The 119,766-nt window shown below is 41.4% G+C and overlaps 2 protein-coding genes and 2 pseudogenes across 2 annotated transcripts; all 4 read right to left on the reverse strand.

The window, feature by feature from the left end:
* Window positions 1-9,721: 9,721 nt before the first annotated feature.
* LOC136334233 (zinc finger protein 709-like) lies at window positions 9,722-50,835 on the reverse strand. Its single transcript, XM_066274206.1, is given in 5 exon segments — window positions 9,722-14,127; window positions 14,129-15,605; window positions 16,340-16,412; window positions 25,595-25,721; window positions 50,708-50,835. Coding segments are annotated over 4 exon segments (1,743 nt in total). The 5' UTR covers window positions 25,629-25,721; window positions 50,708-50,835; the 3' UTR covers window positions 9,722-13,968.
* On the reverse strand, window positions 18,148-37,383 carry LOC136321025 (uncharacterized abhydrolase domain-containing protein DDB_G0269086-like). The gene is made up of 2 exons (XM_066254123.1): window positions 37,297-37,383; window positions 18,148-18,713 (listed from the first exon to the last, which is right to left on the reverse strand). The coding sequence occupies exon 2, from the start codon at window positions 18,709-18,711 to the stop codon at window positions 18,148-18,150; it is 564 nt and encodes a 187-aa protein (XP_066110220.1). The 5' UTR covers window positions 18,712-18,713; window positions 37,297-37,383.
* Window positions 50,836-62,245: 11,410 nt separating the features above from the next.
* Window positions 62,246-75,126, reverse strand: LOC136319369 (zinc finger protein 709-like; annotated as a pseudogene).
* A 26,976-nt stretch (window positions 75,127-102,102) lies between these two features.
* LOC136319370 (zinc finger protein 709-like) lies at window positions 102,103-104,848 on the reverse strand (annotated as a pseudogene).
* Between the last annotated feature and the right edge of the window lie 14,918 nt (window positions 104,849-119,766).

Raw genomic sequence — 119,766 nt, forward strand, 5'->3', positions numbered from 1 at the left:
AGCAGCAGAAAATAGGACTATCAACACCCACAACAGAGATCTTTGAGGGAAGAATAAAAAACCTGACTATTCAGGCAAAACATAGTTAAGTGGCCCTTGTGAAAATGAGATCAGTTTACCTGCTTCTTGGAAGAAATACCCTAGGCTCGTCCACAGTGTCTAGATGGGGCCGATGGCCCTGGGCACCTTCAGCCTTCAGGGCACCTTCAGCTCCAGCATTCTGGGCAAGGTTAGGTCATAGGTGGCTGGAGCAGGGCTGGAAGAGACTGAACCCTCCCTTACAGGAGCGAGGGGGAAGCCCACCTTCCAGTGTCCCTGTTTCCTCATAGCAGAGGCATGTAAGTCTGGCAGGCTTTAGCTCAATGACCTTCCCTTTCACTATTGAAGCAGGACCCAGATGGCATCCTAAGAGACCCCTTTGGGGCATTGGAGCCTTTAAGGGCGTATCCTAAAGGCTGGTAGTTCCCCTGATCTCTATTGGGCTTTTTCTGCCTCTTGGTATCTTATAGGCCATGCTCAGAAGATCTCGCTGAGGGGTTTGAGGATCCCCATCCGCCCATATAAATCTTTTCCATATATCTGGAGCTATTTGGAAAAAGACAAAATAGTGTTATTAGCTGAATCAAATAAAGAAGGTAGTAGTTTGCAGGAGAAAAAGATTTGGCATCTCCTGTTCATCAGCATTCAAAAGAAATTTAAAGTTTTTTAAGTAAAAAGCACGATATGGTAGACCCGTAGGAGTTCCAGGATATGACTCTCTACTTTTAAATTTTTTAAATTGACCTTAAAATATTTGCTGGGTACACTTTAATAATACCTTGACTTTAAAGATTGTAAGAAATACACATAATTCAAAAGGTTTGACAAAATACAGTAAATGCTTTTGCTCCATATGCAGGAGCATTCTCAGTTTAACCAGTTTAGGAAATCCAATAATAGAACAATGCATATAGACAATGAGCTATAACATGCTTAGCAGCCTCTCCTGTTTTGACAGAAGTTACTATAATCCAGAATATGTATCCATTGTATTGTGGACATAGGACTGTTTGCCAAATGAAGGTATATGAGTAACATCCATTTGCCAAAGTTGTCCTGGTAGGGGTCCTTGAGGGTTAACTCCAAATGAAGGGACAGATTGTAGTATAGGACCCCTTGGACAGGTTTTCCCAATCTGCCTGCTGCTTCCCAAGAAAGTTGAAATTGTTTACACAGGGCTGCAGCGTTCTGGTGATGGTTAGTATGAGACTGAATTGCTCGATCTGTCATGGTTGCTCCAAATAATTTTCTTTTGGGTAGCTTGATCAACAAGGGCATTCTCTTGTGCTAAAGCTCCAGGGAGCATGGAATGAGCTCGAGTATGTCCTATAAAACATGGAGCTCTATGTTGACATACAAGTCTTTGAAGAAGGAGGAAGTGCTAAAATAGTTCATCAGCCTTTGTCCTTAAGACAGCAGTCTTTATAGTGGAAACACCATAAGTAAATATTTGCTGTCTGTATATAGATTAAAGGGGGAATATGGCAAATGCTGAAAAGCCATGATAATGGCATATAATTCTAGTCTTTGAGCTGATTTTTAGTTGACTGTTTCAGTATAAAGTTGTCTATTGATTTGCAAGAGCGATTTGCCATTTAGTGGAAGTTTCCCAGAGCCATTGTTGTTGATCCTTTGAAAAAAGGAACAACAATAATTTTGAGGCTCAAAATCTATAAGCTGTAAGGGTCGCCTATGCCCCTTGATAATCCAGGAGGCAACAATATCAAAATGTGGAAGTGTATTCCACAGGCTATTAGATGGTTCAATGTGCCCAAGCTGTAGCTGCTCTTGTACCAATTGAGCAGCTGCCCTAAGTTTCTCCTGAGAAAGGGGCCATTGTTCTACCCATACAGGAATATCTGATTTCCAAGTAATTGGGTTTGCACAATGCATTATTGAGGTAGCAGGAGCTACCAAGGCCCCTATGCTAAAATTTGATATCCTAATCCATACCTTCTGGTATTGGGTACCACTTCTATGGGGGTGAGAATTCCTCACTGTTCTTTCCCTAGTCCCTTGGTGGGCAAAAATCCCCGATCAAGCATCTGAGTACTGACTAAACCCGTAGGACTGACAAGCAACGCTCCCATATTTTTCAAAACATCTCTACACCACAAATTAACTGGCCATCCAGGGAGCACATAAGGCTTAAAAAATCCAGAATGACCTTAGTCTTCCCAATGTAGAAAACTAGAACTTTGTTGAGGGGATTTACTCTGCCCTATACCTCGTAATTCTGTGGCTGCTGCATGAGTGGGCCAGGAACGAGGTCTATGTAGCTTAGCAATAACAGATACATCAGCTCCAGTATCTAAAAGTCCTTTAAATTTATGCTCATGTATTGTTAGTTCCATTTCAGGGCATTCTTGACCTATTTATTTTAAATCCAATTGGCAAAATCAGAGGAGCCAAATCACCGATTTGCTTGGGGCCCTTTTGCAGGATGTGGCCTGAGAAGCAGAATTAGCATCCTTATACTATTTTTCTAACTGCCTGAATTAGCCGTGAGACAGATTCTTTTTTCTTTTTTTTGATTAATCTTAATGGGGTGACATTGATAAAAGTCTTCTCTCACCTTCTAACTGGTTTTCTTTGTGCCTCTCCCCTCCCCCAACCCCCTCCTCTTCTTGCCCCCACCCCATAACCCCCACACTCTTGTCCATGTCTCTGAGTCTCATTTTTATGTCCCACCTATGTATGGAATCATATAGTTCTTAGTTTTTTTGATTTACTTATTTCGCTCAGTATAATGTTATCAAGGTCCATCCATGTTGTTGTAAAAGATCCAATATCATCATCATTTTTTTTTTTAATTTTTAAATTCATTTTAGAGGAGAGAGAAAGGGAGAGAGACAGACAGAGAGGGAGAGAGAGAGGAGAGAGAGAGAGAAGGTGGGGAGGAGCTAAAAGCATCAACTCCCATATGTGCCTTGACTAGACAAGCCCAGGGTTTTGAACCAGCAACCTCAGCATTTCCAGGTCAACGCTTTATCCACTGTGCCACCACAGGTCAGGCCGATATCATCATTTCTTATGGCTGAGTAATATTCCATAGTATATATATACCAAAGCTTTTTACTCCACTCATCCTCTGAAGGACACTTGGGCTGTTTCCAGATCTTTGCTTTTGTGGATAATGCTGCCATACACATGGGGGTGCATTTCTTCTTTTCAAACAGTGCTATGGTGTTCTTGGGTATATTCCTAACAGTGGTATAGCTGTGTCAAAAGGCAGTTCAATTTTTAATTTCTTGAGGAATCTCCATACTATTTTCCACAGTGGCTGCACCAGTCTGCATTCCCACCAGCAGTGCAGGAGGGTTCCCTTTTCTCCACATCCTCGCCAGCACAGTGTTGTTTTATTGATGAGCGCCATTCTGACTGGTGTGAGGTGATATCTCATTGTGGTTTTAATTTGCATTTCTCTAATGATTAGTGATGTTGAGCATTTTTTCATATGCCTATTGGCCATCTGTATGTCCTCTTTGGAGAAGTGTCTATTCATTTCTTTTGCCCATTTTTGGATTGGATTGTTTGTCTTCCTGGTATTAAGTTTTACAAGTTCTTTATAAATTTTGGTTATTAACCCCTTATCAGACGCATTGTCAAATATATTCTCCCATTGTGTAGTTTGTCTTTTAATTCTGTTCTCATTGTCCTTAGCTGTGAAGCTTTTTAGTTTGATAAAGTCCCATTTGTTTATCCTGTCTTTTATTTCACTTGCCTGTGGAGAAAAGTTGGCAAATATATTGCTGTGAGAGATGTCAGAGAGCTTACTGCCTATGTTTTCTTCTAAGATGCTTATGGTTTTCCAGCTTACATTTAAGTATTTTATCCATTTTGAGATTACTTTTGTGAGTGGTGTAAATTGGTGGTCTAGTTTCATTTTATTGCAGGTAGCTGTCCAATTTCCCCAACACCATTTGTTGAAGAGGCTGTCTTTACTCCAATCTATGCTCTTACCTCCTTTGTCAAATATCAGTTGTCCATAAAAGTGTGGGTTTATTTCTGAGTTCTCAGTTCTGTTCCATTGATCTATATGCCTGTTCTTATGCCAGTACCAGGCTGTTTTGAGTACAATGGCCTTATAATATAACTTGATATCCGGAAGTGTGATACCTCCCGCTTTATTCTTCCTTTTCAAGATTGCTGAGGTTATTCGTGTTCTCTTTTGGTTCCATGTAAATTTTTGGAATATGTGTTCTATATCTTTGAAGTAAGTCATTGATATTTTAATCAATATTGCATTGAATTTATAAATTGCTTTGGGTAATATAGACATTTTAATGATGTTTATTTTTCCTAACCATGAGCACGGTATATGCCACCACTTGTTTGCATCTTCCCTGATTTATCAATGTTTTATAATTTTCCGAGTACAAGTCTTTAATCTCCTTGGTTAAATTTACTCCTAGGTACTTTATTATTTTGCAATGGTAAAGGGGATTGATTTCTTAATTTCTCTTTCTGAGAGTTCATTGTTAGTGTATAAAAATGCCTCTGATTTCTGAGTATTGATTTTATATCCTGCCACCTTGCTGAATTCATTTATCAGATCTAGTAGTTTTTTGACTGCGACTTAGGGTTTTCTATGTACAATATCATATCATCTGCAAATAATGATAGTTTTACTTCTTCTTTTCCAATTTGGATGCCTTTTATTTCTTTTTCTTGTCTGATTGCTGTGGCTAGGACTTCCAGAACTATGTTGAATAAGAGTGGTGAAAGGGGGCACCCCTGCCTTGTTCCTGATCTTAAGGGGACTGCTTTTAATTTTTGCCCATTGAGTATGATGTTGGCTGTGGGTTTGTCATAGATGGCCTTTATCATGTTGAGGTATGTTCCCTGTATTCCCACTTTGCTGAGAGTTTTGAACATGAATGGGTGCTGGATTTTATCAAATGGTTTTTCTGCATCTATTGAAATTATCATATGGCTTTTCTCCTTCCTTTTGTTTATGTGATAATCACATTGATTGATTTGCGAATAATGTACCAGCCTTGCCTCCCAAGAATCAATCCTACTTGATCATGGTGTATGATTTTTTCCATATATTGCTGGATCCGGTTTGCTAATATTTTGTTGAGGATTTTTGCATCTAATTCATCAGGGATATTGGCCTATAATTTTTTTTGTGTGTGTTGTCTTTACCTGGTTTTGAAATCAGAATTATGCTCGCCCCATAAAGGAGCTTGGAAGTCTTTCTTACTCTTGAATTTTTTGAAATAGCTTGAGAAGGATAGGAGTTAGTTCTTCTTTGAATATTTAGTAGAATTCACTTGTGAAGCCATCAGGCCTAGGACTTTTCCTTTTTGGGAGTTTTTTGATAACTGTTTCAATCTCATTTGTTGTAATTGATCTGTTTAGGTTTTCTGATTCTTCCAGATTAATTTTTGGAAGATTATATGATTCAAGGAATTTGTCCATTTCATCTAGGTTGTGTAGTTTTTTGGCATACAGTTCTTTATACTATTTTCTTACAATATTTTGTATTTCTGTTGTGTCAGTTGTTATTTCTCCATTCTTGTTTGTAATTTTATTTATTTGAGTCCTCTCTCTTTTTTTCTTGGTGAGTCTGGTTAAAGGTTCATCGATCTTGTTTACCTTTTCAAAAAACCAGCTCTTGGTTTCATTGATCCTTTGTATTGTTTCTTTAGCCTCTATGTCATTTATTTCTGCTCTGATCTTTATTATTTCCTTCCTTCTACTAGCTCTGGGCTTTACTTGCTGTTCTTTTTCTAGTTCTTTTAGATGTAGGGTCAAGTTATTTGAGCTTTTTCTAGCTTCTTGAGGTATGCCTGTAATGCTATAAACTTCCCTCTCAGGACTGCTTTTGCTGTGTCCCATAAATTTTGAATTGATGTATGCTCATTATCGTTTGTTTGTAGAAATTTTTAAATTTCTTCTTTGATCTCATTGTTTACCCATTTGTTATTTAGTAACATGCTATTTAGTTTCCAAGTGTTTGAGTATTTTTGAGTTTTTCTCTTGTGGTTGATTTCTAGTTTAATGCCATTGTGATCAGAGAAAGTGCCCGATATGATTTCAATCTTCTTAAATTTGTTGAGCCCGCTTTTGTGCCCTAACACGTGGTCTACTCTAGACAATGTACCATGAGCGCTTGAAAAAAAATGTATATTCTGCTGTTTTAGGGTGAAAGGTTCTGAAAATATCTATTAAATTGAGTTGATCTAATATGTCCTTTAAGTCTGCTGTTTCTTTGCTTATTTTCTTTCTTAAGGATCTATCTAATGATGTTAATGGGGTATTGAAATCCCCTACTACTATAGTATTGCTGTTGATCTCGCCCTTTAAATCCATCAAAGTCTGCTTTATATATTTAGGTGCTCCTATATTAGGTGTGTAGATATTTATAATGGTTATATCTTCCTTTTGGATTGCTCCCTTTATCATGATGTAGTGACCTCCTTTATCTCTAACTATAGTCTTTGTTTTAAAGTCCATTTTGTCTGATATAAGTATTACTACCCCAGCTTTTTTTTCATTTCCATTTGCATGAAATATTTTTTTCCATCCTTTTATCTTCAGTTTATGTGCATCTTTTGATTTAAGGTGTGTCTCTTGTAGACAGTATATGTATGGGTCCTGTTTTCTTATCCACGAAGCTACCCTCTGTCTTTTGATTGGAACATTTAATCCATTACATTTAAGGTTATTATTGATATGTAATTGTTCATTGCCATTTTATTCTTTAAAACTGTATTCCTCTTTTGCTATATTCTTTTTCTCCTTTAATCTTTTTACAACAGATCCCTTAGCATTTCTTGCAGCCTTGGTTTGGTTGTAGTGAATTCCTTGAGGTTTTTTTTTTGTCTGTAAAGTTTTTTATTTATCCATCAATTTTAAATGATAGCCTTGCTGGATAAAGTAGTCTTCGTTGTAGGCTCTTGTTCTGCATTACTTTGAATATATCTTTACATTCCCTTCTGGCCTCAAGTGTTTCTTTTGAGAGGTCAGAAGTCATCCTTATGGGGGCTCCTTTGTAGGTGATAGTCTTTTTTCCTCTAGCAGCTTTTAATATTTTCTCTTTATCACTTAGCTTTGGTATTTTAATTATGATGTGTCTTGTTGATTTCTTTGGGTTTCTCCTTAATGGAATTCTCTGTGCTTCCTGAACATGTGTGATGTTTTCCTTCCTTAATTGAGGGAAGTTTTCAGCTATCACATGCTTAAACAAAGTCTCTATCCCTTGCTCTTCTTCAGGAACCGCTATGATGCAGATGTTATTTCTCTTCATGTTGTCACAGAGCTCTCTTAAGAGTTTCCTCAGACTTTTTGAGTCTCTTTTCTTTTTTCTGCTCTGCTTCTGTGCCTTTATTTATCATGTCCTCTAACTCGCTGATTTGATTCTCTGCTTCATTCATCCTGCTTTTAATTCCTTCCATTGTGTTCTTTATTTCAGATATTGCATTTTTCATTTCTGACTGATTCTTTTTTATTATTTCAATGTCCTTTTTTTATATTTACTATCTCTCTATTTAGGTGTTTGTAATGACTATCTACTGTTGTTCTAATATCTTTGAGCATCCTAACAATCGTTATTTTAAACTCTGCATCTGGTAATTTGGTTATATCTATTTCAGGTCCTTTTTTGGGGATTTCTCTTGGTTCATTTGTGTTGCATTTCTCAGCCTTTGCATTTTCTCTGTGTAAAAGAAGGTTTTAGCTCCTGGAGTCCACTGGGTATGGGCTCTGTTCCCTAGGTATGGTCTGTCTGCAGGCTCACTACCCTCTCTTCTGTTGCTGCCTAGGGCTTTTGGGTTGGGGCGTTGCTGGTGCCTGCCCACTGGGGCTTTTGCTGTGGTTTCCACCTCTCCTTCACGGGAGTGGCTGTGATCACGTGCTCAGGTGCACAAGCCTTGGTGGCCTTGGCCTTTGCCCTGCCCCCGTGGGTGGCGTTATGCTTGGCCCTGAGAGCACTGGCCAGCACCTTTGCTCAGCTGTGGGTCTCTGCCTGTTTCTGGGCTTTCACCCCACTCTTGCAGGAGGAGCCCACTTGTGGAACGGCTGCTAGCCTTGGCTCTACTGGCCGGGCAGGACTGCGTGCCCATGCTCAGCTCAGTAGTGAAACTCCACCTGTTCTGGGCTTTTGGCTGCACCCCTGTGGGAGGAGCCGTCTCCCAAGTCAGGCCACAAGCCTGGGTTCCACGGGTCGGGCAAGGCTGTGCTACTGCACCCTTGCTCAAGGGCTGGTCTCTACCCCTTCCAGGGTTCCCGCCCTTCTCCCGCAGGCTCAATTACAGGCTGTCAGCAGCTGGATTGACCGCTTTTGCACGCCAACTGGGCAAAACTGAGCTCACGTGAGCCCAGTGGCGGCCAACAGGCTTCCGCCCCTGCCGACAGAACCGTGCCTCCGCGTCCCGCCGCCACCTGCCCTATGTTGAGCCCTCAGCCGTGTGGGGTGCAGGCGCTGCAGCTCAGACCCTAACATTCACTACTGTAGACCCGAAAGCTCCCTCCTTCTAAGCAACTCTGCTCTGAGTGCTGCGGCAGAGCTTGTTTGGCTGGTTTCCTGCTTCCTTTTGCTGGTATTGCTGTTTTCAAGGGAAATATTCACTTCAGATTTGGGGAGTGACTCCTCCCAGGGGTTAGGGTGACTGCCTCCCAAAATGTTTCTCCCTGTGCCTCCTAGATTACACTCTCTTCCTGCTATTCCGGTACTCTCCTCTCTCCCCGTCCCCCAGGTGAGTGGTTGAGCCCCCAGGTGAGTGGTTGAGAGAGAGGTGTTCTGCACAGTCCCTTTAAGAAGAATCCTGGGTCTGAGAAATCAGACTCTTTCTCACAAACAGTATCCTGACTTGTTTCCAGCTAAATACTGTCCTTATGCCTCTTCTGGGCTCTGGGGCTGCAGGCTGGGGCTTTGTTCCTGGGACTCAGGACCCTCCCCTCTCTGCTAAACTCACTTCCTGCCATGTGAGTCTCTCCTGGCTGCCGTTCGCTCCGGTGAGCTGGGCAGCCCTCTCCACGTTTCCATTTTTCCTACCAGTCACGGTGTGGCTTCTTCAGTGTTCCTTGGATGAAGAGTCCTCATAGTTTAGTCCAAAGTTGGTTTTTCCAGATGATAGTTCTTAAAATTATTTTGTAATCCACTTTGGTTCTGGGAGGTGGATGTTGGTACGTCTGCCTACTCCAGCGCCATCTTGTCTCTCACATTAGGTTTTCAAAACCAAGATTCCACTCCTAATAAGCTGTGAGTTTGGGTAATAATCTGATCTGTGCTCAACTTTCTCAAATGTAAGATGAAGGAATAATTGATAGGAGCATCAAGGGAGAGACTAATAATTATGAAAAGACAATCTCTACAGTGCTAAGAAAACAAGATGGCAAAACATGGACAAAGGTTGGCTTTCCTTTGACCTTTAGTACTTTTGTGCCCTCCTAGTCCACATGTGCTGGAAGTCTAAACATAAAGACGATAGCTGTGAAAAGGAAGATAAGCTGTGGGGCTTCATGGATCATCGAAGCAAATAGCTTCCAAGTACTCCTCTTACTTAAAGGCACTACAAATTCCCCACATATCCTTTTGTTAAATTAGAATATTACTCAAAGTTATACCCTCTCTCTGCAGGTCACCACAATTAATCCTTGGATTACTGCTTTCTAAACATTCATAGCTCTTTTTGGTGTCTCCAGTAGGAAATAACAGCAGACTTGCATACATATTGCTTTATTCATATAGAACAAATTCAAGATGGGCTATAATACTACAGATAAATTTAAGCTTTCCTCAAACTGAGAGGAACTCCACGGTTTAACGAGGTATATATTGTGTCAGTCAGTATAGAAGCAAAATGAAAATGCCAAATACTAGAACACTTTGAAATAGTTCAAATGATATTAAACCAAAAGTCACCACAAATATCTGTGGCCTAAATCAATAGGAAGTCTCAAGTCCCAGATAACCATGTCCAAATTTACGATCACACTATATAAAAATTACAAAAAATGAAGAACCATGTCTGTATCTTCATAGGGAATCTTTCCTGTTAAATACAAGAATGCAGGACTTTCTGCATTCCTGTCCTCTATTTCCAAACCAAAGCAGTTCCTAAAACAATGTTTAAGGTGAAGTACACAGTGGAAATTCAAGTGGTTAATGCTGAGGTCTCAGATTTGAAACTCCAGGGTCACCTGCTCGAGTACGGGGTCATCAGCTTGAGTGTGGGATTATCAACATGACCCCAAGTGTCACTCACTGTGGCTGCTACCTTCATAGAAAAGACATAAATATATATACCTCAGCTGCCCTATTATTTTTTAACATTCCATCAAAGCCTTATTTCCAGCTTACAAACCAAAATGTTGGCATTTGTTAATCATCTCTCTTCTCACAAAAATATGAGCACTGGGATTGCAAACTTATTTGTTTCTCATTCAAGTCCTTACAGTGCCTTGATTATTTGTGCTACACTGAGTGTTTTGAATCTGGTAGATGAAGCAGGCTTAAAAATTAGCATCAAGAGTCCAGTCTCTCTGCCTGGCCTGTGGTGGTGCAATGGATAGAGCACTGACCTGGAATATTGAGGTTGCTGGTTTGAAACCCTGGGCTTGCCCAGTCATGGCACATACTACAAGCAATCAATGAATAACTAAAGTAAGCAACTATGAGTTGATACTTGTTCCTCCTCACTCTCATCTCCCTGTAAAATCAATAATTTTTAAAAATTTTTATTTGATTTTTAGAGAGAGGGGAGAGAGAGAGAGAGAGAAGGGGGAGGAGCAGGAAGCATCAACTCCCATGTGTGCCTTGACCAGGAAAGCCCAAGGTTTCAAACCGGCAACCTCAGTGTTCCAGGTTGATGCTTTATCCCACTGCGCCACCACAGGGCAGGCCAATAATTTTTTTTTAAGTGAGAGGGTGAGATGAGAAGCATCAACTCATAGTTGTGACACTTCAGTTGTTCATTGATTGCTTCTCATATATGTGCCTTGAGGGGGGGGGGGATGGCTCCAGCAGAGCCAGTGACACCTGGCTCAAGACAGAAACCATGGGGTCATGTCAATGATCCCACACTCAAGCTGATGATCCCGTACTCAAGCTGGTGACCTTGGGGTTTCAAATTTGAAACCTCAGCATTCCAGGTTTTCGCTCTATCCACTGCATCCAAACTGGCCAAGCAACATCAATAAATAAAATCTTAAAAGTATAGTCCTGAGCAAAAGAGGCTTGATTGGAATAGTGTTCCTGTCTTTCACCCTTGCTAGGTTTGTGTTCTCACACAATTTACCTAAACATATAAGCTTAATTTGAGTCATAAAGGAGACAAAAAGGTTTTATGTACTTTGCTAAAAAGGGAATTTATATCATTTAGGTACTTCATAAGAAAGTGTCCATCAGATACACCATAGAAACTATCACTAGTTAATGAGTAGATCAGACAAGAGCTGTTCCAGTGGATGGGATCTGGCCTTGCATTCTCTTATTGAGTTGAAGAGAAAAATGTCAAACACTTCCATCATTAGACAAAGTTATTCAGTGATCATAATGGATTAAGATAAAAATTAGGGTATTTTGTAACCCTATCTCTAAAATTGGTAAGAACATCTTCAAACCATAGCAATCACCAGAATTCCCCACTTAATATCAAGATTGACTGGAGTTTCTTATGAGTTGATTTGGCTCTACTACACTGTTTTTACCTTTTAGAACACAATGCTTCTGATAATCAATGACAGAATTAAGTTCACCTCCTCATAGCTTCCAATACATCGAGAAATGTCTTGCTTCCTTGAATAGCAATCAAATCATTTTGAGCATCCTCTTACTGGCAAATCCAGTCATTTAGGGTTTTCAGTCATTCTTAATAGTATAATATACACCTCTCTTGTTGACAATTGGTGTGATCCTGGTGGGTTTTGACAAATGAATGGAAAATTAGTTTGAAGACATAAACTGTAACTATAAAAGCATAAAAAAATACAATTTACCTGAGCAAAAAATAACCAAAAATGTATAAACAAGGTGATATTGAGTGAGAATATATAATTATTAACTTGACAAAATTACAAAGTTGATCAGAAAATGACTCATTACAATGTGATATTTTCATATACTATGTGCTTAGGAAATAAAAATCACAATAACATATACAAATTGTATGAAAAAGTTAATATTTCTAAAAACGTACAAAAGATTTTGTTTGACAAAGACACGTTTTTAATCACACACAATTGATAACGTACTGCAGAATTATGTACAGCTGTGAGCAATGGGAAACATCCATAATTTGCCCACTATGCAAAAGGTGCTTAATCTCACATGGATGGAGTGGGTGGGAGAAATGACTACACAGGGAAGCAGAGGTACAAACTCCAACGTGGTTCTTCTGGATGGACGGCACCACTGCTGCTGTCATAGTGGCATTAGGAACACATGGTCACTAGCAGTACTACCAGAACAGAGTGTTTACTAATTAGATCTTATACAATCTAGACATGATGAGAGTCCAAGCATCAGCATCCAAACCATGCAAGTTCGCATTAGTTGCCTGGTAGACACATAGAAGATTACAGAAAAATTGAAACGATGATTTTTGATATGGAATGTATGAAGACATGTGTGGAAACAAACCTACATCTCTGAGAAAATGGAAGTCAGGCAACTTATTGTGGTTTTGAGGATATTCTTCATTGGCAGAGTAAGGAATCAGAAAAATAGACTGGAAGCAGGTGTCATTTAAACCCCTGTGCATATATCCTTCTTTGCATGGTGACTCCAAAACCTGGCTAATGCCTCCTGTACTTCTGCATTTCAAATCTCACATGAGTGAGGTGATATAAGTGAATTCCAACATGCAACCATAAAAGAAAAAGATTCTAGAAAATGTTACATTACCCAGGTGACAAAACACAATTTAGGAGTCATTTCTAAACCTGTTTTTAATTTAGTCTATTATTTAAGCCCTAGCCTGAAGAAATGACAAGATACACAACTGACTCTTGAACATGGATTTGAACTGCTGATCCACTTATTCATGGACTTTTTAAAAATGTCTAAACATCCACTCTGTGGCTGGGAATCTTTGTATGCAGAGGGCTGACTGTAATTACACTCAGATTTTCAAATGGGTGAGAGGTCAGCACCTCTCACCCCTGCATAGTTCAAGGGTCAACTGTTATTCACATGAGACTATACTTTATGATAAGCTCTGCAATATTTACAAATTTATGCCATTTTTATTAGCACGTAAAATGGAATAAGGGTTTTCAGTCTAAAACAAAAGAGTAGGTTTTCACATAAGGAAGATGGAATACATCAGTGGTCCCCAACCCTCGGGCTGCGGACCGGTACCAGTCCATGGGCCATTTGGTACCAGTCCACAGAGGAAGAATAAATAACTTACATTATTTCCATTTTATTTATATTTAAGTCTGAATGATGTTTTATTTTTAAAAAATGACCAGATTCCCTCTATTACATCCGTCTAAGACTCACTCTTGATGCTTGTCTCGGTCACGTGATACATTTAACCGTCCCACCCTAAGGCCGGTCCGTGAAAATATTTTCTGACATTAACCGGTCCGTGGCCCAAAAAAGCTTGGGGACCACTGGAATATGTAACGGGTAAGAGATATCCAGTATTTTGCACAGGAGGCCAATAGGAAAATGCCCCCAAATACCAAAATATTATTTACCAGTAACTCCTTATTTAAAAAATAGAAACAAAATCAAACCTACCTGCATATTAGAAATACACTTTATCTATATATCAAACAGTCTCCAAAATGGAAAGAGAAAAATGTTTAGTTAACTGATTTAAGGAAAAAACACCTATTAATCTTATGTTGTATTGCTTAAAGAGTATTGCCACAATGATAATTTTTGAAAGCAGTAAATATCCATAGTTCAGAGGTTCACTTTAAAAATGAGGCACTAATAAAGACAATATAACTTTTATAATGATTCTTTCATATTATAGTTTTCTGGAACATTATACATATTAACTTATACCAGGTTTTCTCATAATTATATTTACAGGGTCTCATTCCAGTGGGAGTTGTCACATGTAAGGATGGAGGCCAACTGATGTCTTTTTCATATTGCTTACATTCACGAGGTTTTTGATACAGTATGAGATCTTTCATGCCTTCTAAAGGAGCTGGGAAGACTAAAGGTTTTCCCACATTCTCTACATTTGTACGGTCTCTCGCCAGTATGCGTTCTTATGTGTCCTCGAAAGGTAGTTCGATAAATAAAGGCTTTCCCACATTCTTTACATTCATAGGGTTTTTCGCCAGTGTGAGTTTTTTCATGTGTTCGGAAGGACGTGTAACAACTGAAGGCTTTCCCACATTGTTTACATTCATAGGGCTTCTCTCCAGTGTGAGTTCTTTCATGTATTCGAAATGAACTGGGAAAATTGAAGGCTTTCCCACATTCCTTACACTTATAAGGTCCATCTCCAGTGTGCATTATCATGTGTGTTCGAACACTTGATGGGAAAATGAAGGCTTTCCCACATTCTTTACATTTATAGGGCTTCTCTCCAGTATGCTTTCTCATGTGTCCCTGAAAGGTTGTGCGGTAAATGAAGGTTTTCCCACATTCTGTACATTCATAGGGTTTCTCTCCAGTGTGTGTTCTTTCATGTATTCGAAAGGAACTGGGCCAACTGAAGGTCTTACCACACTGTTTACATTTATATGGCTTTTCTCCAGTGTGAGTCCTTTCATGTGATCGAAAAGAACTAGGACGAATGAAGGCTTTCCCACACTCCTTACATTTATAAGGTCCAATTCCTGTGTGTGTTATCATGTGTGTTCGAATGCAGGAGAGAGAAATAAAGGCTTTACCACATTCCTTACAGTCATAGGGTTTTTCTCCAGTGTGAATTCTTTCATGTATTCGCAACCCTAAAGGAGAACTGAAGGTTTTGTCACACTGCTTACATTCATATTGTTTCTCTGCAGTGTGAGTCCTTTCATGTCTTCGAAAAGAACTGGGACAACTAAGGGTTTTACCACATTCCTTACATTCATAGGGTCTCTCTCCAGTGTGATTTCGTTCATGTATCCGCAAACCTAGAGGAGATCTCAGGGATTTACCACACAGTTTACATTCATAGGGTTTCTCTCCAGTGTGAGTTCTTTCATGTGCTTGAAATGATGTGGAACAACTAAAGGCTTTCCCACAGTCCTTACATTTATAAGGAGCATCTCCAGTGTGTATTACCATGTGTCTTCGAAAGGTTGTGAGCCACGCAAAAGCTTTCCCACATTCCTTACATTCATAGGGTTTCTCTCCTGTGTGAGTCCTTTCATGTCTGTGAACAGATTTGTGGTAACTGAAGGCTTTCCCACATTCCTTACACTTATATGGCTTCTCTTCATATTCATGATACTCATAAGGTTTGTGTCCAGAATGAGATCTGACGTGCCTATTAAGGGATGAATAACGCACAAAGACTTTTCCACACACACTACATTGAAATGATTTTACTCCAGAAGTTGTTTTCTTATTCAGAGTAAGATCTGGAATTTGGTTGATGGTTTCTTCACACTGACTACCTTCTTTGCTTTCATGGGCTTTTTCTACCATGTGATTTCTGTAAAATAACGATAATTATTTTACATATTACATCATTAATGATTTCTTTGTTAATTTCTTATTTATTAGTAGGGTATTAGAATTACATTTTTATAATTTATGACAAAAGTGAAGGTTTTTCTATCCTTTCTGAATTATTTCAATATACTGAATGCTCTGTAAGAGGACCTGACCACAGTTATTATGAAAAGTGACATTAACATATGAGGTTAAGGGTAAGTAAATTTGAAGTAGGAATTGTTTTATTTTCTTGTTTTTTAAAATTCATGACATATGGCCCTGGCCGGTTGGCTCAGCGGTAGAGCATCGGACTAGCGTGCGGAGGACCCGGGTTCGATTCCCGGCCAGGGCACACAGGAGAAGCGCCCATTTGCTTCTACACCCCTCTGCCGCGCTTTCCTCTCTGTCTCTCTCTTCCCCTCCTGCAGCCAAGGCTCCATTGGAGCAAAGATGGCCCGGGCGCTGGGGATGGCTCTGTGGCCTCTGCCTCAGGTGCTAGAGTGGCTCTGGTCGCAACATGGCGACGCCCAGGATGGGCAGAGCATTGCCCCCTGGTGGGCAGAGCGGCGCCCCTGGTGGGCGAGCCGGGTCAGGCACATGCAGGAGTCTGTCTGACTGTCTCTCCCTGTTTCCAGCTTTAGAAAAAAAAAAAAAATGAAAAAAAATTAAAAAAAAAATTCATGACATATTAGAATTCTCACGTGGAACAATGCTTTCTGTTGAGCGACTCACCTTAGATTTCTCTCTTGAGTATTGTACGGATTTTCAATGTTCTGTTCTTCCAATTTTCCCCCTAAATGCAGACCTAGAAAAGTAATTCCAAATTATTAGAAATTAGATAAATATTATTAGATTCTAGGTCCATAATGAGTTGTGACCATGCTTAGTTTATTTACTAATATATGATGCCTTTTCCACATTTTGAAACAACACTTATGTGCAAGAAATACATGTTCTTGGTCAGAGGAATGATGGCATGAGATGGCCCCTTGGTCTTTCCCCTTGAAGTTTCAAGAATTTGAACAGCTATAGTTCAACAAAGGATTCCTGATCAATGCACAAACATGTCCAGAGAGATCTGAGCATTAAAACATAGGAGAGTGGGCACAACAATGTGAACGTACTTATCACTACTGAACTTAATATACTTAAGAATGGTTAAAATGGGGCCCTGGCCGGTTGGCTCAGTGGACAGAGCACTGACCCAGGGTATGGACATCTTGGGTTTGATTCAGTCAGGGCACACAAGTGAAAGAACCATCTGCTACTCTTCCCCTCCCTCTCCTCCTCTTCCCCTCCTCTCTTTACGCAGTCAATAGCTCAACTGGTTGGAGCATCGCCCCGGGAACTGAGGATAGCTCAGTTGGTCTTTGTGTGTTAGCTTCAGGTGCTGAAAAAAAAAAGTTCAGTTGATTCAACCAGCATTCCCAAACAGGGGTTGTCAGGTCCTGGTCGGAGTGCATGAAAGAGTCTATTTCCTCTCCTCTCACTTGAGCAGCTGTTCTCAAACCTGTGGGTTGCGACCCCAGCGGGGGTTGAACGACCAAAACACAGGGGTCGCCTAAAGCCATTGGAAATACATTTTTTTATTTTTTTTTTGGGTGGGCCATCTTCTTTAATCCTAGATTGCACCCGGCGGGCAAGTAAAAACATACACTGGGCTCCAAAAGCCACTCACATTCAGTGCTCACAAAGCCACTGACTTATCCGAGTTTCCTAGAATCAAAGGTTTCTAGCTCACCAGCCTTATTCACCTCTGTTCCCCATCTCCTTCCTTATCCCAGATACAAACTGTACACAAACTGGCATCTCACTCAGCACTCCGCCATCTTGGCTGCTTCTCCTGGCCTCCTCCATGTGGCCTTTCTCTGCTCTCCTCTGCTCTCTCTTCTAATGATAATCTCAGGAACCAAGAACTCCAGTTACCGTTTTGTCCCCATTTTATAGTGTAGAAATCCAAACCTCTAATCCAATATACAAAGTAGGGAAATCTCTAATACAAAGTCACCTCTGAGGCATGATTGGATTGTACCACCCCACATCAAAAAGGGTGGGAAAGGCTTAATCCCAAAACCAAGCCCCAGGTTACAACGATCCCCAACACACATTAATATCACCTGGGAGATGGCCTCACGTGGGCAGCACCATCTTTAACAAAGTGAGCATAATACATTTTATCTGCCCAACAATCCACCCCTATGCTCACTTTACTACCCACAATTTACATCACCAGCATCCCTGTGCAAGGAAATTAGAACATTACACAGATAACAACAGCAAAAATCATACAGTTTCAACAATTACAAAGGTACATTTCACCAGTCTCTCAGCACTTAGCCCAAAGAGCAAAATGTCCTCGGCCTTCTTTCTAGCCACGGGAAAAACTTCCCGGGGCAGGGGAGTGCTTCCAGCAAAGCCACCCCCCACCCCATCAGGGTATTTCACATTGTCCAAAATCCGTAATCTGTAAATCCATCCAACAAAGGAGCCAATGCCCACTCCGGTCGTAGTCCAGAAAATCAGTCCACACACATGGGGCGTCAGCCACCCCCCTCATCCCTGCCATCCTCGCAGGTCTTACACTGTCCCAAAGAGGGGCACATGGCGTCCAGCCCTATGACCCCAAATTGCAGACCTACCAGGGCCGTAGTAGGTGCTCCTTCTAGCTGGGCTCTCATCTTATGGAGACTGCGGATTGCAACTCCAGCCCGATTCTCCTCATCCTCCAAAGAGGAACTGGAAACATCAGCTCCTGCTGCCAGGCTCAAGCCCCGGGCTGCCGCCACCTTCTGCTCCGCAGACGTTGCAACTCCGGACCCGGCCTCGGCCTCAGCCTCAGCCTCAGCCCCGGCCTTAGCCTCCTGCCGCTGCTGGCTCTCCACAACATCCAGGGCAAGCTGCAACTCACGAACCTCTGAATCCTCCTCCAGCGTTTGCTCCATTTCCAGGCGAATCTCGAACACCTGGTTGGCCTCCTCCTCCAGCATTTCCTCCAGCTCCAGGGTCAGCATCGGTTTCTCCTGCATTTGCTCCAGCTCCTTCTGCTGCTCAGTTTGCAGGTCCCGGGCAGCCTCTTCCACAGAGCTCTCAGTTTCGTCACGCATGGCTGTAAAAGTCAGCCAGCCTACAATCCCCAAAAGGACAGCCATGGGGAACTCTAACAGCAGCCAGTCCTCTACTCCACCACTCAAAGGCTCCTTGCCGATCTGTATCGAATCCTGCCACAGACTACGCCAAATGTAAAGCCAGGAGGCAAGGCCAGGGCCACCATCACAGCAGCCCGGCCCATGCAGGTTCGCATTGGATTCAGACAGTCGGTAAAGAAACAACGGAGCCACAAACTGGTGGCCATCGTCTTTAATCCTAGATTGCACCCGGCGGGCAAGTAAAAACATACACTGGGCTCCAAAAGCCACTCACATTCAGTGCTCACAAAGCCACTGACTTATCCGAGTTTCCTAGAATCAAAGGTTTCTAGCTCACCAGCCTTATTCACCTCTGTTCCCCATCTCCTTCCTTATCCCAGATACAAACTGTACACAAACTGGCATCTCACTCAGCACTCCGCCATCTTGGCTGCTTCTCCTGGCCTCCTCCACGTGGCCTTTCTCTGCTCTCCTCTGCTCTCTCTTCTAATGATAATCTCAGGAACCAAGAACGCCAGTTACCGTTTTGTCCCCATTTTATAGTGTAGAAATCCAAACCTCTAATCCAATATACAAAGTAGGGAAATCTCTAATACAAAGTCACCTCTGAGGCATGATTGGATTGTACCACCCCACATCAAAAAGGGTGGGAAAGGCTTAATCCCAAAACCAAGCCCCAGGCTACAAGGATCCCCAACACACATTAATATCACCTGGGCGACGGCCTCACGTGGGCAGCACCACCTTTAACAAAGTGAGCATAATACATTTTATCTGCCCAACAGTTCCCCATCTCCTTTCCTTGTCCCTGCACAAACTCTACACAAACTGGCTTTTCCTTCAGCACTCCACCATCTTGGCTGCTTCTCCTGGTCTCCTCCACGTGGCCTCTCTCTGCTCTCTGCTGTCTCCTCTAATGATAATCTCAGGAACTAAGAGCGGAAATACATATTTTATTTAAAAATATATTGTATAATAAATATGTATTTTCTGATGGTTTTAGGCGACCCCTGTGTTTTGGTCGTTCGACCCCAATATGTATTTTCCAATGGCTTTAGGTGACCCCTGTGTTTTGGTCATTTGACTCCTGCCAGGGTCGCGACCCACAGGTTGAAAACTGCTGCTTTAGAGTCAACTGACTCCCAAGATAATTTGTTGGTGAAAGGACACTCTTTTCAACAAATGGCACTGAGACAACTGGATATCTACGTGCTTTTCCCAGAAGTTGAACCCGAAATTCATAACACATACAAAAATTAACTTAAAATGTATCAGAGACTTAGTTTGTACAACTCCGTGAAGTAAGGACTAGAACTATAAAACTCTATTAAGAAAAGACAGTAGTAAATCTTCATGACCCTGGGTTAGGCAATGGTTTCCTAGACATGACAGCAAACGCACAAGCAAAATAATAAAAACTAGGTAAACTGGACTTCCTCAAAATTAAAAAGTTTTAGTTCAAGAGACACTACCAAGAAAGTGAAAAGACAACCCACAGAATGAGAGAAAATATTCACAAATTATTTGATAAAGGACTTATGTCCATAATATTAAAGAACTTATACAACTAAAAAGTAAACACATAACCAAATTTTATAAACAAGTAAAGGATTTATATACACAGTTCTCCAAAGATATCCAATGGCTGATAAGTACATGAAAAGATGTTTGACATCATCAGCCATTAGGAAAAAAAAGTACTGTACATGAGAGAATACAGATTAATCTTGAAAACATTACGCTAAGTGAAAGAAGCCAGTCACAAAAGACTACATACTGTATGATTCTACCTGGAAGAGGCAAGTCCACAGAGATGGAAAGTAGAGTAGTGATTGCCAGAGGCTATGGTGAGAAAAGAAAAAGAGTAATTGCTAATGGGTTTAGGATTTCTTTGGGGAATGAATATATTCTAACATACTATATGTTATGGTGTTTGTACAACTCTGTGTGTACAGTAAAAACCATTGAATTATATACTTTGAAATAGTAAATTTGCCTGACTGGTAGTGGTACAGTGGATAGAGTGTTGACCTGGGATGCTGAGGTCCCCAGTTCAAAACCCTGAAGTCTCCAGCTTGAGCAGGGGAACATCAACATGATCCCAAGGTCGCTAGCTTAACCAAGGGGTCACTAGCTTGGCTGGAGCCTCCCGGTCAAGGCATGTATGAGAAGCAATCAATGAACAACTAAAGTGAAGTAACTATGAGTTGATGCTTCTCATCTCTTCCCTCCCACTCACTCTCTCTCCCTTCCTGTCTCTCTCTTTCCCAAATCAATAAAATAAGTAAATAAATATTAAAAAAGAAACAATAAATTTGTGGTATGTGGATTGTATCTCAATAAAGCTATTAAAATAATATATGTTTAACTAAAAAACAACAACAACATGAAGATAGGCAAGTGGAAGTGAACCAGGGAGGTGGAAAGGGAGAAGAGCTGAGATGGTGCCAGTGACAAGGCCTGGAGCTCACTGTGGGTCTCAGCCTGGAAAGGGAAGAAATCAGGTTGCTGCAAGCACTCTTTTCAACAGGGAGGAGCAGAGAGATATAGTGAGCATTCCTGCAGGAGTTGTCAGTACAGGCTGAGACCAAACCCAGTGACCCGGGCAAGTGCACTACCTTGGCTGCCTCCCCCATCCTTACAGAGTGAGCAGCGGGCCCCAGAAGAAGCTGTAGTAGCAGTGAGTATTGGGTTGCACAGTATATTATCTGCAAACCTGAGAACTGGTACTACAGAAACATTTTCCCCAAATGACAGGTGTACTCTGTGACCAATCTCAAGGTCAGATGGAGATACAGAGGGAAGGCTGCTGAGGCTTGCCAGTCACCATTACTGGGGGAGCAAAGCAACAAAGGCAGCAGCCAGCTTCCCCCATGCCTACCCATCATAGCTTCATTGTATGCAGCATCTGGCTGCAAGAACATCAATGGGATTTCATGGATTTGGAACCCCTCAACCACCACATTCCCCTGTGAGGTTAGTCCCTGAGACTGAGGTGACTTGAACACAGAGGAAACATTCACCTTCCCAGGAAACATAGGATATCTTCCAACACTGAAGAGAACTGAGAAGTCAGAGACATGCAAGAGAACTAAAAAACTTGTGCTTCAGTGTCACCTACTAGAAAACAACAAATAGACTTATCAATGTACTAGAGAAGTGCCACTCATACACAGATGCCTAGACAGAGAAGGAATCCATCAAATACCATGAATAACCTAGGTAATGAGGAAGCTCAGAAAGAAAATGAAACATCTCCCGAAAATAAATTTATTGCATCTCAGCCTTTTGGCTAAGATCAAGTGTAGAAAATAAACTTAAAGGTATGGAAAGATGTGAGTTAAAAGACACAGAATTCAAGATTGTAGTTCTGAGAAAATGAGTTACAAGAACACAGATGAAAAGTTTAATGCTGGCCCTAGCCAGGTTGCTTAGAGAATTGTCCCAATATGCCAAGATTGTGGGTTCACTCCCCAGTCAGGGCACATATAAGAATCAACCAAGGAATGAATAAATAAGTAGAACAACAAATCAATATCCCTTCCTCCCTCCCTCCCTCAAATCAGTACATTAAAACAAAGTTTAGGCCCTGGCCAGTTGGCTCAGCGGTAGAGCGTTGGCCTGGCATGCAGGAGTCCCGGGTTCAATTCCCGGCCAGGGCACACAGGAGAGGTGCCCATTTGCTTCTCCACCCCTCCCCCTCCCCTTCCTCTCTGTCTCTCTCTTCCCCTCCTGCGGTGAGGCTCCATTGGAGCAAAGATGGCCCGGGCACTGGGGATGGCTCTGTGGCCTCTGCCTCAGGCGCTAGAATGGCTCTGGATGCAACAGAGCGACGCCCCAGCGGGGCAGAGCATCGCCCCCTGGTGGGCATGCCGGGTGGATCCCGGTCGGCGCATGTCGGAGTCCGTCTGACTGCCTCCCCATTTCCAGCTTCGGAAAAATGAAAAATGAAAAAAAAAATTAAAACAAAGTTTAATGAACTCAGAAATAAAATGAATGAACAAAAAGAGTACTTTACCAAAGAGACTGAAACATTTTTTTTTTGTGACAGAGTCAGACAAAGGGACAGATAGAGACAGACAGGAAGGGAAAGAGATGAGAAGCATCAATTCTTCGTTGTGGCACCTTAGTTGTTCATTGATTGTTTTCTCATATATGTCTTGACCGGGGGCTACAGCAGACTGCGTGACTCCTTGCTCGAGCCAGCGACCTTGGGCTCAAGCTGGCGACCTCAGGGTCTCGAACCTGGGTCCTCTGCATCCCAGTCTGACGCTCTATCCACTGTGCCACCGCCTGGTCAGGCAAGACTGAAACTTCTAAAAGAACCAACTAGAAGTTCTAGTGATGAGGAACTCAATAAAAAGTGATAAAGAACAAACAAGTTAGTGTAGGAAATAGAGCTGACCAGACGGAGAAATGGAATAGAAATAGAGCTGACCAGACGGAGAAATGGAATAGAAACCCTATTCAAACAAATAATTGACAAGAACTTCCCAAACCTATGGGAGAAGCTACATCCTCAAATCCAAGAAGCAAACAGAACACCAAATTACCTCAATCCAGTAAGGCCTTTTCCAAGGCATAATGTATTAAAACCCTAAATTAGCAATAAAAAAAAATTCTCAAGGCGTCAGGGAAAAGAAGACAACCTATAAAGAAAGCCCTGGCCATATTAGCCTGGTTGGTTAGAGCTTAGTTCTGAAGTGCAGAGGTTGCTGATTTGATCCCTGGGTCAGAGTACACACAGAAACAAATTGATGGTTCTATCTCAGTCTGTCTCTCTTCCTCTCTCTCTAAAATCAATAAATTAAAAAAAATTTAAAGGAAAGCCCACTTGATTATCACTGATTTCTAAACAGAAACCTTACAATCCATTAAAGTGCAATCAAATATTCAAATTACTGAAAGAGAGAAATTACCAGCCAAGAATAATACAACCAGTAAAGTTATCCTTTAGATATGAAGGAGAAATAAAGGCTTTTCCAAACACACAGAAGCTGAGGGAATAAACCACCAGAAACCCTCCAGTGCAGAAAATACTCAAGGGGGTTATTGTACCTGGAACAAAGAAGCAAAGGTCACAAAACTATGAGTAAGGTCCCCAAAAGGCAGACTGGAGCAGGAAATTATAACCCTTTCTTAGAATGGGGTACTATACACTTAAATATCATATAAAGGTTAAAGGAGGAAATAACATTAAAAAAGAGGAATTAGGCAATAGCTACTGCAATTCAGAAATGAATTCACAGTGTAAATAGGGTTAATTTGTGACAACAAAAACACGAAAGGTCTGAATTTGCAAAGGGTGATAGAAGTTAGGCACGTTCAGAAGAAAACTACTATATAGATGAAACTTTCTTTTATACATACCTAATGTTAACCAGACCAAAACCCCCCAAAACTGAGACACATAACTTTTAAAAAGAGGAAAAAAGTATAGAATACTACCAAACAAAAACAACAGACAGAAACACAAAGGAAAAGAACCAATGGAGACACAGAGCTATCAAAAAACAAATATAAAATGGCTATAGGAAACCCACATGTAATCAATAATTACCCTAATCGTAAATGAACTGAATACATCGACAAAAGAGCACAGAGTAGCAGACTGGATCAGAAAACAAAACCTAGCCCTTGACAGTTGGCTCAGTAGTAGAGAACTGACTGGTGTGCGAATGTCCCAGGTTCAATTCCTGGTCAGGGCACACAGGAGAAGGAACCATCTGCTTCTCCACCCCACCCTCTCTCACTTCTCTCTCTTTCTTCCCTTCCTACAGCCATGGTTTGATTGGAGTGAGTTGACCACAGGCGCTAAGGATGGCTTTGTGGCCTCTGCCTTAGGTGCTAAGATTAGCTCAGTTGCTGAGCAATGGAGCAACATCCCAGATGGGCAGAGCATCACTCAGTGGGGAGCTTGCCAGGTGGATACTGGTTGGGGCGCATGTAGGAGTCTGTCTCTGCCTCTCCTCCTCTCACTTAATAAAAAAAAAAAGAAAACAAACAAAAAACAAAACCCAACCAAATGCTGCTTTCAGGAGACACATCTGAGCTGCAAAGACAAATATAGACTCAAAGTGAAAGGGTGGAAAATATTATTCTCCAAGCAAATGGCATCCACAGAAAAGCAGGTATAGCCATACTCATATCTGACAAAATAGTTTTCAAGATAAAAAGTGTAACATCAGACAAAGATGGACATTTTATAATGACAGAAGACACTACCTCAAAGAAGATATAACACTTCTTAATATATGCACCCAATCAGGAAGCACTAAAATATAAAGTGGCTACTAAGAGAACTAAATGGAGAAACTGACAAAGACACAATTATAGTAGGGGATCAAAATACTACATTGAAAGCTATAGATAGATCATACAAACAGAAAATCAATAAATATTGGCTTTAAATGACACATTAGACTAAGTGGACAAAATTGACATTTACAAAGTCTTTCATCCCAGAACACCAGATTATATATTCTTCTCTAGTGCACACGAAACAGTTTCAAGAATAGATAACATGTTGGCACACAAAAGTAGCCTTAACAAATTTAAGAAGACTGAACTCAGACCAACATATTCTCGACCACAATGCTCTGAAATTAGAAATCAACTGCAAAAAGAAAGCAGAAAAAAACCCCAAATATGTGCAGAATACACAACATGCTATTAAAAAAATGACAGAATAAAGGAAGAAATAAAAGTTGAGATCAAAAGATACATAGAAATAAATGAGATATCAATACAAGATATCAAAACTTTTGGAATGCAGGGAAAGCAATAATAAAAAAAATACTCATTTTCTAATTCACAAATGAAGGAATGTGGTCATCCCTACCTATGGAGGCCAGGTTCCTGAAGGTTTCCCGCATCACAGTTCTATAGAGTGTCTTCTGTGAAGGATCCAGTAAAGCCCACTCCTCCAGGGTGAAGTTCACAGCCACATCCTCAAAGGTCACTGAGTCCTAAAACATTGCAAGTATGTGTACAGTAGGATGCACGAGACTGACAGCTCTAGAGATTTATAGAGATTTATACTCAATTTATAGGAAGGTTACAGATGATCCTGTGGTCTCCAAACATTTGTGTCTTGGTCATCAGAAACTTACACTGTCCACACTTATACACTCATAAATTTAGCATCAAGAATATATGCAAATTTTTTAGGCAGTTTTGCTGTGATCACTTTAAATATTATTACTCTCTAATGGCAGGGTCCACAGCACCTTGGAGAAATGAGAGAAATGCTATCCAAATGAAACAAAAATTTTAAGCACATCAAAACTCATCTTTTTATTACCTACCACTTAAGTCAGCACTTCATGATGTACAGGGTCAAATCTACCTGAAGTTTTAATAAATAAAAAACTGAAAAATTGAAAGCTTTTTCTTCTACTCCCATCATCAAAGATGAGGAGTCCAGGCAGCCTGTTGAAATCCAACTTGTAACAACTTGTATCAGCTTGCCATCTCAGCCTGAAGAATTCCAGGCCATTGGAAGTAGCCAAATTCAGCTGATTGAATGAAAATATTCTTGGGAAGAAGTAATACTTCCAACTTTCATAACATTTATCACAGATTCCGTTTACCCATTCTCTGTCCTATTTCGTAAACTAGGAAATTATTCAGAAGTTAGGGCTCAATTTAACATTATATGGCATATTAAAAAGGCACAATAACTTAGACCTCCATAAAGACCTTATACACATGAGCCTCAGGGCTGCTTCAGACCAGTTTCTAGCACAAATACTGAGATGACAAGGCGCTACAAGAGCTTTTTCAGTCAAACCTAGCAGTGTACCTTGGCTCTTGCTGACCTGGGAGAACAGGTTAAGACAGTGAGAACGTTCTCAAAGTGTGTGCCAGGGTGCACTGGTGCGCCCTATGGTATTCCAGAGAAATATGTGCCTGTTGGGAACCAAAAAACCAACAGGGTTTTTGGAGTTTAGATTTTTGGGGAACAGAGGTGTGGGAAATTGGCTGTAGCTGACAGTGTGCCCAATCCCCCACCTCACTTGCCTGATTAGTTTGCAAAAGGCTGTTAAGCTGTGGTGCTGGATTGTTTACACGTTCCCGGAAAGACTGGAGGCAAGTTTCTTCTATCTTTTGTTTGGTGTAAAGTCAAGATGATATGTATGGTGGAGGTTTTTGCACTTGGTAAAATTCTTGGGTTGCCTCGGAAACATGATCAAAGATCTCAGTGATTTGCTAATGGCCCACTTTGCCCTATAAATAAAGCAAGATGCGGTTTTTGGGCACGTTTTGTTCTTGCCAGCAGTAATTACGGGGCCCTCCTGACCCCATATTTTCTTAATTCTGCACTGTTCCCACTCGGGACCTGGAATTACTAGCTGCGCTGGTTCGTGGCCTGTGCCCAGATATAAAAATAAATATAGTTACTCTATTATACCATTTCATTACAGAAATACCACTGTTTTTGTTAACACATCATTATTATATTTATTATTAACACATTATTATATTATTTTTAGGTAAATACACCCAAATAAAATAGATAGATTTCTCAAAAAGAAGCATGATATTGAAGAATCTAATTCTGGAAGTGAGCAAAAGTTAAGTGTAAATAAAATAGGACTTGAAGGCTGATGGGCAGAATTTAATTTATAGTATTTCCCATCACTTAACACTGAACAATACAATTGGATTAGAAACCCATTCATGGAGGCTTCAAGTGATTTTGGTTTAACATTAACAGAAGAAGAAGAACTGGCAGCTATATCCACTGATCGTGGATTGATAATTAAACATAAGGAATTGTCTCTTGAAGCCTTTTGGATTTCTATAAAAGAAGAATATGTGGCAATATCTAAAAAAGCTTTGAATATTTTACTACAATTTTAATATCCTATTTATGTGAATTAGGATTTTCTACCATCAACACAATTAAGAGTAAAAGAAAGGAATTCTTCAATGTATTGACAAGGAAATGAGAGTTTGCCTTTCAAATATACGCCCAAACACTGAAGAAATCTCTAGGACACGTCAGGCTCATGTTTCTCATAAACACAAAGTGAAAAAACTTAACACTATAGCGCTGGGACTTGCCGAATTTACTAAATCCTACTAAGAATGTATCTCTATATATAAAATGATAACTTTTTTGTCGTTTTTAATTTTTTAATCCCTCTTTTCTACAAATTCTAAAAAGCATAACTCAAAAAATGTAACATAAAAATGTCTTTTAATGTCAGAATAAATTTAATTTTGTCTTATTTATTTTGTTTAATTACCATAAAAGCATGCTTGGACTTTATATATTTTTTCTTTAATATTTGACTTATTATAACATAGTTCTCAGGAATGTAAATAGTGCGCCTACAGTTATTTGTAGGATGTTAAATGCGCCCTGACCAGAAAGTTTGAGAACCACGGGGCTGAGAGCAGCACATTGCTTTCCAGTTAAGACTGAGGCAGAAACACGGTACTGGAGCCCTTCCACAACCACATCAGAACTGCAGCTGAACTACAAAACCACCATCATTCTGAATGCCTAAATCTGGCTGGCTGGAAATCCTACAACTACGAATTTCAAGAAGCCACATGGAGACTGGTAGGAGTGGTGGAGATACAGAATGGGCTGGTCCCACACCCACGTGTGGCAGTTTAAAACTGGAAGGGATATCTGGGCTGCAGTGGATCCCCCTGAGCAGCAAGGGTGTCCCCGCTCCACATCAAGCCTCTGGCCTAGGGTTCCAGTGCCAAGAAGAGACTTCTACATAACTTCTGGCTGTAAAAACCATTGGGGATTATGGCTGAGTGAGAAGGAGAGCTTTGGGGGTCCCAGGCAGCTCCTCTTAAAGGGCCCAGACACAGACTTCGGCAGACTGACTCCCTCTGAGCTCCAGCACTGGGGTAGCAGCTGGAGGAACCAAGGACATATGGGGAGGAACTGGAGTGTCTGGCATCGAAGCAAGATCTACGGGGTAGGGCAGCTTTCTGCCAGATAAAAGTGCTGGCAGAGGCCACTGTTCCTTTTCTGAGCCCTTCCCCCACAGAGGCAACAGGTGGGTGACAAGCTGAGTTTCCATCAACCTGGCTCAAACTGTTCACCTCACCCAGCTGATTCCCTGACACCCTGCCTTAGCTAACTGGTGGGCCCACCCAAGCTGTTTCCAGTGGCTTTTCCACACAAACCGCCTGTCTTGCCTCATGCTTCAGACTTTGCTAAAATTTCTCAAACGAGCAGCATCTGGTTTCTGCATACCCGTACCTCTCGCCAAGTGGCCCCAGGCTTGGTACTAACAGCAGTTGTCCTTAGTTCACAGCTTGGCCTCTCCTGGGTACCTCCAAGTCCAGCTCTAGTAGTAGCCTTCTGCACATCATGGTGGCTGACCTTGTACCTCTTGGGAGGCCCCAGAGCCAGTGCACTTGGTGGACAGCTTCAGAACATGCCAGATTATAACTCTAACACCTCTACAAGCAACACATTCAAGAGACAAACTCAGTAAGCACCAAAACCCCACTGAGGCAAGTCATATTTCACTGGGTCAACTCCTGCACAGCAGCTCCTCTGCTGTAGTTGCAGCCAATCGGCCTGGGGGTCAATACCTCACAGCGATGCCAATAATAATTCAAGGCTCAACTACAAGAGGACAGTGCACACATGCCACAAAGGGGTACACCTGGAATGCCCATCCCAAGAGACTGGGGAGGCTGTGCTCTACAGAACACCTACTACACAAGGCCACTCTATCAAATCTGGGAGACAAAGCAGCTCTACCTAACATTATAACAGAAATAAACACAGGGAAGCAGCTACAATGTGACGACAAAGAAACATGTCCAAAACAAACGAACAGGAGAAATCTCCAGAAAAAGAACTAAATGAAATGGAGTCAAGCAAACTATCAGATACAGAGTTCAAAACAATGTTTATAAGGATGCTCAAGGAACTCAGTGAGGACAGAGAAACCATAATAAAGAACCAATCAAAAATGAAAGAGCCTGACCAGGTGGTGGTGCAGTGGATAGAGTGTCAGATTGGGATGCGGAGGACACAGGTTCGAGACCCCGAGGTTGGCGCTTCAGCACGGGCTTATATGGTTTGAGCAAACCTCACCGACTTGGACCCAAGGTTGCTGGCTTGAGCAAGGAGTTACTCAGTCTGCTGAAGGCCTGCGGTCAAGGCATATATGAGAGAGCAATCAATGAACAACTAAGGTGTCACAAGGAAAAACTGATGATTGATGCTTCTCATCTCTCTCCCTTCCTGTCTGTCCCTACCTTTCCCTCTCTCTGACTCTGTCTCTGTAAAAGAAAAAAAAAAGAACTAACTAAAATGAAGAATAATTTACAGGGTATCAACAGTAGAGCAAAAGCAGCCATTTGAAATATAGAAAGCAATAAAAAAAAATCAGACAAAAGAAAAGAAAAAAGAACTAAAAGAAGAGGATAGTGTAAGGAGTCTCTGGGCAACGTCAAGTGTACCAACATTCACATCATGGGGGTGCAGAGATGAGAAGAGAGCAGGAAACTGAAAACCTATTTGAAAAAATGATGACAGAAAACTTCCCTAACCTTGTGAAGAAAATAGACATGTAAGTCCAGGAAGCACAGAGTCCCAAACAAGATAAACTCAGAGATCCACAGCAAGATCCATCATAATTATAATGCAAAAGGTTAAAGATAAAGATAGAATCTTAAAACAGCAAGAGAAAAGCAGTTTAGGAACTCCCTAGAAGGGAGTTCCCATAAGACTGTCAGCTGATTTCTCAACAGAATCTACAGGCTAGTAGAGATTGGCAAGAAATATTCAAAGTCATGAAAAACAAGGACCTACAACCATGATTACCCAGCAAAGCTATCATTTAGAATTGAAGGACATATAAAGAGCCTCCCAGACAAGAAAAAGCTAAAGAAGTTCATTACCACCAAACCAGTATTACATAAAATATAATATTTAATCTGACAAACCACTTTATTTAAGTTAGTAATAGTAAAAATGTATTCAATAACTATAGCTTATGGATAGGTGAAACAAATGACAGCAATGATAGAAGGGACAGAGAGACGAATTGAAAAAAATTCAGTTGACCCTAACAAGACAGGCTTGAACTGCATGGGTCCACTTAAATAAAAGATTTTTAAAGCCTCCTGAGCCAACTCTCCAGGTCCTCCTAAAGATAATCAAAAAGGTAAACACAGTCCACAACTGCCTGAGACTAAACAAACCAAAGGGGAAAAAAATGGAAAGAAGAGCCTTTTAAAGAAGTAAAGTAACCAAAAAGGTTCCCTCTCCTAAGCAGCACCCACTTTTGCGCTGTGCTTGTTTTCTTAAAAAGTGTTTGTCAAGGACAAATACAAATCTTAAAGGGCCTTCTTTAAGGCTCTGGCCGGTGGCTCAGTGGATAGAGCATTGGCTGGGGGTATGGATGTTCTGGGTTCAGTTCCTGGTCAGGGCACATGGAGAAGTGACCATCTGCTTCTCTCTCTCTTTCCCTATTGCAGCCAGTGGCTCGATTGGTTCGAGTGTGGCCCCAGGTGCTAAGGATAGCTCTGTTGGAGTGCACCAGCGTCAGGCACTAAAAATAGCTTGGTACTTGAGCATTGGCCCCAGATGGGGTTGCTGGGTAGATCCTGGTCAGGGCACACGATGGAGTCTGCCTCACTGTCTCCCCTCCTCTTACTTGAAAAAAAAAATTAATTAAAAAAAAAGTCTTCTTTAAAAATAGTAAGAGCCTTAGCCATCTGAACAAATAAACTTAACTTATACCAACTGTAATAAATTAGTAAACTTTTTGCCTTATTGTCTCTGTCTAATGGCTATAAAATTTTTCATTTTTCTGAAGCTGGAAACAGGGAGAGACAGTCAGATAGACTCCCGCATGCGCCCGACCGGGATCCACCCGGCACGCCCACCAGGGGCGACGCTCTGCCCACCAGGGGGCGATGCTCTGCCCATCCTGGGCGTCGCCATGCTGCGACCAGAGCCACTCCAGCGCCTGAGGCAGAGGCCACAGAGCCATCCCCAGCGCCCGGGCCATCTTTGCTCCAATGGAGCCCCGGCTGCGGGAGGGGAGGAGAGAGACAGAGAGGAAAGCGCGGCGGAGGGGTGGAGAAGCAAATGGGCGCTTCTCCTGTGTGCCCTGGCCGGAATCGAACCCGGGTCCTCCGCACGCTAGGCCGACGCTCTACCGCTGAGCCAACCGGCCAGGGCCTAATGGCTATAAAATTTTTAAAAACATTTTATTTATTGATTTGATAGAGATAAGAGAGAGAGAAAGGGAGAAGGTAGGAGTGGGAAGCATCAACTCATAGCAGTTGCTTCTCATATGTGCCTTGACTGGGCAAGCCCAGAGTTTCAAATGAGCAACCTCAGCGTTCCAGGTCGATACTCCATCCACTGCACTACAACAGGCCAGGCAGCTGAAAATTTAAAAACAAAATTATCAGCCTGACCTGTGGTGGCGCAGTGGATAAAGCGTCGACCTGGAAATGCTGAGGTCGCTGGTTCGAAACTCTGGGCTTGCCCAGTCAAGGCACATGAGAGTTGATGCTTCCAGCTCCTCCCTCCCTTCTCTCTCTCTGTCTCTCCTCTCTCTCTCTTTCTCTGTCTCTCCCTCTCCTCTCTAAAATGAATAAAAAAAAAAATTAAAAAAAAAAAACAAAAAAAAAAATTATCAGGTTTCTGGTTGCACCTGAATCTATATGTAGATATGTATCTACAGAGTATATTTAAAAAATTGAGGCCCTGGCCGGTTGGCTCAGCGGTAGAGCGTCGGCCTGGTGTGCGGGGGACCCGGGTTCGATTCCCGGCCAGGGCACATAGGAGAGGCACCCATTTGCTTCTCCACCCCCCCCCCCTCCTTCCTCTCTGTCTCTCTCTTCCCCTCCCGCAGCCAAGGCTCCATTGGAGCAAGGATGGCCCGGGCGCTGGGGCTGGCTCCTTGGCCTCTGCCCCAGGTGCTAGAGTGGCTCTGGTCGCGACGCCCCGGAGGGGTAGAGCATCGCCACTTGGTGGGCAGAGCTTCGCCCCTGGTGGGCGTGCCGGGTGGATCCCTGTCCCGCGCATGCGGGAGTCTGACTGTCTCTCCCCGTTTCCAGCTTCAGAAAAATACAAAAAAAAAAAAAAAAAAATTGGTTTGTAAGAAGCTCTGTTTAATCAACTTAAAAATCAGGTGTTCATATAAATTAAGATATATAACAGAAACTAACCCAAAAGTTTTTCAGGCTCTGGAATAATACTTTGTATTAAAGTTAACTAATACAGGCAAGTCTCTAGTTACCAAAATTAATATTTTAACTACCGTATTTTTCGCTCCATAAGATGCAGCACCTGACTAAAAGACATATCTAGGGTTTTGTTTCTTTTTTCACACCTAGGGTTTTAAGGAGGAAAAGAAGAAAAAAAAAATCTGAACCAAATGGTGTGTTAAAATATTTAATAAAATACCTTATTTTTCGATCCATAAGATGCACAGGCATTTTCCCCTCCCCTTTTGGGGGAAAAAAGTGTGTCTTATGGAGCGAAAATTACAGTAGTACTACAAATTTATCAATAAAATGAACTTATCTTTGTTTCTCTGTAATAGGAAGTGAAAAGTAGATACCTACTCAACAATTATGTTTCAGTATTTTATCTTATTTAAAAATCATATAAGCCTGACCATGCGGTGGTGCAGTGGATAGAGCGTTGGCACAGTATGCTGAGGACCCAGGTTCGAAACCAGCTTGAGCGCCAGGTCACTGGCTTCAGTGTGCGATCATAGACATGACCCCGTGGTCGCTGGCATGAGAAAGGGGTCATTTGCTCTGCTAGAGATACTCCCCCATTCAAGGCACATATGAGAAAGCAATCAATGAACAACTAAGGTGCCGCAATGAAGAATTGATGCTTCTCATCTCTCTCCCTTCCTGTCTGTCCCTGTTTATCCTTCTCTCTGTTTCTCTCACTCAAAATCAAAAAAACAAAACAAAAAGTGCAAACTGTGTTGGAGAGTGGGAACTTTGATTAATTTTTCTTTAAACCTAAAATGCTCTGAAAAAATGGAAGTCTCTGCATTTCATATCTACTGATTTTTTTATCCTTCATTTGCACTTAGTTAAAATAAACAGAAATTTATATATACTACATTCTACTATTTAATAGTTTGTTTTTAACCAACTTTTATTCCTTTAAATTTAATTTTAACTTTTTTATATAGAAAATCATTCTAAGACCTAATTCTTTAAACACAGATGAGTATAAAAGTGCAAACCATAAAATATAAAAATTTTCAGATCTCTTTTGAACTAAATGCAAAGAGACATAGTCTGTATCTCTACTTTATTTCACACTGGGAACTGTCAAAAGCGAGTAGTTTAGGTGTTTACTTTTACTCCTTGAAGCCTACTAGGATTTTCAAAGGTTTACATAAACTTGGGTTGTTATTCTCCTATCAATTCAAATAGAAAGTCATTTGCCTTAAGAATAGTATATGGCCCTGTCCTGGTAGGTTCAGTTCGTTAGAGAGTCCTCCCAATATGCCAAGGTTGTGGGTTTGATCCCGCTTCAGGGCACATACAAAAACCAACCAATGAATGAGTAAGTGGAACAACAAATCAATGTTTCTCTCTCTCTCTCTCTTTAAAATCAATAAAAAGAATCGTAAAGCCTTTTAAATATCAAAGTTCTTTAGGGAACACACCCATATAAAAAATGATCTTAAACTGAAAAATATGCCTGAGAACTTATACATGCCCACCTCATAGCCTGAGATTTTGTTGCCTAAAATGAAACAAAAATTCTGCTTGGTTTCAAGATTTTCTTGTCTTACACATTCATTTTTCAATTAACTTACATTTTCAAAGCCCAAGAAGTAAAAAATCTTACATACTTATACAGGAAATAAAATTGTGTATTGCCAAAAGAAACTACAGTTAAGCCCAGGCCAGCTGGCTCAGTGGTAGAGCATCAGCCCTGCCAGGCGTGTGTATGTCACAGGTTCGATTCGCAGACAGCGCACACAGGAGAAGTGCTCATCTGCTTCTCCCCCCCTACTCCTCTCACTTCTCTTTCTCTCTTCTCCTCCCCTCCCACAGCCATAGCTCCATTACAGAGAGTGGCCGTGGGCGCTGAGGACCACTGGATGGCCTTCACCTCAGGCACTAAAAATGGCTCCCATTGCGATGGCGCAAAGGCCCCAGATGGGCAGGGCATCGCCTCCTAATAGGCTTGCCGGGTGGCTCCCGGTCTGGAGCATGCAGGAGTCTGTCTCTGCCTCCCTTTCTATCACTAAAAATAAAATAGAAACTACAGTTTTTTTTGTTTTTTTTTTTTCATTTTTCTGAAGCTGGAAACAAGGAGAGACAGTCAGACAGACTCCCGCATGCGACCGACCGGGATCCTCCCAACACGCCCACCAGGGGCGACGCTCTGCCCACCAGGGGGCGATGCTCTGCCCATCCTGGGCGTCGCCATGTTGCGACCCTCCTGGGTGTCGCCATGTTGCGACCAGAGCCACTCCAGCGCCTGGGGCAGAGGCCACAGAGCCATCCCCAGCGCCCGGGCCATCTTTGCTCCAATGGAGCCTTGGCTGCGGGAGGGGAAGAGAGAGACAAAGAGGGAAAGCGCGGCGGAGGGGTGGAGAAGCAAATGGGCGCTTCTCCTGTGTGCCCTGGCCGGGAATCGAACCCGGGTCCTCCGCACGCTAGGCCGACGCTCTACCGCTGAGCCAACCGGCCAGGGCGAAACTACAGTTAAATGACTGATATATTCAACAGATAAAGATATCTAGAGGAAAGAAATGCAAATTTTAAAATCAGCTCAGATAAACAGCCTGCACTTAAAAAGAAAAGCCACATTCAGAAAGTTAAACACATTCCCAAGCTTAGAGTCTTGACACTCCTGGTTGAGCTAGAACCTCTAAAGTGGGTTAGTCCTGGAGGAAGGACCATAGGTGACACCTGAGCAGCCCCAGGAAAAAACATGGAGCTCCATACAGCCTCCCTTCCCCTGTAAGCATGTAAATGCTCCCTCCCCCAGGCTTCCTTTCTCACAAGTGAGGAACTTTTCAGCCTGACTCAGTTTAAGGGTCTGACCCAAACGAATTCCCAAATTTATAGAGCTTTTGTCCAGGAGACAGAATTCCTGACCTTCATATACTTTCTCCATTGGCACAACCGGTTAGCATGTGGTACTTACAGACTTTGTCAATATACACATTACATTCTGAGGGAACACACTTCATGGATGTAAAAAACAACCTGAAAAAAACGGCTAGGCCTAAGACAACTCTCTTTGCCCCTCAAGAGTAGTGGCTTATTTTAGAGTCGCAGGCCTCCATCCTCTGCTCCCCAGTCACAAAGTTTTGGATCGACAATTATAATTTAAAGGATATAAATTCAGTGGTACAAGAATCCAGCAAAATCACTTAAATCTAGTGTTTATGTGTAAGCAGGAAAGAAAGTAGTAGAGGCCTTTTAATAGTTCAACAAGGAAACCCACAAGTACCTATATTTCTATCAGAAATGAATGTCAGTTAATTATTATGTAAAAAAAAAAATGGAAACTGACTTGTAAACAATCCCATTGGAACACTTCTAGATGTTCTAAATCTAAGCCCTGACATACCATTTGAAATCATCCAAAAGGTAAGAACAGATATCAGCATATTACCGACACCCATGGAGGGAGGGAAACAATTTTTGCTAATGTACGCAATACTTATATATTTTTCTAAAATTCACCTCTTTCTTGCCTCTTTGGAAATGTAGTACTTTTTATTGTACCCCAAGCACAAGTGATTTAAAAAAATTTTAATTTATTGAAAAACCAATACAAGTAAATAAATCTTTTCAAAGTGACAAACGCAGAGAGAGGCAAACTAACCTGGAACTGTGCTGAAGGCACAGATCACCCAGGAGTTTCCCAGGAGGAGCATCCTCCCAGTTGACTCCCCATTAGATGCCTGTTCCCACAGGGAAGATGGGGGGGCAGCGGTTATTCCCTGCTTCCCTCTCAGGTAAAACGTACAGAAAACTACATCTTTGAAAAGAGCCACCCCTGGCACACTAGATCAATGATAAACAAAATACTGTGTCCGTCTGAACTGTACCGCGGAGGGCAAAGAGTTAATAATGATGCTATGAAATGGGGAGGGGAAGATGGCGTCTGGGAATGTGTGGAAAGATCCGGAAATTTAGGGTTAACAGCCAGCGCTAGGAAGAGCAAGGCTGGGGACGGGTCAAGGAGTTGACGCTGTACTTCCTAAAGATTTGGAAAAGTGAGCAGAAAACAAGTGCCTTAGGGAGAAAAGAGGAACTAGGACCCTACAGAGCACAGCTCTCCACGCACAACCCTGGAGACGGAGTGACAATGGTCCGATGATCCTCCCCGAGGTCACCGCACCATCTAGGTAACCGGACGATGAGCACGGTGCTGGCAGAGCCACATGCAGCGCGCGCGCCTAGGAGGGCACTTGTGTCTGGGCCGAATCCGGTCAGCAGACTCCGGCGTGACCTGGGGAGGCCGTGTTCCACTTCAGCTGGTTCCAACCGGCTTCTCATCCCCGGCTCAGCACACCCGCCCCGCCCACTCACCATTTCTCGGTTTCAGGGGTTCCCTTCCACCTTTCGACTCCCTCGCGCGCACGCGCGTGGCAAGTGCGGGCCACAACCACAGAGTAAGTCGGAGCCACCTGAGTCCTTTAAGAAAAGCAAGCGAGTAAGCAGAACGCCGCAGAAGCAAGGACCCACTACCGACCAGTTCACGCCGTCCACACCATTCATGCATGCCATCACCATAGTGCCGCTCCCACAAACAGTACCAAGAACTACCCTGATTGGACAGCCGCAAGGCCCCGCCCCATCATGGCTGAGTGACAAGAGGCCGCAGCCCAGTTTTTTTTGTTTTTTTGTTTTTGTATTTTTCTGAAGCTGGAAACGGGGAGAGACAGTCAGACAGACTCCCGCATGCACCCGACTGGGATCCACCCGGCACGCCCACCAGGGGGCGACGCTGTGCCCACCAGGGGGCGATGCTCTGCCTCTCCGGGGCGTCGCTCTGCCGCTACCAGAGCCACTCTAGCGCCTGGGGCAGAGGCCAAGGAGCCATCCCCAGCGCTGGGGCCATCTTTGCTCCAATGGAGCCTTGGCTGCGGGAGGGGAAGAGAGAGACAGAGAGGAAGGGGGGCGGGGGGGTGGAGAAGCAAATGGGCGCTTCTCCTATGTGCCCTGGCCGGGAATCGAACCTGGGTCCCCCGCACGCCAGGCCGACGCTCTACCGCTGAGCCAACCGGCCAGTGCCCACAGCCAGTTTTTGAATCACGGTGGTCTTGGCAATGGGCCTGAATCTGTCCTTTCCGGGGACACCTTGTTTAACCATAAGGCAGCAGGCCACTCACAGAACTGTAACCCTGCTTCACACACTGTTAAAAGTGACCTCACCATAGATAATCATGAGTCTGGCTCCATTTTGATCTCTGACCATTCCCAGCAGGTAGACTTCCACCCTTCCCTCCCCACCCCCAATTATTGGGCACTTTCAAGAACCCTATGGTCTCAGGGGCACTTGGCTCTGGTAGGAAGTTTGAAGCCCACAGTTCTGGACTAGGCCCCAAGTCTCAGATGTAGCATGTGTGAAACATATGAGGCAAAGTAACCACTGGAAAACCTTTCCAAGGAATTCCATTAATACACACTTGGTGAAAGGTCAAAGAAGGTAAAACTGAAAGAACACTGCTCAGTGAAAAGTAACAGATGGCCAAGGTATAAAGACTAGAGAATCAGGTCAATGGTCATCTATGGGGCAAGACGGAGATGAGTCAGGGACGGGAGCATCAGGAGACCCTCACCACTGACCGTAGGCCAGACATGAATAATAATGATTATTCCAAGGGTGTGCATACCGTTATTACTAAGTCTTACCATAATTCACTTTGTATAATCTTTTCTGGATAAATACATATTTTTAATTGGTTAATAAAATTAGGTAGGTTTTGGGTGTACCATTCCATAATACAGTGGCCCCTCATCTATTGTGGGGGTTAGGTTTCAGACTCCCGCATGATAGGTGAAAATCTGCAAAGTAGTAACCTTATATTTATTTTATTTATATATATTTTAAGGCTTTATAAATCCACCCCACACTTTTTTTAATTAAAAAATTATTCTTTAAGACTTTATTCATTTTAGGGGGGGAGAGAGAGAGAAAAAAGGGGGGAGGAGCAGGAAGCATCAACTCCCATGTGCCTTGAGCAGGCAAGCCCAGGGTTTCAAACTGGTGACCTCAGTGTTCCAGGTCGATACTTTATCCACTGTGCCACCACAGGTCAGGCCCCACCCTACACTCTTATAAACCTTTCCCACACTGTTATTAGTCAATCGTGATATGGCATCCTCTGTACATTGCACTGTTTTCTGAGTATTTTTGGCAAAATTTTGAAGAAATTTAATTTTGAGAAGAATTTCATTTTTTTTAGCAAGAGACAGAGAGAGGGACAGACAAGGACAGACAAGACAGGAAGGGAGAGAGATGAAAAGCTTCAATTCTTTGTTGCGGCACCTTAGTTGTCCACTGACTGCTTTCTCATATGTGACTTGACCCAGGGGCTAGAGCCAAGCCAGTGACCCCTTGCTCAAGTCAGAGACCTTGGGCTCAAGTTGGTGAGCCTGCGCTCAAACAGGCAATCCTTGGGGTTTCGAACATGGGTCCTCCCTCTGTGTCCCAGGTCAACGCTTTATCCACTGTACCACTGCCTGGTCAGGGAAAAGAATATGATTTGTATATGTTTGTTTGCCCTGTAAAGTGGCAGTCTGAGTTTTTCTTCATGGTTTTGGCAGCAGAAATTGGTAACAAGCCATATGTCTATTTAGAAAAATGGGTTATGTACATTCATCACCATATATACCTTTTAAGAACAAAGGGTTGTATGCATTGATATGTAAAGGTCTGTAGTATTTGGCCCTGGCTGGTTAGCTCAGTGGATACAGTGTCAGTCCAGTGTATGGACACCTCTGGTTTGATTTCCGGGTTGGGCACACAGAAGAAGCCACAATCTGCTTCTCTTCCTTTCCCTCTTCCTCTTCTGTCTCTCTTACAGCCAGTGGCTCAATTGGTTTGAGCTTCTGCCCTGGGCACTCAGTTGGTCTGAGCATCAGCCGCAGGTGCTGAGGATAGCTTGGTTGATTCGAGCATTGGCCCCAGACAGGGGTTGCTGGGTGGATCCTAGTCAGGTGCATGCAAGAGTCTGTCTATCTCTTGTCCTTTCCCTAAATAAAAGAAAAAAAGAAAGGAAAAGAAAACAGTCTGGAGTATTTATCAATAGAATAATTAAGTAAAAATATATTGCAATGTATATACAATGTTACCTCTTCTACAACTGTTGTGGTCACCTGCAGTGTTGAGTGAACCCCAGTCTGGGTTTGGTTGACAATACATTGCTGCCAACAGTATATGAAAGGGTTTATACCTTCCATAATGGGGAGGGCAGGGCAGGCTTCTCAAGCAGGTGGGAAATGCCTTGAGAGAGCAAGGAAAGGAGCCTGACTCAGATTTGTTTGTTTGTTTTGTTTTGAGGTTATGGGGTGGGCTAGGGTGAGATTTTGTATTCAAGGCAGGGGCTTCCAGGGATGGAATCTCTTGTCAGTGCTAAAGGAGTGAGCACTCAGGTTTTCTTATCATCTTGTACAGATGTGGGCACAAGAGGAAGAGGGAAGATGAGGCTTTGAAAGCCATCAGCTGTCAATCATTAAATAATGGAGTCAGAGACTTCTGATTTCTCCTCTGGCATATAAGGTGCTTAAGAGGTGACATTCCTACACTCAGCAGAAAAGAAGCCTACACACTTAAAACCAACAACTCAGATCCATCAAAGCATTAATCCCAAGGCAAACTGCTGTTTCCCAAAAGAGACAGGAAAATAGCCAGGTGGGAATATGCTCACAGTATCCTGCTCTTCTTAACAAGACCTGTCCTCCTCAAAGATTGTTTAGAGACAAAGTCTAAATGACTGAGATTTTAACAGAACCAAAGTGACATGGGGGAGGGAAATAGGCAACTTGAGTCCCCTCTACTCTTTCTGCCTGAACTAAGTTGACAGTGTGTGTACAGTAGAGATAGCAGCAGCAGAGATACTTAAGGGTCCCGAGGAGCCCTCTGGTATCGGGGTGGTGGGTGGAATCAGTTGGCCACCTACTGACTGCCTTTCACCCTCTTTCTTTTTAAATAACTGTTTTACCAGATGGGCCCACCTCTTGCACAGAGTGTAGTCTTTCTCTCCCACCCCATCGCCAGGGTATGTGGGGGCCAGCCCAGCTTCTGCCACAGCTTCACTCTGACACAGATAAATCCTGGCAAAAACACAGACCCAGGACCACTTTAGGGAGGGCCCCAACCCCACACTCTTGCTCCCAAATGCCTAGAAATTCTCAAAACTGCCCACTCTGGTCAGCTGCACATAGAACTGAGGCTTGGCAAGCTCAGCAATGCCCCAGGTGTGGGGGGGCACAGCTCACAGCGCAGCTCCCCACCCCCCAGCAGCCTCGGTGCCTGCTGCCATCAGGCAGCAGGGCAGGTGAGCAAGTCAGAGCAAGAGAAGACACCCACAGTGGTGGTCATGTCGAGACTTGTGGCTCATGAAGCCAACTGTTATGTTCACCTGCAAAGGTGGTTTTCATGTTGAGATTGATTCCAGCATAGCCAAGAGGGTAGGAAAAGGCTTACAAAAGATAAGATTTCCTTCTCTTACTTTTTTACAGCTGAGTAGTATTCTATTGTACAAATATACCTTTTGTATCCAATCATCTACTGATGGGCGTTGGGCTGTTTCTGTACCTTGGCTCTTGTAAATGCTGCTGCAATGAACATGGAGTGCCTATATTCTTCTGAATTACTGTTTTGAGTTTCTTTGGATATATTCCCAGAAGAGGAATCGCTGGAACATAAGGTGGTTCCATGTTTAATTTTTTGAGGCTAACTCCATACTGTTTTCCACAGTGGCTGCACCAGTCTGCATTCCCACCAGTGCACAAGGGTTCCCTTTTCTCCACATCCTTGGCAAAGCTTGTTGTTTGTGGACTTATTATTTTTGTGTGTGGACTTATTGATGACAGCCATTCTGACAGGTGTGAGGTGATATCTCATTGTGGTTTTAATTTGCATTTCTCTGGTGATTAGTGACTTTGAACATCTTTTCATATGTCTATTGGCGATCTGTATGTCCTTTTTGGGGAAGCGTCCATTCAGGTCCTTTGCCCATTTCTTTCTTTTTTGTGTGTGACAGAGACAGAGAGATGGAGAGAGGGACAGATAGGGAGAGAAATGAGAAGTATCAATTCTTCACTGCGGCATCCTCATTGTTCGTTGATTGCATTCTCATATGTGACTTGACGGGGGGGGGGGGCGGGGAGGCTACAACAGAGCAAGTGACTCCTTGCTCAAGCCAGCAACCTTGGGCTCAAGCCAGTGACTATGGGGTCATGTCTATGATCCAACGCTCAAGCCAGCAACCTCATGCTCAAGCTGGATGAGCCTGCGCTCAAGCTGGCAACCTCAGGGTTTCGAACCTGGGTCCTCCATGTCCCAGTCCGACACTATATTCACTGTACTACTGCTGGGCCAGGCCCATTTATTTGGATTGTTCTTTTGGTGTTGAGTTTAATGAGTTCCTTATAAATTTTAGATATTAAGCCCTTCTCAGATGTACTGGCAAATATGTTCTCCCATTCAGTGGGTTATCTTTCACTTTGTTGATGGCTTCCTTTGCTGTACAAAACCTTTTTAGTTCAATGAAGTCCAATTTATTAATTTTTTTGTTTCCCTTGCCTGAGGTGCTAGATCACAACATATATGCAATGACTTGTTTTTATATAATGAAACACTAACAGGAGGCTCAAGAAATGATCAAAACTGTATCTGGGGGTGGCTGGAGTGACAGTGCTGCAGGGACCAGAATATATTTGCAGGGGGTCTTCTTACCTTAGACTTTTCTATCTTACAAATTTATTTAACTTAAAATACACATAGAAATTTACATCATACACCATAATTTACTATTTACTAACCATTCTAAGATTTAAATCCTTTAAACACTAATGGTTACAAATGTGTAGACCATTCAAAGAAAATGTTCAAAGCTCTTAGTGACTAAAAGAACATGGGACATTGTATTTGTCCCTCCGCAGGTCTCACATGTATTTTCAGGAATACACAGCACATTATGAAGAAATAGGAGTTTGAGTTTAGCCTCTTAAATGTAGTAGGAGTTTAAAGATTTACAAAAGCTTTGACTAGTTTTCTTCAAATCAATTAAAAAGAAATTCAATTGCTTTAGCCTTTTATTATTTTTTTTATTTAAAAAAATTTTTTTTTTCAATTTTTTATTTATTCAAGTGTAATGACACCAAGAATCATGATTTATATCAATTCTAAGGTTAGAGGTAGTTGAAACTTGCTTGAAAGAACATACAGGATTGTTTGTGGTCAATGTATTCCAAGTGTGCTTCCCTGCTGCCACGTCGTTTTCACCTTTTGAGTAACAGCTCAGAGCAGTTTACCTTGAAAAATACAGCAGTTGGGTGTTGTGCTTTATCTATCAATGTTGAGAGGGAGGGAGAGAGAGAGAGAGAGAGAGAGAGAGAGAGAGAGAGAGAGAGAGAAGGGGGGGGAGGAGCAGGAAGCATCAACTCCCTTATGTGCCTTGACCAGGCAAGCCTAGGGTTTTGAACCGGCGACCTCAGCATTTCCAGGTCGATGCTTTAGCCTTTTAAATTTCAATATTCTCTAGGGACATGGACCTACAAATACACTTTTTTTTTTTACACTCTTCTTCTCTCTCAAAAACAAATGTTTTTTTCCAAAAGCTGTAGATACTTGAGGGCATTCTTGTTGAGCTACCAAAATACCTTACAATTTTCTTCCCTCCTTCACACATAAATACTGGGTTTGAATGATTTTTGCTGAACTATTCAAACACTGGGTATATGTATTTAAAATACCAGTGGTGGTCCACAGCAACTCCACTGGGGAGCAGAGCCTGAGGTCAGTGTCACTAAGCCACACCCCCTCACGCACACATTTTGAGCCTGAAAAGGGAAGTACTTGAAGGCCCAGTTATTCTTCCTGGAGGGGGGTGGTCTCCTCCTGCAGGTGTCCTACCTGCTCACATCCACCAAGGAAAGAGCCTGTACATTGAGAAGCTTCAGCCCTGGAAAGCTGGGGGGGGGGGGCGGAGACACCCCTTCTGAGGTTTAGTTGTGGTTCCCCTGGGTCTGTTTCTAGGCATTGGGTTGAGTTTTGCATCCACAACTGTCAGTGCCTGCAGTCTGTAATTGGTGCACACTGTGAAAGTGAGGAGAGTTCTGTGTCCTGGGATTGCTTCTCATGTGTGCCCTGACCTGGGCTCAAGGCATTGCCTTTTGGATTGAGCCCTGATTGGGGTTCAAACAAGAGACCTTCAGTATGGAGCCAGTGACCTCAGTGCTCCAGGCCAATGCTCTATCCATTGCACCTCTGGCCATGGCCAGAAAATAATGTTATTTCATTATTATTTCCATGCCAAGAAATTGTTCTCTAATCAACTGATCATACTTAAAACACTCTGGTGTTGCAAGTCTATGCCCTGGGATTCCATTCTAAATCACTCAAAAGTAATGAAAAGTCCTCAGAAACACACCACAACCTCTAGGGAAAGGAAAAGGGGTAAACAATTATTTTTTCTTCTTTTTCCAAGTGAGAGGAGGGTAGACAGACTCACGCATGCACCTTGACCGGGATCCACCGGCAACCTCATCTGGGGCCAAGCTCGCAGCTGAGCTATTTTTTAGCACCCGAGGCAGAGGTGTCTGGTGCTGATGCACTTGAACCAATTGAGCCATGACTGCAGGAAGGGGAGGAGAGAGAGAGAGGGAGAAAACACGGGGTGTGTGTGTGTGGAGAAGCAGATGGTCACTTCTGTGTGCCCTGACTGGGAATTGAACTTAGGACATCCATACATGGGGTCGATGCTCTACCACTGAGCCAACCAGCCAGGGCCAGGAAAACAAATTATAACACATGCAATGTAATGCTGTATCAATGTAAGAAATCTCAAACCTGTGAAGATTTTAAGAGTTTATTTGAGCCAAAGTGATGACATAAGCCATGGAACATGATCTCAAATAACAGTTTTACAGCTTTTTTTTAAAAAAAAGCTTCTTTAGGCCCTGGTAGGTTTGCTCAGTGGATAGAGCATCATCCTGGAGTGCAGAAGTCCCAGGTTCAATCCCCAGTCAGGGCACACAGAAGCGACCATCTGCTTCTCTCCCCCTCGCTCTTCCTCTTTTCTCCCTCTTAATGATAGCTCAGTTGGTCCTAGTGTCAGCTTTAGGTGCTAAAACAATAGCTTGGTTGATTCAGCATCCGCCCCAGACCGGGGTTGCTGGGTGGATCCTGGTTGGGGCCCAAGCAGAAATCTGCCTATCTCCCCTCCTCTTAAAAAAACCCCACTAAAAACAAAAACAAAACTTCTTTAGTAACAGATTTTATTGTTTAAATATCTGTAAGTATTGTTATGTTTAAAAAGGTTAATTTCTTTTTCTTTTTTTTGACAGATTCAGAGAGATGGACAGATAGACAGGAAGGGAGAGAGATGAGAAGCATCAATTCTTTGTTGCAGCTCCTTAGTTTTTCATTGGTTGCGTTCCCATATGTGCCTTAGTGGGGGGGGCAGCAGAGTGAGTGACCCCCTTGCTCAAGCCAGCAACCTTGCACTCAAGCTGGTGAGCCCATGCTCCAAGCCTGATGAGTCCATGCTCAAGCCTGCAACCTCGGGGTTTCGAACCTGGGTCCTCCAATCCCAGTCCAACGCTCTATCCACTCTGAACCACCGCCTAGTCAGGCAAAAAGCTTAATTTCTTACAAAATTCTACTTTCAATATTGCCAGATCACTTTACTTTCTATTTTATGCCACAATTTTTATAAACATGTATTTTCTTGAAGCCTCAATTTGCTGAGTTGTAAGTTAAAGGACTCTTTTACAAGTTTTCACACACACACATTCATTAAAAAAAAAATTTTTTTTTAATCTGCTGATTTCAGTGGGTTGGGGGGGGGGGGGGAGAGAGACAGACAAACAAGAACACTGAGCTGTTCCTGTGTGTCCTGACCAGACACTGAACCGGCAACCTGTGGGCTTTGGGATGACGCTCTGTTTATTTCTTTTCAGAGTTTTCTTGTGCACGTGAAGCCTGGTACTTGGCTGAATGTTTGTTAATAGTTCTCCCATGGATGTTTGTTCACTTTACCAATAATTATAAATGAGGAATTATGGCTTATCCTCTGAGTCTTCAAAGTTTAGAGCTGTTGCTGAAAACATCTACTGTTTACAAAAATTAGGGGATCAGGGAATGTGCAGATAGTCCAGTACTTTCAGCCTTTTGTATAGTGCATTTTCACCAATGAAATAAGAGTTGGTTTTGCATCTCATTTGCATAGCTGACCATCTTTCTTTGACTTGTCGTTTGCTTTTCTGATGTTCTTGTTTAATAAAAAAAAATCAAATGCTTTTTTTTTTATTGCTTCATATTCATTTTGAAATATCCCCTAGTTTTTGTGAGCGGTATTCATTATGACATTTACAGTGTGAGTTCTGTCACGTTATCTGAGAGCAGCTCAATGACTAAAGGCTTTGGCACATAGATACCATACACACGGATCTACTCACACTAAAATGCTTTTATGGACTGGGGGGTATGACGACGAGTGGATCTTCCATATCGCTTACCGAGTGTTTCTTTAATGTGAGGCTACTGGTGTTTAAATGCTAAAGCTCCAGTTGATTTCTCATCCACATTCACTATATGTATAATGTCATATCATTTCAGGTTGGAATACAGTGGTCCCTCATCTGTCATGGGGGTTAGGTTCCAGAACCCTCTGTGATAGACAAAAATCTGCAAAGTAGCAACCTTATATTTATTTTATTATTTATATCTATTTTAAGGCTTTATACATCCTCCCCACACTCTTACAAACCTTTCCCACACTCTTATAAATGCTTCCTATGCTCTTGTTGGTGGCCTCCCATCCCTCAGCCAATAGTATGATCTCACACAGGCAAACTAGCTCAAGCGGGAGCAGCGGGAGCTGCATTTTCCATATGTGTGAGTCTCTGTCTACTCACCTGGCCTATGTATTTTATTTTGATTTAATATCCTTTTAATATCTGTTATATTGTTTTCAATTTTTTAGGCTAGAAAATGCTTATTTTACTGTAAAAATAATTAAAATAATAAATATATAAAAATACCTATATACTGCAAAATCCCGCAATATAGCAAAAAATTCTGCAATACAAAATTAGATATGTACAATTTAAAAATCCATGATACTGCCCTGGCCGGTTGGCTCAGTGGTAGAGCGTCGGCCTGGCGTGCAGAAGTCCCGGGTTCGATTCCAGCCAGGGCACACAGGAGAAGCGTCCATTTGCTTCTCCACCCCCACCCCCTCCTTCCTCTCTGTCTCTCTCTTCCCCTCCCGCAGCCAAGGCTCCATTGGAGCAAAGATGGCCCGGGCGCTGGGGATGGCTCCTTGGCCTCTGCCCCAGGCGCTAGAGTGGCTCTGGTTGCAACAGAGCGATGCCCTGGAGGGGCAGAGCGTCGCCCCCTGGTGGGCGTGCCGGGTGGATCCTGGTCGGGCGCATGCGGGACTCTGTCTGACTGTCTCTCCCCGTTTCCAGCTTCAGAAAAATACAAAAAAAAAAAAAAAAATCCATGATACTGTGAGACTGCGAAAAGTGAACCACGACATGGCAAGGGATTGTATTTACTGAAGGGTTTCATTATTTTCTCTCCAGTGGTGGGGCCCCTCAGGCTATCTAAGGGAAGAACAATGACTGAAGGATTTCTCACGTGGCTGACACGTGTAAATGGCTGCTCCCCAGTGTGAGTTTTCTCTTGTCATATAAGATTAGCTTATTGACTGAAGGCATTCCCATACTTACAACATTGGAATGGTTTCTCTCTTGTGTGTGTTGTTATGCTGTGTAAGTTCAGAACTCTGATGGAAAGCGTTCCTACACGAGACATGAATTTGGTTTCTCTCGTGTGGATTCTTTTGTGTTAGCTAAGGCCAGAACTTTGATTAAAGGCTTTCCCACGTTGATGACATTTATAACGTTTCTCTCCAGAATGGATTCTCTCATGTTTGCTAAGATAAGATCTTTGATTGAGAGCTTTCTCACATAGGTAACATTCATATGGTTTCTCTCTTGTGTGAGTTTTCTCATGTTGTTTAAGGTAAGAACTATGAAAGCTTTCTCACACTGATGGCATTCATATGGTTTCTCTCTATGGTGTGTTCTATTGTGACATGTACATTCAGAACTGACTGAAAGCCTTTCCACACATGAGACACATGTGTGCTTTCTCTCCAGTGTGGCTTCTCTTGTGCTGGCTGAGGCCAGAGCTTTGACTAAAGGCTTTCCCACACTGATGATAACATTCATAAGGTTTTTCTTCAGTGTGTATTCAATTGTGCTTTCTAAGATAGGAGCTTTGCAAAAAGCCATTGCTACAAAGATAGCATTTAAATGGTTTCTCTACAGCAGGGGTCCCCAAACTACGGGCCCCCTGAGGCCATTTATCCGGCACCCGCCGCATTCCAGAAGGGGCACCTCTTTCATTGGTGGTCAGTGAGACCACTACAAAGCACGGCGTCGCTCACGTACAGTACTACTTCTGGTGACGCGGGACGCACGCCTCACGGCTCTGGAAGCACGTCATATCACTTGTTACGGCTAGCAGTGACAAATACGGAACCGGACATTGACCAGCTCATTCGCCAAAAGCAGGCCCATAGTTCCCATTGAAATACTGGCCAGTTTGTTGATCTAAATTTACTTGTTCTTTATTTTAAATATTGTATTTGTTCCCGTTTTTTTTTTTACTTTAAAAAAGGGATTTGTTCATAGTTTTTTTTATAGTCTGGTCCTCCAACAGTCTGAGGGACAGTGAACTGGCCCCCTGTGTAAATAGTTTGGGGACCCCTGCTCTACAGTGTGAGTCATCTAAGGCTAAAGCAATTACTAAAAGCTTTCCCACATACATGACATTCACATAATTTACCTCTAATGTGAATTTGTGTGTACTAAGGTGTGACTCTTCACTACGTGACTTTCCACACTGTTGGCTGACGTAAGGTTTCTTTCTTATGTGAATTAACAAATGTTGCGTCAGAGCAGATCTGTGAGTGAACCCATTACTCAAATCAATCCATTCCATAGGATCCTCTGTAGTGTGAGATTTCATTGGCACAGTAGGGGATATGCCCTTCTTGCTGATCTGAAGCATTACTATCATTTTTTGGTTTCTAGGAGATCTCTCGTGCTACACTATGGCCTTGGAGAAGTCCAGTGCCTTCACTCCACAGCTCTTCTTCTTGCTCCAGCTGGAAAGCCACCACTGATCTGCTGATCTGATTCCCACAGACCAGTGGCTGATGTCTTCCTGCATCACATCTCTGTACAGCCTTCTCCGCTCTGTACCCAGCAGGCCCACTTTTCCTGGGTGAAGTCTACAGCTGTATCCTTAAAGGTCACTGATGCCAGTGGCTGCCGGGTCAATAACTCAGTGTACAGGTGTCTTTTTCTGAATTTGCATTCACAGACAGTTCCAAGCACAAAGCAGGTAAGTCAGAATCCAAGACTGGAGAAGATGGTGAAGCCAAATGGGTGCTGAGGTCAGTTACACAAAGTAGCCAATTCTCTTTTTCCAATGTCTTAAACCATTTAGTTTTTTCTTCTAGAAGCAAATGCTTGCAGCTTCTTTTATGCATTTGAAATGAAGGAGGGATGTAAAAAAAATTGGAGAAAATAAGGTGGGGATTAGGTTAAAAGGATACTTAAGATTATATGCTTGCTTTGGGGTTAACACCTCACTTTTGGCATTTCAAAGGTGTGTTAACCTAGATGCACAAGAACAGTAGAGTGGCTGCCTTAAAACCTTTCACCAAGAATTGATAGGCCTGGGTTGTAACAACTCATCATGACCGGCCCAGTTAGAAATTTATTATCAAGTCACCCTGTAAAGTTACTTTTCATAGAACCCCTCTTTTGGTCATAAATCAATTTGAAGGATGCACTGATGACCAACCTTTTGGTTGGGTAGGGTGGTCTCACAGCACTAGAAAGGCTCATTCCTAGGAAATCTCAGTATTGACATTGTCTTGTGACCACTGGGGATAGGGCAATACTGTAATCATGGGATCTAAGTCAAATTTTTCCCCAAAAAAGGAAGGGCAGGTAAATGGAAGAAAGTTAGGTCTTATGGCCTGCATTGTGAAAATACACTCTGGATCATTACTAGCCTATGAACTATCATGATCCGAGTATTGCCTTCTCATTTTCTGTATTTGGCATTTATTTTTATTTTTAATTAAAAAAATTTTTTTTATTTAAGTGAGAGGCGGGGAGATAGAGGGACAGACTCTTGCACGAGCCCCAACTGGGATCCACCCGGCAACCCTCATCTGGGGTGATGCTCTGTCCATCTAGGGCCACGCTAGCAATTGAACCATCCTCGGTGCTGGAGGCAAAGGTGTTCAAATCAATTGAGCCATGGCTGCAGGAGAGGAAAAGAGAGAAAAAGGGAGAAAGAGAGAGAAGGAGGAAGGGGAGGTGAGGAGGAGCAGATAGTTGCTTTTCCTGTGTGCCTGACTGGGAATCAAACCTGGGATTTCCACATGCTGGGCTGACGCTCTACCATTAAGCCAACCAGCCAGGAACATGTATTTGGCATTTATTATAACATTTACATAAGCCACGAAAAGAGCATTACCAGATAGTTTATATACATGTTCAATAATAATAAACAATTGGACTATATAAAAACCCCAAAGAACAAGTGTAACTGTTATTATGACTAATATCATTAGCAGACAGGTAAAGACAATCAAACAAAATGAATTCTGAGTGCAATATCAATCTGTAGATATTTAAGTCTTGTCAGTATCTTGGGATAGCTATCTATCAATACCTTTGCTGTCAGCAGCTCCTCATCTTTAAGGAGTTTCTGATGTCTGTAGACAGGGTTAGATGTCCATTCATGGTTAGGCTCCTGATAAGATCCTTTCCAATGAGGTTGGACTGTGTGTTTTATTAGATGTCATTTCCAGTAAACAACATCGTCAGGTGACCTTTAAAGTCTTTGTCTTGTGGGAGTTCATTGTGAAAAGAAAACGGTTACCAACTTGGCATTTTTTTTAAATAACTCTATCTAAACATGGCAATAATGTAAGATGTTTCCTTTTCACAGCACCAGCTCATTCTTCTTCCATCTAAGTTCAGCTTAAATGCACTGTAATGTATGACAGAATAAAAAAACCTAAAAATGGGGACCCAGGGAACAGGGAAGAACCAAGCAGCCATCTTGGGTTTCCCAGAGTTCTGATTATTCTTTAATTTACAACCATTGTTTACTCATACAATATACCCTTGAAATTTTTCATCACTTATTTTACAATGCTTCCCATGCAATTTCATACATAATGGTTTTAAAATTTTTTAATTAAAAATTTTTTTAAATTTATTGATTTTTAGAGAGAGAGAGAGAAAGTAGGGGGAGAAGCAGGAAGCATCAACTCATAGAAGTTGCTTCCTGTATGTGCCTTGACTGGGCAAGCCCAGGGTTTCAAACCGGTGACTTCAGGGTTCCAGGTCAATGCTTTCCCACTGCGCCACCACAGGTCAGGCTTCCCATGCAATTTCAAATGTTGAGATGTTTCATCGCCTTTTCTGAAACACTGTAAAGTTACTCCTAACATATAATGGGGATTTTAACCCTTAAAAACTCAATTTCTACTGAAGACTAAGAAATAATCATAAATAACTGGACTATAGTTTGGACATTTTATAACCTCTAGATACATTTTTCATAGACACAAAAGTCATTATTAACATGGATTCATTTTTGTAAAACCCAGGCAAAAGAAGACCTGTCTGTTTTACTTAAACCAACAAACTTAAGCTAGCTTTTATTTACTACGCATTAATCTTAGATCATGTGGTCTTGAAATGCACGAGTTACTGTCTGTATTTCTGAGTTTTATGTTTATTTTAAATATTTTATTGAATTTATTGGGGTGACATTGGTTAATACAATTATATACATTTCAAGTGCACAATTCTATAATACATCATCTTTATATTTGACCCTCTTCTACCTCGTCCTACCCCCTTTACCTCTGGTAATCACCATACTGCTGTCTGAGTCTATAAGGTTTTTTTTCCCCTAATCCCTTCACTTTTTTCTCCCAGCCATCCACCACCCCCCCCGACAGCTGTCAGTCTATTTCTGAGAATGTTAGTGTACCCAATTCTTACAAGTACTTGCCTTTAAATTAATTTTAACAATACCATTTGGAGGTAGAAAATTATCTCACATTTACAACATACATATATAGACATACACAGCACAGTTGGATCCAAATTGTCCTGGGGACAGTTATAAATTTTTTTCCTTCTTTTTCAAGTGAGAGGAGGGGAGACAGAAAGACAGATTTCCGCATGCACCCCAACTGAGACTCACCCGGCAACACCACCTGGAGCTGATGCTTGAATACCGAGCTATTTTTAGTGCCTAAGGCTGACACACTAGGACCAACAGAGCTATCCTCAGTGCCTGGGGCCACACTCGAACCACTGGCTATGAGAGGGGAAGAACCGGGAGAGGGAGAGGGAGAAAGGGAGAGAGGAAGAGAAGGAGGGGGCATGAAGGGAGGAAGGGAGGATAGGAGGGAAGGAGAGGCACACACACACAGAAGCACTCACTTGTTCCACTTAGTTGTGCATTCACTGATAGCTTGCCCTATGTGCCCTGACTAGGGATAGAACCTGCAACCTCGGTGTTTCGAGATGACATTCTAACTGACTGAGCTAACCAGCCAGAGCCAGCAAGCTTTTCCTAATTGTGCATGCAAAAATTGATTTAGAAGTATCAAAGAATCCTCAACTCAGCCATCTTAGTATTAATGGGAGGCTGACTTCCAAGGGGCTTGTCCGGATGGAGACACAATTTACACCTTAATTTTGAGATCCATATGGCTTGAACAAACTTCTAGGGAAAACCATCCTTACATGCATGTTTCCAGATGAGCCAAGTGCCATGGATGTCCCTATAGGACTGCTTTACGCCCTAGAAGAAATTTTTCCTCAGGTAACCCCACAGAGATTTTGAGTCACCTAAGAATACCTAAGCAAGGACCAGCAAGAGCGTATTGGACATCACCTAAACCGATACTTTCCAAGACATGGGCCCCTCTCTCAGCCTACCCATTTTAGGGTGCTCTGCCTTTCTCCCCAGGATGCCCGCTGACTTCTCTGTTTGGCTGTCATACCATGAGGTATGACAACTCCTGGTGCCTATGTCCATCACTCCAGAATCAGGGATCTAAACAACTATTGTTCCCCACTAGCTATTCAGGTTGGAGAAGCAAGTGTCCTTTCTCTTTTGGAGCTAAAGAAAATTCAGTCTCTCATTTAATCAGCAAAAATTTTGTTCAGCCTCCCAGTAAGCAGTCCAATTAAAAAGCAAAATTAAAAGCAGCAATCCATTTCCTCCGCTTTCCCTGGGTTATCTCAACCGTTATATAACTTGAGAATGGTATAAGAACAGCTTAAACAAAGTCATGCCGCCTGGCCTGTGGTGGGGCAGTGGATAAGCCTTGACCTGGAATGCTGAGGTTACTGGATCAAAACCCAAGCTTGCCCGGTCAAGGCACGTACAACAAGCATTCATTCAGTGAACAACTAAAGTGAAGCAACTATGAGTTGACATTTCTCACTCCCCCCTTCCTCTGTAAAATAAATAAAATCTTAAAAAAAAACCATCCCCAAAACTATATAAAAAATAAAATAAAGTCTTGCCCTGGTACTTGTACCTAAAGCAAGGAGATCCACACACAAATTCACCTGATGTGAAACAAGGGGCCAGTGGGGCACAGGGAGATCCTGCTTGAACCTATCACAGGGTCCAGGTGGTCCTAGGTAGGCTTCTTTGGATTCCTGCCAGCTTGTGATGTCAAACTTGTGGAGAATTTTTTTTTTTAATTCAGTAAGAGGAGGGGAGGCAGAGACAGACTCCCACATGGGCCCTGACTGGGATACACCTGGCAAGCGCACTAGGGAGCGATGCTTTGCCCATCTAGGGCGTTGCTCCATGGCTCAGCACCCAAGCTCTTCATAGCGTTTGAGGAAGAGGTGATGGAGCCATCTTTAGTGCCTGGGGCCAACTCGCTCCAATTGAACCATGGATGCAGGAGGGAAAGAGAGAAAGAGAGGGAGAGAGTGAGATAGGGAGGGAGGGAGAGAAAAGATGGAGGAGGAGGGGTAGAGAGCAGAAGGGTCCCTCTCCTGTGTGTCTTGACCAGGAATCACACCTGGGACATCCACACACCATGCCGACCGGCCGAGGCTGGAGAATTTTTTAAAGAATTTGAGTCAAACTGATGATATATTCTGGGGAGCAAGATCTCAAATGCTCCCAAGAATAACAGTTTTGCACTTTCTTTTATGCATTTGAAATTAAGGAAGAAGTTAGGAAGATTACATGGAAGTGGGAGAAACCATGGTGGGGACTGGACTACAGGACAGTTAAAATTATGTGCTCTCATACAGCTTATAGGTTTTGAGCTTCAAAATTATAGTTGTTCCTTTTTTCAAAGGATCAACAACAATGGCTCTGGGAAACTTCCACTAAATGGCAAATCGCTTTTGCAAATCAATGGACAACTTTATACTGAAACAGTCAACTTAAAATCAGCTCAAAGACTAGAATTATATGCCATTATCATGGCTTTTCAGCAATTGCCATATTCCTCCTTTAATCTATATACAGACAGCAAATATTTACTTATGGTGTTTCATTCCAAAAAGTAGCGGCCCCAAACACACTCAGGAGCAAGCTTTTAAAGGCAAAATTACATTCTGGCCAGGGTATGGGGAGGAGGGGAAGCCTAGTAGTAAAACAAAGCAGTGAAATAGACTCATTTACAAGGTTTATCTATAGGATAAATTCTGGGAGAAACACTCTGGGTACATCTGCAACCTTGCAAAACTAGCCCAAGGCCACAGCCTGCAAAACTAGCTTGAAGGCCCGGGTAGGGAGTGTTTTAGAAAAAGTAAGATCAGCCAAAAGTCACTTTGCTTCATTTCGGGATGTTTTATGCACCTGTCTGTCTGCTTCCCAACAACTTTTCCCCCCCAGAGAGCATTGTCAGAGTGTCCGGGGTTCTAGGTAATAAAGAAATGAGCCTGACCTGTGGTGGCGCAGTGGATAAAGCGTTGACCTGGAATGCTGAGGTTGTCGGTTCAAAACCCTGGGCTTGCCCGGTCAAGGCACATATGGGAGTTGAAGCTTCCTGCTCCTCCCCCCTTCTCTCTCTCTTTCTCTCTCTCTCTCTCTCTCTCAATCTCTCTCTCTCTCTCTCTCTCCTCTAAAATGAATAAATAAATAAAATAATAATAATAAAAAGAAATGAAACAGCATAGGTGCTTCTAACCTGGATATGAGACAGGTGGCCTGGGTCTTCCCCTTGCTTCACTTCCTTTTATATTATCATTGGCCAAGCTTAGGCTTCTGTTGTTATTTAAGCAACTGCAATGTACCCAAGGCCAGGCATCCAAGACATGTGGAGCCAAGATTATACAGTAGTCTGAGCAGCGGAGTCTTTGCCCAGTCTCTTAACCATAACGCTACATGAAGGGACAGAATGGAGACTCTGGGGGAGAAACTGAGGGAGACTCGCATTTCAGCCTTAGGAGTTGATATCACTGGTTTATGATTAAGTTTTCTTCTTTTGATCTGGGTATATCATTAATTAGTCGATATACTAATAAATACTCTTCATATTAGTCGATCAGGGTTTGATTCCATTCTTGGCACACTGCTTAAATGGGAGGAGAGAATCTTCTAAGAGAACTAGATGCAAATTGGAAGGAGTGGGGCAGGGTGATAAGGAGCCAAAGATGATACATGGGTACTGAAGAAATTTTCAGATAAAAAAAAAATTAAATAAGCTGTGAACACCGACAGAAGAAAAGTGGGAAGGCAGGTTTGATGCCTAATCATAATTGTTTTGAAAGAAAAACAATGGATCTGATACCAGTTACTAGCAGAATCTTTGTTTCTGTCTAGAGAGGAGGTGAGGGGCAAGGGCAGCATGTTCAGCCAGACCTGTCTGTATGTTCCCTGGTTTGTAAATGGAAGTCCTTGCTACTGCCTTTGAGCTCTGGAACTGTTCTCTCTTCTTTCAGGGGGAAATAACAGATGGTCATGCTGGAACTGAGTTTATCGGAATCTTCAAAACCTTCTTGTTCACAATTTATGATGTCACTATTTTGCAAATTCAGTGCTTTCTTGTAGTTTTCCTTTTGAGATAAGCCACAGGAGCCTCATTTTAGTTGGGCATTGCCTATTAGCGGCAAAACTCCTTTCTTATTTAATCAGCTTCTCCAAAGGAATTGTTAGGTCAGACAAAGGAGGGACGCACAGGCCTGATCAGTTTTATAAGAAGTTTATTTATGCATCTGTAAAACAGATGGGCTGAGACCCTAGTGGCATCAGCAGAGAGCTGCAGGAAGGGGATGTCTGATATAGGGGTTGCTGCAGGCATTTACTGGCATGGGGTTGGATGCACCTGGACATGATCAGATTAGCATGTTTTGGTTTGTTGCCTTTGATCATAGACTGTCTCCCTTTCCCAACCCTCAGGTCCTTCTTGATGGCCTTGTCCCAGGGACATTTCCCAGAACCTTCCCAGGATGGGAGAAGTTGCTTAAGGGCAGGGGGAGGTTGGGTGATGGAAAGGCTTAATGAAGAAGTTCCCCTAGTGGGAGGTTGGGTGAGGGGGAATTTGAGTTTTGAAGGGACTATAAATTTAAAGGAGCCCTGGACCCACACCGAACAGGAATATGGCTGAGTCCAGGTAGATCCTCTCTATGAGGGCGAAAAGATTTTGGCAGTCTGACTAAAAACAACACGTGGAATCTGCCACCTTAGTCTCTCTTCCATATTCATTTGTATTTTTATGCATTTTGCTCCTGGAATTCAAGTTAACAGGTCAGCATCTGTAAGCATGGAAGACATTTGAGTTGTTCAAGTGTTTGTGGCTGAGGTGTGGACAGCTGAAGCACTATGGAGAGGCTAAACCCTGACTGGCTGCATGGTTGGGAGGTGATGCTGACGTAGCCCCAAATCCTGGCCCTCTTGAATCCAGAATGTATTCAGTATTGTCGCACAAACTCTAGTTCTGGATGCTGGAAGTCCAAGATCAGAGTGCCAGCATAGTTAGTTTCTGGTGAGAGCCCACATCCAAGTCTTACTACATTTTGACCTTTGCTTAGGCAGGCGTCCCCAAACTATGGCCTGTGTGCCACATGCGGCCCCCTGAGGCCATTTATCCGGCCCCCCGCCACACTTCCGGAAGGGGCAGCTCTTTCATTGGTGGTCAGTGAGAGGAGCACTGTATGTGGCGGTCTTCCAACGGTCTGAGGGACAGTGAACTGGCCCCTGTGTATAAAGTTTGGGGACACCTGGCTTAGAGTATTGAGGCTTTCACCCATCACTTTTTCACCTTAACATATGTGGTACTTTAGAGCAAGCCTATGGCAGCCCAAGGTATGTTCTGGTGGGAAGTTTGAAACCTCCGAGCCCTCCTTGTGCACAGGGACTCTTCTCCAGCCAAATAGAAGCTGAGATGTGTTCAATAAAACTCTCAGGTTTACATCTTACACTATAAGGAAATATATTTTAGATAATTTTTGAGTGTGTGCCTAGAGAATTTGCAAATGGCTATGATCTCCTTGAGGCAACTGAATTTCTATTTTCACCATTATTAGAAAAAAATAATAAAAATATATAAGTGCAGGTTGTACCTAAAAACTCTTAATATACTTAACACATTGATGCGAAACTTCAAATGCATTTATTTGAATAGCTTTATTGGAATACGCTACATATACCATAAAAAGAATCCCTTTATTGTGTACAATTCACTGGTTTTCAGCATATTCAAAAATACTGAATCATCACTATAATTTATGAACACTTTTGTTACCTCAAAAACAAACCCCTATGCCTTTTAACTTCACTTCCCAATATATTTCCATTCTCTTCCTCCAAGCAACAATCCTAGGCACCCTCTAATCTACTTTCTATCTCATTAGATTCCCCTATTCTAGATTTACATGTGAATAAAATCACGTAAGATGTCTCTGTAAAGACTTTTGTTACTTAGCATAATTTTCTCAAGGAATATCCATGTAAAAGAACATATGGTAACTTCATTCATTTTTTATAATCATTTTTAATTTTTATTTTTTTAAGTTAGAGGAGGGGAGATAGGCAGACTCCCACATGTGCCCTGACCGGGATCCACCTGGCAACCTCCATCTGGGGCTGATGCTTGAATCAACTGAGCTATCCTCAGTGCCTGAGGCTGATTCTCAGACCAACCAAGCAATCCTCAGAACCTGGAGCTGACACTCAAACCAATTAAGCCATTGGCTGTGAGAGGGGAAAAGAGAGAGAAGGGGGAGAAAGAGAGGAAGAGAAGCAGATGGCTGCTTCTCATGTGTGCCTTGACTGGGGATCGAACCTGGGATGTCCACACACCAGGCTGATGCTCTACCACTGAGCCAACCAGCCAGGGTCTATACTCATTATTTTATTGTATTGCTCTTTCTAATGGAGTCAGATAGTTCTCATAAGAGTTCTTCCATTTCTTTTTTTACTCTTGATTCTCTCTTTTCTTCCACTTGAGTTATTTCTAGATTTCTATCTCTGATATCACTAATTCTTTTTTCCAACTGGTCTGCTCTATTTCCTAAACTTGCTAGTTCACATTTCATCTCATTTATTAAGTTACTTGTCTCCAGAGTTTCTATTTGGTTCTTTTTTATATTTTCAATGTCTTCGATAAAGTACTTTTGTTCATAGATTTTATTTCCAAGTTAATGCAATTGCTTCTCTGAGTTTTTGAATATCTCATTGACGATTTTCAGAACTGCAATCTTGAATTCTCAGCCACTTGAATGAGCCTTTAAATTTAGTTTCTGGAGATATTTTATTTTCCTTCTGTACTTCCATGTTTACCTTGGTTATTTGTGGTACTTGATGGGTTATTTTTCTGTGTAGGAATTTTAGGGACTGAAATTTCTCTTTCTCTTATTTTCTGAGTACTTGGTATTTTTATTTGTTTAGCAGGTTGGTAAGTAGAGGCCTTTGCTTTGTTTTACTGAAGGTGGTTTTTTTCTCTTATCTGTACTGCTGGGATTTTTGGACTTCTGAGGGGCCGAGTCATCTGGGTCAGGGAAATGCTTAGTATTGCCAAGGAGGTAGGCATCCTCCTTACTACCCAATTGCTTTGGTCTCCGGGCACCAATCCTCTGATAGGCTGAGTCAGGTGATGGGCTCCCAACCTCTGTGTTTGCAGCTTTTCTTTTCTATAACCAGAAGTCAAGCTTTGTATGCCATGCTGTGTACACCATGTTTTGCAGCCTTCTACAATTGCCTCTAACCAGGTTCTGCTGCAGTGTGAGGAGACAGGCTCTCCCATTAAGGGCTCAGTCCCTTCCAATGGGTTTAACTGCAGTGGGTGCAGACCTCTAGGATGAATTGTTGCTTCTGCCCATTTGGATCTCACAAGTGAGGGTTGCAATGTTGTGCTGGCCATGGGAAGGTGATGCAGGGCGCTGCATTCTGGCCTCTGAGGTTTTGTCTGCCTGGTAATGATGGCTACTCAATTGCCACCACACTCTTCTGGATCCCATCTCTGATCCTTGGTTCAGCTTTATGCGTACTGGCTACTCAGGGAAGATTGCTGCCTCCACCCCTCAGGTGCTCCCAGTAGGGGTTGCACCCTGACACTTCACCACTACCGTCTCTTTTGGGACTGCAGTGAATGCCAGGCTGTGTCTATTTCCTATCTTTGTCTTTCCCTGTCTTCCCAGATATGCCCACATCCAAATGTTTCAATGCTCAGATCTTTCAGATGTTATTGTGTTAAACAGGAAATCCTTGTTGAGTTACAGTTGTCCAGCTTATAACTTCAGGGGGAGAGACCTAAGGGTTCTCTCATACTGCTGTGCTGCTTACATTGCTCTATGAAGGCTCTTTATATATTTTTGATGCAAGTCCTTTATTAGATATATCAAGATATGTCATTTGAAAAATTTTCTGAGTTTTCCCTCTTTTGCTTTAAAATTTTTATTTTTAATATGCACATATTATAACATTTTAACCGTTTTTAAATGTAGTTCAGTAGTGAGAATACACTGACATTGGGAAACCAGTCACATAACTGTTTTTTATCTTTCAAAACTAAACATCTATACATGTTAAACATCTGCCCAATTTCCCTTACCCTCAGGCCCTGGAAACCACCATCCTGTCTTCGTGAATTTCACTATTCTAGGTACCTCATAGAATAGGCCAGGCAGTAAGTCTATGTCTTGCAGCTCTCTGTTTTAACTGCTGTTTTTACACTGGGGGCTTGTTGATGTGGTGCTCAGGTCTTTAGGTGGGAAAATGCTCTTATGTTATGATTAAACCTGTAATATTTTGGTGGGACAGAATCCATGGACTATGAACTCAAAACACATTCTAAGCATTGATCTCTGCCTTTTTGTCATGTAGGAAACCTGGAGTCTAGGAGTTACCTGATTAACCTTACCCCAATCTAATAAGGAAATACTCAAATTGCTTATGGTTTATGTAAAAATGAAACCAAAATCATTTTAACCAAGAAGTAAATACAGAGAGCAATGCTAACGTGATAGCCTGCTGTTTGTGTCCAATCTTTAATTAGAGATAGCCTGTTTGATTTAGGGACAAAATGCAGCAACTCTGCAGCAAACTCCATCAGGTGTGTTGGAGGCACACTGTCTATAGCTCAGGAACTTCCTGGTCACTCATGTACTCCCAAGAGAATCCCAAAGTGGCTAGTATGTCTAGAAAAGTAACCTCATTCAAAACAGACTGCATTGATATTAAGAAAACACATTTCCCTTCTGTTGGTGGGATATACCAGGGGCCCATTTTCAGCGCTGAGCTCCAAGTATTAGTATCTTTTCAATGAGGAGAACTATAGTTAGAAAGTGCAAGGGTTCTACATTGATGACTCAAGGCAAAATGGGAAGCAGGTTGAAGAGCATGATTAACTCAGGGCCTGGAATGGCCTCCATTACAAAAAGATTTTGTCAGCTGTCAGCAATGGCTGCTCGAACTGTATACAGCATGGGCTGAGAAATAGTCTCTTGAATGAGAATGCACTGGGTAATTTATGTCCACCATGGGTAGTTTAGAGACCTGAATGCCTCTTTAGCACAGAGATGTGGGGATGTGACTTATTTCAATAAATTCTAGAGCCATTTTTTTTCTCATTTAAAGTCAATTTTTAAGTGTTGTGGGAATAAGTAAAAAAGCAGATCTGATAAACATGTGACACATGTGGCTGAGGAGAATCAGCTCATTGTATATGTTCTGCCACCAGCTCTGTCATCTTTTTAGCTCACAATTCCTTGGTGTTTCCTAAGACAAAGTATTATGAAAAGAATAATTCACATGAATCTCTCATATTTTTGCCAAACACAAAATTTATTCCAATGGTTTATTAGTAAAAAGGCTCCTATACCCCCCACCCCAAAGGAGCCTTCTCAGTATGAAAGGTAGACTACAGATAATGGACTAAAGACATCCAGGAACTGTCACAAAACCAGTAGGATAATCCCAACAGAAATCAAACTTCATTTTTCAATGTCCCTTTAATACACAAAAAATAGAACATTATCAAAATATTAAACTCAAATGCATATTAGAAATACACTTCAATTCCCCTATGAATCAAAATGGTTTCAAAATGGAAATATAAAGTAGTATTCACTGATTTAAAGAAAAAGTGATAACTATAATCTTATATATTATTGTTGAATGTGACTCTTGGAAATATCTGAATATTCAGCTCTGAAAATAAATAAAAATCCATAGTCTCACAATGCCACTTTAAGAAGGAGGTTTGATAAATACAATATATTTACATTTAGAGTAATTCTTTTAGGCCCTGGCCAGTTTGCTCAGTGGATAGAGCATTGGCTTGGTGTATGGACATCCCAGGTTTGATTCCCAGTCACAGCACATAGGAGAATCAACCATCTGGTTTTCTTCCTTCCCCTCTCCCCCTTCTCTCTCTCTTCCTCTCCCACAACCAGTGGCTCAATTGGTTTGAGGATTGACCCTGGGCCCTGAGGATGGTTTGGTTAGTCTGAGCACATCAGCCTCAGGTGCTAAAAATAGCTCAATTGATTTGAGTATTAGCCCCAGATGGGGGCTGCCGGGTGGATCCTGGTTAGGGAGCATGCAGAAGTCTGTCTCACTATCTCCCCTCCTCTCACTTCAAAAAAGAAAAGAATAACTTTTTTAGGTTGAAAATTTCCTAAAACATTACACATGGATTCATTTCCATCAAGATTTCTCATGTTACATTTATATCTTTTTTTTTTTCACATGTAAGGATGTGGATCAACTGAAGTCTTTACTACGCTGTTTATACCCAACAGGACAGTGAGTCTTTTTATGCCTTTGGAAGGGACTGAGGGAACGGAAGGATTTTCCACATTCTTCACATTCATAGGGTTTCTCTCCAGTATGAATTCTTTCATGTACTTTTAAATAACTATAATCTCTGAAAGCTTTACCACATTGTTTACATTCACGAAGTTTCTCTCCAGTGTGACTCATTTCATGCCTGTGTAATGTACTGGGAAAATAAAATGCTAACCCGCATTCTTTACATCGATAAGGTCTATTTTCAGTATGTACATTCATGTGTGCTCGAACACCTGATGGATAATGAAAGCTTTCCAACATTCTTTACACTGATGAGGTCTATTTCCAGCATGTATTTTCATGTGTGTCCGAAATCCTGACAGATGCACGAAGGCTTTCCCACACTGCTTACATTCTTATGGTTTCTCTCCTGTGTGCAGTCTCTTATGTATCTTGAGGCCTTGGTGATTGCAGAAGGCTTTTCCACATTCCTTGCATTCATATGATTTGTCTCCAGTATGAGTTTCTTTGTGTAATTGTAAGGAATAGTAATAAACAAAAGCTTTACCACATTTACATCCATAGGGTTTCCCTCTCTTGTGATTTCATTCATGTACTTGGAAACCTCGATGAGAACTGAAGACTTTACCACATTGTTTACATTCATAAATTTTATCTTCTGTGTGAATTTTTTCATGTGCTTCAAAAGTATGATGATACCTAAACACTTTTCCACACAGTTTACATTCATAAGTGTTCTCTCCATTGTGATATCTTTCATGTACATGAAAACCTCATTGAGAATTGAACACTTGACCACATTGCTTACACTCATAGGATTTCTCTCCTGTATGAATCCTTTCATGTGATTGAAAAGCACGATGATATCTAAAGACTATTCCACACTGTTTACACTTATAAAGTCCATATCCATTGTGCATTGCCATATGTTTTTGAAAGCTTGTGAGCCACATGAAGGGTTTCCCACATTCCTCACATTTGTACTGTTTTTCTCCTGTATGAATCCTTCCATGTGTTTGAAAAGATGTATGGAAACGAAACACTTTCCCACATTCCTTACAATTATAGATTTTCTCTTCAATGTGCATCCTTTGATGTATTTGAAATAAACTTGAAGAAATGTAAGTTTTCCCACATACCTTACACTTAAATGGCCTATCTCCATATTTCAGATACTCATGTGGTTTGTGTCCAGTGTGACATCTGATGTGCACATTAAGGGAAAAGTCATGTGGTTTTACTCCAGTAGCTTTCTTGTTCAGACTGAGGTTTTCTCCATGTTGATGACCCTCTTTACTTTCACAGAGTCTTTCTACCATTTGACTTCTGTAAAAAATGAAAAGTACATTATTAATAATTTTATAATAGTTTTAAAAATATTTATTAGGATTTAAAGGAAAAATATGTTTCCTCACTTGTCTGAATTCTCTGAAGTTGAATATACCAAATGCTCTCCAGGAGGATGTCACCCTTGCAATGATCAAAACAGTGATATTCATATATGGCGCTTATTAATACAGTTTCTAATTTTACAAGCACTGAATATTTATGTCACAAATAAAGGAAGTATTTCTGGTAAAAAATTTTAAGGAACAACTAAATTTGAAGCATGAGTTATTTTGTGTTCTTCTTCTAAATTCACCACATACCAGGATTCTCATATGAGACACTACTTCTATTATAAGTGTGACTCACCTTAATTTTCTCCCCTGGTTTTTGTACAAATCTTCAATGTCATGATCTTCCCATTTGTTGCCTAAAATGTAGACCCAGAAAAATGATTCTAAAATATTAAAAGTTATGAAAAAATTATTAGATTCTATTTTTATTGTTAGCTGTGCCCATGCCTAGTTTATTTACCAATGTCCTCCTTTTCCACATTCCACATCTTAGAAAAAAGATAATGAGCAAAACATACTTGTTCTGTATTTGACCAAGTGAAGGAAAGTCATCCTCCTTACCTATTGAGTTCAGGTTCCTGAAAGTTTCCTGCATTACATTTCTATACAGTTTCTTCTGTGGAGGATCCAGTAAAGCCCACTCTTCCAGCGTAAAGTTCACAGCTACATCCTCAATGGCCACAGCATCCTAAAATATGCATCCAAGTGTGTTTACAGTAGGATACGTGAGACTGAGTGCACATGACATCTCTACTCCATTTACGGGAAACTTGTTTATGATTCTCTCATCTCTAAACATTTATGCTATGACTTGATCATCAGAAACTTACTCTGTCCACACTTATTTCCTTATAATTTTTTTGTGTGTGTGTGTGTGTGACAGAGATAGAGTGAGAGACAGATAGGGACAGACAAACAGGAACGGAGAGAGATGAGAAGCATCAATCTTCAGTTTTTTGTTGCAACGCCTTAGTTGTTCATTGATTGCTTTCTCATATGTGCCTTGACCAGGGGGCTACAGCAGAACGAGTGACCCCTTGCTCAAGTCAGCAGCCTTGGGCTCAAGCTGGTGAGCCTTAATCAAACCAGATGAGCCCGCGCTCATGCTGGCAACCTCGGGGTTTTGAACTTGGGTCTTCTGTGTCCAAATCCTACACTCTATTAACTGCGCCACCGCCTAGTCAGACCTTCCTTATAAATTTCACAGCATGATGAACACTTGGAAATGATTTACACACCTTTACTGTGGTCACATTATATCTTATTCTTCTTTAATGGCAGGGTTCAGAGAATGTTGAGAAGTGACAGATATGCTACACAAATAAAACAGGTATCATCATTTTAAGGCGGTCAATACCTCCTGAGAAAAACTCTTTTATCTCCTTCCTTATTACACATTATTTACAGCTCTCCATGAGGCAGAGGGTCAAATCTGAATAAAATTTTAATCAATTAAAAAATGGAATCTTTTTCTTCTATTCTCATCACCAAACATGAGACTATGAGAGACCAGTGGAAATCCAACTTTTAATAAGGTCTGGCTGGCCATGATCATCCCTGAAGTACTTAGGGTCTTTGGAAGTAGCCAGACAGAGCTGGAAAAATCGAAATATTTTTGTAAAAAGCTACTATTTTCGTCTTGTATAGTATGTCCCACAGTGGCAGTTCTGACTTTCTCTCTCTGACCAATATAAGGGGCTATAAAGTTAATTGGAATTTATAGAGTTCAGGCACTAGGAAAAAGGCACAACTTAAACCTCAAAATCCCTATACTCTGTGCCTCAGGGCTGCTTGCAGCCAATCACTGGCAGAGGCGGCACACACAGTAACAATACGCCAGAAGTGCTCTTTGCGGCAGGAAAGAAGGAACAGGTTGAGAGTTGCCAATTGCAATTGTGTTCATTGAAATCCACAACGGTTTGAAGGCAAATCTGCCCAGGAGTACAACACACATGAAGGACTCAACAGTGCTTTCCTCCAAAACACCATAAAATCTCCATTTTCAAATTGCAGAAGAAAGTGTTTCCCGACCAGCCAACTTGGAAGCTGCGCTCCCAAGTTCTCTAATCCCCAGCTCCCACGTGGAGTAAGGCAGCATTGTATCTCAAGCCCTGAACCTATGTCCAATCCCTGAGCTGCTGACCGCACACGGCCAGGACGGTAGGAAGGGTTTGTTACGTCGGTAACTGTGGGGAGAGCACGGCAGGCCGCTCCAGCAGGCAGGAAATGGCTTGAGAGCAAGAAGAGATGCCTGGACTTTTTGTATAATTGAAGTCAGGGGTTGGGTTAGAGCTCTGGGTCACACACACGAGCAGGACCTTAGAGGACTGAATCTCCTGACACCTTTAAAGGAAGGAGCACCAAGGCCCTTATCACGTTGTGTAAATGTGGGTCAAAGCGGAATGAGGAGGGATGAGACTGGAAAGCTGTCACCTGTCAATCATTGAAAACTGAAGTCAGAAAATTCTGGTTTCTGGTTGGACATTTTAAGAACTTGGAAGCCATCATTACAGACCTCATAGGAAAACCAAGAACCCTTCAAATGAACAACTTTTCTTAGATTCATCTGAGGATGGTGGTCACAATAAACCACCATCTTCAACATTGCAAAAGAGAAAATAAATTAGCACTTTAAAATACAGTATGCCCCAAATATTCTGTTCTTATCAAGACCTGTAATGCAAAGATGAAAAGAACAAACATCACAAAACATGATATCCATGAACTGTGGAGCAATTATAGAAGATTAAAATACACATAATGGAAATACCTAAAGAAAAAGACAAGGGAATAGACAAAATAGATAAATAGTAATCACTTGAGATTCTCCTAAAATTAATCATAGTCAACAAATTGTACAATTAAGAAGCTCAGTGAGCCTGGCCTATGGTGGCGCAGCGGATAAAGTGTTGATCTGGAAGGCTGAGGTCACTGGTTCGAAACCCCCAGCTTGCGTGGTCAAGGCACTTACGCGAAGCAACTACTACAAGATGATGCTTCCTGCTACTCAACCCCCCACCCCTTGTCTCTCTCTTCTAAGGAAAAAAAAAAAGCAGTTTAGTGAACACTAAATATGGAAAACATCAGAAATGCACACCAAGTATGTTTGTTTAAACTAGAGAAACCTCAAAAATAAAAATATACTGAAAAATAACCAGAAGGGAAAAACGTACTTTAGGTATAGAGAGAGAGAAAAAAAAAAAAAGAAATCAGACTTCTCAGAAATCATGCAAGCAAGAAGAGAGTGAAATAATGTGTCTGTTTATTTACTTATTTATTTTTAAATGTTTAAAGTGTGAAAGAAAAAAAATCTCCTAGTTTGGAAAACCAAAAGATGGTCCATTGAAAAAAATTAATAAAATTGATAAATATCTAGTCAAGATAATTAAAAGGAAAGGTAGAAATTACTAATATCAGAAGTGAAAGGGGCAAATGAACAAGAGGAGGGGTTTTATATCATCTAACATGCATTCATGATAATCTAGTAATAGAGTAAAATTCTCTCCTTGAGAAAGAACATCACAATACCTATTGCTAACATCATACTTAGCGAGAAACTAGATGCTTGTATGGTAAGCTGAGGAGAAGAGCAAGGATTCCTCTCACCAATTCTATTCAACACTGTACTGGAAGTCCCAGCCATATCATAAGAAAAGGATATAAAAGGCAGAAACAAAATTGTCTTTCTTCCATATGATACAACTGTCTATGAAAACCCCCACAATAACAGAGATAATGCCTGAAGTAGCCAAGTTGAAGGATATATGTCAACTGGTTCCCTATAGAGGCACACAAATACAGGAAACTGATCTTTGACAAATTAAATAGAGGCAGTATAAGAAAAAAAAAACTTTTATTTTTTAATTTTTAAAATTTATTTTTATTATTTTATTTTATTTTGAGAGAGGCAAGGAGAGAGAGAGAGACAGCAACATTGAGCTGCTTCGGTATGTGACCTGACTGGGAAATTGAACCAGCAACTTCCACGCTCTGGGATGATACTGCAACCAATTGAGCTATCTGGACAGGGCTTAATTTTTCTTTTTTTCTTAAGAGATAAGGAAAGAAAAAGAGAGGGAGGGGAGGGAAAAGGGAAGCATTAATTTGTTACTCCATTCAGTTGTGCAATCATTGGTTGCCTCCCGTGTGTGCCCTGACCAGGGATTGAACCTGCAACCTTGTTGTTTCGGGATGACTCTTAACCGACTGAGCTAACCTGCCAGGGCCTTTTATATTTTCTTTGAGAAAAAGAGGGAGAGAGACAGGGAGAGAGATGAGAAGCCTCAATTTGCAGTTGCATCTTTTCTTTCTTTCTTTCTTTCTTTTTTTTTTTTACAGAGACAGAGTCAGAGAGAGGGATAGATAGGAACAGACAGACAGGAATGGAGAGAGATGAGAAGCATCAATCATTGGTTTTTTGTTGTGACACCTTAGTTGTTCATTGATTGCTTTCTCATATGTGCCTTGACTGTGGGGCTACAGCAGACCGAGTAACTCCTTGCTCGAGCCAGCAACCTTGGATCCAAGTTGGTGAGTTTTTGCTCAAACCAGATGAGCCTGCGCTCAAGCTAGTGACCTCGGGGTCCTGAACCTGGGTCCTCCGCATCCCAGTCCAATGCTTTATCCACTGCACCACTGCCTGGTCAGGCTGCATCATTTTTTAGTTATTTACTGATTGCTTCTCATATTAGCCTTAACTGGGGTGGGGAGACTCAGGCCAGTGATCTTGTGATCATGTTGATGATACCATCCTCAAGCTGGGTGAGCCCACACTCAAGCCAGTGACCTCAGGGCCTTGAACCTGGGACCTTAGCATCCTAGGTCAACGCTCTATCCACTGTGCCATCACCCATCAAACAAAAAGAAAGTCTTTTAAATAAACCATGCTGGAAATAATAGATATCTACATACAACACACACACACACACACACACACACGGACACACACACGGACACACACACCCGCACACACACACAATATAGACACAGACTTATACATTGCACAAAAATTAACTCAAAGTAGATTATACATCTAAATGTAAAATGCAAAAGTAAAAATACTTCCTAAAATGTAATATATGAGAAAATCTAGGTGATCTTGTGTTTAGTGATATATATATATATTTTTAGATAAGATATAAAACCAAATGTTTCACTTCATTAAAATGAAACACCTCTTTTTTCAAGAGTTTTTTCAGTATGAGAAAATCTTTTTTTTCTTAAGATTTTATTTATTGATTTTAGTAAGAGGAGAGAGAAAGGGGGTGGGGAACAGGAATGTACATGCCTTGACCCAGGCCAGCCCAGGGTTTCTAACTGGTGACCTCAGTGTTCTAAGTTGACACTTTATCCACTTTGCTACCAGGTGAGAAAATCTTTTGTAAAATACTTATCTAATAAATGATGAGTATCCACAGTATTCAAAGGACTCTTAAAACTGAACAATGAGAAGACAAATAAGCCAATTAAAATGGACAAAAGATCTGAACATACAACTCACCAAAGAAAAATACAGATGAGAAATAAGAAATATGAAAACATGCTTTTGCCCTGGCAGGTAGTTCAGTGGATAGAGCCTCACTCTGGTGTATGAATGTCCTGGGTTTGATCCCTTGTCACGACACACAAGAGAAGCGACCATCTGCTTTTCTCCCCATCACTATCCCCCTGCTGCAGCAGTTGGCTCAATTGCTTGAAGTGTTGGCCCCAGGTGCTGAGGATAGCCTTAGGCGCTAAAAATAGCTTAGTACTTGAGCATCAACCCAAGGTGGGATTGCTAGGTGGATCCCGGTTGGGATGTGTGTGGGAGTCTGCCTCAGTGTTTTTCCTCCTTTCACCTAAAAAAGAAACGAAAACATGCCTGACATATGTCACTGGGATACCACAAATAAAATAATGAGATGTCACCGTATATACTTATTAAATACTCAGAACACTAGATACTGGTACAGATGTGAAGTTGCAGGTCATTCTCATTCATTGCTGGTGGGAATGGGATTAGGTATACCTACATTGGAGACAGAAACTTTCTGTCAAAACTAAATATACTCTTACTACATATAGTAAGATCCAGAAATCATATTCCTTGGTATTGACCAAAAGGAGTTGAAACCTTTCACCAGTGGTAGTCAACTTGGTCCCTATTGCCCACTAGTGGGCGTTCCAGCTTTCATGGTGGGCGGTAGCAGAGCAACCAAAGTATAAATAAAAAGATAGCTTTAACTATAGTAAGTTGTTTTATAAAGATTTATTCTGCCAAACTTAGCAAAAATCCGACATAAAGTACTTGGTAAGTAATTATTATTATATGCTTTAACTTGCTGTAATTCTGCTTTATAAATTTTATAGGCCCTGGCAGGTTGGCTCGGTGGTAGAGTGTCGGCCTGGCGTGCAGGAGTCTCGGGTTCGATTCCCGGCCAGGGCACACAGGAAAGGCACCCATCTGCTTCTCCACCCCTCCCCCTCTCCTTCCTCTCTGTCTCTCTCTTCCCCTCCCGCAGGCGAGGCTCCACTGGAGCAAAGTTGGCCCGGGCACTGGGGATGGCTCCTTGGCCTCTGCCCCAGGCGCTAGAGTGGCTTTGGTCGCGACAGAGCGATGCCCCGGATGGGCAGAGCATCGCCCCCTGGTGGGTGTGCCCACCACCGGGTGGATCCCGGTCGGGCGCATGCGGGAGTCTGACTGCCTCCTCGTTTCCAGCTTCAGAAAAATACAAAAAAAAAATTTTTATAAAGTAAAGTTACTTCCCTACTTTATAAATTACCATTACTGTGGAACCGGTGGGCGGTTAGAAAATTTTACTACTAACAGAGATACAAAAGTGGGCGGAAGGTATAAAAAGGTTGACTACCCCTGCCTTACACAAACCTTTATGCAAAAACCTACATGTGAATGTTTGTAGGCCCTTTATTCATAATTGGCAAGAATTAGAGTTAAGAAAGATGTCCTTCAAGAGGCAAATGGCCTGACTGGTGGCAATGTACTAGATAAGAACATCAACCTATAATCCTGAGGTACCAGTTTCGAAACTCCAAGGTCGCCAGCTTGAGGACAGGTTCATCCAGCTTGAGCGCAGGGTTGCCAGGTGATCATGGGATCTTCGACATGATCCCATGATCGCTGGCTTGAGCCCAAGGTTAATGGTTTGAAACCTAAGGTTGCTGGCTTGAGCAAGGGGTCTCTGGCTCAGCTTGAGTCCCCCATTCTAGACATGTATAAGAAGCAATCAATGAACAACTAAAGTGATGCAACTATAAGTTGATGCTTCTCATCTCTCTCCCTTCCTATCTCTCTGCTTCTCTGACAACATAAAAGGCAGTAGGGGTTTGTAATTAAGCCATTAAATGTACTAGGAATTGGAGAGATTTCCATAAGCCTTGAGGTGTTTTCCTCATCAATTAAAATAGAAATTCATCTGCTTTAGGAATAGTATAGGGCTAAAGGCTCTCAAATGTCAAAGTTCTCTAGAGACAAAGACTCACAAATACTGACCTAAAACTGGAAAAAGCACCTGAGTACTTAAATACACTATATGTGCTGCTTAAATAAAACAAAAATTATATTTTGTTCTACAATCATTGTCTTTCTTATTCAACTACACTTTAAAAGCCCAAGTGCTAGTGGAAATTGGAATCAAAGGACTTCAATATTCAAGGGTGTGAGGTCCATCATAGAGAAAGCCAGGATGTGAGCTCTGGGTCTTATGAGAAACTGCAAGCAGTACTAGTTTCCCTGTGCTGGGCAGCCCTCTCGGGGGCCAGCCCCCATATATTTAGGCTAGTTTAGCCTTGGTTCCCAGGCACTTCTAGATCAGGCACCCAGAAGACTGCCTTTTAGGGCACAGGCTAGCTAACACAGCAAGCTGACATCACCACACTGATGCAATGGTTGATGTAATGTTGGTACCTAGCCACTATTGTCTGTAAACCCTATATATTTTCACGCCTGCACTGGTAGCCTAGGAGCAGAAGAATGAAGCACGAATAAAGTCTTGAAGCATGCATCACTTGCTCTTGGCTCCTCGAGCTTTTTTCACCTTGGGGATCTTACTGAGAAATCATCCCTTGTGGAGCAGGTGTGCTCTGACAAAGGGTGAAAGGAATTTAATGGAAACCCTCACAAATATTAGAAAACAGATAAGCAGCTTGCTTCCCTTACAGTTCAGAAGGAAACCCACACTCAGGTGAACATAATTGCAAATTCAAGGCCCAGACAACCACCTTGAGACAGAACTGCTGTAGTGGGTCAGTCCTTGGGGAAAAGGGAGGGAGAGCTGAGTGGGCTCCGGAATGAGCATGGTGGAGCATGGGAGCTCCACCATGCTCCCCTCTGCGATGAGCATGGAAGCCTGGGTTCTCACAGTGAGGGAACTCTCAGCTTGACATTGTACAATGTTTTGACCCAAATAAACTCCCCAATTCACCCTTTGTCCACCTGATCTTCACAGACTTTCCCATGTGCAAAAATTATACTTTGAGCACACCTATACTGCAGTTGAAAAATTCAAATGTAAGTCTAAAAATGTCTAGATTTAAGAAATCACAACCTCAGAAAGGGAGTCATCCCCACTCCTCCTCCTTGTGCATGTGCACTCTCAACTTTCCAGGTTTCAGTAGCTTTTCTCAGGGTACAGGCTCCTTTCACGATGGGTATGAGCAGGGAGGACACCTGTAGGGGAGGCCCCCCAGGAAGAACCAGCTGGGCCTTCAGTTACTTCCCTTTCCAGGCTCAAGATAGGCCTTAGGTAGTGTTATTGGCCACAGGCCCCCCTCCCCACTGGAGAAGCCAGTACCACCACAGATTAAATTACATAAACCCAATGTTTGGACAATCCAGGAAAATCACTCAAGTCCACTGATACTATGGAAAGTGGGGGGGGGGGGTGCTGGCTAGTTGGCTCAGCGGTAGAGCGTCAGCCTGGAGTGTAGAAGTCCCGGGTTCAATTCACAGTCAGGGTGTTAAAGATGGCTCCATGGCCTCTACCTCAGGCACTAAGCAGAGCTCGGTTGCCAGCAGCCCTAGATGGGCAAAGCATCAGCCCCAGATGGGGTTTGCCGGGTGGATCTCAGTTGGGGCACATGCAGAGTCTGTCTCTGCCTCCCCACCTCTCACATAATAAAATATATATGGAAAGGGGGGAAGAATACTGTAACTCACTTTAATAAAAGTTAAACCAGAAAAACTCAGGTATCTGTTCCATTCAGAAGAAAAGGTGTCAGTTAATTACTGTTTCTATGGCAAGGCATTGTTTTTTAATAATCACATTTGAATACATCTGCTTTGCAAATCTAAGCTCTGGAGTTTCATTTGAAAACACCTAAAAGTAAAGAACAGACTTCAGAAACTTCCTGCACAGCTGAAGGGAAGAAAATAGTGAAACTACACTTCATTAACAAAAGAATTGGTAATACTGGAATCTTTTTTTTAAATTCACCACTCTCTTGCCTCTTTGGAACTATTTTATACTGTCTTTCACACTTCTTCCTTGGTGGGGAAAAATACCTTACAGTGTCAAATCCACAACCTTATTCCCCCAGCCAAACTCTTCCTGGGGCTGGTGATAGATCTCTAAATTTCCAGGTCTCTCCCTTGTTCCCAAATGGCAGTTCTTCTCACAGTACTATCCACTGTTTGTCATTCGTGGTGCATCTGAAATAGTACCTATATTTTCCTTGTTTGCCCTTTTCTTCACATAGTCATGAATGGCCTTTTTTTTTTTTTATTTATTCATTTTTAGAGAGGACAGAGAGAGGGAGAGAGAGAGACAGAGACAGAGAGAAGGGGGAGGAGCTGGAAGCATCAACTCCCATATGTGCCTTGACCAGGCAAGCCAGGGTTTTGAACCGGCGACCTCAGCATTTCCAGGTTGACGTTTTATCCACTGCGCCACCACAGGTCAGGCAAATGGCCATTTTTTAAAGGTATATATATGATATATAAATACGGCCTTACCTGTAGTGGTGCAGTGGATAAATCGTCTACCTGGAATGCGAAGGTCGCCAGTTCGAAACCCCTACCATTGCCTGGTCAAGGCACGTATGGAAGTTAATGCCTTCTCCTCCCCCCTTCTCTCTCTCTGACCTCTCCCCTCTCTCTAAAAATGAATAAATAAAATCTAAAAAATATATTTTTTAAAAAGATACATAAATAGATATACACTGCTCACAAAAATTAGGGGATCAGGGAACCTGCAGATACTCAGATACTTTTAGTCTTTTGCTTTTGAAGTTTTTCGAGATAGCAGGGAGTTGTCAGCATAGAGGGGAGGAAGAGAGAAAGCAGATGGATGGACAGCGTGAATAGCTGGGTGGAAAGAAGGAGGGTCAGATTTGCAGGAGGAGGAGGAGAAGGCTAAAGTTCTGGAGCTCTGAAGGGAGGGGAGAGGACGAGGAGGAGAAGGGCATAGTTGTAGTCTGTGAGGAGGGGGGTTGGGGCGAGGAGAAGAAAGGCAGAGCCTGCAGTTTGTAAGGAGGGAGGAGGGGTTTAAGAACACAGTGGAGAAGTGAGAGGCCCCTGACCAGCAGGGGAAGAGAAAGAGAATGGTATATGCAGGTGAATAAGAAACAGAATCCTGCGAAGGGAGGGGGCTTTCTGGAGGGAAGAGACTCGAGCGATAGAGATTTGCAGAGGGACCAGAGAGGGGTTCTGAGAAAGGGGTGCCCTGGGCAATCAGGCAGGAGGGAGAGAATGTTGAGAGTCCATGGAGAAGGAAAGATTAGGAGTGACGGTTTTAGGTGAGGTTTCTTTGGCCAAAAACGGCTTGCATGTAGAAAAGCAGTACAGAAATTAAGGACTGGAGTGAAAGTAGAAGGAAGTCTGCACGTAAGGAATTTCAGAAGTTTTCCTAGTCCAATGGCAAAAGTTGTCAAGGTCTCTCAGAATATTGTAATTGAATGTCCCGTTTTCAGGCCAATGGGAGACATTGTTTAGTTTATATTGTGGCCAGGCAGTATGGCAAAAGAAAATGAATAGAAGACAGCCCAATGGGGTTTGGTCAGACGCCTTTAATTATGAAGAGCTCAATGTGGAGATTAGTGATATAGAGGGCGTCCCCGCCTGCAATCACAATCTCAAAGGAGAAAGCTCTCCTGGGAATGTGGATTTGATCTACTTAGGGATCATCACTGCCCAAGAAGGAGCTCAAAGAGAATGTGGAGGGATTTGGCTAAGAGCTTAGACTTTTGGAATGTGCTGTACCTGGGACAGAAATATGGCAAACCCCTCAAAATGTGAGGCTGACGGGAGAAAACCGTCCGACGATGGATTAGGGATTTATGGGTCAAGTTAAAGCCAGCTGGGAGAGAAAAGGGAGAAACTCTTTACCTTTCTGGTCCAGCAGGGGTTCAGGACAGAGACAGATTACTGGCCAATCAACCTACAATTACACGTCCAAACAGAATCAGAGAGTAAGCCTGGGACGAGCTGCCGCTGCCCATTGCATCCCTGGTTGTAAGTTTGGATGGCAAAGAGGGATCGTCCAGGCAGTTAGTACCCTGTCCTGGGTTTTGGCACCAAATATTGGAATCCATGGCAGTCGGAAAAGACCAGAGTAACAGGCTTTATTGAAAGGAAGAAAGGAACCCTGTTGGGCACTTCTTCGAGGGAGAAGGGCACTAGTTACAGATTAGGGGTGAATTTTATAGGGCTTGGGAGAGCCTGAGGGAGTATTGAGTCAAAAGTTCTGGTATGTTCCCTTTTTCAGTTTTAGGATTTCAGCTTTCTGGAATGCTCCTTCTTGGGGAAGGTTGACCAGCTTCCTGGAACTCTTCTGCCTCAGGGGCGATTATCCAGTAAGTAAGGGTAGGTCAGGTTGCCAGGTGGAACAGCAAAAGGGCTGTTGGAATTTCATATATCTATCAAACTATTTTTGGGGCTGCATGATTTGGGTTTGCAGATGCCCCGTGTCAGCCATATGCGGCCAGCATATTAATAAATCTTCTCCCCTAATAAAACTCTTCAAAATTCATCTGGACTGGGTGTCTCTACATGAACTTGATGAAATGAGGTACAGTGCCTTTCAGAATCTGGGGTGCGGTACTTTATAACAAGAGGAAGGTAGATAGAGAGACAGACTCCCACATGTGCTGCAACTGGGATCCACCTGGAAACCACCTTCTGGGGTCATGTTCCCAACAGAGCTATTTTTAAAGCCTGAAGTAGGCTCGAGGAAGACATCCTCTGCACCCAGGCTCATGCACTCGTGCTCAAACCAATGGAGCTATGGCTGTGGGAGGGGAAGAGAGTGAGAAAGAGAGAGAAGGGGATGGGGGGGTTGCTGAAGCAGATGGTCGCTTCTCCTGTGTGCCCTGACTGAGATCGAACCTAGGGACATCCATACGCCAGGCTGACGCTCTACCACTGAGCAAACCAGCCAGAACCTTAACTAATAAAATTATATTTAAAGATTACAACATGATGATTTGATATACCTACACACATTGTACAATTTAGCTATCATTCTCAGTATTCCTGTCATCCTCCTTCAATCCCTACCTCTGGACAATCACCAATCTTCTTTGTTACCATAATTTTCCCTATTAGGATTTTTCACATGCATGGCATTATGTAATATATAGTCTTCTTCTTCTTTTTCTTTCTTTTTTATGAGCGAGAGGGTGAAAGAGAGAGAGAGAGACAGATAGGAAGGGAGAGAGATGAGAAGCATCAACTCATAGTTGTATCAGTTTAGCTGTCTACTGATTGCTTTCTCATATGTGCCTTGATGGAGGGTGGGGGAAGCACTTCAGCTGAGCCAGTGACCCCTTGCTCAAGCCAACTACCTTGGGCATCAAGCCAGCTACCTTTGGGCTCAAGCTTTCAACGATAGGGTTATGTCTATGATCCCATGCTCAAGCCAGCAACCCTGCATTCAACCCAGATGAGCCCACACTCAAGCTGGTGACCTCAGGGTTTCAAACCTGGGTCCTCAGTGTCCCAAGCCAGTGCTTTATCCACTGTGCCACCACCTGGTCAGGCTATATGGTCTTTTTTTTCTTTGTGACAGAGACAGAGAGAGAGACAGATAGGGACACACAGACAGGAAGGGAGAGAGATGAGAAACATCAATTCTTCATTGTGGCACCTTAGTTGTTCGTTGATTGCTTTCTCATATGTGCATTGACTGGGGGCTACAGCAGACTAAGTGAGCCCTTGCTCAAGTCAGCGACCTTGGGCTCAAGCTGGTGAGCCTTGCTCAAACCACATGATCCCGTGCTCAAGTTGGCGACCTCGGGGTCTGGAACCTGGTTCCTCCGCATCCCAATTCAATGTTCTATCCACTGCGCCACCACCTGGTCAGGCTATATGATCTTTTTTTTTATTTTTATTTTTTACTTTTCTGAAGCTGGAAACGGGGAAGCAGTCAGACAGACTCCCGCATGCACCCGACTGGGATCCACCCGGCACACCCACCAGGGGGCGATGCTCTGCCCATCCAGGGCATCACTCTGTTGCGACCAGAGCCACTCCAGCACCTGGGGCAGAGGCCAAGGAGCCATCCTCAGCGCCCGGGCCATCTTTTCGCTCCAATAAAGCCTCGGCTGTGGGAGGGGAAGAGAGAAACAGAGAAGAAGGAGGGGGGGTGGTGAAGCAGATGGGTGCTTCTCCTGCGTGCCCTGGCCAGGAATCGAACCCGGGACTCCTGCACGCCAGGCCAACGCTCTACCACTGAGCCAACCGGCCAGGGCTATATGGTCTTCTTGATTGACTTCACTCACTTATCATAATTTTTTCAAGGCACATCCCTGTGGTAGCATGTATCAATACTTGGTTTTTATGATTGAAGAATATTCCATTGTGCCCACTGAAAATCAGTATTGACTAGTATTTCTGCTACCAGAGCCCTGGGTTCTTGAGATCTCCCAGGATAGAAATCAAAAGAGACCACCAGAAACCAATATACAGTTTTGGCTAGAAATGAAACCAGGGTCTCTGCACGGCAGGTGAGAATTCTACCACTAAATCATCCTGAATTCTCAGGAAATCCCAAGGTAGAAATGAAGAGAATTCACCACAAGAATTAGGACTCAGGTGAAGGTTTATTAAATAGCTCATACACCAAGGGAGACAACATTTAAAGGGAAAAGGAGAAATGTTGCTCTCTGAACAAAAGCCAGGGAACAGTTTTAAGGAGGTTGAGGCAAGAAAGATGTCTAAGTGTTACATTTAAGTATATAGAGGCAGGGACTTTTGGCACCTGAGCAGTGGAACTACATGCTGCTTCTGGCAGGGCATATCTCATTACATGTTAAATTCCATCCAGGGGTGTGTTTTTTAGTATTCAAATAAGGGAAGATCACACACACACACACACACACACACACACACACACACAACAGTCATATTTTGCTAGCACACATGCATAACTGAAAGGCGTAAAATTTAAGCCCATCAAAGTAAATCTTGAAGACAGCAGTACCTACAGTCTAGTGGCTAATTGGCTGTAAAAAAAAGGGGGTAGGGGAGGAAGGAAAGAAGGAAGGAAGAAAGGAAGAGAGAAAGGAAGGAAGGAAGGAAGGAAGGAAGGAAGGAAGGAAGGAAGAAGGAAGGAAGAAAAAAGGAAGGAAGGAAGGAAGGAAGGAAGGAAGGAAGGAAGGAAGGAAGGAAGGAAGGAAGGAAAGATATCAGGACCGATTAATGAGTTTTTGGCTTCCTCACAGCTGGCCTTGGGGAGTGGCTTACTTATCTTCATTTATCACCAAAAAAGATTTATTTGGGAAAAAGAAAGAAATGCAATCCAGTATATGCAGACATGGCAAGTCATGTGCACACACTGCCCAGCAAGCAGTGTATACTAGGAGAAGTATTTATAGAAAGGAAGAAGAAGTTAAGAGGAGAGCAGTTACAAACATAGAGCTTTGTTGTAAGCAGAGAGTTGTTCCTGTAGGGTTCTGAGGATTACATAGTGCAAGAACTCCTCCCATAAGCCCTAGCTCCTCTCACAGACTCTTCCAACTGATCATAGCCCTTTAAACTCTCCCTTTTAATCAAGATCTTTCTCTGAAAGCATCACTGATCAATAGGCAGGTCTTCCAGCTTCAGCATCCTTTTGTCCCTTGACATCATAAGGACATTTTCTGGATATTGTCTCTCACATCTGATGGAAGGTGTATGGTTCAACAATAACTTGTGTCCAAGGTTAACAAGAACAGGTACAGAGCTTAATAACAAAAAGAATTCAAAATAGAATCAGAACAACAGAGCAAACTTAGTTTATACCATCAATTTAAATCAGGAGCTCAATCAAACCTGTAGGTAATAAAAAATAAATAACACAATTATCTTGGATGGATCATTGTTGTTGTGAGTCAGGGGTGCAGAGAGAGATCAGCAGATGAAATATTCGTGAACTAGCAAAGGACCACTGCTTGCTCAGGCAAATGGCACCAAGTTCGCGCTGTGTCCTATTTTTATTCACAAGATTTCAAAAAGCCTGTTTACTTAGAAATTGCCATAGCATCAAGCAGAACCTTTAATTAAGAATACATGGAGCCTGACTAGGCAGTGGCGCAGTGGATAGAGCATCGGACTAGGATGTGGAAGACCCAGGTTTGAGACCCCGAGGTCACCAGCTTGAGCGTGGGCTCATCTGGTTTGAGCAAAGCTCAGCAGCTTGAACCCAAGGTCGCTGGCTCAAGCAAGGGGTTACTCAGTCTGCTGAAGGCCCATGGTCAAGGCACATGTGAGAAAGCAATCAATGAACAACTAAGGTGTTGCAACACACAACAAAAAACTAATGATTGATGCTTCTCATCTCTCCGTTCCTGTCTGTCTGTCCCTGTCTATCCCTCTCTCTGACTCTCTCTCTCTGTCTCTGAAAAAAAAAAAAGAAGAATACATGGAATATATCTACATGATAGCTTAATAACAATACAATATCAGAAGGCATTAACTGCTATTGGTCCTATGGTTCCTACAACATTCCTTTCTTTTTTTCTTTTTTTTTTTTTTTTTTACAGAGGCGGAGATAGACAGGGACAGACAGACAGGAATGGAGAGAGATGAGAAGCATCAATCATCAGTTTCTCTTTGCACGTTGCGACTTCTTAGTTGTTCATTGATTGCTTTCTCACATGTGCCTTGACCACGGGCCTTCAGCAGACCAAGTAACCCCCTGCTGGAGCCAGCGCCCTTGGGTTCAAGCTGGTGAGCTCTTTGCTCAAGCCAGATGAGCCCGCGCTCAAGCTGGCGACCGCGAGGTCTCGAACCTGGGTCCTTCCGCATCCCAGTCTGAAGCTCTATCCACTGCGCCACCACCTGGTCAGGCCATTCCTTTCTTTTATCTCAAGGAAGAGCCTTGAAGGGAGCAGTAAAATCTTATGAGAATGTTTTACTGAGAAGAAAATCTAGCAACCACCTTCGGTCACATAGACTTGTTTCATGACCTGCCTTCGAGTCACAAAACAATTCTCTTGGCAAACAGTCTTTTCTTGTTGGCTGTGTTCCCATCCAAGGTCATGCAATGGATTATTCCACTACAGATCATAGTTTTTGATGACAGATTCAATAATGGGAAACTGGTAGATTAGGAAATGTAAATAAGGGCACATTTCTTCCAAGGAGGATATAAAATAAAGTAAGAATTAACACTAAATCAAAAGTCTTGTACAGGCCTGATAGGGATACTTGTGTCCTTCAGAGGTCATCTGCTCTAAATTGAGACAGTTTCAGGTCACCGGAGTATGTGCAGTTCCTGTCAAGGCTTGGTGCCTTCTTTCGACACCATGCATCCAACAGTCTATTCCCTGGAGGTTAGCACCACAGGATTTAGTTAACAGTACCCGATAGGGGCCTTTCCAGGAAGGCTGGAGGAAATCTTTTTTATGGTATCTTTTCCAGTATACAAAATTTCTAGGTTGCAGGGTGTGGGCTTTGAGTTTTTTATTTCCTTGGAGTGCACCATAAAATGATTTCACTACTAAAGCATGATTATTTTTCATAGATGCAAGTAAGCCTTTACAGTATGTCTCCCATTATCACCTGTGGATCAAAAGAAGCAGGAGCAAAATGCATGGAGTATCTTATAATTAAACTCAAAAGGTATACAAGTCCCAAAGGGGTGCATTTGAGATTTAAAAGGACCAATGGCAATGTTTTCAGTCAAGATATTTGGATAGTTACTACAAATTTTATCAATTAAATCTTTTGTTTTGTTTTTGTTGGAATTTTTAAATTTAGAAATTAAATTTCATGGGATGACTTGGATCAATAAGAGTACATAGGTTTCAGGTAAACATTTCTATAGCATTTGAACTATTGATTGTGTTGTGTGCCCATCACCCAGAGTCAAATCATTTTCCATCACATATATTTGTCCCTCTTTCCTCTCCTCCTCCCCAAAACCAACTGACTCTTAATGCCATTAGTATATTCAACCACACCTAAGGATTGAGGTGATAAGCACAGTGAAAATGTTGCAGAACTAGCCAAATAGCAGAGATTTGTTATTGTACCTTCTCAGTAAAATGAGTTCCTCAATCACAGTGGAGTTTTCCAAGTAGAAATAATCTTCTCTAATAGGACTTTAGTCACTGTAGAGGAATTAGCTTGTCTCCAAAGGAAAGCTTCAATCTGGTGGAAAAGGATACATATCATGACTGGAACATATTTTTATCCATGCAGTGAAGGAAGCTGTATAAAATCTATTTGCCAACGCTCAAGTAGTCTGTTAGGCAATTTAAAGCAACAAGCTTCCTTACGTTATACTTCAGACAGATGGGACACTTAAGGTACATGCTTTTTATGGCCTTGTTTGTATCTCCCAGCAATATTGATTAATGAGTACTATCATTTTGTCAGAGGATTGTGGTTTAATGCATGCACAGCAGTCAGGAATGGAAATTTTAGTTTCTGCTAGGACTGAGTTGTTATTTGGACTGAACCAAAGCATTCTCTTTTTACCAAACCAGCAATGATTGGATTTTCAATCTTGTTTTTATCTCTAGAAGCTGATTGTTGGGTCTCTCTGGCCAGTTTTCTAAGTTATCAATGAAGGAAACATCTTCTGAACCATAACAGAGGTTCAAATGTTGCTGATTCAAGGGCAGCATTGTTAGCAGAAATATCAGCAAGGTGATTTCTTATGGCTTCCAGGGAGTCAAGTTTAGCACGCCCTGAGACCTTAATAATAGTACAGTAGCTGGTAAAAGTATAGCATCCAATAATTCATAAATATATGGACCATTTCCACCTAGAAGTAAGGAAAATATGTTGTTTTTGTAACGTGCCAAAGTCATGAACTACTCCAAAGGTATAGCTACTGTTAGCATAAATGTTGGTAGTTTTGCCCTTTGCTAAAATGCAAGCTAGCGTGCGGGTATATAATTTAGGCTGCTTTGCTTAAGTAGCCAAAGGTAAAGATACTGCCATGGTGACTTCAAAAGGAGTTACAATAACTTAATTAACAGAGTACTTATTTGCCAGGGTCCAGCCCCAGGGGGGATCCAGGGGTCCCACAGGAGGAGACGGCGTCGGCGAAAATCGAGTGAGAGAGCCGAATTCTTTTCTTTCTCTTTATTCTCTAGTTAGCATTTACTGCCAGGCATCTCTGCCAAATGCTAGTACAGCTCCTTTTTTATACACACACACCAAGTTACAATTACATGGTATTAATCATTGCTTCTGTTTCACTATGTTTACATGTTTCCAGATAACAGTTAATTTATATCCATAAACTATAAATCAGGTGGTAAGTTATTCAAAGTACAGTTATACAATAGCAATAACAATATTGGTACAAACTTCTAAAAGATTAGTACTAATTAATAACTCTACTTTACTGTTGTTGTGAGTCAAGGGCGCAGAGAGAGATTAGCAGACGAAATCATTAAGGACTAGCAAAGGACCACCGCTTGCTCAGGCAAATGGCCTTGAGTTCATGCAGTGTCCTAATTTTTCTCACAAGACTTCAAAAGGCTTGCTTATTAAGAAATTGTCATAACATCAAGAGTAACTTTTGCTTAAAGATATATAGAGTGCACCTGCAAGATAGCTTAGTAGCAACATAATATCAGAAGGCATTAATTGCTATTGCTTCTATGGATTCTTTCATATTCCTCTTTATTATCTGAACGAAAAACCTTGGGAAAGTATATAAATCTCATGAGAATGTCTCACTGAGAAAGCCCAGTAACTGCCTTTAGTCATAAAACAAATCTCTTAGCAAAACATTCTTTTCTTGCTGACTGCATTCCCATCCCAGGCCACGCAACAGGCCATTCCATTACTCCTTTTCTAAGATTCTATTGTCTAGTCAAATTTTATTTATTTACTATATTCACACACTAGTAAATTCTAACTATATTCTTCTTAGAGAGTTCCACTATCTGCAGATCAAATAAGCAAGAAGAAAGGAAAGTTTCTCTACTCTATCACATGAAAAGGCTAGGGAGGAAAAATGATGAAATAAGTGAAGGCCGAAAGGTGCTCTGCACAGCCACTGCCTTCTACCCATACACAAGTCACAATCTATTCTTTCTAACATGATTAAGAAGAAATTCTCCTACAAACTTAACCCTTTACGAGGAATATCATAGCCAGCCTCTTATGTTTATGAGCCCAGTTCAAGGGGCTTACAGGTTTTTCTGTGGAACTTAACACCTTCTGTCTCATTTCCAAAGAAATTCCTACGAATCTACAGGAAAAGCACGGTACTATTATCCCTGTGCCACAAATAATAGCACACACCCGGAAAAAGGGGGGATATAAGGCCAGATTAATTCAAAAAGTCAAAGGGGGAAGTATCATTGTGCCTTTCTTTTGCGGTGACTTTGTCAACCCACAGCCATTGGTCTTCACTGCGGTGACTTTGTCAACCAGCAGCCGTTGGTTTTCTCTGCTGTGACTTTGTCAATCAGCAGTTTTTGATCTTCTTCTGCTGTGACCTTGTTAGCCAGCAGTTGTGGGTCTTCTGCTGCTGTGACCTTGTCAGCCAGCAGTCGTTGATTGGCTCCCGACACTTACTATTTTCATTTTAAAAATATCAACTATCTATAAACCATGAGAAATCAAATTTACCCAGAGGTGTCTCCTGCAAATAGTCTCAAAGGAGTTAAAAAGTGACCTGTTAAGATCAAGCAGTCCTGAGTTGCTTCATGAGTCTAAAAAAGAAGGGTAGCTGGATTAAGTTTATTACAATGTGAAAAAGTTTTATGGGAAGTGGTTAACAGGAGGATTTCATAGAAAGTAAGAAACTGGGTGTGATGAGAATTCAGGAGAGCTTCTACAGCATGAGGTGTAAAGATGGTTAGAATAGATCTTGAAACAATGATTTCTGTGGCTTTAATCAACAGGGCAGTAGCAGCAATAGCTTTAAGGCAAGGTGGATATCTCTGAGCCGCAGGGTCCATTTGCTAACCAGAGTTTCCTAGGGGTCTATAGTAATCCCCAGGATTTTGAATGAGTACCCCAAGGGCATTCTCATGTATATTTTTATGTATAAAAAGTAAAAAGAGAATCTGATAGTTGCAATACCCAAGAGCAGGTAGGTTTATTAAACTCTTCTTTAAGGCTTTAAAGTCTATATTGTCTCATTTGTTTCAAAAAATTGAATCAGAACTGACATTCTTCAGTAAGACGTGGACATTTTGCCATGAGAGAGCGCTTTTGGATCCAATTCCAACCATAGCCAACCAGCCAAAGAAAAACTCACAACTGACAGTTTTGGGCCTTGGGAATATGAAGTCTGTCTGGATTCAGATATATTCCTTATTCTGATATCAGATGTCACCAATATCAAACCTGAGTTTATACAATCTATAACTTTTCTTTACAGAACTTATGTCCCTTTAGGTCCAAAAGTTCTAAAGGTGGATGCTGTCTTCTTGTGAGGAGACCTGAGGAAAGCAAAGAAGTAAACCATCCACATACTTCAACAAGGTAGAACCTTCAGGGCAAGTTATATCCTGCACATTGATCTCCAGTAAAACCCCGAGGCATTTCTCCCCAGGTAAATTGTTTTCCTTGCCAAGCGAAGGCATAAATATATTGGCTAGCTTCATCAACTGGAATACTAAAAAATGCACGCTATAAATAAATTACAGTAACAAATTAACTTTCAGTTGGGATGATGCTAATAGTATAAGAGGGTTAGAAACAACAGAGTGTCAGGGATAACAATGTGGTTTGTTGTTCAGAGGCCTTGGACAAACCTCTGCCCTAATCCTTTGGATTATTTCACAGGTAAAATGGAAGTGTTACAGGGACTAGTGCAAGAAATCATAATAGACAATCTATATGGCCTTCATACCTTGAAAAGCCTTTTAAAGTATATGATATTGACTAATTATGAGAATAAGGTTTTGAGGGATCAACTTTAATCTTCATAGGAGATGCACTGTGGATTCTGACAATATCAGTTAAAAAATTATTTTCCCATAAAGAAGATGGCAGTTGATCCAATAGGGACAATTAATAGCAGTGCTCCCTGAATTAGCTACTGTATCATCAACAAGAGAACAAATAAAAGATAATGAAAGACCATTTAATTCACCTAATTGTCCATTTTGGCAGTTCTATCAAATTCTAAGTGAGACAGCATAGGGTCCTGGGCTGCGGAATTCCCAAGGATATCAGATAAGAAAAACTGAAGCGGTGGCGCAGTGGATAAAGCATCGACCTGGAAATGCTGAGGTCACAGGTTCGAAACCCTGGGCTAGCCTGGTCAAGGCACATATGGGAGTTGATGCTTCCTGCTCCTCCCCCCTTCTCTTTCTCTCGGTCTTTCTCTCCTCTCTCTCTCTCTGTCTTTCTCCCTCTCTCCTTTCTAAACAAACAAACAAACAAACAACAACAAAAAACAAACAAAAAAAAGCTGCAGAACTGCCACCAACCTGCCGCCCCTTGCCCGGCTCCCAAGGACACTGGCAGCCAGATGAAACACTGAATAAGCCCCAAACTGTGTCACCACCCTTCCATTACCTGCTTGAAAAAAAAGTTTGTAGAATTTTATTTCCCTTTTTGACAGATGGCAAAACCACTGCTGTGCGTGCTTAGTTGAGCAACAGTGTAGACAAAGGGATCATTGCCAAGCAACCCAACAGAAAGAGGAAAGTTCAAGGGAGCCCTTCCCTGACTTGCTGAGGAAAGCTTTTCCCTAAGCCTTTTTGGGAGCAGGACATTCCTTTTCCCTTTGCGGAGCTGGTTCCCTTGTGCACAAGGTAAATAAACCTCTGTCCATACTGGCTTCTAGTCATCTCTTTTTATTTCTATCCTAAATTACAAAAGCTCAGAGTGCCCTACCAAGGTTATTTAACCTCTTTCAGGAGATGAATCTTCCAGCAAAATATTTCTCCAGGAAGTCTTGGCCTAATAAGTTGGTAGTGGTTGAGGAACTAAGGAGAAAACAGTATGTATCTTTCTAAAGGGTATAAGCAAAAAGGACTAGGTTAAGACACACAAACCTGTTGAGTTTATTTGAAATCCCCACTATTTGAACTGTCTTATTACTCTGAGGTAAGGGCTGTGATGACTGTGTGGTTGAGCACTAGACTGTAGCACTGGTGTCATTAAGAATAGAAATAGTTTGCCCTGGCTGGGTGGATAAAGCATAGTCTGGCATGGGGATGTGGTGGGCTTCTATACATCAGGGCACCTAGGAGAAGCAGTCAATGAGTGTGCAACTAAATGGAACAACTAAATGAACCAATACAATAGGAAGAACATTCTCATATAAGAAAAGAAGCCATAATGCCAGAGACTGATAAATTAAAGTTAAAGTAGTTAAAAGATAAACATTTAAAAAATCTGCAATATATGCACTGTAAAGGGTTAGTTGCAGAGTAAAAGTGAACAAACAATTTAAAAATGGGAAAAGAAGCAAAAAATATTTAACATAAAATAAAATCACATGTGAGAAAAATGTTTATCACCTTGGCAATGAAATAATAGGAAAAGAAAATGTCCAATGGATTCCATTTCACAGTGACTAGAACAAAATTAGTTAATTTAATAATCCGAAGTGTTGAAGACTCATTGTGAACAAATAAATAAATTATTCATGAATGGAGGAAGGATCAAGATGTACACACTCCATTGCAATTTCCTGTACCTTTGAACTTGAAGACTCTCTACATCCCACCAATTTTTCAACAAATTTCACAGAATTTACTGTGCATTTGCACTTGGGGACTGATACAAGGGCAGCATGTACTGGTATCAAAAGACCCAAAGACTTTATCAATAGAACTATAAAGCAAAGAGTATTGCAAATATGCACCATGTTACCTATTCTGTAACTGTTATGTCACTTGCACAAACAGGTGGACTCCCACTGAGACTGATTCAGATGTGTACACCAATGACACACACCTGTGCCTAGAAGACATAAAAGGGTTCATGAATTCCATAAGAGACTGTCTGGGCAGGGCAGGGCAGGCCCGTCAAGCTGGTGGTAAATGCCTTAAGAGAGCATGTCAGGATGATGCTCTAACCAACTGAACTACCCGGCCGGACAAAGCTTATTTTTCTTTAGGTCAATTAAGTAGAGCTCTTTTATAAGTTAATTTTGGTAATACACTCTGGAGGTATAAAATCATCATATATACATAACATATATCCATAGACATACATAAACATAAAGACACAGAAAGCCCACAGCTTTTATTCTAAAACTTGAGCCATGAATCAGGTACCCACTCACATAGCTAAAGCTTTTTTACTCGTATTTGTGGAGAAGATTTTTTTTAATTTACTGCTTAGAGAGAGAGAAACAGAAGGAGACAGGAACAATATCAATTCGCTTCTGTATGTGCCCTGACTGAGGATTGAACCAGCAATCTCTGCGCTTTGGGATCGTGCTCTAACCAACTGAACTATCCAGGCAGGGCTGTGGAGAAGACTTTTAAGATTTGTAATTACCCCCTGACAATTATCTAATAGAGCAGGGGTCCCCTGAGGCCATTTATCCAGCCCCTGCCGCACTTCCGGAAGGAGCACCTCTTTCATTGGTGGTCAGTGAGAGGAGAATAGTTCCCATTGAAATACTGGTCAGTTTGTTGATTTAAATTTACTTGTTCTTTATTTTAAATATTGTATTTGTTCCCGTTTTGTCTTTTTACTTTAAAATAAGATATGTGCAGTGTGCATAGGGATTTGTTCATAGTTTTTTTTATAGTCCAGCCCTCCAATGGTCTGAGGGACAGTGAACTGGCCCCCTGTGTAAAAAGTTTGGGGACCCCTGTAATAGAAGCTGTGGATTAGATTTTGAGCAAGGGAGCTTTTGTAATAGCCTGGTAAATTAAAAAAAAAATTTTTTTTTAATTTAGTGAGAGGAGGGGAGACAGACTTCTGCATGCGCCCCAACCAAGATCCACCTGGCAAGCCCACTAGGGGGCAATGCTGTGCCCATTTGGGGCATTGTTCCATCGTTCAGCATCCAAGCTCTTCTTAGTGCCTGAGGCAGAGGCCATGGAGCCATCCTCAGTGTCCAGGGCTAAATGCTCCAATTGGGCCATGGCTGCAGGAGGAGAAGAGAGAGAGACAGAGAGGGGGGGAGAGAGAGAAGCATGAAGGGGAGGGGTGGAGAAGCAGATGGGTGCTCTCCTGTGTGCCTTGACTGGGAATTGAACCCAGGGTATTCACATGCTGGACAGATGCTCTATCAGACAACTGGCCATGGCAGATTTTTTGTTAAGCCTTTCTTTTCTCTTTTTTCTTCAGAATCTGTGGATGGTACTGTATTTTAGTTATTTCCCGGGGTGCTTACATTTCAAACACACATGATTTACAATGTCAAGGGACAGTTAAACAATACAAGTTTTCTCCTAGGAGTTTCTTTATTAATAGAAGTCTAGGGCAATTGCTATTTAAAATGTCCTTTATATTAGACATCAGACAAGGTGGGACACATTGTCCATTTCATTGTTAGTCACCACAATATTCTCCCCTTTGCTTCCTCACTTTCCTAGGGATTCTACCTTTTAGTATTCTAATCTGATTTTCCATACATCTCAGACCTTGTGATCAGAGGCAGATTAAGGTTGGTTGAGGCCCGGGGTGCAGAAGAAAATATTGAGCCCCTTAAAAAAAGAGACAGGGAAAATAAAAATGCATGTTAACCATATTTTTAAATAAATAAAAATATTATGTACTATTGTTAAAATTGCACATATGAAACAAAACCTGGTGTCATTAGAAAAAAGTGTAAAATTGGGGTTTTGTGGGGTCCTTTAGAAGTCGGGGCCTAGGGCGCACGCCCGGTGCACCCGCCTTTAAATACGCCTTTGCTTGTGGCAGCTTATGCGCTCCTAGCTTTGCAAAATGGCACGTGAAGGTTTCCAAATTATCCTGCTCTGTCACCTTGTCTAGCCTGTCCTCCCACCTCGCAACTAGCAGAGAAGTGGACAACTGCACCTCCTACTTTAACCTCAACCCCTCCCCAGTTTCTAGCTGGAGCTTCAGCCCCTACTTGCAGGTCAGTGGCCAGCTGAGCAGTCCACAGTAAAGGCTAGCCCACTATGGCAGCAGTTGTCACCTTCTTTGCTGCAGTGCACTATCCACAGTTCCCCCAACAAGTAGATCCAGCTGGCTTCTTCTGCAGTGTCCCATACTCAACCCAAGGTCCACAGGCACTTAACATATAGGCCACCTCTCCCCAGAGAGAGGTCAATGGACAATTCAGGATTTCCCCTGCACAGGCCTTTTTTCCAAGATCCCCTTTTCTGGTCTCCTGTCTGGCTCATCAATTGTTGGTATGCAAACTGGCCCCATGCATGGAGAGCAAGGAGAGACCAAAGAAAGAGGCAGACCCTGTCATGTGGGTGGGTGGCTGGTAGAACAAGCACAAGGACTTACTTAGAAAGCTAATTCTAGGCAGCTGGAAGACAAGTAGATCTCAGCGCTGCCCGCCACCCCATCAAATCTTTAAAATGTGTCATATATACTACCCAGAAGGTCTCAATACCATATTACCATCTCAAGGCTGTGTCCTTAGGGCAGCTCCTAGAGGAGAAAGGCAAACACGTTATAAAGACAGAGAGGTTGGTGAGGAGCCTCTGAGTGCCTGCTTGAAGCCTCACATTCTCCCAATGGCCCCCTCAATATCCGGAGATCCTCAAACTGTGCCGGATGACGCTCAACCACTGAGCCAACTGGCTAGGGCCCATTTCAGTATTTTAATAACAAAAATGGCAAAAGCTGTTCCAGGTGACTGGGAGCTGACCTAGCACTTCCTGCTCAGCCTAGATATATCCTGTTGAGGGAAAATGTCACACATATTCATCATCGAACTTCTTTATCATGATGGATCAAGACAAGAGTGAAGGCATTCCTGTCTGTATAACTGATCAGAGAACAACTTTCTAAAGAATAAAAATAACCAAAATTCCCCACTCTTCACTAATGATTTGTGCTTCTCACAAATTAGGTTTAGCATTATGCCATTTTTCTGTCTGCTAGATATGAACTATTATAATTACCCATGCTACAATTAAGTTCATTTATTCACCATGTCCAATACAGAAAAATGTCTCCTTTCCTGAATAACAATCAAATCATCTAACACAAACCGAAATCCAATATGAAGACCTGAGTGTGCTGGTACTGTTATAACCCACAGTCATTTAGTTTGTGGTTATTCTTATTACAGTACTTCTCTTATTTACGGTTTTGCGTTCTTTCTTTATAAACAAATATTTATTTATTCAACTTTCTGTTAATTTTTATTAATTTTAATTTATTGTGTTTACATGGATTCAAGTGCCCCACTGAATACAACACCCTCACTCCCCACCCCTGTGTCCCTTTTTATACCCCTTTTGCCCCCTTCCCCTAATTCCCTCCCCTCTTCCCTCTAGAATTTGCTGTCCTGTTATCTATATCTCTGTGTTATGTATATATAATTTCACTAATCCCTTCACCTTCTCTGATCCCATCCCCTCATCCTCCTTCCCTCTGACAGCTATTCCTTTGATCCCTGTGATCCTGCCTCTGCCTCTATTCCATTCCTCAGTTCACTTTGTTCATTAGATTCTACATATAAGTAAGATCATATGATATTTGTCTTTCTCTGCCTGGCTTATTTCACGTAGCATAATAATCTCCAGGTCCATCCATGCCATCGCAAAAGGTAAGATTTCCTTCTTTTTCATGGCCACATAGTATTCCATTATGTGTATATGTACCACTGCTTTTGAATCCACTTGTCCACTGATGGATACTTGCACTGTTTCCAGATTTTGGCTATTGTAAACAATGCTGCCATAAACATAAGGGTGCATTTCTTCTTTTCAAACAGTGCTATGGTGTTCTTAGGATATATTCTTAAAAGTAGGATAGCTGGGCCATGAAGCAGTTCCATTTTTAATATTTTGAGGAAATGCCATACTGTTTTCCACAGTGGCTGCACCAGTCTGCATTCCCACCAGCAGTGCAGGAGGGTTCCCTTTTCTCCAAATCTTCGTCAGCACTTATTGTGTGTTGTTTTGTTAATGTACGCCATTCTGAGAGGTGTGAGGTGGTATCTCTTTGTGGGTTTAATTTCCATTTCTCTGATGATTAGTGATGTTGAACATTTTTCTATATGACTACTGGCCTTCTGTATGTCCTCCTTGGTGAAATGTCTATTCAGTTCCTTCACCTATTTTTAAACTGGATTGTTTATCTTCCCAGTGTTGAGTTTCAGAAGTTCTTTATAAATTTTGGTTATTAACCCCTTATCAGACATATTGGCAAATATGTTCTTCCACTGTGTGGGTTGTCTCTTTATTTTGTTCATGGTGTCTTTAGCTGTGCAAGAGCTTTTTAGTTTGATATAGTCCCATTTGTTCATCCTGTCCTTTATTTCACTTGCCCATGGAGATAAATTGGCAAAAATATTGTTACGAGAAATATCGGAGAGTTTACTGCCTATGTTTTCTTCTAAGATGTTTATGGTTTCACGACTTACATTTAAGTTTTTTATCCATTTTGAGTTTATTTTGTGAATAGTGTAAATTGGTGATCTAGTTTCACTTTTTTGCATGTACCTGTCCAATTTTCCCAACACCATTTATTAAAGAGACTGTCTTTACACCATTGTATGCTCTTACCTCCTTTGTCAAGTGTCAATTGACCATAAAGGCATTGGTTTATATCTGGGTTCTCAGTTCTGTCCCATTGATCTATATGCCTGTTCTTAAGCCAGTACTAAGCTGTTTTGATTACAATGGCCTTGTAGTATAACTTGATATCCTAAAGTGTGATACTTCCCACTTTATTCTTCCTTTTCAAGATTGCTGAGGCTATTCGTGTTCTTTTTTGGTTCCATATAAATTTTTGGAATATTTGTTCTATACCTTTGAAGTATGCTATTGGTATTTTAATAGGTATTGCATTGAATATATAGATTGTTTTGGGTAGTATAAATATTTTAATGATGTTTATTCTTTCCATACATGAGCACGGTATATGCTCACTTGTTTGTATCTTCCTTGATTTCTTTTTTCAATGTCTTAAAATTTTCTGAGAACAAGTCTTTTACCTCCTGGTTAAATTTACTGCTAGGTACTTTATCTTTTTGTTGCAATAGTGAAGGGGATTGTTTCCTTAATTTCTCTTTCAGACAGTTTATTTTTGGCGTATAAAAATGCTACTGATTTCTGAATATTAACTTTATATCCTGCCACCTTGCCAAATTCATTTATTAGGTCTAGTAGTTTTTTGGCTGAGGCTGTAGGGCTTTCTATGTACAGTATCATGTCATTAGCAAATAATGATAGTTTTACTTCTTCTTTTCCAATTTGGATACTTTTTATTTCTTCTTCTTGTCTGACTGCTGTGGCTAGAACTTCCAGAATCATGCTGAATAAGAGTGGTGAAAGGGGGCACCCCTGCCTTGTTCCTGATCTTAAGGGGATTGCTTTTAATTTTTGCTCATTGAGTAGGATGTTGGCTGTGGGTTTGTCATACATGGCCTTTGTTATGTAGAGGTATGTTCCCTGTATTTCCACTTCGCTGAGAGTTTTGATCATAAATGGATGCTGGATTTTATCAAATGCTTTTTCTGCATCTATTGATATTATCATGTGGTTTTTCTCCTTTCTTTTGTTCATGTGATGAATCACATTTATTGATTTGCAAATATTGTACCAGCCTTGCCTCCCCAGAATAAATCCTACTTGATCATGATGTATGATTTTTTTCATATATTGCTGGATCCGGTTTGCTATTATTTTGTTGAGAATTTTAGCATCTATATTCATCAGGGATATTGGCCTATAATTTTCTTTCTTTGTAGTGTCTTTAACAGGTTTTGGAATGATGATAATGTTTGCCTCATAAAAAGAGTTTGGAAGTCTTCCCTCTTGAATTTTATAAACTAGCTTGAGAAGGATAGTTGTTAGTTCTTTGAATATTTGGTAAAATTCACCTGTGAAGCTATCCAGTCTAGGACTTTTGTTTGCTGGGAGTTTTTTTTGATAACTGTTTCAATCTCATTTGTTGTAATTGGTCTGTTTAGGTTTTCTGATTCTTTCAGATTGAGTTTTGGAAAATTGTATGTTTCTAGGAACTTATCCATTTTGCCTATATTGTCTAATTTTTTGGCATACAGATCTTCATAGTATTTTCTTACAATCCTTTGTATTTCTGCAGTGTCAGTGGTTACTTTTCCACTTTCTTCTGTATTTTTTTTAGCCTCTATGTCATTTATTTCCACTCTGATCTTTATTATTTTCTTCCTTCTACTTCCTTTGGATTTTATTTGTTGTTCTTTTTCTAGTTCTTTTAGATGCAGGGCTAAGATGTTTATTTGAGCTTTTTCTTGCTTGTTAAGGTATGCCTGTAATGCTATAAACTTCCCTCTCAAAACTGCTTTTGCTGTGACCCATAAATTTTGAGTTGTTGTATGTTCATTTTCATTTGTTTCAAGGAAATTTTTTATTTCTTCCTTGATCTCGTTGTTAACCCATTCATTATTTAATAACATGCTATTCAGCCTCTAAATGTTTGAATGTTTTTCAGTTTTTCTATTGTAGTTGATTTCTAGTTTCATGCCATTTTGATCAGAGAAGATGCTTGATATGATTTCAATCTTCTTAAGTTTACTGAGACTCAGTTTGTGTCCTAACATGTGGTTTATCCTAGAGAATGTACCAAAGCATTTGAAGAGAATGTATATTTTGCTGCTAGGGTGAAAGGTTCTAAAGATATCAATTAAGTCCAGTTGATCTAGTGCAATGGTAGTCAACCTGGTCCCTACTGCCCACTAGTGGGCGTTCCAGATTTCATGGTGGGCAGTAGCAGAGCAACCGAAGTATAAATAAAAAGATAGATTTAACTGTAGTAAGTTGTTTTATAAAGATTTATTATGCCAAACTTAGCAAAAATCCTACATAAAGTACTTGGTAAGTAATTGTTATTATATGCTTTAACTTGCTGTAACTCTGCTTTATAAATTTTATAAAGTAAAGTTACTTCCCTACTTTATAAATCACTATTACTGTGGAACCAGTGGGTGATTAGAAAATTTTACTACTATCAGAGATACAAAAGTGGGCAGTAGGTATAAAAAGGTTGACTATCCCTGATCTAGTGTGTCATTTAAGGCCACTGTCTCTTTGTTAATTTTCTGTCTGGAGGATCTATCCATTGATGTTAGTGAGGTATTAAAATCCCCTACTATTATAGTATTGCTGTAGATCTTGCCCTTTATGTCTGACAAAATCAGCTTTATATATTTAAGTGCTCCTATATTAGGCAGATAAATATTTACAATGGTTATATTCTCCTTTTGGATTGCTCCCTTTATCATATGTAGTGACCTTCTTTATCCCTTACTATATAGCCTTTGTTTTAAAGTCTATTTTGTCAGATATACGTATTGCTACTCCAGCTTTATTTCATTTCCATTTGCATAAAATACTTTTTTCCATCCCTTTGCTTTCAGTTTATGTGTATCTTTTATTCTGAGGTGTGTCTCTTGTAGACAGTATATGTATGGGGTCCTGTTTTCTTATCCATGCAGCTACCCTATGTCTTTTGATTGGAGCATTTAATCCTTTTACATTTAAGGTTATTATTGACATGTACTTATTTGTTGCCAAATTTTTTAAATCTACATTCTATTATTTTCTTGATTTATTTTTTTCTTTGCTCTTTTTGTAGCAGGCCCCTTCACATTTCTTGCAGTACTGGTTTTGTTGTAATGAATTCCTTGAGGTTGTTTTTTTTTTTTTTTTTCCTGAAGTCTTTTTATTTCTCCTTCAATTTTAAATGATAGCCTTGCTGGATAAAGTAGTCTTTGTTGTAAGTTCTTGTTTTGCACTACTTTGAATATTTCTTGCCAATCCCTTCTGGCCTCAAGTGTTTCTGTTGAGAAGTCTGATGTCATCCTTATAGGGGCTCCTCTGTAGGTAATTAACTGCTTTTCTCTTACAGCTTTTAGTATTGTTTCTTTGTTTCTTAACTTTGGCATCTTAATTATGATGTGTCTTGGTGTACGCCTCCTCTATAATGGAACTCTGTGCTTCTTGAACTTGTGTGTCTTTTTCCTTCATCAATTTAGGGAAATTTTCAGCTATGATTTCTTCAAATAGATTCTCTATCCCCTGTTCATCCTCTTCTCCTTCAAGAACCACTATGATGCAGATGTTGTTTCTCTTCATGTTGTCACAGAGGTCTCTTAAAGTTTCCTCAGTCTTTTTGAGCCTCTTTTCATTTTGCTGTTCTACTTCTGTGCTTCTGTTTATCTTGACTTCTAAATCACTGATTCGATCCTCTGCTTCATCCAGCCTGCTGTTGACTCCGTCTAGTGCCGACTTCATTTCTGATATTATATTTGTCATTTATGACTGGTTCTTTTTTACAATTTCAATGTCCTTTTTGATGCTTGCTATCTCTTTATTTAGGTGTTCATTATTACTATCCATTGTTGCTCAAGATCCTTGAGCATCCTAAAAATCATTATTTTAAACTCTGCATCTGGTAGTTTGGTTACTTCCATTTCACTTAGTTCTTTTTCTGGGAATTTCTTTTATTGATTCACTTGAGTTGCATTTCTCCATCTGCCCATTTTGTCTGTGTATTAGGTAGTGCTGTCTGATTTGAACTCTTTGTAGTTTCTTTATTAGGAAGATGGACTTGGTGGTACTGACTTCCAGGTCACCTGTTTTCCTTGTTCAAGGAATGCTTCTTAAAAGTACTATTTCCCCTTCTGTTATTGGTGAGTATTGAATGCAGTTGGACGTTTTGTGGGTATGGTTTTTCCTTTAGGCTGGCTGGCTCTAGGGGTCAGCCTTGATCATGAGTATTACACACTGTGCAATGTCTGTCTTATTGGAAATATTTATTCTCCACAGTGTCTAGTGTCTGCTAGACTCCTCCTTTAGGCATGCTGCTTGTGTAGCTAACTGACTCTAGGGTTGTTGCTGTCTACCACCTATTACCAGTTGTATTGGTTCTAGATCTTCTTGGGTTGGCATTAGCTGTTGTTTGTAACCCGCTGTGGGCTACATGTCTGCAGCTACTGCTCTTTTTGCTGTTTGTGTCTTCGTTTTCTGTGTCTAGGTAGTGTGGGTGGGGCCAATCTGTATATAAGGATCCACTTCCTCCTGCTTAGAGATGACAGCAGCTCCATAAAAGTCCAAGATCAGTAAGATTTGCCTCCACTTTTCAGCTGCTCCACCTCCTCTTGCAGCTGCCTGGTCTTCTCATAGTCTTCTGTGCTGGTGCTGATCACAGAGAGTGAAATTTGCCTCAGTTGGGCCAGGTGTGAGGAGCCCTTCCTTTAGATACCACTCTAGCAAGGGTTGTTGGGCCCTGAACTGATGCGCTCTGCAGTGGGCCACTGGATGTGTCAGCTCTGGGCCTCTCTGGAAGGAACCCAGTGCAGAGCAGTGGGAGACACTGCCTGTGACTGGCCATCAGCAACCTTCTTAGAGATACAAGCAATCCAGAGTTTGTGGTTGCCTCTGCTGGGCCCAGGTGCACATGGACATACCAAGCTGCACACCTAGGCTTGCTTTTACTCACACTGGTCCTGGGGGTTAGGTTCTCTTGAGTTATGCCTCCTGCAGCCTCTATCTGCTTGCTGGCTACTTGCTGGGCTTGGCCACTAAAAAAAAAACAAAAAAAATAAACCCTTGCTAGAGTCTGGAGCTTGTGGCAATTCAGGGATTAGGAAGGGTGGTGGGTGTGGCTCTGCCCCTGGCCCCAGGTGTCAGTCTGTCAGACTTTATCCATAGACCTCAGTAGGCTGTGGCCTCTGAAACCCAGAGGTGTGGTCTGCCCACACTGGACAGTTTTCACGAGTCTCCCGTGAGGTGGAATTATCAATCTCAGACTCTGGAGCATGGGGGTGGGGGAAGCTCCAGCCTCAACACCAGAAAACGGAGTCACTGATGTGCCCCTGCCTCCTGGCTTCTCAGTACAACCCAGTTGCCATGACACGAGAAAGAGATACTCCTGAGGGTGGAGCAGTTGCTTCTCCCCAGGCTGGTGCCACTCAGAGGGGACTGCTCCATCCAGAACGATGGCGACTACAGTACTGGAGAATGACTCAGCACAAGGGTTCCAGTGGCTGTCGCCCACAGTGTCTCTCCCTGGGATTCCAACTTTACACTCTCCTCATGCAACTCTAGCCCTCTCAGCTCTCCCCCACCAGAGCCCTGGGTACGTGATGTGAATGAGATTTTCTGCGTGGGTTCTTTAAGATGGAACCTGCTTCTCCGAGAGTTCTGTCTCTTTCTTACAAACAGAAACCCAGCTCTTTTCACAGCTAAATTTTGTCTGGGTGTCTCTTCTAGGCTCAGGGGCTCTAGGCAGGGGCTCTGAGTCTGGGGCTTAGGACCCACACCTCTCAGGGCACCCCTCCCCACAGTGCCTCCCAGTTGCTGTTCATTCCTGGGAGTGAGCAGCCCTTTCTGCATCTCCGCCCTCCCTACCAGTCTCAGTGTGGCTTTTCCTGTGATCTGGTTTTGCTTTCTGTGGATTTAGTTATCTGAAGTCAACTGTAATCCAAAAATATTAAATAAAAAATTCCAGATCCCTGACTGGATAGCTTGGGGGGTTAGCATCCTGAAGTGCAGAGGTTGCTGGTTCAATCCCCAGTCAGGGCACATACAGGAACAGATCAATATTTCAGTCTCTCTCTCTCTCTATCTCTCCCTCCTTCTCTCTCTAATCAATAAAATAAACATTTTTTAAAAAAAATCCAGAAATAAATATTTGTAAGTATTAAATTGCTTGTCATTCTGAGTTGCACAACATCTGAGATCATTCCTCTTTCCCACCTGGAATCTGAGTCACCCTTTCCCATTGTATTGAAGTGTGGAAAAGAAAGACTCTTAACATGAATAATTTTTGGCAAAACTTACTTTCTCTAAAACAAAGAGACTTTTAGCAGAACTTACTTTTTCTGAAAAGACACCCTATTCCTGGCCTTGAGGCTGGTTTCCCAGACTGTGGCCTTGGGCTAGCCTTGCAGGTGTTCTCAGAATGTTTCCCCCTGAATTTACCCGTTTAATTGCTTTGTTTTACTACTATGCTTCCTCTCCTCTCCATTCCTCAGTCAGTATGTAATTTTCCCTTTAAAAGCTAGCCCCAAACTGTGTTCCCTGCCACATTGATTTGAAAGGCTCCACATGCAGCATTAAAGACTCCTTAATTTCTAATTTGGCTGATTGTGTGGCAAGATGTTTGTTTCTCACTGTTCCCATACAACAATATCAACATTGTATTTGCTACCCACCTGTTACCCATTTGTTGCTGTCTCAATTACCAGCTAGACTTTTCTGCTATTTTACTGCTTTTGTTTAAGTAACACTTATTTTACTTGAGTATGGCTCCAAACCACAAGAGTAGTGATGCTAGCAATTTGGATATGCCAAAGAGAAGCTATGACATGCTTCATTTCAATAAAAAGGTGGACTTTCCTGACATTAAGGAAAGAAAAATTGTATATTCAGGTTGCTAAGATCTATTGCAAGTTAAATCTTTTACCCCTGAAATTGTGAAGGAAAAATAAATTTGTGCTAGCTTTGCTATTGTACTTCAAACTGCAAAAGTTGTGGCCACAGTGCAATGGTTTAGTTATGATGGAAAAGGCATTAAATACATTGGTGGGAGACATGGACTGACTTATATCACTTAGCATAATCTCTCTAGGGTCATTCATTTTTTACAGCAAATGGTCAGATTGGTAGGATTTCATTTTTTATTTATTTTTATTTATTTTTAGCCAAGGAAGGTATTCTTGTTTGGCAAGGCAAAGAATGAAGAGAAGGTGTTCCAATTGAGAGTTTGGTATTATTCATAATTTTGGGTATCCATTGGGGGTCTTGGAACATGTACCTCACAGATAAAGGGTGACTACTATACTAGAACTCATACAACCCTCTGCCTACAGATATGATCTTGTGGTCTTTGGCAGAAAGAGATAGAAAGTTATGGTTTTTTTTGTTATTAAACAAGTAAAAAACTAGCTTTGTGATAGAAATTGTAACTATAAAAATAATTCGCCTGAAGAAAAATATCTGAATTTGTATGCACATTATAATATTGATTGAGATATTAAAGACCAAATGGAGAAAATTACACATTGATTTAAAATGCATAATTACAATGGAATATTTTAATGTATACACTCTGGAAATAAAAAAAACACAGTATTTCTTAGCATACGAGTGTTTGTTAAACAGTTAATAAAATGTTTCTAAGAAAACTACAGAAGCGTTCATTAGAGGAAAAAAACACAAATTTTCAATTATGTACAAAGACAACAACATATATTGAAAGATTGAGCTCAGTGACGGGTAACGGGAAACACCCAGAATCTGCCTGTTATGAGGAAGGTGCAGATTCTCACATGGAAGGATTGGGTCAGAGTGGTCACTGCACGTGCAGCAGAAGGACAAACTCCCATGTGGTTCTTTTATCATTTTTTATTTTATTACTATTTTTTTATTCAATGAGAGGAGGGGAGGCAGAGACAGACTCCCACATGCACCCAAACTGAGATTTACTCCACAAGCACACTAAGGAGAGATGCTCTGCCCTGGGGCATTGCTCTATTGTTCTGCAACCAAGCTCTTCTTAGCGCCTGAGGCTGAGTCAATGGAGCCATTCTCAGTGCCTGGGGCCAACTCACTCTAATCCAGCCATGACTGCAGGACGGGGAGAGAGAGAGAGAGAGAGAGAGAGAGAGAGAGAAGGAGGGAGAGAGAGAGAAGTGAGAGTGGGAGATGTGGAGAAGCAGATGGGTGCTTCTCCTGTGTACCCTGACAGGAAATTGAACCTGGGACATCCACACACCAGGCAACACTCTACCATTGAGCAAACTGGCTAGGGCCCCATGTGGTTCTTTTAGACTGCACCATTGCAACTGTCATAGGAGTATCAGGAACATAGTAATTAGTGGTATTAACAGAAGAACATGTTTACTGTAAAAATTAGACTTCATATAAATACAATCTAGAGAAGAGTGGAGTTGGTGCATCAGAGAACATTCTCAATGATGAGAGTCTGGTCGACACATGAGTGCTTGTGGAAGAATCCAAACTGCACTGTACTGTATTTTGAATGTTGAACTAGGGAGACAGCTGTAGAAACCAAAAGCTGAAATCAAATGGAAGTAGAGCAGCTACTGGTGGTTTTGAGGATATTTTTTCAACTACAATTTATATTCAATATGATTTTGTATTAGTTTCAGGTGTACAGCACAGTGGTTAGACAGTCATATACATACTCTACAAAGTGTTGCCTCTGATCTTTCCATTACCTACCTGGCACCATATGTAGTTATTATTGTACAATATTATTGACAATATTCCCTATGCCGTACTTTACATCCCCATGACTATTCTGCAACTACCAATCTACTTCTTAACGCCTTCTCCTTTTTAACCCAGTCCTCCAGCCCCTCCCCTTCTGGCATCCATCTGTCTGTTTTCTGTGTCTACCAGTCCGTTGCAGTTTTGTTTATTCCTTAGATTCCACCACATATAAGTAAAATGATATGGTATCTGTGTCTGACTGACTTATATCACTTAGCATAATCTCTCTAGGGCCATTCATTTTTGACAGCAAATGATCAGATTGGTAGGATTTCATTCTTTTAATTTATTTTTATTTCTTTTTAGCCAAGGAAGGTATTCTTATTTGGCAAGGCAAAGAATGAAGAAAATAGTCTGGAAGCAAGTGTTTACAAAGGCTGTATGCATCCATCTGTCTTATCTTTACTTGCCCATATCCCAGCCAGAAGCAATGAGAAAGAACAAGGGACAACAGATGAAAATAATTCATAAAACCATGCTCTAGAACAAACTTTGCATACTTACAAATTTATGCCACATATCTACTGCCAAGAAAGACAAAATAAAACTCTTTAGGCCAATGAAAAGGTAGTGTTCCATTAAGAAAAAATGGTGGAATATATATATGAAATGGTAAAACATATCCAGTACTTGTCACAGGAGGCCAGTAGAAAAAAAAATACCAAAGTGTCATTTTTCAAAGGTCCTTTCCTTATGGATCAATTACAAAATCATATAAAAATTAAACCTACTTGCATGTTAGAAATACACTTCAATTCACCCATGGAACTACAATATTATCTCACTTCAATATTTACTTGCAAAAGTAGAACTTCATATTACCAAGAATTGCTTAAAGAATAAGTCAGCGACCCTGGCCAGTTGGTTCAGTGGTAGTGTTGGGCCAGCGTGGGGATGTCCTGGGTTTGATTCCAGGTCAGGGCACACAGAAGTGCCAATCTGCTTCTTCACCCCTCCCCCTCTCACTTCTCTTTCTTTCTCTCTCTTCTCCTCTCCTCTTGCAGCCATAGCTCAATTACAGTGAGTTGGCCCCAGGCACTGAGGATGGCTCCATGGCTTCCACTTCAGGAGCTAAAAAATGGCTCTGGTTGCAATGGAGCAAGGACCCCCAATGGGCAGATCATTGCCCCCTAGTGGGCTTGCCAGGTGGAGCCCAGTCAGGGCGCATGAGGGAGATTGTCTTTTTGCCTCACCCTCTCTCACTAAAAAAAAAAAAAAAAAAAAAGTCAGCAGTAAAGACCATATATGTATAATGTTTATGACATTTTTTCATGTTGTGAAATTTCTAGAGTATCCTACATAAATTTTCAACAGGCTACCCATATTAGTTACATTAATATGAATTATTTCCAATGTAGTTTCACAGGACTTTGAAAACATTTGTTAAAATTAAAAAATTGTCTTATTTTTCAGTTATACAATTTTTACCCAGTATACATTCTCATGTAATTCTGTAGGAATTTGAGACAAATGAGGATTTTTCTGTGTTGTTTACATTTAGAATTTTCTCCACCGTGAGGTGTGCTTTCTGGGGTGAGGGGGGTTCCCAAGGAAATGAGACAGCTGAAGGCTTTTGCGCATTCTTTACATATATAAGGTATCTCGGCACTGTGCATTCTTACACGTGCACCAAAGGCTCTCCCACATTCCCTATAATCAGACTTTTTCTTAGTTATGAGTTCTTTCATAATTTTGTAAAGAACTGGGATGACTGAGGGCTTTGCTACAATTCTTACATTGAAAGGTTTTCTCCCCTTGTGAGTTCTTTCATGTGTTCGTAATGAACTAGGACAAAGGCTTTTGCACAGATCCTACATTTGCAGGGTCTACCTCCTGTGTGCTTTATCATGTGTCTTTGAACAATGGAAAGAGGAGTGAAGGCCTTCACACATTCCTTATACTCATAGGGTTTCTCTCCACTATGAGCTTTTTCATGTTTTTTAATGGAACTGAGATAAGTGAAGGCTTTACTGCATTGCTTACATTCATAGGGTTTCTCCCCAGTGTGACTTCTTTTATGTTTTTGAAGGGAACAAGGAAAACTGAAGGCTTTACCACATTCCTTACATTCATGAGGTTTTTTTCTAGTATGAGTTCTTTCATGATTTTGAAGGGATCTTGGAGTGCTGAAGGATTTACCACGATCCTTACATTTATAAGGCTTCTCTCCACTATGGGTGCTTTCATGATATTGAAAGTAATTTAGACAATCAAAGACCTTCCCACACTCCTTACATTTGTAAGGCCCATCTCCAGTGTGCTTCATCATGTGTCTTTGAAAGTTGGCGAGAGAACTCAAGGCTTTCCCACATTCCTTACATTCATACAGTTTCTCTCCAGTATGATTTCTTTGATGCTTTCGAAAGTAACTTGGACAACTAAAGGCTTTCCCACACTCCTTACATTCATAGAGTTTCTCTCTGGTATGACTTTGTTCATGTTTTCGAAAGTAACGTGGACAACTGAAAACTTTGCCACATTTTTTTACATTCATAGGGCTTTTCTCCATTGTATCTCCTTTTATGATTCTGAAAGGATCTGGAACAACTGAAGGCTTTACCACATTGCTTACATTCATAAGGTTTCTCTCCAGTATGAATTCTTTTATGTTTTCGGAAGTAACTTGGACAACTGAAGGATTTGCCATATTTTTTACATTCATAAGGTTTTTCTCCAACTGTGTCTCCTTTCATGACTTTGAAAGGATGTAAAGCAACTGAAGGCTTTACCACACTGCTTACATTCAAACAGTTTCTCTCCAGTAAGACTTCGTTCATGTTTTCTAAAGTAACTGGGACAACTGAAAGCTTTCCCACACTGCTTATATTCATATGGTTTCTCTCCTGTGTGAGATAGTTCATGAGCTCGACAGTAACTGAGCCAACTGAAGGCTTTCCCACAGTGCTTGCACATGTAGGGTTTCACTCCAGTGTGAATCATTTCATGCTGTCGAAAGGACTGGCAATAACTGAAGGTTTTCCCACATTCCTTACATTTGTATGGCTTTTCTTCATATTCGTGACACTCATATGGTTTGGGTGTAATGTGAGCTCTCATATGCCTATTAAAGAATGATTGATTCATGAACACTCCACACACACTGCATTCATATAGTTTTATTTCAGTAGAAGTTTTCTTCTTCTGGTTATGATTTGGAATCTGGCTGAAGTTTTCACCATACTGACTACCTTGTTTACTTTTACCCAGTCTCTCTACTATACGACTGCTGTAAAAAAAAAGTGAAAAGCACATTATTAATGTCTTATTTATTGATAATTTTTATTAATATTACAATGATTTTTTTACCACAATCAAGGAAAGTATAAGTTTTCAAGAGCTTTCTGATAGAAAGCACTAATGCTTTCTTTCTTTTTATTTTTTAATTCCTTGAGAGTAGGGGAGGCAGACACAGATTCCAGCATGCCTTCCAACCAGGATCTACCTGGCAAGCCCAATAGGGGGGATGCTTTGCCTAGCTGGGGCATTGCTCTGTTGCTCAGCAACCAAGCTCTCCTTAGTGCCTGAGGCTGAGGCCATGGAGCCATCCTCAGCACCTGGGGCCAACTTCCTCCAATTGAGCCATGGCTGCGGAGAAAAAGAGAGAGAAAAAAGAGAGAAGCAAGATGGGGAGGGATTGAGAATCAGGTAGACGCTTCGGTGTGCCCTGAGTAGGAATCAAATCTGGGACATCCACATGCTGGGCTGATGCTCTACCACTGAGCCAACTGGCCTGGGCCACTAAATGATTTCAAGGGGGTTCAATCATAGCTATTATCAAAACAAGGTATTCATAAATGGAGTTTCAATATACTATTTCTAAATGTACTAATTTTGAAACACTAAACACTAAACATTTAAGTCACATTGAGAAAACATTTTTGAGGAAAATACTGCAAGAATAAATAAATTTAAAGCTTGGCTGATATGTTTTCTGTGCCATTTAAAAAATTTCATGACATACAAAGATTCATGAGAAATTGCTTTCTCATGTGAGTGAGATTTATCTTAAATCTGTCCCATGATTTTCATAGTGGTCTACAATGTCATGGTCTTTGCATAGTTTTCCTAAAATGCAGACAGGAAAAATTATAAACCATAAAATGTTATACAGAAAGATTATTATATAATAAGTTCATGATGAGTTGTGACCATGCCTGCTTTATTTACCAAAGTATTCCCTTTTCACATTCTGATCCTTGGAACTCCACTGACGGGCAAGCAACACTAGTTTTCTAAATGACTAAGCAAGTAAGAAAGAATGTTGTCATCCATACCTGTTCAGGCCACGTTCTTGAAGGTTTTCCTTCAAGAACACATCTCTGTAGAGTTTCTTCTGTGAAGAATCCCGTAAAGCCCACTCCTCCAGGGTGAACTTCACACTCACATCCTCAAAGGCCACTGGGTCCTAAAACATCCCAATACATATACAGGAGAATGGGTGAAATGAACAGCACTAGGAATCTATACTCAATTCATAAGACCTTTACATATGACTCTGTGGTTTATTTCATAACTGCTGTCAGAACTATTACTTATTGGCCACACTCACCTCCTCATAAATTTAACATCATGTGGAATTTATTGTTATGTTCTTCTCGTGATCACATCAGTATTCATTGCTCTCTAATGTTAGGATACAGAGCACCTTGGAGAAATGAGAGACATGCTATAGAAATGAGATAAATCCTCCATTTTAAGCACAGTAATACATTCATATCTTTTTTTAATACCCACTATATCATGCACCACTCCATAAAGCACAGTGTATCTGTATGAGGTTTTAATGAATAAAAATGCATTAAAGAAGTGGAAGCTTCTTCTCTATTCTGATCACCAAATATGAGACATCAGGAGCCTTGTGCAATCCAACTGTAACAAGATCCAGTGGGCCGTATTGTCCTGAAGCACTCAAGGCCATTAGAAGTATTCAGATCTAGTTGGCTGATGAAAATATTCTTGTGAAGCAGAATGAATTATAATTGGTTTTAAAATAAAATATTTATCAGAGAACCAGTTTTACCTTCTTTTGTCTCATCTCATGGGGTGAGAAATTCATTTGGAAGATACAGCTTAGACATGAGGAAGAAGCATAATGACTTAGATATCCCCCAAATTCCTATATGTACCCATGAATCTTGAGGTTGCTGCCCACCAATTTTTGGATATACAGTGTGTCCGTAAAGTCATGGTGCACTTTTGACCAGTCACAGGAAAGCAAAAAAAGAGGATAGAAATGTGAAATCTGCACCAAATAAAAAGGAAAACCTTCCCAGTTTCTGTAGGATGATGTGGCAGCATGTGCGCATGCGCAGATGATGATGTAACACCGTGTATACAGCGGAGCAGCCCACGGCCATGCAAGTCCAGATGTGGACAGTACAGAGGAAAGTTCAGTGTGTTCTGTGGCTCGCTAAATTTGAATCTGTGACCAAAGTGCAATGTGAATATCAGCACGTTTATAATGAAGCGCCACCACATAGGAATAACATTACTTGGTGGGATAAGCAGTTGAAGGAAACTGGCAGTTTGGTGGAGAAACCCCGTTCTGGTAGGCCATCAGTCAGTGATGAGTCTGTAGAGGCTATACAGGATAGCTACCTAAGGAGCCCTAAAAAATCTGTGCATGAGCCCACATCAAACTGCTCTGAATAGGTATGAAACTGGGAGAGTTTTCCTTTTATTTGCTGCAGATTTCACATTTCTATCATCTTTTGTTGTTTTCCTGTGACCGGTCAAAAGTGCACCATGACTTTACGGACACACTGTATATATATTGCTCATAAAAATTAGGAGATATTTCGATGAACTCCGAAATTCAGGGACCCCAACCCAGGACACAGACTCCCGACTTATACACTTTCTCAATGTTCAACTGCACTCGTGAGTAACCTCACACTCTGTACGCAAAACTCCAGCCTATGCCTAGAAACAGGCGCAAGGGAAGGACAACTAAAACCTCAGAAGGGGCATCAATCCCCTTTCCCATGAGCCCATGCACCCCCAGTTTTCCAGGGCTGCAGCTACTGTCAGGGTACAGGCTCCTTCCATGACCCACGTGAGCAGGTAGGACACCTGCATGGGGAGGCTTCCCAGGAAGAACCAACTGGGCCTTCAAGTGCTTCCCTTTGCAGGGCCTTAATTTGGGTCACTGACAACTAGGCAACCACTGCTATTTTAAAAGACACAAACCAGCCTGACCAGGCAGTGGCACAGTGAATAGAGCAGGGCTCGGGAATCTTTTTGGATGAGAGAGCCATGAATGCCACATATTTTAAAATGTGATTCCATGAGAGCCATACAAGAACCCATGTACTTTACGCATTATTCAATAAAAATTTGGTGTTGTCCCAGAGGAAAGCTGTGATTGGCTCCAGCCACCCACAACCATGAACATGAGCGGTAGGAAATGAGTGGATTGTAATACATGAGAATGTTTTATTTTTTAAGGTTATTATTATTTTTTTATTAAAGATTTGTCTGCGAGCCAGATGCAGCCATCAAAAGAGCCACATCTGGCTCGCGAGTCATAGGTTCTCAACCCCTGGGATAGAGCCTCAGACTGGGATATGGAGGACCCAGGTTAGGAATCTTGAGGTGCCAGCTTGAGCGCAGGTTCATCTGGTTTGAGCAAGGCTCACCAGCTTGGACCCAAGGTCACTGGCTTGAGTAAGGGGTCACTCGGTCTTCTGTAGTCCCTCCCACACACACCTGGGTCAGGGCACATGTGAGAAAGCAATCACTGAACAACTAAGGTGCCACAACAAAGAACAGATGCTTCTCATCTCTCTCCCTTCCTGTTTGTCTGTCCCTATCTGTCTGTCTCTCTGTCTGTCACACACACACACACACACACACACACACACACACACAACACAAACCTAGTGTTGAAACAATCCATATAAAAACTGAATATATATTTTAAAGGTGACTAACTCAAAAAGGGTCAGTGCTGACAGGAAAGGACTTTCCATTGGCTCTCTGTGCCCAGGAATAATCTTGAGAGGTAAGGCGCAAGGATTTTATACAATGTAGTTCCAAGTGGTTGTTCGCTACTTTTCTCTCACGTAAAATATCCACAAGCAAAATATAACCCTATTTGGAGGAGAAGACAAGATGGCGCTAGAGTAGGTGGATGTACCAACATCCATCTCCCAGAACCAAAGTGGATTACAAACTAATTTTAAGAACTATCATCTGGAAAAACCAACTTTGGACTAAACTAAGAGGACTCTTCAACCAAGGAACACTGAAGAAGCCACACCGAGACAGGTAGGAAAAGCGGAAACACAGAGAGGGCTGCCAAGCTCCCCGGAGCAAACATTAGCCGGGAGAGACTCGCGTAGCGGGAAGTGAGTTTAGCAGAGAGGAGATGGTCCTGAGCCCTGGAACAAAGCCCCGCCCTGCAGCTCCAGAGCCTAGAAGAGGCGAATGGACAGTATTTAGCTGGAAACAAGTCAGGATACTGTTTGTGAGAAAGAGACTGATTTCTCAGACCCAGGATTCTTCTTAAAGGGACAGCGCAGAACACCTCCCTCACAACAACTAACCCAGGGCTCCAGGGGACAGAGAGAGAGTAGAGTACTGGAGTATCAGGAAGAGAGTATAATCTAGCAGGCACAGAGTATAATCTAAACACTTTGGGAGACAGCCACCCTAAGCCCTGGGACAAGTCACTCCCCAAATCTGAAGTGAATATTTCCTCTGGAAACAGCAATACCAGCAAAGTGAAGCAGGACACCAGCCAAACAAGGTCTCCCACGGCATTCAGAGCAGAGTTGTCTAGAAGGAAGGAGCTTTTGGGACTACAGTAGTGATTCTTAGACTGACCTGCAGCGCCCGCACCCACACGGCTGAGGGCTCACCGGAGGGTGGGTGGCAGTGGGAGGCAGAGGTGCAGTTCTGTCGGCAGAACCAGAAGCCTGCTGGCCGCCACTGGGCTCACGTGTGAGCTCAGTCTTGCCCCACTGGGGAGGAGGGGTGTGCAAAAGCAGTCAAGCAAAAAAAAAAAAGCAGTCAAGCCCAACTGCGGGCAGCCTGTAATCCAGCCTGCAGGAGAAGGGCAGGAACCCTGGAAGGGGTGGAGACTAGCCTCCTGAGCAAGGGTGCAGGAGCACAGCCTTGCCCCGCCCACGGAACCAAGGCTTGTGGCTTGATTTGGGAGCTGGCTCCTCCCACGGGGGTGGAGCCAAAAACCCAGAACAGGCAGAGTCCCACTACTGAGCGTGGGCATGCAGTCTCACCTGGCCTATGGATCCAAGGCTTCCAGCTGTCCCACGAACAGGCTCCTCCTGCAAGGGCGGGGTGAAAGCTCAGAAACAAGTGGAAACCCGCAGCTGAGCAAAGGTGCTCGCCACTGCCCTCAGGACCGAGCATAACCCCACCCACGGGGGCCGGTAGTAGGCCAAGGCCAACAAGGCTTGTACACCCAAGCACATGATCACAGCCACTCCCGTGAAGGAGAGGTGGAAACCACAGCAACAGCACCAATGGGCAGGCACCGGCAACACTCATACCCAAACACCCTAGGCAGCAACAGCAGAGGGGGTGGTGGGCCTGCAGACAGACCATACCTAGGGAACAGAGGCCACAACCAGTGGACTCCAGTGGCTAAAACATTCCTTTACACAGAGAAAATGAGAAGGCAAAGAAATGCAACACAAATGAATCAAGAAAAATCCCTAGAAAAGAAGCTGAATGAGTCAGATATAACCAAATTATGAGATGCAGAGTTTAAAATAACGATTGTTAGGATGCTCAAAGATATTAGAACAACAATAGATGGTCATTACAAACACCTAAATAAAGAGATAGCAAAGATAAAAAAGGACATTGAAATAATAAAAAAGAATCAGTCAGAAATGACAAATACAATATCAGAAATGAAGAACACAATGGAAGGAATTAAAAGCAGGATGGATGAAGCTGAGAATTGAATCAGCGAGTTAGAGGACATGATAAATACAGGCATGGAAGCAGAGTAGAAAAAAGAAAAGAGACTCAAAAAGTCTGAGAAAACTCTAAGAGAGCTCTGTGACAACATGAAGAGAAATAACATCTGCATCATAGGAGTTCCTGAAGAAGAAGAGAAATAAAAAGGAATAGAGACTATGTTCAAGCACATCATAGCTGAAAACTTCCCTCAATTAAGGCAGGAAAACATCTCACATGTTCAAGAAGCACAGAGAACTTCATTAAAGAGAAACCCAAAGAAATCAATACCAAGACACATCATAATTAAAATGCCAAAGCTAAGTGATAAGGAGAAAATATTAAAAGCTGTTAGAGAAAAAAAGACTATCACCTACAAAGGATTCCCCATAAGGATGACTTCCGACTTCTCAACAGAAACACTCACTCGAGGCCAGAAGGGAATGGCAAAAAACATTCAAAGTAATGCAGGACAGGAGCCTACAACCAAGACTACTCTATCCAGCAAGGCTATCATTTAAAATTGAAGGAGAAATAAAAAGCTTTCCAGACAAAAAAAAAACAAAACAAAACTCAAGGAATTCACTACAACCAAACCAAGCCTGCAAGAAATGCTAAGAGGCCTGTTGTAAACAGATCAAAGGAGAAAAAGAATATAGCAAAAGAGGAATACAGTTTTAAAGAATAAAATGGCAATAAACAATTACATGTCAATAATAACCTTAAATGTAAATGGATTAAATGATCCAATCAAAAGACATAGGGTAGCTGCATGGATAAAAAACAGGACCTATACATATGCTGTCTATAAGAGACACACCTTAAAACAAAAGATGCACATAAACTAAAGATAAAAGGATGGAAAAAAATATTTCACGCAAATGAAATAAAAAAAAAGCAGGGGTAGCAATACTTATATCAGACAAAATGGACTTTAACACAAAGACTATAGTAAGAGATAAAGAAGGTCACTACATAATGATAAAGGGAGTAGTCCAACAGGAAGATATAACCATTATAAATATCTACTCACTTAATATGAGAGCTCCTAACTATATAAAGCAGACTTTGATGGATTTAAAGGGTGAGATCAACAGCAATACTATAATAGTAGGGGATTTCAATATCCCACTAACAACACTAGATAGATCCTCAATAAAGAAAATTAACAAAGAAACAACAGACTTAAAGGACACACTAGATCAACTCGATTTAATAGATATATTCAGAACCTTTCACCCCAAAACAGCAGAATATACATTCTTGTCAAGTGCTCATGGTACATTCTCTAGAATAGACCACATGTTAGGGCACAAAAGCGGTCTCAACAAATTTAAGAAGATTGAAATCATATCGAGCACTTTCTCTGATCACAATGGCATGAAACTAGAAATCAACCACAACAGAAAAACTGAAAAATACTCAAACAGTTGGAAACTAAATAGCATGTTATTAAATAATGAATGGGTAAACAATGATATCAAAGAAGAAATTAAAAAATTTCTAGAAACGAACGATAATGAGCATACATCAACTCAAAATTTATGGAACACAGCAAAAGCAGTCCTGAGAGGGAAGTTCATAGCATTACAGGCATACCTCAAGAAGCTAGAAAAAGCTCAAATAAACAACTTGACCTTGCATATAAAATAACTAGAAAAAGAACAGCAAGTAAAGCCCAGAGCTAGTAGAAGAAAGGAAATAATAAAAATCAGAGCAGAAATAAACGACATAGAGGGTAAAGAAACAATACAGAGGATCAGTGAAACTAGGAGCTGGTTCTTTGAAAAGGTAAACAAGTTCAATGAACCTTTAACCAGACTCACCAAGAATAAAAGAGAGAGGACTCAAATAAATAAAATTAGAAATGAGAGTGGAGAAATAACAACTGATACAATAGAAATACAAAATATTGTAAGAAAATACTATGAAGAACTGTATGCCAAAAAACTAGACAACCTAGATGAAATGGACAAATTCCTTGAAACATATAATCTTCCAAAAATTAATCTGAAATAATCAGAAAACCTAAACAGACCAATTACAACAAATGAGATAGAAACAGTTATCAAAAAACTCCCAAAAAAGAAAAACCTTGGACCTGATGGCTTCACAAGTGAATTCTACCAAATATTCAAAGAAGAACTAACTCCTATCCTTCTCAAGCTATTTCAAAAAATTTAAGAGTAAGGAGGACTTCTAAGCTACTTTTATGAGGCAGACATAATTCTGATTCCAAAACCAGGCAAAGGCAACACAAAGAAAGAAAATTATAAGCCAATGTCTCTGATGAATTTAGATGCTAAAATCCTCAATAAAATATTAGCAAACCGGATCCAGCAATATATGGAAAAAAATCATACACCATGATCAAGTGGGATTTATTTGGGGGGGCAAGGCTGGTATAGTATGCGCAAATCAATCAATGTTATTCATCACATAAACAAAAGGAAGGAGAAAAACCACATGATAATTTCAATAGATGCAGAAAAAGCATTTGATAAAATTCAGCACCCATTCATGATCAAAACTCTCAGCAAAGTGGGAATACAGGGAACATACTTCTACATAATAAAGGCCATCTATGACAAGCCCACAGCCAACATCATACTCAATGGACAAAAATTAAAAGCAATCCCCTTAAGATCAGGAACAAGGCAGGGGTGCCCCCTTTCACCACTCTTATTCGACATAGTTCTGGAAGTCCTAGCCACAGCAATCAAACAAGAAAAAGAAATAAAAGGTATGCAAATTAGAAAAAAAGAAGTAAAACTATCATTATTTGCTGATAATATGATATTGTATATAGAATACCCTAAAGTCACAGTCAAAAAACTACTAGACCTGATAAATGAATTCAGCAAAGTGGCAGGATATAAAATTAATACTCAGAAATCAGAGGCACTTTTATAGACTAGCAATAAACTGTCAGAAAGAGAAATTAAGGAATCATCCCCCTTTACCATTGCAACCAAAAAAATAAAGTACCTAGGAATAAATTTAACCAGGGAGATTAAAGACTTGTACTCAGAAAATTATAAAACATTGATAAAAGAAATCAGGGAAGATACAAACAGGTGGAAGCATATACCGTGCTCATGGTTAGGAAGAATAAACATCATTAAAATATCTATATTACCCAAAGCAATTTATAAATTCAATGCAATACCGATTAAAATACCAATGACTAACTTCAAAGATATAGAACACATATTCCAAAAATGTATATGGAACCAAAAGAGATCACGAATAGCCTCAGCAATCTTGAAAAAGAAGAATAACGTGGGAGGTACCACATTTCCAGATATCAAGTTATACTACAAGGCTACTGTACTCAAAACAGCGTGCTCGCAGCAATATATTTGCCAATTTGTCTCCACAGGCAAGTGAAATAAAAGACAGGATAAACAAATGGGACTTTATCAAACTAAAAAGCTTCTGCATAGCTAAAGACAATAAGAACAGAATAAAAAGACAAACTACACAATGGGAGAATATATTTAACAATGCATCTGATAAGGGGTTAATAACCAAAATTTATAAAGAACTTGTAAATCTCAACACCAGGAAGACAAACAATCCAATCAAAAAATGGGCGAAAGAAATGAATAGACAGTTCTCCAAAGAGGACATACAGATAGCCAATAAGCATATGAAAAAATGCTCAACATCACTAATCATTAGAGAAATGTAAATTAAAACCACAATAAGATATCACCTCAGACCAGTCAGAATGGCGCTCATCAACAAAACAACACAATAAGTGCTGGCGAGGATGTGGAGTAAAGGGAACCCTCCTGCACCGCTGGTGGGAATGCAGACTGGTGCAGCCACTGTGGAAAACAGTAAGGAGATTCCTCAAGAAATTAAAAATCGAACTGCCTTTTGACCCAGCTATACCAGTGTTAGGAATATACCCCAAGAAAACCATAGCATTGTTTGAAAAGAAGAAATGCACCCCTATGTTTATGGCAGAATTGTTCACAATAGCGAAGATCTGGAAACAGCCCAAGTGTCCGTCAGAGGACGAGTGGATTAAAAAGCTTTGGTTCATATATACTATGGAATACTACTCAGCCATAAGAAATGGTGACATCGGATCATTTACAACAACATGGATGGACCTTGATAACATTATACTGAGCGATATAAGTAAATCAGAAAAAACTAAGAACTATATGATTTCATACATAGGTGGGACATAAAAAACGAGACTCAGAGACATGGACAACAGTGTGGTGATTACAGGGTTGGGGGAGAGAGGGAGGGGGTTGGGGGAGGGGAGGGGCACGAAGAAAATCAGAAGGTGAGGGAAGACAGTTGGACTTTGGGGGATGGGAGTGCAGCATAATCAAATGTCAAAATAACCTAGAGATGTTTTCTCTGAACATATGTACCCTGATTTACCAATGTAACCCCATTAAAATTAATAAAAAAATAACCCTATTTAAGGGGCCATCATTGACTATAAAAAAAATGATAAAGTTAAAATATGGGTCTGTTTGAAATGCATCCTGGAAGACAAACAGTTGATTCTGAAGCTTGAATTGGAGAGGGGAAGCTGGCATTTGGGAATACGGAGAGGGATTTGGAAATTTAGGCAGTTATTGACACCCCTAGGAAGATTGGGGTGGAAGCAGGGTTGTGGATTTGAGATCCTGCTTCCCAAAAATTCGGAAAACTCAGGAGAAAATGAGCGCCCTGAGGAAAAAGGAAGGACTGAGGACCCCACAGACCTCGGCTCCTCTCACGGACAAACCCGGGAGAATAAGTCACGATTGTTCTCCGATGACCCTCCCGGTGGCCACCGAAACCTTCTGGGGAAACGTGGGCCTGCGGGCGCGGAGCTGCGCAGTGAGGCGCCGGGACTGAGGCCAAAATCACCACGTGCAGTGACGGGACAGGACTCCCGGGGGTGGGGGTGGGGGTCCAGTTGCTAGCCCAGCCCCCACGCTCCTGCGACAAGTGACCAAGGTCGGAGAGGCGGCTCTCAGGACCCTGGAACCCCACAGCCTCGACTTGGGCGCAAGGACTACTCTCAGTCTAACCACTAGGTATGAGATGGGTTCATTACATCCTCAAGTGTGTTTTACACTAAAAGGAAATTTATCATTTTTGAATGTATCCTTAGAGAACTTTGAAATGTAAGGGGCTGTAATATCTCTAAGGCTGTGATTTTCAACATTTTTCATCTCTAACCACTAGGTATGAGATGGGTTCATTACATCCTCAAGTGTGTTATGCACTAGAAGAAAATTTATCATTTTTTTTCATTGCAGCATTATTATTATTTTTTATTTATTAAATTTAATGCAGTGACATTGATAAATCAGGGTACATATGTTGAGAGAAAATATCTCTAGATTATTTTGACAGTTCATTGTGCTGTATACCCCTCCCCCAAAGTTAAATTGTCTTCTGTCACCTTCTATCTGGTTTTCTTTGTGCCCCTCCCCTCCCCCAACCCCTCTCTCCTTCTTCACCCCCTCCCCCCTCCCCCCACCCCCCTCCCCTGTTGCCATCACATTCTTGTTCATGTCTCTGAGTCTCATTTTTATGTCCCTTCTATGTATGGATTCATCTTAGTTTTTTTTCTGATTTACTTATTTCACTCCGAATAATGTTGTCAAGGTCCATCCATGTTATTGTAAATGATCCGATGTCATCATTTCTTATGGCTGAGTAGTATTCCATAGTATATATGTACCAAAGCTTTTTAATCCACTTGTCCTCTGACGGACACTTGGGCTGTTTGCAGATGTTCGCTATTGTGAACAATGCTGCCACAAACATGCAGGTGCATTTCTCCTTTTGGAGCCGTTCTATGGTGTCCTTGGGGTATATTCCTAAAAGTGGGATAGCTGGGTCAAAAGGCAGTGCGATTTTCAGTTTTCTGAGGAATCACCATACTGTTTTCCACAGTGGCTGCACCAGTCTGCATTCCCACCAGCAGTGCAGGAGGGTTCCCTTTTCTCCACATCCTCGCCAGCACTTATTCTATGTTGTTTTGTTGATAAGCGCCATTCTGACTGGTGTGAGGTAATATCTAATTGTGGTTTTAATTTGCATTTCTCTAATGATTAGTGATGTTGGAGCATTTTTTCATATGCCTATTGGCCATCTGTATGTCCTCTTTGGAGAAGTGTCTATTCATCTCTTTTGCCCATTTTTGGATTGGGTTGTTTGTCTTCCTGGTGTTGAGTTTTACAAGTTCTTTATAAATTTTGGTTATTAACCCCTTATCAGACGTATTGTCAAATATGTTCTCCCATTGTGTAGTTTGTCTTTTTATTCTGTTCTTGTTGTCTTTAGCTGTGCAAAAGCTTTTTAGTTTGATAAAGTCCCATTTGTTTATCCTGTCTTTTATTTCACTTCCCCGTGGAGATAGATCAGCAAATATATTGCTCTGAGAGATGTGCGAGAGCTTACTGCCTATGTTTTCTTCTAAGATGCTTATGGTTTCACGGCCTACATTTAAGTCTTTTATCCATTTTGAGTTTATTTTTGTGAGTGGTGTAAGCTGGTGATCTAGTTTCATTTTTTTGCAGGTAGCTGTCCAATTTTACCAACACCATTTGTTAAAGAGGCTGTCTTTACTCCATTGTATTTCCTTACCTCCTTTGTCAAATATCAGTTGTCCCTAGAGCTGTGGGTTTATTTCTGGGTTCTCTGTTCTGTTCCATTGATCTATATGCCTGTTCTTATGCCAGTACCAGGCTGTTTTGAGTACAAGGGCCTTGTAGTGTAACTTGATATCAGGAAGTGTGATACCTCCCACTTTATTCTTCTTTTTTAAGATTGCTGAGGCTATTCGTGTTCTCTTTTGGTTCCATATAAATTTTTGGAATATGTGGTCTATATCTTTGAAGTATGTCATTGGTATTTTAATTGGTATTGCATTGAATTTATAGATTGCTTTGGGTAATATAGACATTTTAATGATGTTTATTCTTCCTAACCATGAGCACGGTATATGCTTCCACTTGTTTGTATCTTCCTTGATTTCTTTTATCAATGCTTTGTAATTTTCCGAGTACAAGTCTTTAGTCTCCTTGGTTAAATTTACTCCTAGGTACTTTATTTTTTTGGTTGTAATTGTGAAGGGGATTGTTTCCTTAATTTCTCTTTCTGACTGTTCATTATTGGTGTATAAAAATGCCTCTGATTTCTGAGTATTGATTTTATATCCTGCCACTTTGCTGAATTCATTTATCAGGTCCAGTAGCTTTTTGACTGAGACTTTAGGGTTTTCTATATACAATATCATATCATCTGCAAATAATGATAGTTTTACTTTTTCTTTTCCAACTTGAATGCCTTTTATTTCTTCTTCTTGTCTGATTGCTGTTGCTAGGACTTCCAGGACCATGTTAAATAAGAGTGGTGAAAGGGGGCACCCCTGCCTTGTTCCTGATCTTAAGGGTATTGCTTTTAATTTTTGCCCATTGAGTATGATGTTGGCTGTGGGTTTCTCATAGATGGCTTTTATAATGTTGAGGTATGTTCCCTGTATTCCCACTTTGCTGAGAGTTTTGATCATGAACGGGTGCTGGATTTTATCAAATGCTTTTTCTGCATCTATTGAAATTATCATGTGGCTTTTCTCCTTCTTTTTGTTTATGTGATGAATCACATTGATTGATTTGCAAATATTGTATCAGCCTTGCCTCCTCAGAATAAATCCCACTTGATCATGGTGTATGATTTTTTTCATATATTGTTGGATCCGGTTTGCTAATATTTTGTTGAGGATTTTAGCATCTATATTCATCAGAGATATTGGCCTATAATTTTCTTTCTTTGTGTTGTCTTTGCCTGGTTTTGGAATCAGAATTATGCTCGCCTCATAAAAGTAGCTTGGAAGTCTTCCTTCCTCTTGAATTTTTTGAAATAGTTTGAGAAAGAAGGATAGGAGTTAGTTCTTCTTTGAATATTTGGTAGAATTCTGTTGTGAAGCCATCGGGCCCCAGACTTTTCTTTGTTGAGAGTTTTGTGTTTTTTTTTGTTTTGTTTTGTTTTCATTTTTCTGAAGCTGGAAACAGGGAGAGACAGTCAGACAGACTCCCGCATGCGCCTGACCGGGATCCACCCGGCACGCCCACCAGGGGCGACGCTCTGCCCACCAGGGGGCGATGCTCTGCCCATCCTGGGCGTCGCCATGTTGCGACCAGAGCCACTCTAGCGCCTGAGGCAGAGGCCACAGAGCCATCCCCAGCGCCCGGGCCATTTTTGCTCCAATGGAGCCTTGGCTGCGGGAGGGGAAGAGACAGAGAGGAAAGCGCGGCGGAGGGGTGGAGAAGCAAATGGGCGTTTCTCCTGTGTGCCCTGGCCAGGAATCGAACCCGGGTCCTCCGCACGCTAGGCCGACGCTCTACCACTGAGCCAACTGGCCAGAGAGTTTTTTGATAACTGTTTCGATCTCATTTGTTGTAATCGGTCTGTTTAGGTTTTCTGATTCTTCCAGATTGATTTTTGGAAGATTGTATGTTTCAAGGAATTTGTCCATTTCATCTAGGTTGTCTAGTTTTTTGGCATACAGTTCTTCATAGTATTTTCTTACAATATTTTGTATTTTTGTTGTGTCAGTTGTTATTTCTCCTCTCTCATTTCTAATTTTATTTATTTGAGTCCTCTCTCTCTTTTTCTTGGTGAGTCTACTTAAAGGTTCATTGAACTTGTTTACCTTTTCAAAGAACCAGCTCCTAGTTTCATTGATCCTCTGTATTGATTCTTTAGCCTCTATGTCATTTATTTCTGCTCTGATCTTTATTATTTCCTTCCTTCTACTACATTTGGAATTTAACTTGCTGTTCTTTTTCTAATTCTTTTAGATGCAGGGTTAAGTTGTTTATTTGAGCTTTTTCTAGCTTCTGAAAGTGTGCCTGTAGTGCTATGAACTTCCCTCTCAGGACTGCTTTTGCTGTGTCCCATACATTTTGAGTTGTTGTATGCTCATTGTCATTCATTTCTAGGAATTTTTTTATTTCTACTTTGATCTCATTCTTAATCCATTCATTATTTAACACCCTGCTATTTAGTTTCCATGTGTTTGAGAATTTTTGAGCTTTTCTGCTGTGATTCATTTCTAGTTTCATGCCATTGTGATCAGAGAAAGTGCTTGATATGATTTTAGTCTTCTTAAATTTGTTGAGAGCACTTTTGTGCCCTAACATGTGGTCTATCCTAGAGAATGTACCATGAGCACTTGAAAAGAATGTATATTCTGCTGCTTTAGGGTGAAAGGTTCTGAAGATAATTATTAAATCGAGTTGATCTAGTGTTTCCAATAAGTCTGCTGTTTCTTTGTTAATTTTCTTTCTTGAGGATCTATCTAGTGATGTTAGTGGGGTATTGAAATCCCCTACTATTATAGTATTGCTGTTGATCTTGCCCTTTAAATCCATCAAAGTCTGTTTTATATATTTGGGTGCTCCTATATTAGGTGCATAGATATTTATAATAGTTATATCTTTATTCCTTTATCATTACATAGTGGCCTTCTTTATCTCTTACTATATCCTTTGTTTTAAAGTCCAATTTGTCTGATATACGTATTGCTACCCCTGCTTTTTTTTCATTTCCGTTTGCATGAAATGTTTTTTTCCATCCTTTTACCTTCAATCTATGTGTGTCTTTTGTTCTAAGGGGTGTCTCTTGTAGACAACATATATATGGGTCCTGTTTTCTTATCCACGCAGCTACCCTATGTCTTTTGATTGGATCATTTAATCCATTTACATTTAAGGTTATTATTGATATGTAGTTGTTTATTGCCATTTTCTTCTTTAAAGGTGTATTCCTTTTTTTGCTATATTCTTTTCCCACTTTGATCTGTTTACAACAGGCCCCTTAACATTTCCTGCAGCATTGGTTTGGTTGTAATGAATTCCTTGAGTTGTTTTTTGTCTGGAAAGCTTTTTATTTCTCCTTCGATTTTAAACGATAGCCTTGCTGGATAAAGTAGTCTTGGTTGTAGGTTCTTGTTCTGAATTACTTTGAATATTTCTTGCCATTCCCTTCTGGCCTCAAGTGTTTCTGTTGAGAAGTCAGATGTCATCCTTATGGGGGCTCCTTTGTAGGTGATAACTTTTTTTTCTCTTGCAGCTTTTAATATTTTCTCTTTATCGCTTAGCTTTGGTATTTTAATTATGATGTGTCTTGGTGTAGGTTTCTTTGGGTTTCTCTTTAATGGAGTCCTCTGTGCTTCTTGGACTTGTGAGAGTTTCTCTTGCATTAATTTAGGGAAATTTTCAGCTATGATATGATTGAACAACATCTCTATTCCTTGTTCCTTTTCTTCTTCTTCAGGAACCCCTATGATGCGGATGTTATTTCTCTTCATGTTGTCACAGAGCTCTCTAAGAGTTTCCTCTGACTTTTTGAGTCTCTTTTCTCTTTTCTTCT

Source organism: Saccopteryx bilineata, chromosome 1, assembly GCF_036850765.1.
Source record: "Saccopteryx bilineata isolate mSacBil1 chromosome 1, mSacBil1_pri_phased_curated, whole genome shotgun sequence".
Classification (NCBI taxonomy): domain Eukaryota; kingdom Metazoa; phylum Chordata; class Mammalia; order Chiroptera; family Emballonuridae; genus Saccopteryx; species Saccopteryx bilineata.

Bases quoted from the DNA above. Each gene is read 5' to 3' on its own strand.
- LOC136321025 (XM_066254123.1), bottom strand. From the start codon at position 18,711: ATGCGTGACGAAACTGAGAGCTCTGTGGAAGAGGCTGCCCGGGACCTG.